Below are 143,503 nucleotides of genomic sequence, written 5' to 3'. Positions count from 1 at the left end.
TCATACCATTGATCTTAAAATAAATATGTCTTGATCCCTAAGGAAGCCAATGTCAAGGACCTTATATTAATTCAAATCAATTTTTTCCTCCCAAAATAACAATGGTGTGACATTCCCGAAGTAGAGAGTGTGTGTCCTGCTGAGTCATACTTCTAGCTGGTCACCTTGTCTCCAGCTTCTCTTTTTGTCATTTAATTACAAGCCTAGGACCTACTAAATATAGCATTTGGCTGCTTTTTCCTCCTTGGGGGCTACAGGTGATTTATGGAATGACAGTGATAGGAGCTGGCTGACTCACAGGTACCCAGCTTTCAGATTAATGCATTGGACCCTTCTCTGGGCTCCGAGCCCTGAAACTTGGTAGGATTGATTGCTTTATGTATAACTCTTATGAGTTTCAAAATAATTCTGCCTCTTAATTTCCCCTAGACTTAAAACCATGTTCTAAGGAGGCATTAAATCCCAAATTTAATTACAAATTCATGAAGGTTGCAGAGTGCTGCCCACTTGGAAAGCTAAGTAGTAGAGTCGAGTCTAAAAATAAAGCAGCCCTGCCTCCATGCCTTCGCCCCACGCGCTAACCGACCGCACTCCTGTGGAGAAGGGTAGCTCCTGGTGGAACCTGAAACACAGTGGACGGGCCTTCATTTGCTTCAAAGCCTGACACCAGGTACATGTCTCATTTCTACAAGATACTAGGAATATACAACATTAGAAAAGTATCGGTGCCCTCCATACAAATAGCAGAAAGAGCTGGGAAAGGTTACTTCTGCTGAACAGCGTAAGCCCTGTTTCATCAAGTAGCTGTGTCTGGACGGTGCTGGGGTGACGTGGGACCGGGAGGCAGCCGGACCCAGGGGGCCCGGAGCCAGGCTCACCTCACTGCAGTCCCAGCTCCCCCCCTCACCAGCTCCCCCACCCTTGAGCCTCCATGGCTCATCTGTAAAACTGGAAATAAGGATAGCTATTTTACAGGGCATTGTAATAAAGGACAAAAGTACATGGATTTGACAAGTTTTGACAATTTGTTTTTCTGCTTTTCTGCAGTAAATGGAAATTATAATCCCCAAATCATAGGCAAAGGGTTCTCCAGTGGGCTCTCACAGCACCAGTTCTTTATCTCAAGTAGATCTGAGGTCAGAGAAGAAAATGAAGTCCACTGTGCTCAGCTCAGGAGCTGCCCTGATGGACCCACTGGCTTTCATTAGCTTCAGACTGACCAACCCCCTGATCCATTCTCATGACTTTCGGGAGCAGCTGGTACTTATATGGAAATGCGCACTCCAGTGAGGGAGAGAAACAGCCCAGCTTCGCGTCTGGTACAGTGAATGGAGCACCCCTGTGGGAGTCAGCCAGACCCAGCTACAAAGTCTGACTGTCTTTGAGGCCACTTTGAGGCTGCATTCTCTAAGCTGATAAATTAAAAAAATTACTATCTTCTTTTAAAGACAGTTGCAAAGATTAAATAACATGTATGTGCCACTTCTAAAGAGAGAAGAAAAATCAACCGAGAAGACTGTGCCCAATCCAGAGAGCACACAGCTGGCATCCTGATTTAACTCTTCACGGATGAGCAATCCTTATGACTACTGTGTGATTAAATATTGTGTCTCCTGACTGGTCAAAACCTCCCCTGGCCGCCACCAACACTTAATAGAAGACAAGACGCCAAGGTTTGAAGTGATTCCAGACCTAACAACATAAAGTGTTTGCTTAGACAGTTTTAATTTTACGCTGTTCTTTTTAGCATACCAGTTCTTTTTATAAAAATTATTGCAATTAACATCACTTTTTTGATAACAGAATTTTTCAGGTCCATCAGCTCTCTACGCCTTCGATACTGAGTCTGAGGACACATGTGGCTGGTGTATATTGATAAGAAATGCTGTTGGCAGGGCTCAGGTCCCAGCTTAACACGGATGTTCAGGGGCAGCCCCTCTAACTAGCTACTTGCTATCAGAGTCCATATTTCTCATTCATTACGTAAAATCTAGTACAAGTATCTCTTGTCAGAGAAAAAGGCTTAATGACTGGAAATTTATTAGTGAACATAGACATCTTTCCCAATAAATTATCCATTAAAACAAAAAAAGTCAGAGAAAAGGGACAAAGATTTTGGCTTCTGATATCTCTGAGCCATTTTCATCCTTATTGTTCTTAGAAACAATGATAACACTTAATTATCATTTCTTGAGTGAACATCTTCTGAATATCAACTGGGCATCCAGTCACTGATGGGAGCTATGACAGATGCAAAGTGGTTTAATTCATGGATGTGTCCTTCCTTCAAAGAGCAGAGACTAAAGTTTGCATAACTGCATAATAACAGCACGAAACTGTCACTGGAGCTCCAAGAAGAGAGTGGTCACTTCTACCTCGATGATCATGAAAGATGTGTGAGACACGGCTTGAGCTTGAAAGGCTGGGAGTGTTTGGGTAGATGAACATGACTAATGCATTTTAAGAGGATGCATGGTGATAGAAAGAAAAAATAAAAGAAGAAGCCTGGTAAGGGAAAAACAAATAAATAAATGTTCCTAATGAAAAGGTATATGAGGTGTAGTAGTGGATAGCTAGATAGCAGGGTTGAAGAGGTATTTTAGAACAGTGCTGGGCTAGGCATGTAAGAATCTATTGCAAGCTTTGTCTTTAGCAGGGCTAAGATCAAAGCCACTGCCCAGAGTCTTTGCTCCATTTTACAGTCCAATATCTGGCTAGTTTGTGTTCCCAGCTGCAGCCCATTGTGTGTAGTCTGCATGGCCCTGGGCCATGCAGCTTCTTGGGTCACATGGCAGGCTAATAAGGGTCACACACAGAACAAGCAAGTGAAAAAAAGCAGGAGAGAAGCAAGAGAAACAAGAGGAGCAAGAGAGAAAGAATTCTTTGTTTGGGGATTTTAGCTAGGAGCTTATCCAATGAATCCTTCAGGATTTTGCACTATTGCAGTGGCTCTACCCTCTCTAGCCAATTATCTTTTTCCCAGATCACACTGACAGGCAAACAACTTCTCTACATCACCCCAACTTCACTGCATATGTGCCCATCTTCCCCTTTGTTGGACCCCTTTCCCCAGTGATTTGCAGGGAATGGAAGGGTGGTTCCCAGGGGGAGTGTAAAGTTGCAGCTTCCTGGTGAAGCTTCCCAGATGACCATGTTTATAATGTCTCACCTCCCCTTTGCTTTCTTCCTATTATTAATTTTAATAACTAGCTAGTTATAACTGTAACATAACTACTCAAGCAATATATGCTGAATTAAATTGAATAGATTTTAGTCGAGACAACTAATTTGTTTTAACTAAGTCTTCTGGGAACATACTACTTTATTCAGAAGTAATAAAAAATATTTTAAGTAAAATTTTTACTTAAAATATTTTTTTCTCAAACAAGTCATATTTTCTCATTAATTTTTCACTGATGTTTAAAGCCATTTTTCATTCTAGTTATTTTCAGTCATTCTTATGAAAGATGAATTACCACAGGGTTTCACCAAAATGACAAGAAATGACATCAATCAAAAACAGAAGAGAGTCATGTCCATTAAAATGATAGATATTGATTTTACAAAGGAATGTTACTTTATCCCTTAAACATGATCATTGTTATGACTGAGATGTAGGCCTTAGACCATAGGGAAAGATATTTGTCAATGAGTTTTTATAGTTATGTTTTCTTCTATGAATATCTTGGCAAAATCCTCTGGGAGCTAAATATCTCAAAGTATAGATTCTATGAGAATGACAAAGTCTCATGGTTACATACACAAAGTCTAACAAAATAATCGGAGAAAGAAAAAGGTACACTTTTCTGCCAGGACCTGCCCTCAATGACTCTGACTACTATTATGGTGGGGCAGGGGGGTCAGTCAAGTCTAGGAATGAAACTGTTGTTTCTAGATGAAGTATAAAAAATGTGTGAGACATTAGAATTCAAATTTTGAAAAGTATATCGAATATGCGTTACCTGATTATATAATGAGACGTTTTTCATTGTCTCCCTCTTTCACTCTCTCTCTCCTTTCTTTCTAACATTTGCAGAATGAGGTTTTTGTCTGTTAATACTACTGTAAAAGAATATATAGACTGAATGGCTTATAAAAAACAGAAATGTGTTTCTCGTAGTTCTGGGGGATGGGAAATCAAGATCAAGGTGCCAACAGGTTTGGTGTCAGGTGAAGACCTATTTCCTATTTCCTAGATGGCAGTCCCTTTGCTGTGTCCTCACAAGGCCAAAGGAGCAACGGAGCTTCCAGGGGTGTCACTTATCGGGGCACTAATCCCTCCCAAAGCCTCATCTTCAAATGCCATCACACTGGGGGTGAGGTTTCAACACAGGAATTTGGGGAAGACACAAACATTTGGTCTATGGTAAATGAAATGGTAAGAAAAGACCAAAATTTTACCTTTAGACGAGTCTTCATAGATTGTAAGTAATATACAGCTCTGACAGTCCAATCACGAGAGCTTAAGAAACAGCCCCTAGGAATATTCAGCGTTAATAGAGGGAAAGAAACATTGAAAATGGACCTCATTGTGCAGGTACATGAGATCTAAAAGGCTGTCCAACTCCAGCTTAAGGTGACTTCGTTTATGCGCTCACAGGAGGAATTCAAGTCTCAAACGGAAAGCATTAAGCCCAAAGGCAGGCCTAGAGTAGGTCCTCAATAATAAATGTTTGTATTCTTTCCCTTGAAAGAAAAGACCTTATAAGTAAGACATCTTTGAATGCACTCTTTCATTAGCATCCTGGATGCAGAACTTTCATTACCTTCAAAAGGAATTCTTCATGCAAAGAGTCTGTAATTAGGATACCAGGGAGAACTGAGTACCAGAAAATGACAGTGTGTCTGCCGATCGTCCCCACTGCTTCTTTTCTCTCTAGGCCTGGCTCTCAGAAGCACGGGGAACAAATTGCAGATCCAAACACCAGACCAGCCTCAAAGTTCACTCATTTTCTCTTCGAAATACTGGCTGTGCACTTTTCTCGAAAATGGAACTTCAGAACAGCACATCCACTAATTACTGCATGATTTTTGTTTCACTTGAGTATTTTCTGTTTCTCTTTCACTATTTCAGCAACTGGGTATAAGAGAGAGAGAAAATAACGTCTCGACGTGTGATTCCGTTTTCAAAACCGGGGGCAGAGTCCAGTTTCTTGATGAAAGCTTCAACCTTTTAATTCTGACAAAGTGAAGCTAAATTTATTGTGCTGGAGAATTTGAACTGGTCTGCAAGGCACACGGTCGAACAGTTCAGGCTTCCTGTAATTAACTGTCAAATACTAGGCCAGGACCGAGCCATGAACTTCAAGTGGGTCAACCTCAGAAGGGTTTAAATTCTGATGAAATTTTACAGCAAGAATGGCTTTTCATGGAAACATTCATCCCAGTCAATAGTTCACTGTATACACAACAGATGGTTGTCAAAACCTCAGCTTCAACTCCCACTAGTCCCCACTGCCCTCGCTGGTCTTCACTGATGTTGGCTAGAAGCATTCTTCGGCTGGAGCTTCTGTGCACAAAGAGAGCAGGCCTTTGAGGATGTGAAGGTGGAGGGACTCACAAAGAGCTCTCCTATCGCTGTTGTGCGTTGAGCAGCAGAGGGAAATGCCCCTGACTCCTCGCCTGACCAGCAGAATGTGCTTCTCACACACGCACAAATGAGTTGCTGAACTCGACCACAAACTACACAGCTCGCAGTGTTCACAGGCAGAGTGGGCGAGCAGAGGGACCAATTTCAGGTAGATTATTGTCATAATCTGAGCAAAACAGAAGTGCTCATCCTTTGACTCAGAAATCAAAATATTTCCATGACAACAGAAAGCTTTTTCAGCTCTACAATGACCAGGGGCAAATTCTCTGATCTCTTGGAATTTATAATCACAGAGCATAGAACAGTAGGCAGGGAACTTGTCTTCCACAAACCTGAATTTCATTGAAATTCTCCAAATTGTGCATGTATATTAGGAAAATTTCGGATTTCTTCCATGTTTCGTTTTTGCAGGCTGGTGTAAATAAAATCAGAAGTAAATATGAATTATTGGCATGAACAACAAAACTAGTTGGTGCAAAATAAATGTATTTCCCATTAAATTTTAAAAGCCTAGAAAAAAAAGTATCAGCCTCTAAAAGTCTTAGCTAAGGCACAATTTTACCCATTGGTGGCTGCCATATATGCCTCATTCCATTGGTTAATGACAAGTTTTATTACTTCATGACTGCCATCTTCTATCTGCCAGCTTTCTCCCTTACTAGAAGATTTTCAAGTCCCTTCTATAGAGTAGGAATAAAATGCAATTAAGTGTTCTGTAGTAAAACAGGGATATTGTGCCTTAGTACCACAAATTGCTTTCTTAAAGAAATTTCAAGAAACTATAGTGATGACCACAGGTCACTGAAAAATGCAAAAACTAAACAAACTGCTTGTGAAAGAGGGAGTGTGGCCCCAATGGGCAGAGACCGAAGTACATCAACCTAATGTTAAAGAAAATCTTCATTAAGACATGCACTTACTATATCTGGTATAAGTTTTGTATTTCAAAAAATTTAAAGAGGCACCAAATCCTTCCACCTTGTCTCTTAGCCTATGGCTAAACTGCAGAAGGTGCTGTTAAATTAGGATTTATCACTTCAGTACAGATTTACTGTGGCTTAAAAAAAAATTAGCAGCTTCGTTAGAGGATAATTAACAACCAATGAATTGCACATATGTAGAGTACCCAATCTGATAAATTTAGACTATGTATACACCATAAAAGTGTCATTCCCTTCAAGACAATGAACACAGTAACTCCCCAAAATATCCTCCTATCCCCTTGTGAGCCTCCCTTGGCCCCTCCTTCCATCTTCAGACAACCATTGATACCCTATCACTATAAGTTAGTCTGTATTTCTACAATTTTGTGTGGCTAAACCTTTTTATTTTGGCCTGGCTTCTTTTACTGAGCAAAATTACTTTGAGATTCATTTGTGTTTTAGCATGTATTAATAATTCACTCTTTTTTTACTTCTGAATATTCCATTCTACAAGTGTAGCACAATCGTTTTTCCATTCACTGGCTCAAGGACATCAGAGTTATTTCTAGTTTTTGGCTACTGCAAATAAAGAAGCTATGAATAATCATATACAAGTTTTTGTAGGAACATGTGCTTTCATTTATCTTGGGTAAATCCTAAGAGTAGAGTAGAATAGATGAATTAATTGTTAGGTGCATGTTTAACTTTTTAAGAAGTGGGCAGATTGTTTTACAAAGCGATTGTATTATTCTACATTCCAACTAGGAATGAAGAGAGTACCAGTTCTTCCATGTTCTTGCCAACACTTGGTATAGGCAGACTTTTTAATTTTAGCCATATATATATATATATATATATAAAGAAGGAAAGAGGGCTGTGTTCACCAGATAAAAACTGGGAGCAGACATCCCCAGTTCTTTAATAAATTAAAAATACAATAGACAAAGTATGGATATTTGACCCTCAGAAAGTAGATATGATATCTAATGATTCAATAGGAGAGGGGGTAGTGAGCCCTGAGGTCATAAGTTAGCAAACTTTAAAAATATTTTAATACAGATCCCAGTAACATGTATTTCCAAGTGGTTATAATATTTATCCCATCAAACATAACAGCATAAGTACATTAATCTAATTCCTTCCACAGATAGGTTGGAATTATGTTAGTCCCTTTAAATCTGCCCCAGTGGCATATAACCTAGGTGATGCTATGGGACTTCTGAACCTAGATCATAAAAATTGATACAGCTTTGGTCTGGTGCCATCTCCCTCCCCCCGGGTTCCTTGCACTGTAGGAATATTGCTCCATGCAGAGAAGAAGCCCAATGTATTCCATGAGGAGAAGCCGTGTGGAAAGCGGAGAGGAAAGTAGATGACATCTCTCAGACGACACGTCTGTCTGTTATCTTAGGCCTCCAATTATTTCTACAAACAAATTTGCAAATAAAATGTGTAGCTCACAATCAAAGACAAGCAGGCTAATCAGGAAACTCGATGATGTGAAAGAAAACCAGAAAGTACCGAACAAACAAGAATCCCAGATAATTAAGCACTAGCTTTATATAATTAGGCTTACTGTGTTCAAGAAAACAGAAGAGACAAGTTTAAATATTTTGGCAGAGAACCAGAACACAGCTTTTAAAAGGACAAAGCTGATTTGAAAAAGAACAACATAAAATTCTAAAACAAAAATAAATGATACTAAGAACATAATAGATGCGTGTGAAAGTGCACGTCTTAGAAATAATTAATGAAAGATACGTTAGTAAATAGGATAAACACCAGGAAAAATCCAAAATAAAGGCCAAAGGAACAAAACGTTGAGGAAAAAGAGAGAACATGAGCTTAAGAAACCAGAGCAGCACAATAAAAAGTTCTGAGGTGAATTTTATTAGAATCACAAAGAAAAAGAGAGAATTTGAAAAGGAATATTTGAAAGGCAAATGGCCAAAATTTTTCAAAAAGGTGAAAGACCACTACACAGATTCAATAAACTCAACGGATCTCAAGAATGACAACTACATATGTAAATGATTGTTATAAAATTAAAAAGGAATGAAGGAAGGAAAGAAGGAAGGAAGGAAGTTATTTACTTTTGTATTGAAAATACGAAACCTTCTCAAGTCTACTCCTAGGTAGGTATCGTAAAGAGCCCACACGTGCTGCAGGATTTATATAGAAGAGGGTTCGTAGCAATATTATTTGCAACAGCCCAAACAAGAAACAGTCCAAATGCCTGTCAGTGGTGTGGATAAATAAATGGTGACCTGTTCATCCTGTGGAATACTTCACGGTGATTAACACACTACAGCTCCATGCAACACTGTGGATTGAGCTCACAAACATGACAGTGGACGAGAGAAGCCAGCCTAACACATTTGCTTTTTGTTTCCAGTTAAATACACTTCAAAGGTAGATGAAATTTAAGTAGTGTTTAGAAATACACACCTAGGTAGTAAAAATCTGAAGAAAAAGGTGTAGAAAAAGCAAAGAAGGGATTAGCATGAAAGCCCAGATAATGGAGAACTTTGATAGAAAGGGGGGATTTGGCCAGAAAAGGGCTTGCAGGGGCTCAAGACACAGGCAGTGTTAGAGTTCCTCATCTGAACGGCGCATACATGAGTATGTGAAAGAAAATTACCCTGGGTGGAGTGAAGCAGGCAAAGAAGACTTTCCTCAAGACAACTGCAATATGGGAGAGAGACTGAGCTCAACTCCACTGAAACAAAAGGCCTTTAAACACTAGTGGGAATTCGTGGGTAAGTACAGGGGGGTTGTGTGTGGGATGGTCGGTGGGTGTGATTAGATCATCTGTGTCTGCTAATTGGCAATTATGCAAGTTAGGCTCCTCCCTTCCCACGGAGCCTGGGAGATAGGGGCCCTATCTTTCTCGATTATTACATTTCAAAGGATGGCAGCCAAGCACTTCTTGGATTGACATTCCAGGGTTGTAGGTTTTCCTGTCAAAGGAGCAGAGAAAGAATTTACAATTGCAAGTTTTTTAAGTAAATGCTCTAGAAAAGAGAAGTCAGGCGCCTATAGGCAGAAAGAAACCTGTGTAAAGAAAGTTTAGTCAAGCTGAGGGGAACGTTGAGGCCATCTTGGTCAGATATTAGCTTTACAATAATTCATGTAACTGTATATTTATGTTTTGTGTGGTTTCCTATATACATTAAAAAATCTTTTGGAACCAAGTCCATATAATATAATTTCCAATTTGTTTTAAAAGAAAGAAATATATTAATAGTTATGAAGCATAAAAATTCTGTTAAAAACAGGTACAAAATAACAGTGATCCATCATGAAGGATAGGATATTAAGTAATTTAAATTAATTTTTTTTTTGCTTATTTTTAATTTTTCTTCTTCAGTCTTGTATGGTTTAGATGATACTAAATGATAATAAAGAAAAAAATATTTACCCAAATGGAATGCACTTACCCACATTCTGTTTGTATGAAAACTACATGCTTTTTAAAAATTAACAAACAGCGTTTAAATCTAATTTTTCCCAAAGAATCTTAGGGTCTGTTTTGTTTGTCTAACAACCAAAATATGAAGAATGATGGTGAACTGTACTTACCCTTCCCCTCTCTTGATTTCCCACAGCCAGTGTGAGGATGCAGTGTGGGACTGAACAAACTCAACTGGGCCTTCCCCAAGTGTGGCCTATTGTCTGCAAATATTTTAGGTCCTGTGTGGAACAACACATTGACTTGTTGAAGGACCACCCTCTGTTTTCAAGTGGACATTTTTAGGCATGTGACTTGAAGGGCATCCTATAGGCCAAATGTCCTCCTAGGACGTTGTGTGTTTCTTCTGTGTGCTGCGTTACTTGAGTTCTTAGGAATTTGGAATACACTGAGGCTGGAGTGACTTTGTAGAAAGTACCTGAGCCAGCTCTTAGTGCCTGTGAGAAAACTCAATCTAATAATGCATGTTGAATATTTACATCTTTATAGGTTCATAATATCTTTGTTTTCCCCAGCCTTTATTATTGCTTATGTATACTTCTCCCCTCGATACTTACCAAACCCTGAGGCTACCCAATAACAGTGTAATGTTCCTCACTTAAGTCAATGAACTTTAACAGAAACCAATGCATTTTAACTGAATTTTTGTTTATCTCAAGGAGCACATTTTAATGAAATCAATACATTCTTGCTGAAAGCCACATGAATCCATTGGAAAGAATACATTGTTACCGAAACCAATATACAGTTTTATAATGTCTGTATGTTTTAGGGTAAGCATAGCCATACATTTTCGCTGTAACCAATACATTTCTGTGGGGCTGGTACTGAGAAAGCCTTATTTCATAGTGGAGTCAATTTATTCTTACAGAAACTAATCCTGTATTCCAGCAATGGCAGGCTAAATGAAGACTATGATTTATAAAATGTAAATACTTCCAGAAATGACATTTTTTAAAAAGTAGTTTTGAAAGTGTATAAAATGTTCTAATGTCTTCATTAAAGTCACAAAAGAAGCAGAGAAAAGTTTTTGAATTGATAAGTCAAGGGCCTTGTTTGTAATCTGTGTTTAGATTAAACACTCAAATATATTTATTATATTTATATCTTAGTCAATGAATTTTTGAAAATATGTGTTTCATATTTTCATTAGATGCCCACAAAATGTGGATATCCTTTGGGAAAAATCAAAGGCTAAAATGTTTAGAAATTTCCAGTCCTAACAACATTACATCTTCTCTATCTCACCTAAGAATGACAAAATTTTTATGATTCCTCCTCTGAATTCCCTCCCCAAAATATGAATATTAATAGAGTCATTGTAGTCAAAAACTAATGGAGGAACATTAAAGGAAATAAATTCAAACAGTGACTCAACCATGAAACGATCAAATAAAAATACTTTAAAAGTGTCATGCAAATTTTTATGTTCGTAATTCGCATATATGTATGTATGTTTGTATTTGTAATTATTATTGTAAAAGCCTCTTGGCCTGTATTATAGTATTTTCCACACCCAGATTGCCTACTACGCCTCACTCTTAGCCCAGGAACTGAAAATGCATCCCCTTTCATACCGCTGATACTTTACAATTCAAATGTGTTTGTATTTAGAAAGTGGCTGTTATCTGCCAAGATGTTAGGTAATTGGGAGAGTAACCTCGTTGTCTAATTCATCCAGAAGGAGAGCAAGGGCATCTCGCTTCCCCAGATATTCTCCTTTGCCGTGTTAGCCATCTCCACTGACGACACTTCCAGAAGATGAATAAAATGAAGCGGGGACTTATGCTACAGCCAATGTCATAAACCCAAAGTCAAGTGTTTCAAAAAGCAGCTTTCAGGAAAATATACATCTTAGTTAAAATTAAAATGTTATATTTCACGTTCATATAAACAATAAGAAATCAATAAGCAATTTTAAAAATTCTCAGGCTACCTAGTGGACTTCTCTAGTTAGGCAAAGTAGAAAAACACCAATGTTCTAAAGGAAGGACACTGTTCTTGTTTCAAATAACAAACAAACAAGTAAGTAAATAAATAAGAAAAATTCTACGGAGCAGATGCTAAACCAAAATATAGCCCTGGAAACATTTTCTCTCATTAAAACAGCTCTTAAATCATTCCAAGTCCTTTGGCTTCAGGGCAGCTTTGGAAACTTGTCCCCCTAGGGGTACGTCTCTGAATCTATAAAGATCTCAATTCTTAAATAGTTACTTTTACTCAGGGTTTATTTTTTTCCATAAGGCCCAACTCAGATGCGGCATTTCACCCTATAAAATTAATAGCAAACCCCTTTAATTTCCTTGTTTAAGAATTAGGATGCCAGACGCTGAAGTAGTTAGTGCATCTCAAAAAGCACACTGGCAGTGTCACATTCCCTCACTTCCCCTTTTTGGGGGCAGGGGGAGGTCAGGGGTCCACTGTAGCTTTACTATAACCAAGAAAGGAGGCAGCGAGAGGCGACCGTGGTTAGAGCAGGGGGGCTCTTTCCAGCGGGCAGCGCGCAGAGGCGGAGCCCAAGGCCCAGGACGGGGCCTTTCCTGGCTCCCTGCACTGCCGCTCAAGGAGTGAGGGGCACTGAATGCAGCAACAGGTGCCTTGGGCAGAGGAACACCCCACGGGAGACAACCCAACAATCGTGCAGGGGATGCTGAACTGAGGTGCAAATGAGTGAACCTGGAGCTTGACTTAACGCTTGAGCCCCACGCGAAGGCCCTTGCACACGGAGCCTGCCCCGTAGGCCACTCTCCAGCGCCCGTTTCGCAGTCACTGCTAATCACGGTCCATCCGCACGGCTCTTAGGCTGGGTCCGAATCTCGCCTCCTCCGCACGCTCTCCCCATAGCACGCTGCCTGTTGGTTTTTAACAACTTCTAGGCATTTACTGCTTCCTACCCTGAGCTCCCAAGGCTCTTCACACCCGTCGAGGCCCCTTTCCTTTTGCAGACCCACCCCGGAATTGGCCTCTCCTCCCCCGGCCCCACTTTGGCAAGCCATCAAACAATCTTTAAGCAGCAGCAACTTAACCAGCAGCAGGGTGGCCCGTCACACGTCCACGAATGCGGCCAAGAGAGCTACACTGATCCAGGTGACCTTAGACGGATTATTGCTCATGGAGCAGAAGGCATGGATTTCATGCTTGCACGGTTCCCCTTGTCCCCCAGGTCCCACAGAGTGATGCAGAGACAGGCCCACGGGGACACTGCACACTTAATAAATTAGTGTCACAGTTGAGGGACTCCAAATAAGGAAATCCTGATCTTACATAGGACCTGCTGGCAAGCCTGCCACTCTCTCCCTCCAAAGAGTGACGTTATCTTTACTCCCAAGAATGCCCCTAGTGACGGGAAGGAGACCTCCGGGGAGACAGAGCCCTCAGTGCCTCTGCAGGGAGTCACTGTCTCTATGTCCCCAAAGCTGTCTACTGTGCAAAATCCTTGACAAGGTGTCAACATGCTTTGCTCGGAAGGTGTGTGGAAATGCCAGATCGTGGCGATTTCTCTCCCGACGTCCCTCCCTACCCCACCTAGACCCCAGGGTTTGTCATGCCAGCACGCCTCTCGCCGGCGCCTGCAGCGCCCCGCAGGCTGTCCTGCCACGCACACCTGGCTACGGTGCACACCGGCTGGCTAACAGTTTGCACACTGACTTTTTCATGGAATTCCTTAAGCAATATTGGAAGGAAGATCTCACAGTAGTGCAGCCTGATGCCTCTTCAAGTTGTCTCAAGGTCCGCTGGGCCCTCAAAACTCCTCAGGAAGCCTTTTCCTGGCTTCGATCAGGCCCTTTCGCTCTTTCCCTCCCCCCAGTGGCTAATTCAAACCCTCAAAGCTCCTACCAGCCTTCGTAACTCCCTGCCGATGAACCTGCCTCCAACCTGAGAGCAAAGGTCTGCGCCACGGGCCCAGCCTCACTGCTCAAGGCCTCTACTTAGATAGAGGCCCAGCGTTCCAATTAAATCCCGCTCCTGTTCAAGCCTCGCCCATCAATGTGTCCTGACTATCCTGTGTATTTTATTCTTATTTCCCTGAAAGCCAAGCTTTCTAAATTTCTTTGCATCTTAAAAATAATCACATCTCCCACATTCTGTATTTATCACCCCACCCTTTGCCTTTTGTTCAGGGCTCAGCTCCGTGGCGAAGTAACTGAATCACATTACGTCTCTGCCTGCTGTGCTCACCACACCGCACCAAGGCCTCTCTCTCGAGCAGTGACAGTGGACAGCCTCTGCCCGGTCGCTCCAGCCAGAGCCACAGGGCGCCTGCTTTAATACACATACTTTCAGTGGGTCTCTCTCTTTTTTTGTAAAAGCTGTCACAGAATTGTTTATAAAGTTCTTCACAAGGTAGCAGAAGGAATATGCACCTGTTCCCAGAATGGACAGCATTTTCCTCCCGAGAAATTGTAAAAGATTCCAACTCCACCTCTATTTCCACTTATAAAGAAATAAATTGTGTGTTGTGCCACATGAAGAAGAGGCTCATTGACTCCCCCACGAAGTCACTGCAATGTTTTAAAGGTAGAAACTGAGGCACACGGCAGTGCCAAAGACTTGCCCAAAGCGGCCGCCTGGATAAATGATTAAGCACAAATTTCATCATTCTTGCAATAGATGGCCCTCCTTCCCGAAGACCAGAAAGACCATGGAATTTCACTAATTCAGACTCTCGTTGAGGAGGATTTTATAGGACTTGAAAATGTGGGTTCTAGAATGTTCCAGGGAACACATGTTTACTACTTTCAAACAAACACATAAGGTTAATGTTATTATTACAAAGTGTTGCCAAAGAGAAGAGCTGCTTGGACAGTCTCTAATGAATAGTTACAAAGACTGGTTGCAACTAAAACATCAAATGGTGGTTGTTAAAATTAAATCATTTGTTTTCAGTACATTAACTATTCCCCTGAGACCTTTCCACCCTGTTCATTTACCTAGGTAGGTACAAAGGTAAACTTCAACCAGCCACATAACTGTTACAGATTTTCAGATAGGTGGAATAAAAAAAATGAGATTTTTACAGTATATATATATATATATATATATATATATATATATATATATATATATATTTAGGACAAAAAGAAAGCACTGAATTATGTGAAAATTAACTTGAAAATGTGTGATATTTAAAAAAAAGTGTTGTCATCTACAACTCAAAATGGATATCATCGCCTCTTCTGCAAATGGTCCACATCAGACAGTCCCTTCTCCCTAAGGCATTTTATACATCTGCATTCTGGCAATTATTACAGTGTTTTGTAACCATTTATATGTCTGCATCTCCTTTATGACTTGTGATCTTCAAAGGAAAATGTTTTGTCTCACATGTCTTTGTATGAAAAGTAGTGTAATACTATTCAAACATCTTTTGAGCCAAATGGATTAAAATGTAGCTGCCTGTTCTGCAAATAGATACGGACATTTGTGTTAGAGACTAAGTGTCTGGCCCATAAAAAGCTCTCAATAAATAATCGTTGTTATCACTATTAAAATTATCATTATTGTTATCATTGATTCTCCAGTGTACTTCCCAATGTTTGGTATCTTAGGTACTCGGTAAATGGTTTACCAACAAATAACTTAGAAGCTAGTATGCACATATGATTACTTTAAATGACTGTCTTGTTTGTTGACAATGACCCTATGTTACTTATTGGTGTTCTTCCAACAACTTTTCAAGTAGGTATTGACTAAATTTCTCAGTGGCCTTCCACTTCTTTAGAGAATAAAGAATAATTATTTAGTTTTATTTATCTATCTAACTTTATTCCATTTTTTTACTATTGACATTCGTAACTCTAAAGGCAGTTTTATATTTATAAAGATGCTCTTTGGATTAAACTAACATTTTCTTGCTACTTAAGACTTTCAAGAAGAAATTAAAGCTTGGGCATTTGGAAATAAGCCTAGTTTAAAATACTGAGACCCCATGAGCAGTTTCTAAAGGCCTCAAGAAAGAACTTGAAAACATCACCTACTGTGCACAGGCTAAGATGAAAGTCCCAGTGTTTCCATCCTGTACTCTTCTGGATTATAAAACATTTAAGATGTATTGATAAAAAGCAAATGGCATGGTTGTAGATTTAGTTAACTAAGGATTTTAATAAGCCCTAAGAGTGGTGACATTGGTGTAGCTTTAGTAAAGTGACTACTGTGCTGTCCAGGCCATTAGAGCCGGCACCTTCCTCTGGTCCCTCGGGCACTTCCCACCACGCTGGGTGGCCGGTGTGGGGCTGGCCCTTGCCGTAGCTGCTGTGGGTGGTTATGTTGATAGTCTCGTGGATGAGCGTCAATAGACTCACAAACAAAATTATCAGATATTCTATATTCTGCAAAATCCCCTTTTCTAAGCACATTACAGATGCCCACTTTTGATCACGGAGTTTTCCCGTAAAATCAAACTGTGGCAAAAGACTTGGCTTACTTCAACGAAACCACCACAAACGTCAGTACCTGAAAAAAGTTTTGATACCCACAGTTGCAAAACTCACTTCTTCCCCCTCTTGCTTCTATAAAACCCACTCTTTTAAAGGGCAACTTTTAAAGGCTTCATGTCCTTCTCGCCCACAGGGCATCGTTACAGTAATGAGGGAGAGTTAGAGACCCAGAGTTAACTGACTCTACTTCACCAGGAAGGATATTCAACAATTAGGGGAGCGTGGCCATCAGAGATATTTATAAAGCATATAGCTATCACTTTGAAGATACAGGTATTTCCTTGATTTTGCAATACATAAAGGGAATAGCCTTTATCATTGGGGCTGCCCTCTGACACTCCTCACTGAAATGTAACCTATATATGACCCCCAGAAAGAAAATCTTTGCCTGTGGGAGCCACATCAGTCCTGCAAAAGGGGACCAGCCTGGGCTTGCATTCGGACGGCTGTTCATTTTCATATCGCATGACCTTAGCATTTTGTCCCTTCATCTACACCGTGGGCAGTGCTCAGAGCTTCCTAACTTCAAAGGCGTATTGAGTGAACCCTGCCAGCCTCTGAGTGCTTTAAAAATAAGGCAAAGGACTGCTATTCTCAGGGACTCACCTCACCCTACAGCTGCAGCCTTTTGTGATTTAAATCATGGGGGGAAAATGTTTGCATTGGTGGCTTCTGGTGGTGACTTTTATTCTACTCTTTTTTCGCTTGTCTTTTCTACCTTTTGCATTAAGTACTTTCGTAATAACAAACACAAAAATATTTTAAAAGTCGGCTTGAATATCGCATAGGGTCTTTCAGCATCACACACGAAATCAAAATTCTTGGGATTTTCTCCTTGCTTGTCCTCTAGTCATGAATTAACCTACATGTACTTTTACTGTCACTTCGCCCAAATCTCTACAGAGACTGGAAGAGTGGATATTGATTTACGTTCAGTGCGGCCCACTTAAAGCATCTTCCATGATCATCTAAAAGCAGTTAATTCATACCTCTCTACCTATCCACAGATAGATCATTGTTAGTAAAATACACTTGTCATTTTCCCCTGTCATTCATCTTTGAAACATTTTAACATGAAATTCTGCTTGCTGGTAAACTCTGGTGACTACAAAACTAATGGTTTTATTTTGGGAGGGGGCATGCCTTTTATAAAAAGGGCCCTGATCATCGTATTTTTTATGTGTGAGTTATTAATCTAGTCTATGTCCCATGCTGTGCAGAATATAAAAAATAGTGTGAAGTCCAAAGCTTCACCACCCCTATCACATGATGGCTGGTGACCCCCGTGGGAGCTACATTAGAACATTTTCTCTCAGCACTCCTGGAAGTGGGCCCTTCTTATATTAGAGACATAGATTAAGGTCAATGTAGCTGAACGTAATAGTTAAAAAACAACAACACAGGACCTCAGTTCTAATTTCTAAAGTTTGAGTAATTTGGGGCATCACTAAGCATCTGTTAGTCTCAGGGATAAAAGATACAGAGTTCCCAGGGGGGAAGAAATGTGTGCCGTGGACAGGAGTGAATATTTGTGCAACGTTCTCAGATTATGTGAGACTTTTTTCTAGATTTTTTTTTTAATGTGTCACACTGAGTAGTGATTTAAGAATTGTGGTTTGCATCCCCAAAACTGAGTCATTTCACAGCCAGTACATGCTTTGATTCTACCCTGGAAACTGAGCACCCCCAGCGCATACACAGGCCGTGAGCTACTCCCCTTCCTCTTGTTTGGTTCTCTGGTCTCCACCTAGCTGGTGTCCCAGGTTCAGCTCCCCCTCTCATTACTCCACCCACCCCCCTCACTGCTAAACCGCAAACTGTGCCTCCAGGCAGACTCACCAGCGGGAAGGCAATTTCCATGTGGGTGATGCTGAGGAGCGTGTTCCCCCTGATTGCAACCTGCAGAGCAGGCATCCAGGGCTGGTTCAGAAAAAGCTAGTGACAGAATATTAATGTTCAAACCCAAAGGTTGGGCCAAACTAGCAAAGAAAACAAGCTATTAAGCCGAAAGGAGAAAGCCCTGCCTACCTCCACTCGTGAGTCCCGGGCTACCTGACAGCCTCCTGCCACAGCAGCAGCCAATCCATCGCAGTTTCTAGTCTGCGGCCTCTCCTTTGTTAGCCTACTAGCCCCTGAGGGAGGGGGGATCTATCTTGTTTATCTCATACCCCTAGTGCTTAGGCCAGGGCCTGGTGTGTACACACACGCACACGAGCGCAACCCCCCCCCAAATGAGGAAATAGATAAAAAAACACATCCTAAGGAGCCTGGCTCCCCCGTAAGCCCCATTGAGTCTTAGCAGACTCATAGGATGTCTGAAGCATAGGCCCCTCGCTATTGACCATCTGCAGGCGCAGCCCCACCCAGCAGAGGAAGGACTTCCTTCTGGCCTGTGACGTAGGACGACAGAAGGTGTCTTCCGAGGCTGTTTGTTCCTTCTTTGAACTGCTTCAAGTGTCGGGAAGCTGTGTCCTTCCTGGAGCTGACCCCTCTGGCTTCCTCCCTCATTCTAGCCCTGCCCGCAGGGCTTCCAGCCAGGAGGCCTAACCTTTCAGAAGGTTGTTTGCCGCTGGTCTGAGAGCCATGTCCAGGCCCTAGTTTATTTCAGACCGAACTTGTTGCCAGCCTTACGTCTTCTCATTCACAAATCGTGGTGAGAGATTACTGGAAACCCAGTTGACATTGCTCAGTGCAGCGATATCAAAGGGACGGCTCTTTTCTTAGGACTCTGGCCCTGTTGAATCAAGAAGGGAGGAAAGAACTGTAAGTTGTTTGGTGCCAACAATGTGTCAGCCGGTTTCCACACACTTCCTACTTCACCTAATTTAACTTATCAAATCAGGATCCAAACAGTCTCATTATTCCCGCTTTTACAGACGGGCTAACAGGTATTGTGAAAGGAGCCAGTTGTCCCAGGTTCAATAATATAATCATCTGTATGTGATTTTAGATAAATTTGACTGAAAGACTGTCATAAATTAGTGCATGAATTACAAGAATAAATCCATATTGGCAGAGAAATTGACTTCCTCTAGGTGGGCACCATGGATTTTAGAATGAAAGGGATCTTGGCTCTGCTTCCTGGCTCTACCTCTTCATAGCTGAGCCTTCTAGAGCAAGTCGTGTCACTTCTCTGGGACAGAGCGTGCTAGTCTGTGAAACGATGAAGGTTGGGGTGCAGATAAGATGAGATCATGTATGTAAAGGTTGAGTAAAATGCCCAGAACATGACAGTGGTGATAATGAAGAGACTTTGAGATTCAACTTCAAAGACTCAGGATTTCAAGCTGGGAGGCACTTTAGCAATCACTTAGTCAAATCTAATATGTATATACTGACACAGCCCCTGAGGGGACATGGGTTTTATTCAAGGTCATAGAGAAAGTCCACATTGCCTGCCGGTTCCCCGGGTCTGTGCTAGTCCCTATGGTCCACAGAGTCCCCAAGCTTGGCACCTCCTCCCCCAGGGTAGGACGGAAATCAGCAGGCAGGGCAGCCCCTGGCACTCAGCATGCCCTCCAGCCTGCGGGAGGGGTGCAGGAGCGAGCACAGCCTGGTTCTCATCCATGCTCTTTTTCTAGTGTTCCCTTCATACTTAACGGCTGGAGACAGTCACAGGAAAAATAAATCGTCATTTCTGTGGGACCCATCTGCTCCCACCACTCGCCTGCAGTGAAAGACGCCTGGTCATGAATGGATCTTAACTTCTAATGAACAGTCAAATAAAACGCTGCTACCTTCAAGGCTGCCTCCTAGGGGATCAAAACCACAATGACAGGGCTCCTCCTGGGGCAACAAGCTATTGCCCCATTCTCCTAATCAGGACCACGCTCCTGATGCTGAGGCGGGAGAGAAGAGCCTGTCAAAGCCACATCCCCCGGACACGGGGCCCTCGGGCAGGCAGACATGCTGAGCATGAAGAGAGGCTTTCAAAGGCCTTCCTCACCCCCGCCTGGGGCACGGCAAACAGGCTGGGACCACCGTGTCCAGGCCTCCAGGGCTCATGCCCTAGCTGCTGGATTTCAACTTCAACTTCTTCCTGGCCCTGCTCGTTAGTTTTATTTTGTGGTTTTGTACAATTTGTAAAGTTTTTTTTCTTTTATCTTTTCCCTCTTACCTATGTGCTGCTGTGACACAGGATTGAAAGGTAGGCTCCCCCTGTCTAATTCTGACGGAGTGAAGACGGCGGAAGATTGCCAGGGAAGGGCTGGAAAGGGCTGAATCTTGTGTTTTGGTAGCTCCCGCCTTTCTTGATACTGCTGTGAAATTTACCCGCAGCAGTGGTGGGTGGGAATCACGCCCAGAGCACTCTGAACTTTCTGTGGGAAACACATGTCCCCCATTTTCCATCCATCTTCAGTGCGATGGTGGGCCTGTGACTCTGACCCTTCAGAGCAGAGCATTCACCTTCAATATTGATGAATGCCAACCTGGGCAGGTGATCCAGTCCATTGCTGCATAAGACTTTTTTTTTTTTCTGAGACTGTTGGAAAACAATTAACTCCTCGAATCTGTGGACTTCAATCTGGAAACAGATGAGCTTAGAAATGTTGGGGATCACCAGGTGAAATCAAAGAGTAGAGGCTACCCAATAGAAGGCAGAGCCCAGAAATAGAGACACCGGACTCTGATTAAATCAATTGAGAGCCTAAATTAGCAATGATTGAAGCCATAAATGTTCCTTTTTGCCAGTTTCTGCATTTTTTATTAGTGAATAAAAGAGAACCTAACTCATCAATCTCACTTGATAATCTACATTAATACAGGTTTTGGTAAAACAGGTTAAGATATGTGAATCTGCTAGCACAAAATATTGAAATAAAACCTCACGTATTCTTTCATAGCATGATATTGTGGATTTTTGTTTGTTTGTTTGTTTTTTTGGCAAGCACCAAACAAGAAGAAAGCTATTAGGGGCAAGTTATTTTAATGATTTACTCCCTGATATGTCTCAAGCAGTATAATAAATTATCATCCATTTACTACCCTGATTAATTTTTCTGAACTCCAGTTCCCACTTGTAACAATGACTTTTTTCTTTCCTAGACAATGGGCACCTTCTCTGGGTTTCTTTAAGTGCAAAGAGTCAGTCTGACTGGTGTCCCTGCAATGAGAGGAAATGAAAAGCACGTTCAGCTCTTTGGGGCCACATGCTCCTCAATTACAGCCGACATGTGTAGTTCCAGGGGCTACGGTGACTGAGGACTCACTCAGTTTCTGGCCTGGTAAGAATTTCTCCAGATGCCAGAGAAAGAAATAACCCCTCTTCCTCAATGTGATGCTGAATATTGTCACTCCACGCCAACACAGGCATGAGCCAGTGCCCAAACATTCTAGAACCAAGGTACCCTTGGCTTACTCACACAGCCGTTCTTGGAGGCATGGCCAAAGAACAGGGGTGACTGGATGACATAGAATTTGGCTGTGAGCCACGTTCTGTATCAAGAGATAACCCTTCTCTAGGAAGGTGGGGAGAAGAGGGGGTGCACCCCTGCAGGAGCACCTTTATTGGGTTCAGGAGGCCGGTTCTGGCTCCTCTCACTGAAAGCTAGAATTCTCTCGCCACAGGTGGGGTAAGCATGGGGGGAGGAAGGCTCAGAGGGGTTGGGCAGTCAAAACACCCCGCTTTCCAGTGGTCCCCAGTAGACCCCACGTCCTCATACCAGTCTGACTTATTGTTTCTCCAAGACATCAAGTTCGAGAGCCAAGGCAGGTTTCCCCGTGACAGCGGAGCAGGATCCCTTTCCTGGGGAGGTGGGCTCTCTCCTCCACTCTCCTCGGGTCCCCCAGCTTCAGCCTCTGCGCCCTGAGCTGCTCTTCACTTCGCCGCAAACAGCCCCTCCCTATTTAGAGCAGCGCCAGCAGCCGGCGTGCGCAGGAAAGGTCCCTGACGCACTTTCGCCTGTGGTGCTGTGGAAATAACACATGAGCCAGCCTCTGCGACATGTTAATAGCTGTCCCTGTGTGCCACCCTCGGAGCACTACTGACCATCCAACAGGGACTCACACTTCACGGGCCAGGCGGTCCCTCTGCACTGCCAGGGGAGGGCGTCGTCGCCACCAGTCGCTCCCATTCCGTGGGAGAAGCACTGAGGCCCAAAGGGCCAAGTGGCACGGACTTGGTCAGAAGAATGACACCTGCCTGCTCTGGAATGAGGACAGTGAGAGTCACCCCCTCCACATCCAGCCTTCTGCGCCCCAGGTGGCATGCTCCCGATGTCACGCACGTGTTAGCGGAGTTTCAGCCAGGCCTTCTCGTTCCCCGATTTGGCAGCGATGCGGGAATGTCGATCTGGAAGCCAGGTGGCAGCCAGCCATCGTGGACGTGGGGCCGTCATGGGCCACCGGTGCTCAGGAACTCCAGTGCCCTGAGAAGCGAGGGGAGACTGAAGAGAACATGCCGCGAGGCTGGGCACAGACAGGACAACTAAGGAAAGGACGTGAGAGCCCCGCGGGGACAGCTGAGAGGCCTGCCCAGCGCCCTGCCCTCCACCAGCGGCGGTAACAGGACAAGAGCAGGACGACAGGAGCCGGCCAGGGGACAGAGTCACACCCGCACGCAGCCGACCTCAGCGTGCAAGCCCCTTGTGTCCCCGGGCCTCCTGGGGCCTGTGTCGGCCCAAAGAATGGAGACCTGAGGCTTTTAAATCACATGGACACGCTGAGCCTGGAGCAGCCGCGGCCTGCGTGGCGGGGAGCGCGAGGTCGGCCGTGTTGGCGTGTTTTGCTTTTAGTTCGGGGCTTCTTGTTTGTGTCAGTGACACTGTCGATCCTGGGAAACAGAGAAGCAGAACCTGCTCCTGCAGATGGCAGGTGGGCCACCCGCTGCCAGGGGGGCTGCGGGGGTGAGGGTGAGCGGGAGGAAGGCATCACTCTTTTGGAGTAATTTCTAAAGCGTGAGCAGTTTTGGACGTCACTAAGGGTCCCTTAGTCTCAGGGATAAAAGATCCGGAGTCCCCTGAGGGGGGGAATGTGTGCGGGGACAGGAATGAGCTCTCCGATATTGGTGCAGCGTTCTCAGGTTATGGGAGGGCAGCTGGCGGGGGCGCGAGGGCCAAGGGGACAGGCTTGGCCGAGGGGGAAACAGGGACAGGGGGAAGGGCCGCGTGGCAAAAGCACCAGGGGAGACCTGCCTTTGACTCGCAGCCACAGGGGGTGACCCTGGTGTCCCCGAGGGCGGGGAGCCCGCCCAGCAATGCGGGGCCATCAGCCTGCCCGTGAACCTGGCAGGAGGCAGCGGAGCAGGGTGCAGAGCAGCCCGGCGCCTCTGGCAGCGTTTCTGAGAAGGAGGCATCGCCACAGGAAAGGGCTGCTTTGTTTTCTGGTTGCGTGCTGGCGGCTGTCTTTAAACCTCTGGTGGGTGACATCGTTTTTAGCACTGTTATGAACCTTACTGAGCACTCCCGGCCTTGGCAGGGCTTTCCTGAGACCGTGAGTCAGGCTTCTGTAAATGGACACTGCCCCCTGCAGTGCACAAACCTAAGGGGAGAGGACGTAAAAACACAATCTAGAGGCTATGTATTAAGTTCAAAAGATCTGATTTTTAGCATTTGAATGCGAATATTAAAATAGAGACAACAGCTACAGGTGAAAAAATTTTAAATACAAAACACTGAAAACTTTCCATCTACACACACACAAAAAATTGCCTAAGTAATTTTTAAAGAATTAAAATGTCATTACTTAGGACCGAATTTTCTGAGGTAGGTGGTAAGAAAAACTCCTAGTGTGGATGTTAGAATAAAGGATCCTGGTTTGCTTGGTAGTAAGATGTGTTAAAACAAGAGTTGAGTGAGTTACAACCTTCAGTAGCTAAAATTGTTTAACGTTTCATTTAACAAGATTTGGACGAAATGTTGTTACAGGACTCTTTTCTCAAAATGCCTAATTTTAGTTTTTGTGGCATAATGCTAAATACACACAAAGGATTTTTTAGCTGTTCCTAAAACCAAAGGCAAAATATACAGGCATAATTTCAATCCTGTAATCAACAAAGAACATAAGATATAAGAACCGCTCTCAAATAGGAGGGACAGTGAATTCTTTTTAAAATTGGTCTTTAGCAGGTGTAACGAAGAAAACAAATTTGACAAATTTGGAACTAATGAAGGCTTTGTAAAAATTACTATTCGCAAAGAATAAGTGAAAAGATGTTTGGGGAGAAAATAGACACAGTAAGCAATAGGTCTGAATGGCAAATGCCCTAGGCTATCATGGAAATTAGTCAGGAAACGTAATTAACTTCAAGTGACTTTTCAAAACTCTTACGGGAGATCAGGTACCCGCAGCATGGTACCCATCTTCAGAAAGAGATTTAAAAGAATGAGCTCAGAAATTACCATGGGGTAACTTTGTCATGAATTGTATTACTTATTAGTAAAATCAGAAGGTTGGAATTCAGTGCAAGACAAAAAGACCAGGGCACCAGAATCCTAATAATCATGAGCGTATATTTGTTTAAAGGGAACACCAAGTGAAACAACCTTTATTCTTTTTCCCTCAATACCACTGAAATACAGAGGGAAGAAAAACAAAATTTACATTGACTATGAATAGGTATTTTTTTATAATTTTGGAATGTGAAAAATCCAACATTCACTTGAAAAATTACTTGTAACCGACTTGTTTAGAAGTTCAGCTGCGTGAGCTGAAATCTGCCCTTGGCAAGGGAAGGCTGGTCATTATCTTCACATAAAAGAAGTCTCTAGTGAAGGGTCCCAAAAGTTACCAGGAGCCTAATTTCCATTAGTCTCTACCCTACAGTAATGATGTCAAGACCGGACATCATTTGGTTAAGTCTTGATCATGAGAGTAGTCTTAGGATTTAAACTTTCATTGCGTTGGGAATTTGTGGTTCGTATTGGTATGGGTAAAGAAAAAAAAAAAAAGAGAGTGTATCTAAAATCCCGAAGCCAGGAGAGAAAAAATAGCTGTAAGTGGGAAAAATTGGAGACGAGATTTGAGAGGAAACAAGGTCTTTAATGAAGATAAATGTGTGGATTAAAAGCCGGTAATCAGTGGAAGAAGGATATTCCCCAGCCAGTGGCTATCCTGATGAATTATTCACTAGAACCATGCCCGGGGCCTGCTGGGGGCTGTCCTCTCCTCCTGCAGTTACTGGCGAAGGCGAGGGCTGCGTCCAGACTTGACTTCATGCGCACCGGGCCCAGCCTGGAGGGGAGTCAGACTGTGGCAGCTTTGGGGGAGTTATCTGCTTCATATTGCTGCAATAGACGGTAACCTAGGTCCACATTCTTGGGCAGAAAACTAGACACAGATGACGTGGAGAGATAAAGACAGTGTTACCTTGCATAGTATTAAATCACATCCCTGTAAGATAGTTTTCAGGTTCAAGACTAATAGTAACTCTCTTCCCACCCCCGAACAATGAAAAGTAGAAAAATTTTTCTGCAAAAAACAAACAAAACAAAGTAAAATAAAAAACACCTAAACGACATATTAATGCTAATTTACCTTCTAATCTTGGACAAATCTTTTCATTTCATTGAATCTTTGTTTTCCTTTTTCAGCTGTAATATAGAGAACATTTTGTTTCTTTTGTCTTTGAAAGATCTACCTAACAAGGTGAGTGTGAAGATTAATGACATGCGCTATCACATGGTAAAATTACACACAGTGTGAGAACGGATCTGATTTTTTTTAAGAACAGTGAGTAAACAACATATGTGAAGACCTAAAGGAGACATTCATTGAAGATTTCTGGAAGGGCACACGGTCTGGTTTGGGAAAATTGAGCAGTACCATCCTGAATGCAGGGAGAGATGAGACTGGAAAGGTTCATGGAAACCAAATCCTGATGGTTTTACACAACATACAACAGAGGGTGAACTTTTTCTAGTGGGCAACAGTGGCTTTTAAGGGTTTTAAGCAGTCTGTGGGATGATCAAATCAGCATTAGTAAGGATTGAATTTAGGTTTGGATTAGGATGCTTTCTGCAGTCTGGATGAAGTGTAGTAGTAAAATGTTCTGAGGCAGGGGCCTGCAGACTTTCATTGTTCATAAAGTGTTATTGGAACAGAGACACGTTCAGCGCTACAATAGCAGAGCTAAATAGTGATGACAGAGATTGGCCCCCAAAGGCTAATATATTTACTATCTGACTCTAAAAATGTTTGCCAACCTCTGATCTAAGGAAAAAATAGTATGAATGGAGATGAGAAGGCATTGCAGAAATATCGAAGAGTTAATTAATATTGACAGTTTATGAATGATTGAATATGGAATAGAAAGAAGGACAAGTTGAAGATGTCTAATGTGGATTGAATGAATAGGTGATAGATAAATAAACTATATCTGATACCTTACCTTTATAAATGCTGAATTGCTATAAAGTTAATCATGGTCTCTGATAATCAGTTTATATTGGAATATACATGACATGCTGCAATATATCGACCCTACGAAAGCATCAATGCATATGGGCCCACACATACATGTAACAAACCACTGTTTTATTTAGAATGAAAATTGGATTGCATATTATTTTCCAGATAAAGTTGAACTTGCCCCTTCAGATCTCACGGCTGTTTGCAGCATTAGCTATGCATCCTGGGCAAACCCTTTCAAATCTCAGTTTTCTCATTTGCAAAATCATTACTTATATTCTCCCTAACATCTAAAAGTTCAGACAGTAACGATTCATTTTTATGGAGAAGCTCAACACAATTACTGATCCCCCCCCCCCCGCCTTTATTGTGTAATTGTCCTGTCAACTGACCAATGGGTATATTGGAAAGACTGAGATGGGTCAACTGAGATATAAACCTTGGGAAGCTGCTTTGATTTTTGATGTTCTAGAGACTCTTCCTTCTATAAGTTTCCTTTGTCTTGTCTTTTTCGTCTGACGTCCTGATAGGAGAAGAGAGAAAGGAAGACTCTTTGGTGGTTTGATACATCTGGTTGATTCTAAAGACAATATTAGTCATTCAGAAGAGGAGCTTGGGAGAGCAAAAGTTGCACATCCATAGTATAAGTGTTGCATTGTCTTTGACTTCAGCATTTGGGCATTTGCATTCAAAACCCAGAGCACATATATTGTGAGTCAGAATCAATTTTGCTTTAAATCAGTTGGGTAGGTCCAGAGCCAAGGCACACTGGCAGCCAAGGCACCTGTTAAGGGAGATGATAAATTGAGTCCTTAAGCCCTTGGCAGAGGAGCTGACTTGGAGATAAGAGATAAGAAAATGAGTTTGCAATGGAATCTCTAATGATTAGTTGGGATGGAAATCAGAAGGTCTTCTGCAGTCTTGATTACATTTTTTATTACCTTGGCAACTTATTTGGCACATCAGCATCTTTTGCAACTTTCCCCCTTCAGTCCCCTCAGTAGCATCTTTTGCTTGAGTGAACAGTAAATAGCAAGGAGAACCAGGGACAATTAACTATTATCGTAGCCCTATGACTAATGAAAATTTGTACATTGCACTTTGGGGAAAAATGTACTTATTAACATGCCTGCCGGGGGGAGGTGAATGTTGCCATTTTAACTTTGCTTGGGAGGAACTGAAGTAGAATTACTTACCCAAGGTTATCCAGCTCTCCATGGCAGCCAGAAGTACACGGATTTCCTCCCAGCAACGGCCGGAGCTACCTTGTGAAGAAAGTCCACGGTGCCTACAGCATCCTCTGGCCACACCCCAGACTCTAAACAAAGGATCCACCTCTGCAGAGTGAAGCTGTTTAGCTGGCTAACTAAAAATGTATGTATAAATTAATAAACCTTAATACTCCCAAAGCTTTTCACACACATTCGCACAATTATTTAATTATTCATTTTTGAGGATTTTCGAACCAAACAAAAACTTCAGGACCCCAAAAAGGAAAGTTTTGGTGGTGATGTGATGATTGGCAGGGTTGAGGTGCAGGTCTGTTCTCCATCAAATCACACTTATTTCATTATTAATTCAACCAAAATTCCTTGAGCACTTTCTGGGTAGTTCAGTGTCGCCGTAGCATAAATCCTAACAGAGTACGGTAGCATTACATGGGGGGGATACTAAGGGCTTTCTGGTTTTATCCTGTAGTTAATGGTCAGCTACTGGGACATCCTGAGCACAGGTGGGACCTGGTTAGACTTTCTGGGCTGGTTCCGGCAACGATCCAGAGGACAGAGCAGAGGAGAAGCTGGAGCATGAGTTAGGACATAGCCCTTTTCTGAGAGAGACGAGAACTTGAGCTAGATCACTGGCTGTGGGTATGGACAGATGACGACAAACTGTCAGAGTGTTCAGAGGACAAGTAGGAAGACGTGAGCGACTGGAGGTAAGAGGCAGGAGAAAAGGGAAATCTAGGGTGACTTCGTGTGTTCTGGGCGGGTGATGGGGAGTCTGGAATCACAGGGGACACATGACATGGGGACCAGGCGGGGCACAGGGATGGAAAATGCCTTTACTTTGAAATGCATTGAGTTTGAAATGCCTGCAGACAGCCTGGAAGACCGTTTCCGAGAGGCCGTTTGCCATACAGGTCTAGGCCTCAAGGCCAAGTGTGCCAACGCAGAGATTTGGGGGTCGCCTGCATGCGCCCCGGCTGCCCGCGGCCCCTCACCCATCTGGGGCTTCGTTTTGAACGAAGGCTGTAGTGGTCAGAACTGAAAAGCTGAGACAGTTATTCATTTCCCTTTAGCCTTCGTGATGAACGTGTTCTTAGGCCATGAGGAAATCTGACCAACTTAGCACGCGCTAGGAACGATCAAATACCAAGCTGTGTCTGATAAACTTTGGTGCACTTTTATAAATCCACAGCAACAGGGGGCATAACTCACCGGGGTTTCCGTCTCTTCTTTGTTCCTGGTTTCCCTGAGTATTTCTGGACATTTTCTCTCTGCCTCATGGGAGTCATTAAGATAAGTGTTTTTTGAGCTGCAAAATATTAAAGAATTAAAATGACACAATGCTGAAGATGATTAGACTTTATACATGTAAATCACTTCACAAAATGTATCCACATGACAATCAATATATATATTTTTTTACCCACCTTGTTGGACCCAAGCGCTTACATCTGCAGCACCATAAAAACTAGTACGGTGCTAATAACCAAATTACTAGTTGAAAAGATCAATTCTAAATATTCCAACTCGCTTTGCATTGATTTGGCCTTGACAACATTTTTAAGAATTTCCTTCAGGTCCTTTTATTTCTGTTCAATCCACCGAAATGACTTGGATGCAATAACCTGGGCTTTTTATTTTTAATTAGAGAAGATTTATTTGTTCAGAAATGTGTCTACCGAAATCAACTCCAAATTGATTACTATTAAGTTTTGAAAAATAATATTTAAAAAGCAAGAAATTTAGTTGAATTCTGATAGATCTATTCCAGCTTAGCCCAGAAGTATTTCTTTAAAATAAACAAGTTGTCATTTGTCTAGAATATGTGAAAAAGGAAATCATAGTTTGGTCAACAGACTAACAGTGACACCAAGTGGTATCATGTTGGAAATGTTTTTAGTCTGTTTTTTAAACATCAGAGAAATTACAACCTGGGGGAATGGTTACTGTGACCAGCGTATCTGTGAACTGGCCCTAAATGGGTGGAATTTTTTAAATTATAATTACAACCAGTGCTTCTGTAATAAAAATTTTGTCTCCAGCACAGACTCAAGAGTCCCATAAGAAATTCCATATGGACAACCACGGTAAGTACATAAGTGAACGTGAGTAATTTTGCCTATCCTTTTGGAAATAAGAGGGAGGCAGGCGTCGGGCAGCGAGGCCTCAGCATTCTGCAGAGCAGCTGCTAAGCGTGAGAGGTCCCGACGGGAGGTCCAACCCAAAAGGTCAAATCCTTCTTTGCTGCCTATTAGCTGTGTCTGATTTGCAGCCCTTTATTTAAAAGATCTCATTAGTACTTTGTTTTCCCCCATCTCTAAAGTGGGGAGACCTAAACTTTTCCAATGAGAAGCCGGTGACGGAAGTATCCGGACCACACAGTGGATCTGTGCCGCTTTCTGGTAGCTGGGCGCCTCTTGTCTTACCTTTACCTGGGGCCACCTGAGAAGTCCTCCTGGCTGCAAGGTGCTTATGATGACAAGAAACAGAGAGGAGGCACCCTGTTTGGCCGATAGACACCCGTGGGCTTGAGGACAGGAAGCGGTGTGGGATATTCATCAAAGCACCAGGTACTCTGCAACTGGAACACTGCATACAAGTGCGAGGAAATGGGAAGGGAGGAAAATAAAGATTGAGCGAGTGGGCAGACCCGAAAGGGTGCGCTGCTCGGACAGGTATGAATTATCATGAAGGCATGGGAAAGCAGAGGGCGATATGAATATACTTACTTTTTTTTTATTGAATTTATTGGGGTGACACTGGTTAATAAAATTATATAGGCTTCAGGTGTGCAATTCTATAATCCATCATCTGTGTGTGGTATACTTACTTTTTAAAAAATTAGGACCCTAAAAAAGATTAGATTCGGAGGGTGTAGATAAGTCTGCTCCAAACTAACCAGGGAAGGGTTGGTGGATGGTAGGGTTTTAAGGAATCACATGGGAGGTACCAGAAAGGTGGAAATCAGGATGCTGCCTCAGTTTCTCTTGTTGTGCCTTGGGGGGGGGCTGCTCTATCTTCTATAAATATAGAAGGAAGTGCAGAAACAGCTCTCTGTTATTGTCTGTGATGGTGAAAGTCTTAGGGCCTAGAGCAAGGGTCAGGACAGATTGAGGACAGGACACCTCAGTGACTCGGGTAGGCCTCACGCCTCTCCTCCCACACCCATCACTCAGGACTGCCCCCAGCAAGATTTGTGCTCCAGGGCGCTTCATTAAAAAATAGTTTAAAAATTGCTATAATGCGTAGGCTACATGCGGGTGCCGGGCAAGCCATACAAGCTCTCTGAGTCTTAGGCCTCACAAACGTGAGAGTGGTGTTTAGATTATTCCTAAAATCCTTCCTTATTTAAATACCAAACCTCGGTGACTTCCCAATAAACCCATCTCCACCGCTTGTCCCTCTTAGCAATAGCAATGTGTTTATCCCTTCCGCTCATCACCACTGATATTTCTCTCTGATGTCTACCTACAGCTACGGGAATCATCCTTCAGCCTCCCCTCAAGGCAGAAGTATCAGAGATCCCGGGCTTTCTAGAACAAACCTGATTTCAACCAGAAAAAAAACCACACACACAAAAACCTGGTTTCAAACCTGTTTCTCAGAAAACAGAGTTGCATTGCTCCCTCACGCATCTCAAACTCTCTTCATGCACCTTCGGAAAAGCTCTGCCCCTTTGGGTAAGTGAGGCCTCTCCCAGCCAAAGGGCTTTATGACCATTTCACCAGCTGTGCTTTTCAACAGTGGACGACCAGGTCAGCGGGACCCTTGCCCCCAAACCCAGGACTCCCGGGCCCTCCTGGGGAGGAGGCACAGAGGGTCTTGGATATAAATAAGCTGACTTCCAATCAGCAGCGGGAAGGCAACAGGAGCCACGGAGCCTCGAGGGGGTGCTTTCCTCCAAATCCTGGTCCTCTAGTTGAAGGCCAGCTCTCTTTATTGGAAGAAAGGGTATTGCCCAGAGACGTGGTTGGCACACGCAGCCTTGCCCAAGCCCCCTTCTCGGGCACAAGCAGCAGCCTGAGAGCTGTTAGCAGAGGCCTAATTCTGATGAGAAAACCTTCGGAGGCCCCGCGTGAGGGAAGGAGTGTCACTGAAGATGCTGGAAAGACAAAGAGCAATATTTCCACTGACAAAAGATGAAGATGAAACACATGTTAGAACAGAAAACATGATTCTATTTGGCGACGCTCTCCCTGGCAACCATCATCAGAGTCTTGAACCGAAATGAAAAAGGGATCGATGTAACAAGCACACTTACATTTCTAACAACGAGAGTCATCTTGAAAATAACAAAAGCTTCCAACATAATGAAAACTCGCAACGCAGAAAGCAAAGGGCATGGCCCCAAGTAGCCTCGTGCTGCACATTTGTTCGAGAAGGTCAGAGCTGGAAGCCACTTAGGGATCATGTGGACAAACCCTTTAATGTTACAAAGGAGGAGACGCTGAACCCAAAGGACTTTCAGTTACCTGCTCAAGGTCACAGAACTAGTTAGTGACTTCTGAATTGTTAGCAACCGCCTTTTCTGTGTCCATGGAGCCAATTTCTGAAGTTTTCTATCTACCTGCAAATCCACCTTTGCCCAGTTACTGAGGGCTGAAGCTCAAGGTCGCCAGATGCTGGGCTTCCTATTTGTCTGGCTGTCTTAGATCTGCTCTGTGTTGTGCTACATAGACTTGTTGGAAGACGCCTCAGTCATAGACTACAACACCCCCGCCCCAGCTGCAGATTCATCTGGCACCATATAGACAGAGACAAAGGCTGGAAATTCCACAGAAATCCTGAGCAGAAAGGATGGGGAGCTGGGGAAGACATGGTGCATCCTAGAAACTGAACCCCACAGAATTCAGTATTATAGATCAGGGGAAAGGTAGGCAACCCAAAAAGTTAAAAAAAAAGAGAATTTTTGCACTGCTTAGTATGAGGGGTCCTGAGGATCAGTCAATAGGGGAGACATTCGGACAATTCACCTTTCAGAAAACTGCCAGGGTTTTGGAGTTCTGTAGCTTATCTGCCTTTCAGATAAACCGATTACACGTTCTTAAAAAATATGTTAAAAAATGTTGTTTTTTAAAGCACGGAACCTGTAGAGCTAAACAACTTCGGATCAAAGGGAAAGAAAGAAGCAGCATGAAAAATACTCCGAGAAAGACAATCTGAGAACGGCCTTCTGCAGAACCTAATGTACCGGCATGCACGGCAGAAATCCAGATGTATTATTTATGAAATGGGATCACACAATCAAGGAGAGGAGAGCCTGCCTGGCACGAGACTGAGATAATTGGCACAAGGAAGGATCGCTCCAAGGACACACCGCACACTCTCTTCCCAGGTCCCCTGCTTTCCTAGCCACTTTCATGGCCCCTCATCCATCTCAAACAATCTTCGGGGCTCCAGGCCCGGCCATGAAGCTGTCCTCATGAGATAACATGAGAGAGCATGGTGCAGGCATCTCAATGCTAACAAGTTCAAAACAGGACCCTTGGTCCCCCTCTCACCTAAAACCTCCTACTCCTGACCCCCCTCAGCTGCCCCATCGCAGGAACACACCTTCTTCCATCCCTGCGCTCCTGCCAGCCCTTCAGTAGCGGCACTTGTCACCCCCCCCCCATTCTGTCCAACACTCGGACCTCTGAGATCCTCTTTAACAGGTGGCGCTAACCCATTCCCTTCCCTACATGTACCTCTCTACTCATCTAGTGTGAACGGCCCTCATCGCTTGTCAAGATTATTACATAATCTTCCAGCTGGGCTTCTTGTGTCTACTTTTGCCCCCTTTATTTTATTCCCCATAGAGCCGTCCAAACAATCTTTAGAAATTGCCCATTTAAGTGCAACCCTCCTCAACTTAAACCCCTTGAATCACGGGTTTACTAGAGAAGGGCCAACACTGACACTCAGCCGAGCTGACCTGGAAGAAAATTCAGACAAGAACATTAAAAATTCCAATTAATGTCCTTAGCTAATTCTAGAAGTTATTACACATGGGTACATACAACTAGACACACACACACACTGGCATGAAAAAAGGAATCATCAAAAGGAAAAAAAAAAAATTGTGAAATGTAACACATTACTGCCCCCCAAAATCAATAGGAGCACTGGGAGAAAAAGCTCAAGAAATCTCTCAGGATTGTAACATGGAAACTAGAGAAAGCAGAGAAGAGCTGAGCTGTGGGTCTAACACTCAATGCACATGCATTCTAGACGGTGAGACAGGGAGGGAAGACATCATCCAGTAAACCACACCCATTTCATCGATTCCAAACACACTATTATTTCATGCATTACTAAGGAAATGAAAGCTCTGCCCATTGAATATGATGCGATACTTTCTTTCACTTAAAATTTTATTGTATAAATATGTAGAGTTCTTTTATATATTTAGATATATATTTTAATGGACCTATTCTTGTTCATAAGTAAAATTAAATATTTGCAAAATATGCTACAAAATAACCTTAGAACATGTTCAGGGACTCTGTCATTTTCATCACGATGGGGCCTAAAACCATGGATGTTAATGTTTTTCATCCCAGTGCTGTATTTTGTGCGGCCAAGAGCTTTGCTGTGTGGGTTTCACCAAACACCACCAACAGGGGCCAACACAGCACAGCTGTCCCTGGGATTCTCTCCCGAGCTGACCCGCTGTTGGCATGTGATGGGCCACCTTTCAGCACGGCTTTCTCTGCCTGTCGTTCTGAGCTCCGGTCATTTGCAGTCACTGCTCTGCGAGAAAGCGGGAACTCGCACGCATCCCTCCAAACTTAAAGCATTTGCTTCTCTGCTATCAAATTCCACATCACTGTTTCACTCCAATCATTTCTGACATTCACAGTAATTTTTTCAATGCCAAATAATAATATAATCTTTAATAAATGACAAGGGTCCTCAACACATAACAAGTGAAAAAATTCTAGCCGTCTATGACTAAATGCAAGTATGTATGGGCAATAACAATTACCTGTCTTAATTTCAGAGATGCGGAGATGAACAAAAATGGGTCTTAGTATAAAATACAGTGTAATATTGAACTTTTTCATCTAACTTTTATGATTTATTTTTTTCTATGCTCATCTGTCCAATATTGAAAGAGACATGTTGAAGAATACATTTTATCTTCCCTATGAATCATACCCTTTTCTCTATCAAATGACAGCATTTCTCCATTTTAATTCATTTCCTTAAAGTCTATTTGTTCTGACATTATTATAGCTTGACTACCACTGTCCTTTTAAATTTGCCTGAACATCTTTGCCCATCAGTTCACGTTCCTATTTTGTGTCACTTTGAGAAATGCTAATTGAAATCCACGTTTGGCAAAATACTGTTGTTCATTTCCAACCTAAAAGATTTTGTCTTTTAACAGGAAAGTTACATTTAGTTTGATTATTAAATTTGCAATATTTGATTTTACCTTTTAGCTGACTGTAGTTCTCATAGCATCATATTACACCATGATTCATCCATTCTTTTGTTAAATTTCTTTCCACTGTTAAATGTATCGTGCATATAATGCAATGGACTTACATACATGCATATTTAAAGGTTAATAGTGAATTAAACAATTATCTAATATCCACTAGCCAGCTTAAAAAAACAGAGTATCCTGAATAAATTTAAAGCTCCCTGCTGACCTAGCCGATCACATGCTCTCCCTGCCCTGGATTTCTATTATTCTGTATTTTGCATTAATTCCTGTTTTTCCCTGTATAGCTTTACTATACATATGCATCTCTGAGCACCACAATAGTCAGTTTGCCTATTGTTTAACATGATGCAAATGCAACCGACACTCGTTATTTTTGGTCGGCATTGTGCTTTATGGTGGTAGCTATGATTAATTTATTTTGCCTGATATATGGTATTCTGCACAAATTTGTATAGCCTCCCGAAGATGCCAGTAACGTTATGTGCTATGTGAAACGTGCCGACTACGAGAATGGTGCCCCAGAGCTGAGCAAGGCAAGGACCCTGAATCCTTCCACTGCATGAGTGTAGCATGATTGATTCATTTTAATAATTCAGTGTTTTTCCTACTTTTTGACATTTTTTTCTTGCTGTGATGAACAATGTTGCTATGAGCATTATTTTTATGCCTCTTGAACATAGTTTTTTTAGGGTTTTTTAGGACTGGGATATCTGGTCACAATATGCACAGATGCTACACATTGCAAGGTCAAGTCAGATACCTTTCTAAGGGTAGAAATGAGCTACAGGAAGGCATGATTAACTGTGTTGAAATGTTTATCAACTATTTACATACATAGAACAGGGAAGGTATCATTCTTTACAGCAGTGACTGCTCAGTAGGGGAACTGTGGGGGACAAATTTTCTTTGTATACTTTTCTATAGTTTCCAAATTGCTGCCATAACACACAAAAAATTTTTAATCAGAAAAATTATGTAGGGAGGTCTGTTCTTAAGTAAGGGGGTGCTTGAGCCATGTCTGACCACCTATGATTAACTAGAGGGTCGCTGCTTCCAAGAAGTGCTCGATGTGGGTTCTTTCCCGGTTGTGTGTATGTTTCAGAAGCAAAGGGAGCGGAGAGGATTGGGCACGTTCCAGGATTGGGCTCCAAGCTCAGTCCTGAAGCTCCCTGCTGAGCCTCTGAACTCGTATCAGGTTTATGGCAAAAAGATCTGAAGGAGTGATTTTTATAAGGGACCGTGAGACGTGGGACATGCGGATATGGACTGGGGGACAGTGTCTGAGCTGTTGATGAGACACTTGTGGCTGCAGCGTTCACTCTGCAGCATTCACTCCTGGCCTTGTGTGCAGGGGGCCTGGACACTGGCTTCTCCAGGTGAGCTTGCCAGAGGTGGTGGGCACCTCAACGGTCTTTGAGACCACTGCAGGATGGCAGGGCATGCTGATGTGCCAATCCATGGCAAGTTCTTAAAGATGCCCACAAACTATGGGCACAGACTTTGAGGACAGCTGGCCGTCCTCGGACAGGTAGGCGAGGGCAGAGTGTGAGAGGGAGGAGCTCCCCGAACATTCCCGAACAAGCACGCCCTTCTCCTTCCCAAACGCCACACACCTCAAGCCTCAGTTACTCTCAGTGGCCGTGGAATATTCGGTAAAGACAGTCACAGGCGTCCTAGGTGCACACGCTTTATTTTGGTCATACAGAATGTGAACCACGGCAAGGCTGGCAGAGGGTCAAGGAGAGCCCCTAGGCAACGGCCCCCCTTATGGAGAAGAGAACCTGCCACAGAACAAGAGGCTGTTGGTCCTGTGGTGCCTGATGAAGAAAAGGAAGGGGTGGTCTGCGCAGAACCTGGGCTCCATCCTGCTGCAGCGGGAATTCCTGACCACGGCCGTGGCCGCGGCCGCCTCCGTGCCCTCCTCCGTGACCTCCACGAAGCACTTGTGCGCCACCTTGGACACGGGCACGTTCTTCTTCGTTGACATTCCGGAAAAGTCTGCCTTGGCCTCCTCAAAAGCATCGATCATTCCTAAACCTCGAAGGAAGGACTCCAACTCATAGCTCTCCTCCAGCTTCAGCCGAGGGAGGAAAACTTGAACTTTAATCTCAGTCATGTTTTCTGGGTCCGTCCAGGCTCTGAGCTTCTCGTAGGTAAGCGCTTCCTCCACCTGGAACAACGGAGAGTCAAATCCTAAAATCCAGGTGACGGCAGCCCGGTGCGATCCCTCTTTACCCCTCACCCCGTGACACGCAACAAGGCGGTGAGCTGCGGTCCAGGACAATCTACAGAGATGGTCCCTCTCGTAAACACATCAAGATTTTCCCTCAAATTCTCATCTTTTCTCTGTTTTATGGGAACAAGAGTAAAACAGCTGGAAAACACCTGAGACAAGGAGAGGGTATTTTTTTTTAAACCACCTATAACAAATTCATCTCAAATGTTTTCTAGTTTAGAAAATTCTCATGGCCACTTGATTATATTCATGCGATGCACATTACGAGAGTTGGAGAAATTGCTGACAAAAGGGAGACAGAGCAAGGCTCGGAGCTCTGATCTGTGCAAGGAGGAAATCGGGGACATCTGAACGGCAAGGGGGACGTGCTTCTGGAGAAGGGAGATCGGCGATGGGCTGTTCAAAAGGACCGATGTTCCGGGATCCTTGCTTGCCCACCGCCTGCCCCATGCTCACACCCTGTGCACTGTGTGCAGGAGTGGCTTGTACCTCCGGTGGGAGTCGATTGTTAAATCCTTGGTAACCTAAACCTAGCCAAGTGGGAGTATTTACACCATGAAATCAGCCAACATCATAAATGAGGGCTTCTTCCACCCCCAGGGAGCCAGACAACCAGCACGCTGTGGGTCCTGCACCTCCCACCTTACAAATTTGCCTTCCTCCTGAACCCCGTTCCTCTTCTCTCACGGGAAGAGGGCTCTCCCCTGTCTAAGGTGCGTTCCTCAGCTGTACTTTAGGCTCTTGCTACTCAACGTGTGGTCCATGACCAACAGCACCTGTATCACCTGGAATCTTATTAGAAATGCAAAAACCTCAGGCCCTAAAACCCCCTGAATCAAAATCTGCGTTGTAACAAGATGCCCAGGAGATTCCTATGCACACGACTGGTTGAGAGCCACTGCCCAGCTCCAACCTACCCTCTTCCAGGACCTTCATTCAGCATTACTGGGCCCCAACTAGCCCCTCTTCAGAATAAAGAATGCCCTTAAATTCTTGGAACTCTCTCTTAGCTTCATCCACATTTGCCCTTGCCCACAATTCCATTCCTAGCTATAGACTCGATTGAAACGCATACACCCCTCCACCAAAGACAAGCAACGGTGTTCATCCAGCACTCTTTGTACTAACCCCAAACGGGAAACTCCTCGAATGCTACCTGATGGATGGACTTAAAGAAAGGCGCCAAGGCTGGATCCGCAGACACTCAGACTCACTGCCGAGGGCTCACTTACCACGGAGAGATCAGTGCCATCCTCGGGCAGCAGGATGAACATGCTCAGCTCCTGCCCCTCGTAGGGCAGCTCCAGGATCTGGCTGTGCACCTCCTCCACACAGCCCATTTTAAATTTATCTTGCTTAAACATCATCTGCACTGTCTTTTTTTCCTAATGAAAACATAAAATTAAAATCAGATCACTGAAAAATGAGCACAGTTCATTAAAATTATGTCTAATTCACAGAACCCCTAGGTGCATATAAGAGAGATATTACTTCTGTGTGTTTATGCTGATAAACATATGACAAAATCCTCATTATTACATATTAGTATTGAGTACAACATGCCCATGCCCCAGCAGAACAAATGCAACCAGGCAAGAGAATGAAGGGTGGAGTGTAGACAGACAGAAAACCCTCCCATTATTTTCAGAGGAAGTTGTGTTTCTGATCTTTTGAAAAAATGCATAAGGAAGCACGCCCAGTGACCTTATAATTAAAAATTATTTTCCTAAGTTGAGAGGAGAATTCACCAATATTCAGGCCTTTGGGCTGAAGGGTCAGGTTAGGGAAGATGGACAGGCCGGAGGGAGTTAGGATTTATTTTGAAAAGTTGCTCAATTATAGAATTGGTTTTACAGCTTTGGTTTTCTTGGAGGGAGAACCTTAACAAGATGCGTAGGGCCCACCGTTCTTAAACTTGCATCAAATATATTCTAAACTTTCAAACTTTTATGCAACATGCTGTTATCAAGTTGGTGAAGGTCAAATTCCAGCTAATAGCTATTGATGCCCCCACGCCAGCCCGTCAGGCACTATCATACATGAAAGGGAGTGGAGACGAGTATTTTTAAAGTTAGGCTTATAAGTCTGGATATCTTCTGTCCAGCATGGTGGCTACAGTTAATAATACTGTACTGAATACTGAAAAGTTGCTAAGTGAGTAGATTTCAGGGGTTCTCATCACACACAAGAAGGTAACTATGTGGGGAGATATGTTAGTTAGTGTTACTGTAGTAATCATTTCTCTAAGTTTATCAAATCATCATCTTGTATACCTTGACTATATACGATTTTTATTTTATTTTATTTAAATATATCTTTATTGATTTCAGAGAGAAGAAGGGAGAGAGATAGAAGCATCAATGATAAGAGAGTCATTGATCGAGCCCGCAACCCGGGCATGTGCCCTGAGCGGGAATCAAACCCTGATCGCCTGGATCCTAGGTCGACGCTCAACCGCTGAGCCACTCCCGGCTGGGCCGATTTTTATTTTTAAAAGATGCGAAAAATAAAAAATAAATAATCAGCGTCAACACCTGTTAACACCTTCTTCCCTGTGCTCAGAACTGCAAAGCCATGGGTTCTGAGGCAATAAAAAGGCACAGCCGTCAGTGACACCAAGGAGATAGCTAAGTGACAGTGTAATACGCGCATCGTTCCAAGGCTTAGGAGAAATTTTCTTTCAATCACAATAATATGACCAGAGACAGAAGGTCAGTTGGATGGAAGAAAGGAAACTATCAATAGAAAAATATTGTTTTTCTCTTCCCTTCTCCAATAACAGATAGATGGGGGGCGTGAAATACACTCAGAAACAGATTAGCCACCGGGGGTGGGAAATAAACGGTGGAATTTTTCCCCTCACGGCCTTTCCCGGCGCGTGACCTGAAGACAGCAGCAGAGTGCCTGACACCTCCGTCCCCACCTGCTTGGCTTTGAAGGGCATCCCCCTGGTGTGCTTTGTGTCGAACTGCTCCTTCCACCTGCCTTTGAAGTAGATGGCGTTCACCAGAACCAGCCTGGTCAGTGGACCGACCGTGCCGACACCCAGGATCTCGGAAATCTTGCCTGTAAAGAAGAGAGAAGTCTGTTGCTATTTGGGGGGGGGGGAATAAACATTCTCTTACAAAAATCCCCCCAACACAGAAAGCCAGGCTGGAATCCTGTCTTTCGGCCACCTGACGAGTTGGGGCGACGATGCCTGGGGCTGGGCACCCACGCAGGGTGTAGTTTGTCCTTAAGCAACACTCCCGAAGCAGGAAGGTCAACCACCCGTTTGCCCTCAATTGACAGACGCAGAAATTCAGGTTCGGAGCATCTGCCTGACTTTTTTGCTAAGGTCACTAGGTGGCGAGACTGAGCTGAGAAAATAACCCAAGAGTCCTGATTTTAACTGGAAGCCTCTGGGCCTTGGCACCATCATCTCTCGGCTGTGCCGCTGCTGACATTTTCCACTGGGTAATTCTTTGTTGGGGGACTGTCTTGTGCACTGCAGGACGGTTACCCAGCAGCACTTCCCCCCGTGGTGACAACCCACAATGTCTCCGGCCATTGCCAAACGTCTCCTGGTGGTTGGTGCTGGTTGAAATCGTTCTACGCCAACCTTCACATCTCATCCAGGTGAGGAGAGCCTTCCAAGAATGGGAAATACAGGCCTGTCCGTGGGAGAAGGCAGGTCCCCCAAGTGGGGTCAATGAGGCAAAGGAATTAGGGGGATGCACTGAAGGGGCCCAACTTGAGCTGTCCGATGAAAGCGGGGACAAGGTGATCCCCAAGGCACCCCCAGCTGTAATATTCTGGGAAAAAACGTGGGTGGCCAGCCTGATGGAAGGAAAAGTGTGAACAGCTGTGGAGGGGACATGACAGGTGTAGGAAAGTGAGGTGTGGAGACGCTTTTGGCTTCGCAGGTGACTTAGGGCTGCTCCATCTACTGGGGAGCGAGAGACCACCACATGTGACGACAAAATCGTGAAGGGCTCTTCCCTTCCGAAGGGCATTATTTTATGGGCGTTTAGTATAACTGTGACCGCTGCTGCTGCCTGACACACACGGGGGTGCCATAAAGGTTGAACGGTGGAATGATGAGGGCTGGCGGGCTCGTGGAGAAACGAGCGGTTGAGCTCCCCACGTGTGGAAGTGTCTAAGTCACATTAGCTGTGCAGAGTGCTTGCAAGCCTGTCCTTCCCCGCACTCTCGGCGGAACTGGCGGAACTGTCTCTGCAGAGAGGGAACAGGGTCTGGGCAGGGGATGCTCCAGGCTTCACACCGGCTGCGGCTCCCGGATCTGGAGCAAACTGAGAAAAGGCCACGCTCCAAGAGCAAACGCCACAGCCTCCTGGCAAAGCAGAGGGCCAAGGGCGGAACCGGAGCTGGTCCCATTACAACGAGATACCGTCAAAACGGCCTCCCTCAGCTGCCACCCAAATCGGATGTCACTCTGCCCTCAGCGCAGGGCCAGGGCCCTCCCAGACAGGAGATAAACAGGGCCTCCAAGAGGATGTGGTTTTCCAGGGTTTTCCGATGGAGTCCAGAGGGGAAGGTGTCTGAGATCCTTACACCGGGTGTAAGTATTTCTTCTAAATCACCACTCTGGGATCTGATAAGCCCAATAAAAATCACAGAACGGCGTGGATGGCCTGAAATTGCAGCAGACGCGCACACACACACACAGGCCACAGGTGACAGGGTCCCAGGGGCAACACCGTGGAGGTCACACCCCAGGCCATCTTGCCTCCCTTTCCTTCGCGACTCCCAAGCCTACCGAAATGAAACCTCTCACCTTCAGTCTTTTTAGTCACCCAGTCGTTGATGTGTTTCCTGCATTCCTCGGTGTCCTTGGCAAAGGACAGCTCCTCCAGCTCCGCCTGGTAGAACTTCTGGCAGGACTCCTTAAAGGCCTGCGAGCAAGATTCCAAACAAGATACGGAGTCAGGCCCCACACAGCACAGCTTCCCACGGGGGGAACACATCTGGTTTTTCTGAATATGTTTCTACCCTAACAGCTTGCACGGGCCCTCCTGCCCTTTAAGACTCATTCATGCAATTCACAAAAACGCACAGCCCGCCCCCTCTGAGCCTGGCCCTGTGCTGGGTGCTGGACCCCAGGGTGGAGACATGACATGAGACTGGAGGTGGCTCCCAGTCTGTGAGAGAGATGACGTACATACAGATAATTACAAGATGCTTTGAGAACATACAGGGTGGCAGACACGCACCAAAGAGCCCACGGTGAATGCCCATCCAACACTTAAACTGCACGTTGACTTTCTGTTTGGTTTTCCGTGTCCCTCCCCCCACTAAGCATCCTAATTTTCTTTTACTCATGTTTGCATCACCAGCCCCAGCCCGTGTCTGCAACATTACTGTGGAATGACTGGGAGGCTCCATGGGAGAACTGGATTATCAAGAAATCTCACAGGGCCTCCAGGATTGGAATGTGACCAGCCCAGATGGGTATGTGTGTGTGGGGGGGGTGTGGGTGTGTGTGTGAGGGATTAGGGGGAAAAACAGGGACAGGGGATGAGCCTTGATACGTAAGGGGGGATCACATCAGGAAGGGCCTGTTCCCAGTACCTTAAACCCAAAGATAACTCACCTCACAGAAACTTGGTTTCAGATACAATGTGCCTGGCCACTGGTGCCTATCCTCCGCCCATCTCCTGTTCTCAAATAGTTTAGCTTCTACAGAAGAAAGAAGACGTAGAGAGAAGAGCCGAGCAACCGAGAAAGGTGGCAGGTAGCTAGCTCCGTGTCCCCAATATTCCCCAATTACAATATTCAAAATGAACATCGACTAACCAGGAGATTCCTGGAATCACTCACGCTTATCCTAGAAGACCTAGCCAGCTGAAAGATCCAGAATCATCTCCAATGATTTTTTTTTTTTTTAATACCCAGTGCAGGCGACCTCCACGGGGTAGAGCCCACCAGCAGGCAGGGCAGGATGCATTCAGGTCTCCTGGGAATGGCCAGCCAGTAAGACAGCCAGGCTCACCCTGACCATTTCATTCACATCGAGACAGCATCCCTCTGGACATTACGTAGCGTCATTTTTTGGACCTCGCCTACTGAATCGTGTGACAGGCTTTCTTTCACTGGCCTAGGGAACTCTGGGGTTATATCCTGCAATCAATAGGAACTACTCAAGCCCAGGGGGGAAGCAGGTCTGGGTGCCCGAGGATGGACATATTGAGATTAATATTCAGGTGAAATATACCAGAAATAATAAAAAAAGAACGTAATTCAGAAACCATCATACAATTTAAAATTATAATGACAGGCATAATTCTAAGCAAAATTTTAAGGCAATAGAGTTATACTTGATCTCTGTTCCTCTGTAATTTCTTTTATTTCCAATTTATTTTTAATCAGTATGTGAGTACTACTGCCCTGGCTGGTATGGCTCGGTTGGTTGGGGTGTCATCCCGTGCACCGAAAGGTCACGGGTTCGATTCCAGATCAGGGCACATACCCACGTTGCGGGTTATGGCTCATGCAGGAGGCAGCCAACCAATGTTTCATTCTCACATTGATGTTTCTCTCTCTCTCCCTCTCCTTTCCCCTCTCTCTAAAATCAATAAAAGCTTGTCCTCCAGTGAGGATTAAAAACTAATAATAAATAAGTAAATAAAATGTGTGAGTACTACTTACCGGAAGGAAATCACACGTCTTTTCCCCAAACAGTCGGTTGGCAGTTCTGAGCAAGTACTGAGTGTCGGATCTGTTGACATCCGAGAGAAGTGCCTGGAAACCTTGGTGGACATCGCCACCTTTGTCCAGACAAAGGGCCTGGTAAGAGAAAACACAGACTTTTAACACTGCCATTCTGCTCCTCCAAACAAATCTCCACACTGAAAATCACAGCAGGTCCTGTCTCGGAAGGAGTCTGCTTTCACCAACCAACACAGGGTTTCCCAACCTGGGGACAACTGACACTTTGGGTCAGTTACTCTGTACATTGCTGGGTATGTTGCAGCAGCATTTCTGGCCTCCAGCCACTAGATGTCAGCAGCACCTCTCAGTTATAACAACCAAAACTGCTTGCCATTGCCAAATGCCCCCAGGCAGGCAAAACCCCCTGGGTATAAACCACTGCTCTCCCAGATGCACCCAGGCCAGGAAGGCAGGATGTGAAAACTCAGGAGGGAGATAGAACACAACAAATAAATAGCTGGAATGGATCTAACTTGACGGAAAACTTCAAGAATGAGAAGAAATAAACATGAAAATGTCTCATCAGCAATTTTACAGTTCTCCAGCCCAGACTGTGATTTAAATGTCAGAGTAAGAATTCAGGTTGTTCCCGTGTCACCCAACAACCCGAGTCCAAAACCTCAGTCCTCCTAGGAGCTGGAAGAAACAACCATGGAGATTCAACTGTAGACATTGGATGCACTACCCTGACATGAGTGACAGAGTGACGGGCATGTGCAATTTTCTGGATTGCTATCACAAGACGGTCAAAGAAACTAAGACACAAAGAGGTTAAGGACTCCTTCCCTAAGGTACCATCCACTACTTCATGGGTAGCTGACGTCACACATAGCCCACGTCAGATCAGTCAGATCAGACATTGCGAGTTACTCCGGAAGACAGAAGTCCACATCTGTGTGTGTACTTCATCCACTTATACACAATCATATGCTAGAAATAAACTTGTTGGACAAAAAGTTCATTTACATAGCTACATTTCAATTTGAAATATGTTAGCAAAAGTAAAAATATAACAAAGCTTAAATCCTTTGCCTTTGTGTGGGACAAAATGATAATTTACCTTACTCCTCAAAGATACAATTTTGCTATAATATATTGATGCTTTTATCCACAGAAAATAAGGTAATGACTTGATTTCTTCCATAAACACTAAGAAGAGATTCCCTGTTTTATACAGTTTACCTGTTTTACCTACACCTGTGCTTTCTCCATCAGCACAGTGTCCCACCTCCTGCCTACCAGCCACACTGTCCTTCATGAGCTGGGGTAGATAGGAAAGGACAAGCTCTGTGGAAGCAGAGAAAGAAGCATGCCATTGATCTTCCCTTGTGACAGGCACACCTACCTGCGACATCTGGGCTGCAGTGTCTCCTTTGGCCCCCATGAAGACCATGGCCAGGGCAGAGGAGATGCTCAGGGGAGAGAAGAACACATTCCGTGAGTTGTCCTTTTCACCCAACATTTTTAGTAAGTTGATGGCAAAAGTGCCATTTGCTTCTCCGAGATCATCCATCAGGGAAGGTCTGAATCAAAAACACAACACAGAAGCATATCAGCCAAACCCTCTGACACTGACTGGGTGTGGTCAGCAGAACTACACCCCAAAGATATCCATGTCAAATTCCCCAACCTGTTACTACATTATCTTATGTGGCATTAGGGACCTTGCTGATGTGACTGAATTAGGGATCATGAGATGGGGAGAGTCTACTGGGTGATCCAGGTGGGCTCAATGTAATCACAAGGTCCTTATTAGATGAAGACAGGAGGGTCAAAGTCAGAGAAAAAGATGTGATGATGGATGCAAAGGTCAGAATGATGCAGGGCCATGAACCAAGGAATGCAAGCAGCCTCTGGGGGCTGCAAAAGGCAAGGAAACTGATTCTGTCCTAGATCCTCCAGGAAAAAAAAAAAGTAACTCTGAGGACCTATTTTGGACTTCTGAACTCCAGAACTGTCAGATAATAAATTTTTATTGTTTTCAGGCGCCATATTTGTCATAAGGCATTGCAGTATCAATAGATAACAAACACAATGGTTTATTCACAAAGTAAATCAGAGCTTTACTCTGATTCACAGAGCACAGAGCTTTACTCTGATTCACAAAGTAAATTCACAGAGCTCATGATTGGTCCCACCCTTAGCAACGGGACCTCTGCAGAGGCTCAGACACTCTCCCAGACCTGCTGACTCCCAATCTCATTTGTACATTGAAGCTGTGAGAGGACTGGAACTTTAAACAAAATGGGCCTTGCCCAGTGAATCTAAAAAGGAATTAATTCTAATATAAAACAAAATAACAGCTTTGGGCACTGGTGCCACAATTCAACTATGTCATAAAAACACGACAATGTGGAAAAGATCTGATTTCCAGCCAATAAAATGAATTGGCATTGAACTAGTGTTCTCTTTACAGGTAGACAAGGTCCTCAGGTCTTATAGTAAGAGTGGTCCAGTCGGCCACAAAAGCAAGCCTTCAGTTACCAACCCTGTGGCATCTTCTTCTTCCTGCCAACTCCCTGCTCCCTCCCCCTCCCCATATACACATCCCAAGGTGAATTTGTTCAAAGAGCACTTATGTAGACCTTTCCTCATATGGGTCTGCAGAAGGAGATGAACAATAAATGGCATCACTCCTGACGGGACGCTCCCTCCCTAGGGGACACACACAGACATAAATGTGTGGTTTGAAGTCAGCCATGGGCTCTGCAACAGGAGGATTTGCAAAGAGCTGAGGAAGACCACAGAACAGCAGAATGACTTCCTTTTAAAAGCCCCTGTGGCAAAGGTGAGCAGTGAGGTGGCTCTGCAAGGTTGGGGAGAAGTTTCTGTAAGGCGGTGAACGAGAGAGGTGAATTTTAAGGCTGTGGCTGTGGGATTGGCAGGTGCAAGGAATGTAGCAGGGGCCGTGCTTGTGTGTGGCCAGGGAGCAGGTCTGTGTGGAGTCCCCTGAGAGACAGGGCGTGGTGAGACAGGATGGGCCCCTTATGCCAGGTTCAGAAATCTGAACTTGAGCTATGGGCTGCAAAGCCATGCACGGTTTTTAAACAAATGTTTTACAGGAAATACATTGGAGATTTAGAGAAATACTGTGGCTCACCAAATAGCGTGGGAAAAGGCTAGGGACCAGCTGGTCCACCACTGCCCTAGATTAGTGACAGCTGAACACAGAGGAAGCTTGCCCACGAGAGTGGGCGATGGAACTGCCAGCTGGGGGACTGATCACACCGGGGCAGGGAGCAGCAGGAGTCAAGGATTACATTAGCTTCTTAAAAGACAACAGACCCCAAATGGAGTCACTTATGGGGAACCCCACATCACCAAACCAAAACTTGACTTCATTACAGCTTCAGCTCTCCCAGAAATGGGATGTGAAAGTCAATCAGGGGTCCCCTGATCAGCAGGAGTGAGGTCATCTGCCTGACAGATGCCTGCCGTCCCTAAAGGAAAGCAACTTTGCAATAACAGCCGCCTTCTTGCGGACTCTAAGTTCCTTGTCTTCTGCCCTTGTGCCTCTAAGTCTCATTTTGCTCAGCTGCTTGGAGCTCCTTTCCATCTGCTGGACTGGAGGCTGCCGGATTCAAAGTGACTTTCTGCTGAGGCAGACTCTTAAAGTTTGTGAGATGCCTCAGCTCGTCTTCTGATAGCCTGCCAGCCAATCATGCCCAGGAGGGGCCCCAACCACGGGAGGTTCATCTGAGGAGCCAGCCCGGAATGGAGAAGGTGTGCATTCCAGGCGAGGCTGTGGGACACGCCACACCAAGGGAGTGGGGCAGTGGGGACAATGACAGCCAGGACGTTTGCGAAAGTCAGCTGGTTGCTTAAGATGAGCAGGGGTCCTAGAGGGAGAGCTTGGGAGCCAGGGGCATCCCCGATTCCAGGGGAGTCTAGGCAAATGGGGTGGCATTACTCAGAAGGTTCGGTGGATGCAGGAGACCAGAAAGACACCTAGTTCTGGAGAAGGTCCAGCATTTGCAGGTAGTAAGGAAGGCCCGCCGCCACCCAGCACTCAGGGGTGTCCTGGCAGGGCTGGGAGGGCGAGTGGGGGCCTGGGAGGCTGGAGGAGGGGGCAGTGAACTGGGGCCTGAAGCCGCCTCCACCAGGAGGGCAGCTGGGCCGGAGCCCAGGGCTGGGCGTCTGGGAGTGAGGGCTCGGTCCCCTAAGCACTGTGGCTCCTGTGGAGGAGACAGGCGAGCACCCACCTTTTCTAGCTGAGGGCAGGCAGCCGACGAAGGGGCGCAGATGGGAGCGAGGATAGCAGGGCAGAGAGTGGGAGAAAAAGAGCAAAGGGGAGCAGGGAAGGGAGGGCGGGACGGGGGAGGGAGGGAGGGGGGGAGGGAGGCAGGGGAGAGCGGAGGAGAGACGCACAAACAAGCTGGACCGCAGAGGGACGGGCATCTGCGCGGAGGACGGGCATCCGCGCGGAGGTGGCACCGCCCCGCGCCCGGGGCCCGCCCCAGGCTGCGCGTGATTCCAGGCGGGGCGGCGACGGCCGCGCGCTCCTCCCACTCGCCTCCCGGCTTTCCGTCCCCCGCCGGGTCCCGGGCCTCTTCTCCCCGCCGGCCAACGGCCACGCGGCGGCGTCCCCGGGCCGCGGCGACCCTCCCGCTAAGCGCCCCCCTCCGACCCCGGGCGGGCGGCCGCGCTCCTGCGCTCGGGCCCCGCGCCCCCGGCCCCGGCGGGCCCGCCGCTGGCGCCCCCGGGCGCCCCCGGCCCAGCGCCCCCGGCCCCGGCACCGCCCCCTAGGCCTCCCCCGGCGCCGGCCGGCGGCCTTCCTCTCTCCCGGGCGCCTTCCCGAGCCCCCGGGAGCTGCAGGCCGGAGGGGCCCGTGGGAACCTGAGGTCCCGAGCGCCTCCCGCGCGCGCACCTGGGAGGTTCCTGCTGCTCCAGCTGCTGCTCCAGCTCCCGCGCCTGCAGCTGCTCCAGCTCCTGCCGCCGCGGCTACTAGTCCAGCTCCGGGGGTGCTTCCCGCCCCCTGGGATTGCGGGCGAGGCTTCCGGCCGCCGGGTGACTCACCGCCGCGCGCTGGGCGCGCCCGGGCCTCCCGCTGAGCGACGCCCGCCCCGCACGGCGCCCGCAGCGCAGCCCGGAGGAGCCAGCGCGCGGGCCGCGGGAGGCGGGCACCGGGCCCTCGCCCGGCGGGCACCGGCTGCTTCCCCGGCCTAGCCCGCGCCCAGCGCGTGCGTGCAGGAGCGGTCTGCAAACTGGGGCTTGGCTTTGCAAATTAACCAAAAGCCAAACCGGGGGCTAAACGTGGTGGCGAAGGCCTTTTGTTTGCAAACTGTTTGCGCGGGGCACCCATCGGAACAATTGTTGAGCGAGCATCCCTGTGCCTGTGTGAACTGATGGGTGCTAATATGTTAACTACTAATAAAGGGCCAACGCTCTAAAACACAGAAGCTACAACTGGAAAGAATAAGAAAGATCTTTATTAGAAATGTATACACTTTTGTGCTCACAAAAATTATTTTAAAATTTAAGGAGCCCAGTGTATTTGAATGTGTGTTTGTTTTCATCTTAGTTTAAGGCTTTGAAATAGAGTGAATTTGAAAACCTGGTTTTAAGTTCAGTTTATATTTCTAAACTTGCAGCATCCATCGATGGCTCTCAGGAGGAAGGGCTCCTCGGGAAATGGTTGATTTCAATGGAATAAAGGTATCTTTGGTTGTACTTACTAAACCTCGACACTTGATTTTTTCAATCCATACACTAATTATGCAAAGATTTCCAGTTGAAATCTCACTAGGAAAAAAAACATGCTCTTGAAAATCAGTTCTTTCTGCACGCCAGTTTTTTATTTTAACAGTGTGAAGCCCACCAAATGTTTTCTGTTTGGAAGATTTTTATGAAGCTTTGAAATTATATTTCCAAGTTTAAGTGCAAATATATTGAGAGTTTCAATATCTCTTTTAGTAATAAAGTCACCTAATGATGGAAAAATTCACAAATAGACGTTCTCAAAATGATCACTCTATACTCTTTCAAAAAAAATAGTTGATTTCTCATTCACAGGTATAATGCACCTTTACCTACAGGCAACCTAACTGTGGAGGGATGGCTGACACCGGAATGTGCCCTCTGCCAGTGGCAAAGAAGTTTGCTGGAGGTCAAAACTGGTTCACAGAAGCTCTCTGCTGTTGCAGGAGGTGGTGGGCAAGCTGGACCTGCGCTATGGAAGCAAAATGCCAGGTACAAAATCCCCACAAGGGATTTCTTTCTTTGCTACTAAACATGAGATGTTAGGGACAGAGGCAAATATTTCGTAAAGATATGATAAAATGTCATGTATGTGACAATTTTCCATCTTTGGAGCTAAGACATAGAATCATTTGTTTATCCTATAATACTGAAAAAAGATTTGATACAGAGAACACATTTCCTTATATTAATTTATACACTGTTCAGGTCTTATATTAATTTATACACTGTCCCCTCTTCCATTTATTAAATGTATATCAAAAAAGCAACCTAGAGCGGTACAATCAATCTCTAAAATTAGAATAACAGCTGGTGAGACTACCAATAAGCAGTTTCTAGGGAGCCAAAGCAGCCCCGCCGAGGCTCTCCTGTTGCTTCTTCTACCCTGAGACCTCCCTTTGTTTCACTGTCCCCAGCTTTAATTAACGTGCCCTCGAAATCACCTGGATTCTTGTTGTGAAATCTGTCCTGCACAAAGGAGCCCACACACTACAGGCCTGTCCTGCTCCAGGCGTGGTCCCTTTCCGGTGACACTGTCATCAAACATGACCATGGTACAGCTGTTAAAACTAGGAAGCCAACATCACTGCATTGCTGTTAAGTGAATTCCACATTTCAGTTGGCTTTCGCTAGTTTTTTCCACTCATGTCAACATTGTATTTTTTAAAATAGATAACATAAGAGGGAGTTTTAATTTTCCAGTGGTAATTTATGAACTATCAGAATTATATTTCTGAAAAAATTCTTGTTTATCAATATATCCCCTTTATAAAGATTTTTCTTCACTAAATGATGCCTGTGAAGTATAAGTGATAATACAGTGACCAGACAGCTCAAGAATGATAAGGCGTTTGCGTGAATAACATAGCATTTCTGAAATATACATAAAAAGTCACAGTAAGACAAAATGTTTAGTGGTAGAAATAAAATTTGCCAAGCCTTCCAGCCATAAAGATAGGACGGTATCACTAAAATGCATTATTTCAAGGTTTATTTGCTAATATTCAAATGTGAAAAACACTCGGACTGCAAACTAGTTTTTATCATCATTGTTTTTCCATCTTATGATGGATTTTTCACATCGTAAGATGGTCTTGTTTGCTGAGGGAGAAGCAGGTTTAGGGGGAGCAGAATCTCCCGTAAAAGAGAATGGTATTGGTTTTGTTGTGTTTGATGAAGAAGAGGAATGGGTGGTCTGCATTGAATTCAATGGTCGGGAGTCTAGTTCGAAAGCCCACCTCACTCCCTGTCCCAGCTGCGGCCTCTGTACCTTGTTCGTTTATTTCCACGAAAGACTTGTGGAAAACATTGGACAGAAACAGGTTTCTCCCTGCCGACATCCCTGAGAAGTCGGCCTTGCCCTGGCTAAAGGCGTCGCTCATCCCCATGCCGCTCAGGGCTGACTTGAGGTCGTAGGACTCTTCCAGCTTGAACTTGGGGAGGTGCAGCTTCACTTCGTACATCTCCATCATGTCTGCGCTGGTCCACTCGCTCAGCGTCTCGTAGGTGGCGGCCTTTTCCAGCTGCAGGTGGGAACCGAGAGACAGAGAGACGGAGAGACAGGGAGACAGAGAGACAGTCAGCACTTCCAAAGGGGAGTGGAAGCAGTGGGTGAGTGAGCTCTCCATATAATTCTGCAGATGAATCAGGAGGACTCCCCTGACCCAGGGTAACAAAACACACACATTTGGAAATTCCCTGTGTCCCGACATCCTTCACAGGGCTGACCTACAGAATCTTTGTTCTGCAGATTGATAGTTCTCCGGATATCAGAGAATTCGATCTTGATTCATAATGAAAGCACTTCTATGATGATACGCCAAATATCAACTGTCCACGCAAACACATCAACACAGATATGACTTAACATGTCGTCTACACAAAAGCATATACTATAGGACAAGTTGTATGTCAGGGTACAAAAACCAATAATTATTATTAACATGAGAGATAGTTCTTTGGACACAAAATCTGAGATAAAATAAGATGTCCATAATCACAGTAATGTGAATTTAGTAACCATAAACAATGGAACAAAGAAAGAACAGAAAGGAAAGGAAAATCTCCAAATCTTAAGAGTAATGACTTAAAAAATTCATTGGGGGTGACACTGGTTAATAAACTTACATACGTTTCAGGTGTTCAGTTCTATAACACATCATTTGTATGCTGTATTGGGTGTTCGCCACCCCAAGTCAAGTCTCCTTCCATCACCATTTATCCCTGAGTAATCACTTTCTTTATAGTGTTTTTGAGAGTGTTTTTTCTCCTCTTTATATTTAAAAATTTTAAATAATAAATATATATGTATGTATATATACACATATACATATGTGTATGTGAAGAAGAAAAACAGTGTTTGAGTTTTTGAAGCATGTGCTTTTGCCACTTTGAGCGTTTTCTAGCCCCGAGTTTTGCTGTCAGTGACATACTTGTAAATGATATGCATTAAATGTGACAATATCTTCAGCTCAGGAACCTGCACTCTTAGGAAGAAGGAATTATCTCGTAAGAGTGTGACTTGGTTTTATTTTTACCATCCTCTCCAGTTTCACAAATTTTATGATATAATTGGAAATCTTTTCTACACACTAGTAGGACCATGGAAACTTCTAAATATAAGAAGCCTAGCATTCAGGAAAAATTAGGCACCATGCAAAGAAAGACAGGCCTCCTGTTACAGAGAACCCAGTGTCCAATGTAGACATGCAAACAGCTCAGGAACATCATCCGGCCAGAGTTGTGTCAGGCTTAAGCGAAATGTGGCTGATAAACAACTTAAATAATACTTGAAGATAGTACTTATATAGACTGTTCCTCCTAAAGACTGTTGACTTGATAAAAATGTTTTTTAAAATTTTGGAAGTAAGTTTGATGTTTTAAAATGTATATCTAGGGCTACATTAATGGACGTGATTAAAAAACCAATCTCCCATTAGGTAGGTCCTATCGGAGGGAGAAGAAAGACCTAGGCCCACTGAACAGTCGTCATGATCAATCCACAAGCTTTGTGGCCGTATCTGTCGTTCCCGTGGCTGTTTGGGTGGCTACCCCAGGCTCCAGGTGTCTACGCATTGCTTCTGCTTCCTAAGGAATAGGAATGGCATCCTTACAGAGACTTGTGAAGCTGAAAGGACACCTGAGGGTGAGGTACCTGGGCTCACGGTAGGTGGGTGGCCTTCCTCTAGAGGAATTAGAAAACAAGGCGGCCGGGTTACACGGGTAAACACCTGGGCCCCCCCATACGATACGGATGATGCCTCACCTGATCCAGCCCCCCAGCGTCTTCCGGCAGCAGCACAAACAGGCTGAGGGCGCGGCTCTCGTAGTAGAGCTGAAGGCCAATGGCTTCTGGCTTTTCTATGTGAAAAACGGGCAGCTTTTTCTTCATCGACATCATTTGCACCGGTTTGCTTGTGGTCTACAGGAAATAAGTAGCCAAGTCACTGAGGAGGTGGTCCGCCAAACCCTTCATTCTTTGCCACCGGTGGTCCCCTTATGGGCCAAGTTGGTGATCGATCCCCTGCTAAAAGCTGGGAATTAAATAGAATAACTACCCTACCTTCTCCAGCTTAGCTGTGGCAAGGACTGAGTGACAAAATACATGAATAATATTTTGAGAAAAAAAACAATGAAAAGGGAATTTCAAGGAGGGATAAAACTGGGAACATTCAGTTCAGCCGTTCGTGCCCTAGTAAGAGCCATACTTTATAAGAACATATATTTAAAGAGGGGTGAATTTAAAATAGAATCCCCTTTACAATGCCACGTGAAAATCCATACTGATTATCGAAAGGCTCCTACCTTGCTGATTCGGAAAGGCTTTTCTGTGGTGTCTTGGACTAAGAATTGCTGCTCCCAGGTTCCTTTAAAGTAAAGGGCATTCACCAGGACCATTCTGGTTGCAGAATCTATAGCATCATCAGGTAGGAGGTCCGGGATTTTTCCTACAAGAACAAAAGGACAGGTTTCAAATTGTACAGTTATATCTCGATGACATGCCACACTTACAAAAGTGATGATTATGAAATGCTATTAAATGATAGAGCCACCAGTAATCCAGCCCAGGAAGTCAGCATTGATAGAATCCTATGAACAGATCTTACTCAAATTTTATCAGTTGTTCCAATAACTTCTTTTTCTGGATCAGAAGTCAATTCAAGACCTCAAGTTGCATTTAGTTGTCATTTCTTCTTAGTCATTTTATTATTTTAGTTTCTTTTATTGTATCGTATTTTTATTTTATTTTATTTTATTTTAATTTTCATCACCATTTATCCCCCCCGTGCCCTCTTCCATGTCCACCGGCCCCCCTCCCTCTTAGTCTTCTTTAATCTGGGATGGTTCCTCAGTGAATTTTTGCCTTCCTTGACCTTGACACTTTTGAAAAAGTTTTGTAAGAATTCCTATCAGTTCTCAGTTCAGATTAGCCGGACGTTTCCTCCAGGTAATATTTAGGTTATGCATTTTTGCAAGAATATTACTGTTGTGGGTTGAATTGTGCCCTCCGAAAAAAGATATGTCAAGCCCTAACCACTGATGATTTGTGAGCCAGCCCTGGGGAGCCTTTGCTGTGGGCTCCAGGACACCCCTCAACTGCTACGGTCTCCCACAGGCGTCCCCCACATGCTGTGCAGCTTTATTTAAAAGCTCTAAGGGCAGCTCGTCTAAAGTGTCCAGTAGGTCTGCGGTGTGGCTTGAACATGTCTACTCAAAACACAACAAACAAAACAAACACCCCTCCCCCCATGAAACAGACTCCTTGGTTTTAGAAATTAAGTTTAAATTTGGTTTTCAGTGCCCATGTGAAAACTCCCTGACACATTTTCGTGTTTGTTTTTCTACCTGATTAAGAACAGTATATTGAACTTAATTTGAAATTTCTTTGATGATTTAACATGGAGAGTCCCTCTATGTCATTTTTAAAATATTTTTTTGCACAGAGGAGTTATTTTTTAAAGCTCTGTGTCATTCTAAATGAATTATTCTATCACCTGATAGAGCTGCAGATGCAAGTAGAGAACATATAGAGGATTGAGATTTACATGGGTGTTGATCTCAAGCTGGTTGAGAGCCAGCTGATTTAAGTGTTATCGCTTTGTTCTAGGGATTCATAGGTTTTCAAGGAGCCTAGCCTCTAAATCCACAGCCCTGTTGTTAATTTATTTGACAAAGGAAGTACAAACTGTACTTACAGACAACTTCAAAGTAACGCAAAGCAAAATGACTCAGAATTCTGATTGTTTTACACCCTCTTGAGAGCTTAAGTGCCACCTATTGGCTCACTCATTGCTCAAGTCCTGGGTAGCTTTGGGCAATGGGAAGGGCATTGTCTTTGCAGATATTCAGGTCAAGTCCTGCAGAGCACATACTGATGTGACACTAGAGCATCCAAAGTGCCAAGCACGTGATCGATTTTGAGATTACAAATATGTACACAATAACCTTCTCCAAACCCTCACTTTTTAGGGCCTTGTAGACTATAACGAAAACCAGAAAAAAATCGTAGCAACATATGACTGGCCCTATCTCTGAGAATTTGACTCGGAATGCCCGGGGTGTCTCACTAGTCATATGGCTGTTTGGAAAATGGCCTGTTTGAAGGGCTAAGGGGAGAAGCTTCTTTCAAGTGGTTCAGATAGAGCTGAGTCGTGCCAAAGAGTTTCTATCAACTTTTCCATAAAGACGACACAAAGAAAAGTTCCTGAAAAGCTGATCAATCAAGTCTTTACTTACACTGATGTTGAATAGTTCCCCAAAAGCAGATATTTGCGTCCAATATGTAAAAGAACCTACAGAAAGATTTCAGCTTTCCTCCCTCGTTGGAAGGTTCCACTTCTGAGAAATGGAGCCCACAGCTGGAGGGCCAGCTGGAGGACTGCAGTCAGCGGGTGAGGGAAGCAGGGGCTTAATCACATATTCTGGCCATGCCCAGGGTGAGCATAGTTGGGGGCCCTCTCATTTGATAACTGCTATGACAACAGGAAAGGGTGCCCATCCTGTATTTGGACCATCTAGTGACCATAACCTGAAGTTTAATCTTTCCTCCATGATTTAAAGTATTTGTTCGGTTCTTCTAAAACAGATTTTCCTTGTTGTCGAACCTGATAGCCACCAGACAAGCACAGCAACTTAATTAAAATGAACTGAAGTTAAAAATTCAGTTCCTCCGTCGAGTTAGCCACATTTTAGATGATCTCTAGTCACATGTGGATAGAGCATGTGACTGTATCAAATTGGGCAGGGCAGGTGTGTGGCACCTCTGTCATCACAGGGAGGTTTCCCGGGCAGCTCCGTCATCTAGACAGTTGTCATGCTCCCTGAGTGTGTGGGTCCACACTGGGGAAGCCTGACCAGGAGGGCCAAGCTATGCAGTATCCGACGGCGGCCACTCCTCGGCTCTGAAAGTCTTCACTGGGTGTAAAGAGAGCAGATCAGCTGCTTGCTCCCAGCCTTCCTATCTGTAGGGCCCCCGTCTGTCTCCCAGACAACATACTGGTCGCCAGGCTAAAAATTTGAGACTAGAGATCTAGGTCAACCCCTTACTACTCTTACTCCCACCTCTACAATCTTGAGTTGTGTGTCACCATGTGCTTTTCCTTCTACCATCCCATTTGGTCCTCAGGCAAACTAGGACAGTGCAAGTACCCAGTAAATGCCAGCTAGTTCTAATTCTAAAAAGCTGACTTACTTTTGGATGACTCCAACTCGGGAATAAATTAAATATAATGGTCACTCTTGCCTTGCCATGTCTTTTGAGTCACTAGTTCGATAAAAAAGGAACAGGGGATTTAGGGCTGCCAGCTTCCTCTGTTCACATCAATGAACATAGTATTCCAAACAACTACTGTGAGTGAGCCTGTTAATGTGTTAGTGATTCAAAGCTCAAACTCGAAAATGGCAGAGCCATTGTTCTTGGGGTCCTTCAGGGGAGGCAGATGAAATGAAGCATCAGAATTAATTTCAATAAAACTGTGGACAGTGTACCAGTATGATGCTTGGAGAAAGCGTGCAGCCCGGCACCTCGGTGGCAGCTTACCCTCAGTCTGGCTTTCAACCCAGCAGTTGATCTCCTTTCTGATTTGGTCAGAAGCTTCCAAAAAGTTCACAGACTGTGGCTCTGCACCAAAGTATGTTTTCATGTCTTCTAAATATTTCTGAAAGATACAGTAAAATCCCCTTTTATAGAGTTTTTCCAAAACTGTGAGAAATCAAGTCTATTTAGATTATCAAAAAGTTAGGTAGAGGAACAATTGCCCACAGACACACACACACACACACACACACACACACACATACACACACACACATACACACTCAGAGCTCCCTTCTCTCTTCCCCACTCAAGTTTTGGTCAAAGATTACCCCCACCCACCCCTTTAAGCTTTGCTGGGCGCTGACTAGCCATGCAGAACCCTAGGTATGGAAGGGAGGCCCGCCACCCACAGCTGTGACATCACAGCTTGAAATCTAGAGGTAGTCTGATTGTGTCTGTTGCTATGTCCACCTATCCAATGTCCTTGCTTTTTGCCCACTGGACACCTGTGTTTTCCTGCTCCTTTCTGAGATGTGCCACAGGAGGTGATGGCCAAGTATGAGAGAAGTAAATGCTTGTCCCAGCTCTCGATGGACCCTTCTAAGGAGCCCTTGAGCCTGAACTGGGGATGAAGTCATGGTCTGCACTGTGGGGTTCCGACCACCTGAGAAGGTGCGAAGTTGATATTATTCCATGTTAAGAGTCTGTTCAAAGTCCTTAAAGTTATGGCAGGAAATGACTCATCTGATTCCAACGTCAGCTTTGCTCTCGAGTACAGTCTCCAGGCGCACTCCTATGGCCGACACCACCCTCTGCTCCTTCGGATTTACCCTGTGTCTATACTCTACATATTTTGTTCCATTTCCCATTAAACAAATGTTGGCACAGGGATTATATAAACCACATTCATATATTATTACTTTGGATAAAGTTCTGATCACTAGACCTGGTTTGAGACCTATTGTCGGTTTTCTTTACAACTAGACACATATGGGTTGGTTTAAATGACTGTTTACCAGAAATGCTTGTCCAATTAAGGTCGTCCCTGGGACCCCTAGAGAAGTGTACAGAGACTTAGTTGATTGTCTCACATGGCTCTCTCTTGCCCATCAGCTTTAAATAACATGTTCGAACTTACACTGAGAAATGGGTAAGTTTTCTCCGCGTATATCCCGTTGGCTGTTTTAAGTACATAGGCGTTACTGGGATTGTTGATTTTGGAGATGAGTGTCTGGAAATCTGAGTGTATTTCTTCAACCTTCCCCAAGTTGAAGTCCTTTAAAAGAAAAGGGACTGGTCAGTGAACAAGAGCTGAATATATAGGAACAACCTAGAGCTAAATGAAATGATTTGGTGCATCGTGAACAAAAGCTGAAATTAATTCTAAAGCAGATAAAATGTTTTCTCTAATGCATCAGTGCAAAAAACATCGAGATAATTGAAGGCATCATTTTCTTCACATTTAGTTTGCAAAAGCAGGAACAATTTTGAAAGTAGGGCAGTTTTAAAAGGGAAGTAAAGGAGGAGAAGAGAGAATGTTAAAAATATGACCCTTCCAAAAAGTATAAACATTTTGTATTATGAAAAAATTTCTATAATTTTAATACACGCTTCTAAGACTACCCAGAAAGGTTGCTTAAATTAGCCACCAACACGCAGGTGCTAAAAGTGGTTTCTCCTTAATCAGCAAATGGATATTAAAATAGAAAATATACCGTTTTCCTTTTCTTTTCACTTTCAGGATAAGACTTGATGTCCTGAGCTCTGTTAAACTGAAGCACCTGTAATTTCAATAAAAAGACAATAGGTGAGCTCACTTTGCAGAGAAATTATTATATGAGACACGCCTCGATAAAAACAAGTCCTTCCTGTAGCTACAGAATATAGAATGAATGAACCAAGGGGGTTCTGATTTGATTTAACAGCGTGTTAGCTGAACTAGTACAGTAAGTCAAGAGTTGCTTTTAAATAAATTTTTTAAAAGTCTAATTTAAATTGATCTTTAATACTTTTTATAGGACGATGGTGTTGGCAATGCCTTTAGAGGTAAAATTCTCTTGTGCTCCAAGCTTCATTTTTATCTATGGTGGCTTTGAAAAGAAGGCTATGTGCTCAACTGAGACCATCATTTAGCAATTTAAGCAAAAGCCACCAGGGCCCCAATTATCTGGAAAATGCAGGGGTTTTCATTGTTTTTTTTCCTAGGTTAGTGCTTCCCTTCCCATTGTCTATCACCATTTGACACAGGGGTGCATTCTTTATTTTCACCCCAGAGTTTTATTTGCAGATTAGTAGGAAGGATGTGGGCATCCTTGCTTCCCCTGAATTGTACAACAGTAAAAAACGAGGTGATAATCTCATCTCCCACATCCTGGACCCAGCTCACAATGAGGAACCAAGTCTGTTTGACCCAAGACTGTGCTGGCAAATGGTGACAGCACAGGAACCATCTGCCGTACGGAAAAGTGAAGCTGTTAATGTTTAAATAATTACTAAATAAAACAAGGGCAAGCAACTCCCAGCAATGTATTTATATGAAATAGACCAAACTGAACTCACCCAAGATTAAGTCTGTCGCATGAATGGCTAAGATTTGATAATAATTATTAACCAGGGTGTGTTGTTGCTGTTTTAAACCATATAGCGTCTTGTGAACTGTAAGAATAGGGGTGATAGCCTCAGTCTAAACTCGCAGAATAGATATTCCGCCTGCCTCACTCAGAATTACTGGCTGTACCCACGTCCATCCTTGGCACAGAAGACACCTCCCTGGGTGGAAATTCTGTCATTCGGTCTCTCCATTGTTGTATGATTTAGGGCTGGGTTTACTCTTTTTTGTGTTTATTTTTATTTAAAACACACACACGTATATGTCTAAGTTTACACATACATTCCCACAGATACATACGTGGCTATTTTATTATGTACTTTATCTGTGGTCATACATATACACACACACACACTACATTTTGAGGATGCTTGCAACAAATCAGTAATTGCTTAAACAATAATATTGTTTTTCATTTTCATGCTATTAATGGGCTTTTTAGGTTCACCTAGACAAATAGGGGCTGAAAAAAGAAACAACCAAAGAACAAGAAACAGAATTCACTTCATTTTCCTATTTGTGTTTTCAAAAAAATCCTTCTGAAATTCAAACCATACTAATTCTACAATTTAATGGTTGAGCCATTATTTCTTGAAATGTCTTCAAAATCCAAATAAAATTACTTTTGGTGCTGAACCAAACTTGATAACCTCACCATCTCTCTCTCTATGATTTTGCTAGAGAACACAGGTTCTTAAATGGTTTTCCAAGCAAGTCAGTTTCCTTTCCCAGACTCCTTTTTATGGTCTAGAAAACTTTTTTAAGTGCATCTTTCATTTCATCAGAATTTTGAAGGATATAGTTCTAGAATGTGAGATATTTGGAATTTGGGAGAAAAATGAAGGTAAAAGGTAAAGAAAGCATTTTGTTTTAAGGCAACAGAGGGTGACTGAGCTTTGCCACTCACCTGGGCTATTTGGGATGCAGTGGCACCTCTGGTGCCCAAATACAGCATGGCCAAGGACACTGAGATGCCCCATGGAGAAAAGAAAATATTTTCACCCTCAGCAGATTCAGCTATCTTTCTGCTAAATTCCAGAGCAAATTGGTTGATTGATTTTGTTAGAGAATCCATTGGGAAAATCTAAGAAAAATAAAAAAGAGAGAGAGAGAAACATGTTAATAATCCTTTCCATTCATTTTACTTTTATAAACCATTTGTTAATTTATATATTATCTTTTTAATTATCCTTCTGTGAAATGACAAAAATATATATTATTGAATTTATATTCCTAAGACCTGAGTGGGCTTATAGGCTTTAAAAACATTTGAGTCCAACATTATTATTTTACAGATTGGGAAACTGAAGTCCAGAGAGTTGAAGAGAGTTGCCTCAAATTATAGTGCTGATGACATCAGAGAACAGCTGGGTTTGGGTCTGTCAGCGGCTCTGGGATGAGACTCATGATAAAAGTGGTGGTGGAACCAGGGTCCCTCAGTCCCTCAGCCAGTGCATCTTTTCAGTACACCCATGACTGCTCACTTCACACAGAAAATGAGAAATAAGGGTGCATCTCAGCAACTTTGTAGTTTTTCTCACTTTTCATCCATATTTTTATTTTTTTAAATGCTTTTATTGGTTTTTAGGGAGAGAAGAAGAGAGAAAGAGAGAAACATCCATGTGAGAGCTGAACATCAGTCGGCTGCCTCCCATGCGCCCCCTACTGGGGATCGAGCCCGCAGCCCGGCATGTGCCCTGACCAGGAATTGAACCGGCGACCTTTAGGTGCGACGCCCAACCAACTGAGCCACACGGGCCAGGGCCATATTTTTATTTCTAAGCCTTATTTATTGCTTTACACCTTTATATACAATAATCCTGGTTTCTGGAATGGCTTTATTCTTCTTAGTTCTACTGAAACCCTACTCTATCCAAGTTTCTCTTCTTTCCTGAAAGCTTCTCCTGACCTTTTGGGTGCACCGGAGCATGCCTGCCACCAAGGTCCCATAACATAGCTTTGGCCACCTACTTAGCATTTGCCACACTGCTAGTTCTGTTTCCCTGTGTTTCTGTCTCTCCAACGCCAGGGTAAGGCCCTCCAGAGGGAAATTTTCTTATGCTACTTGTAACATCCCAGAGCACCTAGCTCAGCACTTTGCACAAAATGGATGCATATAAATACTTGTTTATTGCGTTCATTGTCTGGGCTCTAGCCACCATTTTTTTTATCCACTTAAATTAAAAATCATGCACAATTTAGTGAGAAATGTTTGTAGAGAAATAGAGAAGCCAAGACTTTGCCTTCATTCTCACATACCTGAGACCCTCTGAAACTGGGCTTCTTGAACAAAAGGAGTCAGTTTCTCTCTCTCTCTTTTGACATTATATTTAACTTCTAAATGCCACATTTAGTTACCCTAACATTTTAATTTAAGCCTTTTCAGACAGTGTTTTTATTTTTTTTTAAATAGTTCAACTTGTTGCCATTTTATAGCCAAATAATTACTCAACCTGGTTAGACAACTCAAAATAAATCAAATTCCTGGGCCTAGAACCTCCTTTTAGTGCTAATGTTGACTAGAACTGAGTCTTCCACAGACACCACCTGACCCCCTGAGAAAATTAGAGTGAGAACTTGAGAAAAGCCAGTTATCTCTGGTCCAACAGTTGAATCGAGGGAGAGGCGTGTGTAGACAAAGTCTTGGCTTCATCATGACTGGGATTAAGTGATACTATTGAAATCCCTCCTAGCTACAGCCTTACACTTAACAAACAGCTTCCCAGCCTCTAAATCATGCCCTGGTTGTAGCTCCCGCCTGTTCTAGAAGCTGATGCTAATCCTAGGCTGACATTGTTGATTAAAGAAAAAAACAAAAAAAAACAAGTCTAGTTTTGTAGTAGTGCTACACCCTCATAAAATATTACCAACTTACCTGTGAGTATTTTTTGCTTATCAGATTCAGTGCCAACTTGGAAATAACCTCCCTTTTTCCCTTAGGGCGACATTCATTCAAATAGCGCCTTGCTTGCGGCCTATCCTTTAAACTTTTTCTTTTCAGAACTCATGAATTACATTCATACGGAAAATGTTTGGCTAGTTAGCCAAGCCGTACTCACCATGAAGGGAAGAGAGGAGAAAGTACTGTCTTAGGGTCTGGGATTTTTATCTTTCTACCTGTGGTTACTCTAGAATTTAGTTACTTACAACAAATTCCTGAAAACAATAATTCTCTTTAATGAAACAGCTAATTTCTTGTGCAAAGTTAATACCCAGCTATCTTCCACTTCATGAATTCTTTCATTAAGATCATTATCAATGTATCAGATGTAGCCCAGATATATTAGCCCGGATACAAAGCAAAAATTCCTTTATTTTTTTGAAAGAAATTGACAGAATTGCTAAGCCAGCCATTAGTAAAATTTAATCCAACAGTGAAAAGTGTTGTCTGAAGGATGCAAAATTTTAGGATGCAATTTTATAGGAAATAATTTGTCCATATAAAGGTTGAACAATGGTTTTGTTCAAAGAAGACTATTAATCTCTAAATCGGAAGCCAGCTGTGCCATTTGTAGAATAAAATGCTCTTTTGCTTCATCTGCAAAGGGCCTTAGGGGAGAAGCTAGGAAACTAGGAAAATAAGAAAGCGGTTGTGCCTTTCGTCAGAGTGTTTCGTTGTAGAGACACATGCTCCTGCACATCAGAACTGAAAAGAACCTCAGGGTCCCCCGAACCCAATTGCCTCATTTTACCAGCTAGGAAACTAAGACGCAGAGAGGTTAAATGTGCCAACCAGCAGCACAGCTACCTGGCAGCAGAGTTATCTCTGCAAACCTGTTCTCTGGATTCTCAATACAATTGCTTTTCTCATTGTATCTCATTGTCGCTGAGATTTTAATGGCAAAAGGGAGGAATTGGGCTATAAAAGAGGGTGGACAGGAGGGCGAAATGAGGGGTGATGAAGAGGAGGGCCTGGGACGGAGTCCCCTGCCCTTTCCGTAAGAGGATGTCCAAAGTCCCTTGACCTGATGATCTGCTGATGTTTCCATCTATATCCTGAGTCGTGCATATCAGAAGATGGCCACCCCCCGCCCCAGCACGTCTCTACACCGTTTTCCAAGGGAAGCAATAGCTTGGGGTGCTTTCTGATGAGCACCTTGTGTAAGGTTGGGGGTGGCTGGGTAGGGGCTTAGATTATTCCATGAAAGAGAAGAGTGTTATTGGCTCCTGAAATGGTGGCTAGGGCAGGATGTTGGGTGGGGACCATGGGTAGTCAAGCCATTGGACCCACACATTAATGACTAGGGTCAAATTCATGTTGCCAAGCGAAGGGTAAGGGTTTGGGCTCAATTATTTGGAGAACATTCTATTCCTCTTTGCCTATGTTGACAGATACAGAGGTAGCAAATCCAGAAATACGACTGAAAAATGCTCCATTCATAGTTTCGCAGTCCTGGTAAACTATTTCTCTCACTTCTTTGGAAATGAATACTCTTCTCGCCCCCCCTCCCCCCACCCCCAGCCCTCTTTCCAGTAGAAACTTTGAACCAGCTCAAGGTTAAATCTCTCTGACTTGCACAGAATTCTTGGGAATAGAGCTTTATATACTATTTCTGTTTCAGGAGCTCTCGATCACTTGTTATTTAGCTAGGCACCTCAACAAAGAACGAAAGCATAAATAAACATTTTTAAACAAAGAAGCATTTACAATACCTTATCTTCTTCCCCTAGAGCAGGATTGGAAACTCGTTCCTAAAATAAGAAATTGTGGCTGAGTTAAGTAACTTTTAACTGTAGAAACGTTAAAAAAAAAAAAAAAGGCGGCCCCTCCCTCTCCCAGGCCCCACCCCTTTGACTCACTTCCACAGGCCCACGCTCGCTCCCATTCGGGTCCACCTTGGCCGGGAGCTCCAGCCGAAGGACAAAGGGAAAGCTGAGCAAGGTTCTGCCTGAATTCTTTACTTACCCACCTTTTCCATGTCTGTCCACATGTGGAGGCCTGAATTCCCACAAAGTGTAACTCACAGTTTCCTTGCTTAATCTCGCCTCTAGTCTGCCAACTAGAAGCAGTGAGTATTTTTTCAAGAAAGAAAGCAAAAGAAAGAAAGAAAGGAAGCTAACTTCAAATCTGTGGGCAACAATGGGCGAGGAAATGGGACAATTACCAGTGACATGTTTGCTGTGAAAGCCCCTCCTCGAGTTCCTGCTGGTGCCCAAGCCCTAGAGTAACTACCATGAGTGGGGCGTCCATGCCCTGCCCCGGGGACAGGGTGGTCTGGATCAAGGTTTCGGACACAGTTCCTGAGTCCGACGTTGCTTCATCATTTTCTGGTTGTCTTTTGTTTCTCCCTGTAAATGTTCCCCTCGCTCCCCCGTATTTATTAGAGAGGAAGATAGTAGGTCATAGTTGCTTTTCCTGTCACAGCCGCATTGCACAGAGGACCGGAGGAGGGAGTTAGGAGAGGGCTGGGGACGGGGGGGACAATCCCGAAGGGGTGAGGGGAGAGGAGGGGCCTCTCTGTGTGCAGTGCCCCGGGTGCGTTCTCCTGCAGGCGGTTTTTAGTGCTCTCTGCCTCGGGGCGCACATACTCCATCCCCTCTGGCAAACTGGCTCAGAGCTGAAGAGTTGAATGTCCGTGTGGGACCTGGAGCAGAAGGCTCCTCCGGGGTTCACCAGGGACTGTGACCTGTGCTAGGAAGCTCTGAGATGCCCGCCTGACGCGTGCTGAGCAGATGTATTTTCCATGGATGCCTCCAGGCTATTCTTAGCTGCAGGCGTCATCTGGAGGCTTCAGAGAGAGGGACTGTCGTGACAGGCAGCAGTCCACCAGAGAGGGACTTGGGCTGCCTCTCTGCACAGTAGGAAGACACTCTAGAAATCCTGCATTAAATGCATCAATGTAGATGCTACTCAAGCAGCCAAAAACTTAGTCTGTCTTATTCCCCCCCCCAAAACCTTCCCCAGATTCTTTTCTTACTTCCCTCTTGATAAGGTAAGGGGGGGCATGCTAACAAGGGCATAGCTGCACAGCCCCAACTGGATGGGGAAAGTCTCCGTCCTGTTGGCTGACACAGGACGCCGGGAACGCCTTTATGAGGGTGTCCCAATAGCAGGCACACCGGGCAGGCAGGCAGTTCAGTGCAGGCTTCTCCCTGGAGCCTGCTTTGCATGCGAGGCCCCTGTGTAGAAATGGCTGCTAGGCTCTGTTTTTAAATTCGAGCCCAGCTGGCCTCCAGGAGCCCTTCTTTGTAGGGCACCTTCTCTCTCAGGGTCGTCACCTGTGATAAATCTGCAAGGCGTTACTGCTACTTGTTCACTATACAGCATGGCTAGAGATGGCAGTGGGGACTTGGCAGTCACAGGCCAGATAAAGGTTGAAGACCTTTGTTCGTCAATTCTCTTCTGGGTGGCATTTTCCTCTAAGGCATTGATTTCTCCTTCAAGAGATGACAATATGACAACTTCTTTCTGGCCCATCTGCAGCTCCCTTACCCACCCAGGAAGTCACCCCTCTCCCGCGGCAGCTGGTGTCACAGCCTCCGGAAGCAGCTTGTCAGGAGGCAGGGCTGGCTGTGCCTGAAGCTCCTCGGCTTCGAGAGTCTTAATAGAAACGCCTTTCACAGACATGTCTGTACACTGATGAGCCGTGAGCTGGCTCTAGAAGGAAAGTCCTGCTCCTGTGAACTGCACCTGGAGATGCCTTGAGCTGGGGCGGGGAGTTTAGCTTGTGTAGGCAGGAGGGGAATGAAATGTGAGAAGGAGTGGAGGTGGAAACCATCCATCCATCCACCCACCCATGTACCCATGCATTTAGGCATTAATCAATCAATTTCTTTTTTTCTTCAACAAGTAACTAGACTCTGGGTCTGGCTCTAGAATTAGAAAGACAAGGTGTGTCCTGCCTTCAAGTTGCTCAGTCCTGTGGCCAAAACAGACATGCAAACAGAAATTCATTATACACTGTGAAAAGCACCATAATAGAGTGCATTCGCGTGGAGAGGCGAGCATAGCTTTTGGAGAGGGAAGAGTGGCCAGAGAACTTTTTACAGAGGTTACACTCATGCTATGTCTTAGGCCAAGGGACCTAGAGGAGGGCTGAGTTGTGACCCTTCTTGAGAGTGTCATAGATGAATGTGTGGCATGTGCGAGGATGCCCTCCATGTGAACAAGAGTGGTGGGGAGGTGGAAAAGTTGTGCAAGGTGCTTGATTGTAAGGAACCTCACAAGTGTGGCTACAGGATTTGTGCTTTTTTCTACAGGAGATGGGGAGCATTATGAAGGGGTGCGATAACAATCAGAACTGCACTTTGAAAAACCATTCCCCATGCTCTTCTGTGAATGTGGAAAAGAGTCCAGATGGCAACCTACTGTCCAGGCAGGAGGCGCTGATAGCCTGAACCCAGGCGGGCAGGGTGGAGGTGGCAGGCGATGCTTTCTGGAAAGTGGCTCTGGCACAGGTGAAGGAGAGACATGGAGGGATGTAAGACAAGGCTCATAAGTCTAATGCTGGGGCACCTGGAGACCTGGAAAGCGGGCTGCAGGCATGATGGTGTGGGTGTGGCATGTAACCTATTGTTTGAGAGCTCCCAGGACGCCAGGTGAAGAGTTGGCTCGTGACTTTCAAACAGCTGGATTTCTGTCCAGAAATGGTAATGAGGGGGGTGTCATCTGTGGGCGTCCACGTTTCACTCCATATGGGCTAAAACAAAGGGTGAGTGATACTGAAGTGTCCTGATCCCTGTTTCTAAATTGAAAACTGACCATCTCTGGACAGGGACGGCCTCTTGCTTCTAGTTACACAGGACTCCCTGAGAGAATAAATAAGACCTGCCTCGTGGTGGGAGCTGGGGAGGTTGCAGCTCTTTATCAGCCCTTCAGCTAATGCAGCCCCTTAGCGAGAGCTGTTCTTAGCAGACTTTCATCTGTCAGGAATACTTTGTTTACCCAACCAAAGAGAGAAAAATATCTTTCACAAATGTGCTGGGATCCCATTCAGGACACAAAGACATCAGGTGGTTTGGAAGAATGCTAACTGTTCCCCATCTTGTTCCATCTGCAGATCTTGATTGGTTTAATAAAATAGTTTGAATCCAAATTAGGCTTCTCTGGTGTGGACAGCAACAGACCCAAATGGCTGTTTGTTTTTCAGCTGAGCTATGAGTTGGGCTCGGGTGACAGGAGGTGCCATCACCAAAGGCTGGAGAGAACGGAGCTGCGGGAGTTACGGAGCCGTGATTTTGTGCGTGCTCGGCTCCTCCTCTCTCTTTTCTTCCTTCCCTCCCTTCCGCCATTCCTTCCATCTATCAACTTTAATCTCCCGCTTAGCCCAGGAGGACCTAGTTTAGTGAAAATCCAGGCATAGTCCCCTAGAGGTGACAGGGACGCGGTGAGCACACCCCCTGGCACTTGCCTGGCCCCTCGCAGAGCGCCTTGTTTTCAGTCCCTCCCTGCCGGTCAGCAGGCTGCATGGCCAGGTGCTGAACTCAGATTCATGAACCGGTCTCCCTGGCCTGGGAAGCGCAGCCCGGAGCTCACCGAGGGCTGGAGGAGAGGGCTTCGGGGTGACAGGAGACGGACAGCACTGCTCCACGAAATAGACAGTCACCTCACTGCCTGGAGCCCAGATGCATCATAACAGCAGAGGAGGCATGGCCCAAAGTCCAGAGCAACTGCAACACCGAACTCCATGGAGGCCGAAAGCCTGAGACATGTCAGACCCTGGCCACTCCTCTCACCATTGTCTGGGTTTGAAAAGCCCAGGCTACCCCCACCCCTGGGAATGACTCCACCCCAGTGCTTCTCCAGGGAGGTACCCACATTCCACCCCGTACCCCAATCATCCTGCCATGCTCTCTTTTCTACCTGGTGGATATGGACAAGCCTTTAGAGCCCCCAATAATCTTCCCCTGACCTGTGGCTCACTCAAGACACATTCTCTAACAAAGACCCACAGCGACTTTCACTCCTGAGGTCACCCCGCCCTCCTGTGGGCAGCTGTGCTGGCTCTTACCATGATCTTATCAATATCCTTCCTGCCAGGCAGGACAGCCACTGGCCTACAGAGCCCTGCTGTACCTTAAACGGCCGACAGCTACTACTCTCTCCCTCCTCACCCATGTGGAGCCCTGACCCCCTCCTGTGGGGCTCAGTGAGATGACAAATCCACTGCTCGATTTACATGCTTGTTTGGCACGGGGCCAGTGGCCTGCTGGCCTCGGGCATCTGTGGGTCTAGTGTCCACCATTACTTTGTTAAGATGAGCAGTCTTCACATGAGATCCCCAGGAAGTGAGGTTCCCCCCACCCCAGGGGGCAGCTCAGTTCATCCTAAAGACTAGGGAGGGGCTTCAAAAGGTCCCGGGGTGGAGACATCATGGCAACAGGTTCGCACACAACCCCTGGCTCCCTCCGATGCTGAAACGTCATCAAGAGCAGAGCACAGACGCAAAGGTGGCCTCTCAGTAGGAGGTGGGCCAGCTGCATTCTTAGAGAGGTCAGCCTCCGCTCAGGGTCTGAATTTACGCTCAATGGTTTATTGGTAAATTGTGTCAGCAGATGTCAACACCTGGCAACAAATGCAGGTGTCTTTGAGGGAGAAAATGAAACACAAAATTGTCTGCATAAGGGCTGGGACTGAAGCCAGTGCACAAGAGGCCTCTCACAGGCCCTATAAACCTCAGGGGTGAGGCCCAGAAACCCAGGGCAGGGTCTCTGAAAAGGCAGCTTTGGCCCTGGCTGTAGCTGCGGTGCCCATTCGACACTAGGATATCCTGGAGCAGCAGGGAAGGCTGCTCCATTGATGCCTTTTAAACACAGAGGCTGCTTCAAATGAGGGAGGCCTCTGGCATCTTAAAAAGTGCCAGGAGACCGACGGGGCGTAGGAATGCCCTGGCCACCTTTTGAAGGGGCTGGTCCTATTATCTGTCCCCCTCGGTGTCCTGTTAGGGACCGCTGGGCAGCACAACAGTCCTCAAGTGCGTCAGGGCCACCATGTCCTTCTAGATTCACATCATCTTAGTTGTCATTGTGGCCACCGTGGATGAGGCAGCACCCTACGCAGGCCCTGCACTAGGCACCGGGCCACACGATCTCGTGTGGTCCCAAGGACCCCAGCAGGTAGGTGACGTGACTCTCATCTTAGGAGACCTTACTACTGTCCTAGCAACTGAGTCCTGGGTGGCTCTGCAGTCATTTAAAAAAGTAAAAACTATAAGTGAAATCTAAGAAACAGTATTAATCAGAAAGAAAAGTCATAAACAAAACAGCTAAAAAGTAATTTTTGTTAAATAATGAACACTCGGGAAACAGCAGCGAAACGGTTTAAAAATGTCTGATTATTTCTCAGCATTCATCTGATAATGTAAGCAGCATGAAGCAATTGTTGCACTTTTAAAAAATGACAAGAAAATAGCTATTCATTTAGTCAATGGAGAATGTTCATCTCCTGCTAAGATCACTAGTGCCACTGGGTGTCACCAAGGTGAGTGCCAACGCTTGTCCTTTCGCTGAGATGGTGTCCACAGCTCCTTCACCTTGAATTCCAGGAGTAAACCTTGGTGTCCTTCTGGGAGGAGTCTTGGGACAGACTGTGGCCTGCTCCCCTCTCCCCCCAGACCAATGAGGCCCAAGATTGCAGATTGCTGTGTGGTGACTGCAAAGTTTGGGCATGTTCCAAGGGAGGTTGGATGACCCTAGGCCGGGGAGTGGAGGGAATGAAAGACTGAGCCTGGGGACAGGTTCCACACTATTCTGACTGCACTCAGGGCTGGACCCACCGAAGACCAGTGACAATGGGGTTCCTGCCAGAAGTTCTGTCTGTCTTTCTGCTCAGCCCTGTTTTCTTTCCATAGGGAAGGTACACGGACAGGGAGAATGACAGAGGAGTCAAGCAGGGCAACAGACGGAAGAGTGACACGTCCCCACCTTCCGTCTATTGCACCATAGTCCATAAAAAATAAACACATTTTTACTGTTTGTGTATTGCTAATGCTATGGCTTTCCAGGCACTGGCAGGCGGCAGAGAGAGCTGCACTGCCACTAATCCAGCAGAATCCATCCAGAGACAGCCTCAAGGGTAAGGATCTTTGGAGCTTCCAGTTGGAAGGGTTAGCAGTGCCCATCTGTCTTGTGTTTTACAGTGTTGTGAAAATAAAATTAAAGGGTAAAATGAAAGAAATCTCCACGGGCAGAAAGTGTCAAGGTGTTATCGAGTCGTTTGGCAATAAATTATACTCTACAGCATCACACAGGTGTTCCTCCCTCGCTCGCCCTGCGTGCTCTGCGTCTGCACGAAGCTGGCCCAGGTTGTTCCCCTTGTGCCAGAGGAGCTCACAGGTGACTGTTCTTGGAGAGGTAGGCAATGAGGGCCACGGCCACGCCCACGTAGATGCCAGTCCCGATCGTGATGGAGAGCACAGCCAGGAACAGGGCCCGCCGGGAGCTGGTGCTGGCCTGGTGGAAGTCCCCCTTGGCCACGGCTTTATTGGTCTGCGGAGTTGAAAAGAACGGAGGGAGAAGCAAAAGGAGGTCAAGGCGAGGCGGTCAGAACAAAGGAAGAGAGGGCATGGCTCTCCTGGCTCCCTCCAGCCTTGGAGCTAACTGACCCAGGGAGAGGGGACTCGCCAGGGGGAGCCGAGCCTGCTCCCCTGATGACAGCCATTCCCTCTGGCTGGCAAGGAAGGGATGGGGACTGCTGGTCATTACTGCTTGCGTCTCCACGGCAAGGCACTCAAAGTGTGGGAGAAAAAAAGAGCCTCACGCCAACACCCCCGGTCAGCAGTAGCCCACCTGAGCACCACCGATGTGGGGCCCGGGGTCTCGGGCACCAGCATGCCAGGGGTGGAATAGACACCACACCCCCAGTGCCCCGCTTTCTACCCGATGATGCCATTTCCTTTTATTTGAATAACACTAAGTTTTCTAAAGTATGTTCCCACTTACCTTATGCAATCTTTGCAGCATGGTAGGAGTGCGGGAAAGGATATTATGGTTCTCATTTCCCAGAGAAGGCACTGCGGTGTGATACTGTTAAAATGACCGCAGGATACTTGAGACTCTACTCTTCAGCTGGTGGCCCTGGGGTCATGCTTTCCTCATCGTCTCCCTCCCTCTCACAGCTAGAGTTGGTACAATTCACCCTTCAATACAGTGGTTTGGCGTAAGATCAATATCTAGATATGTGGTTGCCCAGTTACATAACACGGTGATGGTTTAAGAAGATTCATGTTTCTTATGGCCACGAGGTGGCAGGAACATGGAGGTTTTGGATGTTGCTTCTGATCTGGTATTTTTCGGTAGATGCATGCATCCACTCCTTCCTGCCTGAAGGACGGTTTCTGGCCTGATCTCGTTTCCACATGTCACCAGTGGTATTTCTGCAGTGTGTAGGCAGGTATAGGAGTCAGTGTATTTTTCACTCAAACTAAAAATACCAAGGCCTTTGCAATGGACCACAAAGGGTGAAATCCGAGAGGACTCAGAAAACGAAGTTCTGCTGTCTTGTGGTCCTGACACGATCTGATGAGGTCTGGAGCCCTGTGTCAGGTTGAGAAGGGATTTGAGTCTGCTTCATGGCCACCCCCCTCTTTTCCCTAATTTTTGGATCTTGAAGGCCAGTTTTTATGTCTTCCTCCCTTTATTTTTTGGCTTGGAAGTGAGCTTGGGATCTAACTACCAACTATTTCTAATGAAGCAGGGCCAAGGAAATGCACAATGGGAAGCCTCCTAGGACAGTAGTAATTAAGTCTTAATTAGCTGAGTTTCATTTTCTAGCAGCACTCCTGCGCTCCAAGGTCCTGGAACATAATTCACTGTAACTGCCCATCTTCAGCCAAGCAGCCATCCTCCATGAGAACATCATTTGCTGCTATCTCTCTCATTAGCACCGTCCTTATCACCACCCAACCGAGGCTCTGCTGCAGGAGCAATACATACAGAGAGGAAGGCAAGGTGGACACTCTGCATTCCTTACCCCCGGACGCAGGCCCCTGCAGGGAATTTCTGTCTCAGAAGACTACCCCATCAGAGTTCATGCATTTAGTAGTGTCCCCTCAGCCTTTTTCTGTTCCACTGATCTACATGCCTGTTCTTATGCCAGTCCCAGGCTGTTTTGATTACAATGGCCTTGTAGGATAGTTTGATATCAGGTAGTGTAATACCTCCAACTTTGTTCTTCTTTCTCAAGTTTGCTGCGGCTATTCAGGATCTTTTTTTGTTCCATATACATTTTTTGGAATATTTGTTCTAGATCTGTGAAATATGCCATTGGTATTTTTATAGGAATTGTGTTGAATCTATAGATTGCTTTGTTTGTGTAGTGTGGACATTTTAATGATGTTAATTCTTCCAAACCATGAACATGGTATATGCTTCCACTTACTTGTATCTTCCTCAATTTCTTCATTCAACGTCCATCCTATAATTTTCCGAGTACAGGTCTTTTACCTCCTTGGTTATATTTATTCCTAGGCACGTTATATTTTTTGCTGCAATAGTAAATGGTATTGTTCTCTTAGATTCTCTTTCTAAGCTAAGTGCTGTATCTCCTTCAGTAGCTCGCATTCCAAAGGCAGGTAGCCTACAGAGACCTTTCTCTCAGCACTGCTGCTGTCACTGTGAAGGCAGAACCACAGGGCCAGCGCAGTGACTGGAGGGTGGCACCATCCAGCCTCCAACCCAGTCTGCAACCCCGTTCATGCCTTGAATGTGGCAGGCGAATGCTTGTTCCCTCTTTGGGAGGGGACCTCCCTTGTGGCCGGATACTCCTCTACCCCACATTTTGCCCACAGGTCACCAGTGAATTGTGTTACTTTCTTTTGGGGGCCTTTTGCTCAGAAAACTTAAAAAAAGAGGAAGATGGCTGGCTAAGTCCTGAGCAGCACCCAGCTACAACTTCTGTGTGCCAGCGGGGGCTCGGTGGGACTCAGAGAGCAGTGACTTCCACTCTCATGAAGTCTTCTTTGAGTAAGAGTCAAAGGGGAAGGAGAGAGCCTTAGCACAGAGCTTAAGATGAGAACACAGGAAGCAGGAGTCAGAACCCAAGAAACACTTGGGCTCCAGGAGGCTCACTGGGGGCAGGGCTCAGACCCAGCCCAGACAGAAGAAATCTTTTAAACTCACACCCAGCAGGTGCTGAGCTCATGCACAGCCCACTGGAACGTTTCACGTCAAAACACTGAATGTGCACTCTGGTTCTTTAGTTATATAACTACCTTCACTTACCTGGTTGTAAAGATACACAGAAACCCTGACTTTTAAATTGAAGAGAGAAAGTAAAACATTAGTGCTAAAGCTCATGAAAACAACTGACTTCCTCTCCCTGAGAAATATGAACTGAGGAAATGAAAATCATATAAACAGAGCATACAACAAGGACAAACATTCTTCGTCTAATATTTCTACCACCAGAACTGTGATGCACTGGATAAAATAGTGAAGTCAGTCACCATGTACACCTCTGGTCATGCCTCCCGAGGCTGGGACAGCCACCAGAACAAACCACCGTGCCAGAGGAGCGTGCTATCAGGAGGCAGAATGCTCCTTATATGTGTTTAAAGCTCATTTTGCTCAGGTTTTCATAATGAGAAATTACCAGTGTGTAGCGTAATGAAGTCAAATTTGCATTCCTCGGACAGGACTTTTTAGTTCTTATACTGTATTTACCCACAGGTACATCTGGTGGTTACAGAACCTATGATTGGTAACATTTAGGGGGTGGTTTCATTGCAAAATTGGCACCTTCTTGTGGTCTGTGACCCGATTCCAGGCCCTGCTTTCTTCTGATGCTTCCGGCATGTCCAGGTCTTGCCTACAGGGATTCGCCAGGCTGTCTTCACCCACTTCCCATTCTATCTCCCTTCTCCTGCCCACCTGAGGTCCCAGGCTTACCTAAAAGACTTATCTTGGTGTTTATTGGCATGCCAAAGCCCCTGCATAGAGGCCAGATACCAGTTCATGCCTGGAGAACCTAAGAGGCAGAGGTGGGCAGACCAGCAATGTCAGGGTCCAAACCAAGAGGAGTGGGGACAGGACAGGCGCTCCCCACGGGTCAGGGAAAGGAGGCTGGATGTTTTCCAGGGTTCAGGTGTGGGCTGCCATGAAGACTGCTCTGTGGGGACAGGACAGGCGCTCCCCATGGGTCAGGGAAAGGAGGCTGGATGTTTTCCAGGGTTCAGGTGTGGGCTGCCATGAAGACTGCTCTGTGGGGACAGGACAGGCGCTCCCCATGGGTCAGGGAAAGGAGGCTGGATGTTTTCCAGGGTTCAGATGTGGGCTGCCATGAAGAATGTCTTAGATCCTGTTCCACGAAGCCCCACTGAGGGACAAGCGGACCTCTTCAGAAAATGCTGATGGAAAATGCACGGCCTCGTATCAAGCAAACTGAAGTTGATGATGCAGAATGTGTGTGGGGGTGTCTGCAAAGCACCCACCAAAATGTCCAGATGAGAAATCAAGTTGTGCACGCTTTGGAGGCCCAGAGGGCGTGAGACCTCATATGACAATCCAAGTTAGGTGAGGCCTCTATCTCCTATCTGTCGCTGCTCACCATGCCTCCCTCCAAGATGGCAGACACCATGGACGGCAAGCTGGGAGGAGGGGAGGGGGAGAGACCATGCCCCTCCTTCCCAGTGTGCAGGCATGCCACTGCCAGCTTCATTTTCAAAGAACGATGCTCTATCCAACCCCCGGAGTGACTCAAATGGAAAAGAGAACCAGTACAAAATGTTGGCAACAACGCGGAAAAACTAAAATGGTCATACCCTCCCGGTGAGAGTGTAAATATTTTTATGGACCACCCCCACCTTCTCCTTTTTAGCAACTCTTCTAATTCAAGCCAGTAAAAATCAAATCTGTTGTTAGTTATGTCTGAACAGCAGAAAGGATATCGTTCATGAAACAAATGCACCAACTGTGTCTGAGTAACTAACTCAGCTGTGTTTGTGTAGGGACAGAGCCACCCCACCTGTCCCTGGTTTGGATCCCTGCACTTGGGGGGAGGGGACTTCCTACAGAGATGTCTTCAGGTTCCTTTCATCGAGGTTCCCCATTCTGTGGATCTTATTTTACAGGGACCACAATCTCAACAACGTAAACATAAGTGGAACAACAGCTGCTGTGCCAGGCCCATGCTGGACGCCTGAGCTACTATTATCTCTCCATTCTCCACGTGAGATCAGAGAAACCTCAAAGCCTTGGAGCCGCTCAGCTTGTGAGTGGCCTTCCCAATGGCCTTTCTCCCTGCAGCCGGGCCCTAAGCAGTGTCATGCTCTTGCACTCTCTCACATGCTAACCTCTGGCCCCATCCAGAGAGAAGCCTGCCTTGGTTTCCCCACACACTCAGGTTTTCTTTGCTGTGAGAGGAGGGCTGGGAGGCTGGGACTCCTCTAGTGAGGGCACAGGAAACTTAGGGGTAATCTAAGCAAAAGGGAACCCCTGCAGGAGAGTGGAGGGGTGCCTTCCACTCAGCCCTGCCTCCTGGTGCCCTCTCACTGCCACCTCCCCCTATTCAGGCTGGTGGTTAAGACTCAGGCCTGCCATCCACATTCTCAAAGCACTCTCTCTCTACTCTCCTACCCAGTGCTGTCTCATCATGCTCCTGTTCTCTTCTGGGAGTTACTGGTGCTCAGAATGCAGGTTATTAGGGAGTCATACAATATATAAGAGGGTGGTCGGCAGACATTATCTCCCAAAACAGTGCTATTACTTCCAGAATTAAATAATTCCAAAACAATTCATTTTTCATCTCCATTACAACTCAAAAAGATTAAAATAACTAAAAGAATTTAAGTGATTAAGAAGGAATAAAAATCCACAGTGAAAGAAGAAGAAATTATATTTTGTAAATAAATGCAAACTTGGAAAATACAAAGCTAGAATTTTTAGAATTGAAAAGTATACAGTACTGGATATAAAAATAAAAATAAACAATTTATGAGTCAAATAGCAGACTGACTAGATGCAACCAAAGAGAGAATCTATATGCTAGAAGATATATAGAAGGGAATCAGCTAGGTAAGCAAAGAAAGACACAGAGATGAAAAATTGGAGATTCAGCGCATAGAAAAAGTCCGACATGCAACCAATAGGAATTGCAGAGGAGAGAATGTGGAACTAATGAGGCCATAGCAATATTAAAAGGTGAGAATTGTCCAAATTTATGGCAGATATGCCTCATCGGATTGAAGGTGTTCCCTGAATCCTGAGCAGAACAAATAAAACTGAATGCACATAAAGACACACTGTGATGGAACAGAAGAGAATGGATTGAAAGAATCAACAAAAGGCTTATTCTAAATGGTTCACATTTCCATGTTACAGTTTTACCCTGAGGCATATCATTGATACCCATAGCTTTGATTACCATCTCTATAGTGAACTTTTATAACTCCAGCCTGGATGCATATATACAACTTGGCATCTTTACTTGGATATCTCAAAAATAAACTCAAATGTAGTGCTCAAGACCAACCTTGTCATCCTTCTTGCTGGCCACTGCCCCCCTCACTCACCACCATCATCATTGCCATCACCAGCCTTCCTCATTACCTGCCCTTCCAGTCTTCTCTGGGCACACTGGGCTGTGCCTACGAGCCCCGAATCTACAATGCCTTCGGTTCACTGCTATAACTTTGGCTATGCCAGCCTTCCATTCCTCATCCTTCACTTGGGCTAATTTGAAAGAGGAATGGAGCACATTTCTAAAATACACACCACATGCTCTTCCATCCACACTCCCTTCTCTCTTCTTAAAACAGCCCCTCAGTAGCTTCCCATCCTTAAAGGGCTCCCCAAGACCTGCACGGTCTGGTCCTGTCTGCCTCTCTGTCTTGTTCCCTTCTGTCCATCCCCACTGGTCACTTCTCCCTGTGCTCTACCAGTAGCCTTCTTGGTCCCTACCTGCCTTCACAAAGGATATCTCCTGATGGAACACAGGCCCTCAGTCCCCAGGGAAATTTTGCCTGACTCCCAATTTGATCACGCTGTGACCTTTCATTCATGCCATTTATGACACTGAGGTTCAGCTCCCTCTAGGCTATAAGCTCCAAAGGAGCAGAGGCCACCTTCCTGTTAAGCTGCTTATCTTCAACATTTAACAGGGCACCTTGCACATTAAGGGCATTAAAAAATATTCCTTTAGTGAAGGATTTTCACAGTTCCATATTTTATAATTATACAAAACATCAGTGATCAGTACCTTTTCCATCATGAACTCAAACACCATGCTGACTTGTGAGTACAGCAATGATGGATCTTGCGGACACAGGCCTCCACCAGCTGTTAGCATCACAATGTTTGCTGTTGAAAGTGAGTCTGGCTCAAGTGGCGTGGCCTCTGTGTGGCTGCGCTCAGCTTGCACACTCATTTATAACACTTATCTCCCTCCCTCCCATGACAGCTTGCTTAGCAGGGAGCTGGATATGTACTTCCTAAAATCATTTTGCATCTGCTGCCAGCAAGCAGCCCATGCCGGTCTTCATTTCGGGCTCACTCCTGACCATCTGGCCTTTTCCCGAGGAACCTCACTGCCTTCTGGTTGGCTGCAGAGTCTGCCAGCTGGGGGTGTGCACCTCCCAATTCTACTCCCTCGGGATTCAGTAATTTGTTTTTATTTTCCTGCTGCAAGAATTCCTGACCTGAAGCAACCCCAAGTGTGTGAGGGAGACATAGTGGGAAAGAGAAAGTTGGGCCTCAGAACTTATTTTTGAGTGAAGTGAAATGAAGGTGAGGTCATCATGGTAGGAGGCATCACTAAGAAGGTGACACCGGGCTGCACCCTAAGGGACAAAAGCTGCAATCACCCATGAAAATCCACAAATCTCCTCTATCGAAAATACAAGTGTCCACCTGACGACAGAGGCCTCAGCGTAGCTGATGTTGCTTCTTTCTCTCCCAGAGGCATGTCTGTGATCCAAACAACAGACTGACTGGGTTCTCCCCAATTTCTATGTAGAGGCTCAAACCCTCAAAGGGAATGTCTTTGGAGGTGGGGCCTTAGGGATGTGATCAGGTGTGGACAAGCCCATAAAGGTGGGGCCCCTATGATGGAGTTGCTCAGCATCACACAACTACTCTGGACACCACACCTTCTGAGGCTCTGCCCACAAAGCTGCGAACGGTGCCTTATTGTTGGAAATTAGGGTATCTGTGAAACTACTCTGTAGGACACTGTCCTGGTGAGTACCTGGCATTATCCATTTGTCAGACCCATCAAATGCCACAGCACCAAGGATGAACCTTAATGTACACTACTAAAGAAATTGATTAGAAAGCCTGGGGTTACCAGGATGGAATGCAACTTGTGACAAAAGAATCTGTTACAAATGTATGAAACAACCTCCCTGAAGGAAATGGGGCAGGGGGAACATGTCCACCGAAGTAACGTCAGGGATGAATGAAGACTATAATGCTAACGGCAAAAGGGCTGTACATAAGCTACTGAATTCTAGTTGGTAGAGTTGCTTCCCACGCAGAGACAGGGAAATAACTCTGAAACTACTATAAACTCATAGCAGACTTAAACATATAAGTAAATGAATAATAGATAGCTAGAGCCAGGTTTTTCACTGCTGGAGTGGGAGGTCACAGAGAAGCAGGGGAAGGGGGCTAAAAGGACCTGTGTGATGATGGATTATAGTCGAAGACTAATCGGTATGGACTAATATTTAGCTTAAAATAGATATAGATACATACATATAAAATAATTACACATATATAAATATTTCTATATATAAATATGCAGAAATGTATTACTTTCTACATATAGAATTAATGACATGCATCCACACATACATATATTTCCCACTTCCTAGCTCTGCTATTTTAAAAACCAGAATCAGTGACACCCAGTAGCAACCAGCACACCCAGTGCCCAGATCTTGGATTCTAATACCATTTCCCAATAAAAGGAACCAGGAATCCGTGGAGAAGTGGCTGATACTAGGGCCTGGGCACGAAATATACAAGATGAACCTTTAGCAGCATCTTATAGTGCAAAGAAGGAATGTCCTCCAAACAAAAGGACAGGGACATGTCAAGGGACACAGCAGCAGCCTAAAAGAGCTCCCAATGCCCATTAGACCTTGAACCAATTATAATTTTTTATGTGCAGCTGGTCTTTATTGTCCCCCTAAAACAGCATTATAATACCTGGATGGCTGTTGTGACAAGTATTAGCAACAATAGCACAGTAATCTACTACTTTATGTCAAACACCATGCCAAGGCTTTACCTGCTGTGTCTCTTTTCCTCCTTTGCACAAAATCATGGAGTATATACCATTATTTAATACTGCTTTCCCCAATAATGTATTATGAAAAAATTTTAAAATACAGAAAAGTTAAAAGAACCTATAGCGAACACCCGCATATCCACCACCTCAGTTTAGCATCAGCATTTTGCCATGTTTATGTGATTGGTTATCTGTTCATCTAGCCATTAATCCATCTTTTAAAAAATGCAATTTACAATAGCCAAGATCGGGAAGTAACCCAAGTGCCCATCAGTAGATGAGTGGATAAAAAAGCTGTGGGACATTTACACCATGGAATACTACGCAGCTGTAAAGAAGAAGGATCGCGTGCCCTTTGGGACAGCATGGAGGGACCTGGAGAGTATTATGCTGAGTGAAATAAGCCAGGCAGAGAAAGACAAGCATCACATGATCTCACTCATATGTGGAATCTAATGAACAAAAAAACCCGATGAACAAAATAGATCCAGAGAAACAGAAGCATGGAACAGACGGACGAATCTCAGAGGGAAGGCGGGGGTGGCGGAGTGGGTGGGGAGAGATTAACTAAAGAACTTATGTGCATCTATGCATGACCCACGGACACAGAGAACGGTATGGGGAGGACCTGGGGGTGGGGCAGATGAGGGGTGGAGGGGATCAATGGGGGGGAAAAGGGGGACACCTATAATGCTTTCAACAATAAAGGTAAATTTAAAAAAATAAAGCATCTTCAAGAACATGAAAAAATGAATGAAATGAATGAATGAATGAATGAATGAATGAATGAATGAATGAATAAAGCATTGCAGTGTAAATTACAGACCTCCCTGTTAAATATGTCTGCATGTGACTCCATTCACATGGTTTAGGGAAAGAAAAACAAGGAATTAAGATCCAGCGAGGCGAACTTATCCACGGTTACGCAGCAGTGGGCGCAGAGATTCAGGCTCCTGGGCTGTAACACATACTCCTGACTGGAAACTTCCGCCGTCACCCTCACCCTCTCGGCAGAAGTGCCACCTCCTCTCTGGAAACAAATGGGGAGGAGCTTAAAAGAACCAGGAGAGAAAATCAGGCCCTGTTCTTTAAAAAACACTTTGGGGAAAATGAAAACTCCTAGGAAGAGAAATGGGTGCTTGGGCACCTGGGACCATCCGCCATAGTGGGTGCAGGCCCGCTGGTGTCCACCCACAGCGTGGGCACTCCACTGTGTGCGAGGACATCCCCAATGTGGCAGCTGTTTTGTGCCACTGCAGATCTATCAGGGCGCTGGTTTGAGGCCTCTACAGAATTTGGGGTCCACCCCATGTATCTGCAGAAGAGACCCCTAGAACTTGAATTTTTTGTGCACAATAAACTTTCTCAAGTTTGTTATATTATGGATGTCGTGTCAGTTCCTTCGTTCTCCTTCCAATCCATTTTACAGAAAACCAATCACATAATAAACACAGCACCCTTGTTTCAAAGTCTTTCCACAAGAAGGCTGCTAGATAACCAGGAATTATAGTGTCTTAATGACCTGGAGAAAGCTTATTTCTTAAGAAAAGTAAAGACTATCAAAGATTTAAGTAAAAGATAAAAAATAAGTGCAGTGTTATTTATTAGACTGGGACGATAGGGGGGAATCTAAATGCTTTAAAGTGTGAATAAATAAATAAATAATCAAGTTATATCCATATGTTGAGATATTAGGTAGCCACAGACAATAATGCTTAGGAGGCATTGCTAATTATATGAAAAATGCTCAAGATCTGTTACGAAAAGGCAGATTTTAAAACTTGATCTTACTTATATATATAGAATAATATACCAAAACACTGGAAGGAACAGGCTAAACTCTTAAACATAGTTGCTTCTGAATGTTCCCCATCTTTTCAGTTTAATGTACTGTCCAAAATTTCAATGGCAATAAATAAAATTACTTATTGATACTGCAGGTGTCATTTTTTCCTAGACAGCATCCAGCTAATGACTCAAAATATCTCTCAGTGTGCAGCCTGGGAGGTGCTCGTGTCCCGTCATCGGCATGAGGAGCCTCGAGTGCAGGGACATCAAATCACTCCTTCAGCACTGCAGAAGCTGGGACACTTCCTGGAGCCCAGCTGTCAGATGCTTGTGTGGACATAGGCTCTGACCCACAGCCACAGGGACCGGCCATAGCCTTCTGCAGGCTAAGGACCTGTCACAGTCATGTAGTGAGCCTGGAGCTCCAGGCCACACCAGCCTGGTCTCCTGTCTACCTGTATTTGGGGTGAGTCCCTCATGGGCCACCTGACAACGCTCTCCTGAACCTGGTCACACTCTCCCTGGCCAGCACTCCCCTCCAGGGCACGCATTCTGCGCTGCGCTGTGCGATTCTCTCCTGTTTCCACACTTCCAATGGCAGCACGTGGCGCTGTTACAATTATTTGTGCGGTGGCCTCTGTCAGCTCTGCAGAGAGGATCGCGCCTCCTTCACCTCGATTTCCTGGGCACCCCGTTCATCACCTGCACCGGTGGCCCCTGGAGAGACGAGGTGCCCGAGGAGAGCGGGTCCGTTTTCCAAGCCAAGCTGGTGGGCTGCTTAGAGCAAAGTGTGAGAGCCTGGCCTTCAACATTGTGGGACTGCCCCCGAGGCTAGTTCAGAAATTACACAGCGTGTCCACTCTGTGGACTTGGAGAAGGAAGGGGTCATAGCCGAGCTGAGAGTCACGGGGCGCCTTTCACAGCAGAGCCCCGAGCTCTGGCCTCCCATTCAGTCCCCATTTATCCTGACAACTACCCTTCCTTTCTCCTGCTGGCTGGTTGGCTGGTTTTCAGTGGCAATTGCAGCCACACATTTTTATCCAGCGGCACATTTAAAGACCATCCCAATTCTATTTTCATCTTCCACCATATTATTTCTAATATATTTGAACGTTTGTCAGTTATTGTCCTTTCTTTTAAAAATCCAGCTTCAGCCCAGCTGGTATGGCTCAGTGGTTGAGCATCAACCCATGAACGGGGAGGTCACAGTTCAATTCCTGGTCAGGGCACCGGCCCAGGTGGTGGGTTTGATCCCCAGGGGAGGCAGCCGGTTGATGATTCTGGCTCATCATTGATGTTTCTATCTCTCCCTCTCCCTTCCTCTCTCTGAAATCAATAAAAATATATTTTTTAAAATCCAGTTTTACACCAGCAGCTGAAAGAAAGGGGTGACGGCCTCGCCTGGGAGGCGGGAAGCTGATCTGCAGCCTCTCGAACCTCACTCACCTCCTTGGGCATCTATCTGTTCCCTTTTGGACCTCACCTTCCCAAGGAGGGTAAGAAGGGGCACGTCTCTCAAATATGTTGTTAATGGTAATGCAAGGATTTCGAGAAACCCTCGGCACTTCACTCCCATTTCTGTGTCACGTGAGGTGACGTGAGGCCAGGTTTTGCCTCTCAAGGCTGAGAAAGTCACCTCCCCTGGAAGCCCTGCTCCTCCTGGTGAGCAGCGGTGAGCTGAGAGCCAGTTTGGGCTGCCAGCTCCTTGGGAAGAGGCCAGCTCTCTGGCTGAGCCTTTCGCTGGGTGAATTGTGACCCGTCTGTCTGCTAAGTCTGCCAGCCTTCCCCATCTGCCCGGCAGCGGGGCCGAGTGCCAGATCATCCCTCTTCCACGCGAGCTGGCTTGCTTGTCCCGGCTGCGTCTGGGTTCTATGTCACTGACCCTCTCAGCCAGCACTGACCCCGAGGGGGTCGGCTTCGGTACAAGTTGGCAGAGCTGGGTTGTGCGGGTAGCTTTCTTCTGTGAGTGAGGGGTGAGCAGTACTTGTTTGCTCAAGGGACCCTGTCACGTTCACCTTCTGTGATCCCTGTGAAGTTCGGCATGTGACACCTAGAGGGAGCACTGTCTCCAACACTCTGGACAGCCGGGTGTCAGTCCCAGCGTGGCCATCAACCAGCTGTGGCTGTGGCCAAGACATGAAACCCTCAGGGTCTCAGCAGTTTCTACCTATTTCCATAAGGGTCCTGAACTGTATCCAGGGAGTACTGACTACAGAGAGTCTATGGGGGGTTGAGAGGTTTCCCGGGGCACGGGGGAGCCTCAAAGGGGCTAGAAGTGAAGAGCCTCTCTGGCTGGGAATCAGTAACAACAGCACGCTCCCAGCTGTGCCCTTCCCTCTGCCCACCCCTCTGGACCATTACATTTGTTGAGTTCCACCTTCGGGTCAGGTATAAACAGCCTGGCCTCTGTCCTGTTTCTCTCACCCCCTCCTAAGCGCTGAGGGACAAAGGAGACATGATTGATGTTTCACAAGTGACTTGCTGCCTCCAGTCCCCTGATAACAGTGACATTTAAAGATCAGACTTAACCGTGACAAGGGACAGCTGAGCCTGGGATGGCCTGGGTGTGCCTGCTTCCTGGGGGAGGCACAGTACCGTCTGCTGCCCTGCAGGGAGCTTGCAGGGACACACTGCTGCAGCCAGTCCAGGCCTTTCTTACCCACCTGGCTAAGGGTCCTTAGGACCCAACAAAGGTCCAGTGTGGCTGAGGTTTCCAATAAGCCACACTTCTAGGCAAACATGTTGTATACTTTCAATATAAACGATTTTATCGATCAGTTATACCTCAATAAGGCTGGGGGGGAAATGATAAACCCAAGAACACGGCCTTCCTCTAGACCCTCCTAGTGGTTCTAAATTACAGAGAGCTTCAAATAAAAGCCCCCCACCTGGGGTGTGAACGGGACCTCCCAGCTACTCCGCGAGCTCTGAATCTTCTCATATGAGAGTCTGAGATTTGCAGAGGCCCAAACTGGAGAAAATGGGTGCACCTCTTTCCCTCCATATCATTTCATGACTTTCTGCGTTGCTGTTGTTGCTTCAGTTGAGGAAATGCTAACTCTGGAAGATTCCCTGGTCGCTTGGCTATAGAGGATTGACCTCGGCAATACAAAGAAACAAAACAGAAAAGGCAAAGGTGGAGGGGAAGGAGCGAGGGGGGGGGAGAATAGAGACTCTTCTAGAAAGAAGAAAAGGTCACTACGGCTATTCAATGTACGAAACGGCCCGTCGGCTCTATCATGCAGAGGGCGCTCGCACTATGCACCGTGGGAAGGAGCATTTTAATACAGAGCGTCTCTTTTCCAGCTTCAAAAGACAAGGCTGAAATACAAAGCCAGTGAAATGGCTGTTGGGATGATGTCTTTTCTCCTTGAGGGCTCTGCAGGTTGGCAGAGTAACAGGAACATCATTTGCCAGGTCAGAAGTGACCCTGGCAAGAGAGGAAGAGACAGCGGAGCCCTCAGTGCCAGCAAGGCCAGGTGCTCTGCCTGGGGAGATGCTGCAGGCCCACCTCCCGCTGCCCCCCCAGGCCCCCCTCACTCAGCCAGCGGAGGGGTGAGGGAGCCCTGGCTTAGCCCGCCTGCTAAGAGGGCAGAACCAACTGAAGGGCTTTTCGGAAAGGCCGCGTGCTGGCTGCCTCTGCCCGATGGAAGGAAAGGATTCTTTGGAGCTCCAGGAGGAGGAGCACATGAGAGTCCCACCTTCGCCCGACTGACTGAGCTGAGTAGGAAAGAAAGACAATGGAAGCAGTGCTGGCAGGAGCCAGGGGGCAAAGGGAGTGAGTAACTGGATGCCACAGAGGTTCTGTCCAGCGAGTGAGGCTGGCAGATGAGATGGGGGGGCATGCACACAGGTCTCGCGGAGCAGGGCTCCCTTTGAGGGCTGATTATTTAAATTCTCACAAGTGCGGGGCTTATTTCCTGTTCTCTTCTGTGTCCCCAGCACCTGGCATCAGGCTCAGCACCTGGCATCAGGCTCAGCACCTTGCAGGGGCCCAGTTAGGAGTTCTGAAGTGCACAATGACAGAGAAAGCAGATTGCACTTCAGGATGGGAGCCCGATTCAGGGAGGACAGCAGGGGCCGCAGAGAGGAACCTTGAGAAGGCAGATCCTAGAGTCAGAAGACCTAGCGGAACCGCCAACTAGGAATTTCAGGAGGGTGTGTGTTGCACCTTGGGCTCTCAGAGTTCCCCCTTTTGACACACATTGGGCAGTGCACACACGCTCCTCACCCTGGCTCATTTCAGACGGGTGTTAGGGTGCCAGGAACTTGGAAGGAACATCACATGGGAGGAGCAGGCTACCTATTAGGATGAACAAAAAGCTGTGCGGGCCCATTTACATGCAGTTAAAATAATAGCGAGGAAGCTGTCTTACCTACATAAGTTACCAATGTCTTCAGAATTTGGCCAACACGTACAAATCATTGGTTAATTTCAGCTATTAGCTTCCACTTATTAAAGCGGGCCATTGAAAAAACTCTATTGAAATATGAACTAGTTATCTGTTAGGTAATAGAAGTCCTAAAAAGCAATAATGCTGCCTTAAAAATATTAGACCATTCACATTTTTTAGGCCATTTCCCCACACGTGGCTCACACTCTAAGGTATCATTGGATTCTGTTTATTTCTTTCCCCAACATGCCCATGTTTAAAGACAGGACTTACACCTTTGGGTTACATTAACTTATGCATAATAAATATTCTAAATATATTCTGAGCCTTTAACTAGGCAAATCAGGACCTCTGATTGACAACAACCTGTCAATTAGTACTTTAATCATATTTATGTCTTATTTATACCCTGACAACCTCCAAGAAGGATCCGAGTGGAGGGTTAGCTCGTTTCCCACATGTGAGCGGCCCTTTCTCACTGCACTTTCCTAGTCCCACTTCTTAAGGTCTAATGAAATGCATGCGCTGATCATGATCACTGCAAAGTCTTAAATGAGGACTTGCCGTTTTTCAACCAATGGGAGCGGAAGGTTTTGGAGAAAGAGCTGTTGCATGCCAGGCCCGTTTCATCTTGGATGACACCTTCCTGTTTTAGTCTTTACACCACCGATCAGCAAACACACAAAAATGTATTTATTATAATCCTTTACTAGACCACAGATCACACAAGTACTAAACACCCTAATAATGCACATTAAGATTGTAAACTGATGCACAGCCCCCTTGCCCACCGGTGTGTTCTCCTTAATAAAGTTCAAGCAGCACTGTGAGCGGCCCTCACCCATGTGGGGGGCAGCACACTCTGTCCATCCAAGCCACCCCAAAGCCTTGAAGCCCATCCTCTCCTGTCTTCAATGCTCAGCATGCAGACTCAAATCAGATGCATTCCCAGCAGTTAACATAAACACAGATGGCCCTGGAAGGAAGATTTGTCACTTACAAGATTCGTTTTGGTTTTCAAACTCTGCATGTCATTTCCAAAGGAAAGCAAGGCACTTTATACACCTATAAGGACCAGGCAAAATCATGTGAAATAATCTCAGGAAAGCACAGAATGATTTTAAGATTGAGCTCTAGGAGAAAGGGTCTCTCCACCTACTTAGCACATCTCCACTCCATATAGAAGGATTTCTGGGAAGACCACAAAGCACAGCCCATCTGTCCTTGTGCTTTCTATGTCTGGAAACCATTCTGGGACAACCCAGAAGCTCCTGTGGCTTCCTTGGTGACTAAGAAAACCACCAGAGACCACATCAGCCTGGGATGGGGGCCAGTGGCGTTGGAAGGTAGCAACATAGCAGGATGCTGGAGGCAATGGCAGAATTGGGGGAGCTGTTCTGGGATGGGGGATGAGAAAGCTCCAGGGCATGGTCAGAAGAGGTGACAGGCCCCAGGAACAGCTGACTTCCACTCACAAATTCACTTGCATTCTACTATGGCCCAGTGCAGGGCCAGCCAGTTGTAAAATAAACCTCTCTGTGGGTCTTGTTGTTTCCAAGTCCCCTAAGCAACCTGCAGGCATGTCATTCAAGAACTCATTGCTTTATTTTTGAATTCTTTTTTGAGGCAACCAGCCTCATAGCTCTCACCTATGAGCTTACAAGCTGAGTACACGGGGCTCACCATGCTTTCTGGTTTTGTGTGAGCCTGAACATCGCTGCAAAGCAAAGCTCAGGTGGATTAAGTTACACACCAACGAAAACATGTTCTGCGGTTGTATTTCAAAGTGTCCTTACTATTTTATACATAATCTGGACAAGTTAAAAAATTGTGCCCTGTCTAAAAGGAGATAAAAAAATAGAATTGAGGAATATAACATACATTCTCTGCAGGTGATAGCACATGCTGTGCTCAAGGTCACGGTTTCAGCAACCCACTCATTGGTGGAGCATCATGGAGGAGTGAGGTCCACACTGCCTCTTAGAGGTCCCTGTGGAGTTAGTGCTAGCTGTCCACAGCCCTGCAGAGGGCACAAGCCCAGAGTATTTGGTGACTTGATTAGATCTCATGCATGGCCAACTCCTCCCAACTCTGCCTGGACACATTTAGATGATAGTACATTTATGAGCCACATGCTTCGTCTTTACGAAATGACGAAGCAGAACATTGGTGTGCAGATCTCTGCATCCATCACACAAAGCCAACCAGACTTAGAGAGTTGCTACGAAGCACCAGACCCTGTGCTTTGTATGATCTACAGAGGATGCCACTTTCTCGGAGTTTGATCAGCCGTGTCCCATTTCCTCACATAGTCTGTCAGCCTAAGAACTGTAGTTGTTGTGATCGCGCAAAGAGTCAGTTTGAATCTCTGTTAGCACCAGAAAGGGTGGGAATTCAAGCAAAGATAATCCAAGTTCCTCAACCAAGCCTTCACTTTTCCAACTTAAAAATATTCCCTGTACAAACAAGTAAGGAAAGAGAGAAAGGCAGGTTTCTGCTCCCAGTAATATTGCTAGAAACCCTCCTGCAGCAGACAACTAAAAACCCTTGGGGAAATATGAGAGAATTCTAAAGCACCGAGAGATGAGGAAACGGGGAACTATTAGGGCCCAGACCAAGGGAGAGCAGGGGCCTGGGGGTGAGCCAGGCGCAGGGAGACACTTCTGCCCTGGTCATGTTTGCTGAGCATAAGCGAGGCCTGAGAGGGGTTTTGGTTACTTGGGGGGTTCCAGGCCAATCAAAGAGGGAGATCCTGGCAAACCAGCCCCTGCCATAGAATGGAGCCCCAAAAAGCGAAAGCATAAGATAAAAAGTGAAGCAAAAGTACACCCCTCTCGTGCATTACAGACTGGCTTCGCATCAACTCAAAACCTGAGCTTAGACGGAGGTGACTGAATTGTTTGTGCCCTGTGTCCTGACAAAAGCAAAGAAATAGCCTATCTCAAGGAAGGTGGCATCAATCCTCAAAATACTCCGGTGAATACTTTAAAAAAATAATCATCAGCATACAATAAAAATAAAAAAAATAATAAATAAAAAAACCCTAAGAAAATATACCACGAGTGAGATCAAGGAGAAAAACAAAAACAAAACCACCCCGGCTCACAGGGGCCCAGATGCTGTAATCAGCAGGCACAGCCCACCGAACAACTCTGTTTACTACATTTAAGAAAACACACCAAAAAGTCTGAAAATCTTGGCAGGCAATTGGACACTATAAAAAAATGTTACAGCCGATCAGAAAAAGGAGAAACCGAGAAATTCTAGAACTGATCCATTATAAAAAATTTTAAAAAAGATATTATAACTCAGTGAACAGGTTTATCAGAAGGTTCAGTACAACTGAAGAGGAAACTGTCCATCAGAGCGCTAGGCCTCGTGAAAACACCTGCAAGGGTGAGTGTAATGAAAGTGACACAAAGCAGAGAAAATGTGCCACCAGCTGGTCCACACTAAAGGAAATGCTAAAGGACATTCTCTGGAAGAAAGGGACATTAGGCCAGCTAGAAGGTCAGAGGGTTAGGAAGGAAAAGGGAACAAAGAGAGTGGAATGTGTGGACACATACAAATAAATACTGACAACATAAAACAACGACAGCATTGTGGTTTTGGAGGTAGGTGTATCTATCCATCTATCTACCTAGCTGTCTGTCTGCCTACCCATGCATCCTTCTATTTATATCCAAAAAGAAAGAAGGAAGGCCCAAGTTCATACTTTGAAAAGATAGATAAAATTGATAATTTAGATGAAACTGACAAAATTATAGAAAAATACAACTTGCTCCCTTGGCACCCACAACCCTCAGTCTTTTATTTCTCTTGCCTCACTTCCTACGTCCACACCCAAAGGGCACCTGCTTCAGCCATGAGGTCCCCTACGTCACTCTCAAACACACCAGGCGCCTTCCTACCTCAGGGCCTTTGCACTGGCTGTCCGTCCGCCCAAAAAGCTCCTCCTCAAGAGATCCTCTGGGCTCAGCCTATAGTTTTACTATGAAATGCTATCCTCAAAGAATGCCATTCCATGACCACCCTTTTTAAAAATGTGTACCCCACATCCGTAGAGTGCCTAATCGTGATGAGTCCATCACTCTGTAATTTACTTCTGTTGGTTTCCTGCCTCTTGGCACTAGGATGTCAGCTCAGTGACGACGGGGTTATGTTTCACTCAGTGCTGCACCCCTGCACTCAGAACAAGGTCTGATGAATGGCAAGTGCTACGTAAATGTCAGATGAATGGATTTCAAGGACATAGTTCCTGGCCAGGTTGGATGTTGGTTCTCCTAAGTTTCGGTGCCATGGCAGATCCCTTCTCCCCTAATTTGTTCAATTCCCTTTGTTGATGCTGTTCATAAAATTCATAATCTGATTCTTAATGCCCTTTTCTCATTTAATTATTGTCATAATGCTGCAGTTAGCAAAGGAAAGAAATATTTTATGAAATAAAATGCTCAAATGCAGGAGATATCTGCAGCAGAGGCAGGGTGTGTAACCCTCAGGCCTGCCCCGGGCCCAGTTCCAGACCCACAGCCTCACTGGGGGTGGGTCTCCCCCTTCTGTCTCAAGCTGGCAGCTGCCACGTGGGAGAAAGGCGCTGAGGGCCAGTATCACAGGCCTGTCTGTCTAGAAGGGGCTTCTCTTCCTCACTGCACACCCTCCACGCAGAGAGGGGGACTGGATTTCGAAGCCAGAACTGTGCTTCTAATTTTGTTTTCAAACAGATAAAAAGGGCAAAGTTTTACTGCAGAAAATTTAATTTTCAGGAGTAGAAATACTTATATTTGCATCACGCACCCATACTCACTACCTCTCTGATTTCTGTAAGTTATCTAATCCCTCAAAAGCAGTTGTTTTCATGCATAAAATGGGGAGAAGCATTTCCCACCTTTCAGACTCATTGCAAAGATTAAATAAGTGTGCATGTTAATTGACTCACAGAAGTTGCTCGGCAAATGGCGGGTTCATGTCTATTCTCCGCATCGCTCAGAGCATCCGCTCCCGGCCATACCTGCCAAGGCCGCACGCGGTCCCCCCTTCGGAGAGCGGCCTATGAGGCCCGCGTGCGCCGAGCCGGATCCACGGTCAGCACTGTCGGAGGAGAGGGTGTCTCGGACCAACGCGACACGCGGCCTCCTCCCCGGCCTCCACGCTCATCCCAGCCAGCTGCCTTTCCCAGAGGTGGCTCGAGCCAGCTGCGGCCTGAGGCCACCATCCAACCTCACCGAGCCTCGGGTACGAGGCCACACAGTGATGTCACGGCAGTGCCCCATCACAGGCTCGCAGTGAGACCATTGTGGGCGACAGCACTGCTTGAACTGAGGCAGCATCGGGACCGGCTTATTCAGATGCCGGTTACTCCCCGACCCCCCTCCCAGAGGCTCTGACTGAGCAGAGCTGTGGTGGGGACCAGACAATGCACATGTCAACCTGTGCTGGGGACGCTGATGCCGCTGGTCAGGACCACACCCTGAGAAGCAGGTGGGACCGGCACTTAGTGGATCAACATAGGTCACCTACTTTACAAGCACTTTTATTACTACTGTTACTACTACTACACTTTTTTCAAATGATAAAATCTGTTGTAGTCAAGATTCTGTCTTTTTCTAGGCATCTCTTCATCTAGGGCCCCGCCTGTGTGCCAACGATTGGGGTTCCCAGGAGAGCGTGTTGGGCACCTGCTGCTCTTCCAGGTACCACATGGGCACCTCTTCTCTAACCTCACTTCCCTAACACCTGGCTAGCTCCATGCCGTCGGTTATTTTAGCATCATTTTGTGGATCAAGAAACTGAGGCATGAAGCAATTGCCTACTGACCTGGGCCCAGCTGGACTAGGACAGGACAAAAAATATCCTGGGTTTTGTAAGTCTGTGCCACTGGCAGAGCCCAAGTGCCTGCTTGAAAGCCAAGCTCCCCAACATATCTGTGTTTCCCCAGTGGACACCTGTTCCCGTCTTCAGCCCTTTCCCTGAAGACTGCCCACCTTACCTCGGGGAGGCCATGGGGGCAGTCCCAGGATGACACTGAGGTGAGGTGGCCCTGGCCTCCCTGTGGCACCCCTACTTACCCAAGCATGCTCTCCAACCATAGAGTAAAGACGCCTCTGGTGGCAGGAGTTGACTGTCTTCTCTGGCTCTCCTCCTTACTGGCTTGTGTGCTATGTGTGGCCTTACCTCGTGGGACAGGTAGAAGGCTGCAATACCCAGAGGCCAGAAGCAGCAGAGCATGGAGAAGACGCTGAGGCCCAGGTGGTCCCGTGGGGGCATCATGAGGAAGTTGTCCTCGCTCTCTGTGTCACTGGAGTAGTTGCTCTGCAGGAGAGGAGGGTGGGGCGACACAGGAGAGAATTAATAGAGGAACCACTCTGGGGCGCCCTCTGTGCGTGGAGGTGGAACAGGGCACAGGGAGATGCCTCTGGGAAAGTCGCCGATGTCATTCCGGCAAGTCCTGTCCTCAAAAGGAAGCTCCCAGATGAGGGAGGAACCCTTACTGGGGGAACAGGAAGAGGCAAATCCCAGGGACAGGGCTTTGGGTCATTCCACAGAAGAAAAAATCCTACGGGAGTCAATCACTTCCCAGGTTTTGGGATGGAGGGATGGACAGTGGGTGTAGAGGTCTGCTCTGCAGAAGCTACAACTGTGTACTCTCAGGAGGTACACACTCTTGCGGATTCCATGCTTTATTCGGGGACAGAGGGATTTCTATTTATTCATTTTGTTTTACTCATTTTTTAGAAGGAACAGTTTATTGACTTTTAGAGAGAGAGGAAGGGAGACAGAGAGACAGAGAAACATCGATGTGAGAGAGCAACAAGGATTGGCTGCCTCCTGCACGCCCCCCACCGGGGATCAAGCCCCCAACCTGAGCATGGGCCCTTGACCTGGAATCAAGCCTGCAACCTCCTGGTGCGGGGACTACGCCCAGCTTATTGAGCCACACCAGCCAGGCCAGAGACAGAGGGATTCTTAAAAAGCAGCTCAGACTATTCCAGCACTCAGCAAACCTCCCTGCAGAGGGCACACCAGAGCCCTAGGGGACTAAAGGGCTGTCATTGCTGTGGCAGGGTAGGAAGAAGCTAGGAAAATCCCTGGGCAAGTGGAAGGGGGAAACTGAGACAAGAAAATGAAACGAGGCCACACAGTCTGGGCAGCTTGCTTCTAGCTTGTGAACTGCAAGACCTTATCTTACCCAAACAAGGACACTGGAGAGCAAATGGCTTATACTCTCCTCCCTAACCGGAGAATACATAGCTTAAATCACCCTGGCCTGGGAAAACAGAGAACAGAGACCCAATTAATGCCACTTGTGTAAGCTAAACCCAACGACAGATGAAGCTGGGGAACAAATAACAAAACCCCATTAAAGCCAGAAAGACCCAAGATAAAAAATAAAACAGTAAAACAGACCAAAAAATAATCCCAAACTCCCCTATACACTCATTTTGATGCATCAGCGTATTTAAAAAGCACCTGGAAAGCTGATGAATATTCTGCTGAAGCCCTCCCCTAAGATTCTTGCCTGTGGCAAAAAAGCGGGGGGGGGGGGGGGGGGGGGGGGAGGGAGGGAGATAAAAAGCCCCCAGGACAAAGATTCAGTGTGGGCACTCATGCCCCTTCTCAGGCATGAACATTCTGTTTCTTCCTAAACTCTAGGGGTCCCCACAAGACTTGCAACCAGGGGAGCAGTGAGCAGCTGCAGCCCGACCCGGGCTCACCCCCTGATCCTCTCTCCAAGGCCCCCTTCTTCTCTGACTTCCCAGTGAGCTAAAGCAATTGGGACACTGTGACCTTCACTTCCCGGTGAGCTAACAGCAGCTCCACCTTGGCTCACTTATGTCCTATAACATTTCTAGGGAGTCAAAGCAGCCCTGCCTAGGCTCTCTCCTACCTTAATTCCTTTGTTTCACTGTCCCCAGCTTTAATAAACATACTCTCGAACCCATCTGGACTCACTTTGTGAGATCTTTTCTACATGAAGTCAAGAACCACACATGACAGGCTGGCCTGAGGCAGACCCGCTCTGGACGGGTCCCTGTCCGGTGACAATGTCAATGTGCTTCCACCCCGACCTGCCCAGGCAGGGGATGCTTTTGTTCTAATTAGTCATCCCACTTGCCGGGCCCCCACTACAGATTTCCTCTCCTCATCAGCACACGGCACACTCATACGGACTCATCCCAGGCTGGGGCCACTCTAGTGATTGTTTTCTACAGAGATGGCGTCACACTTTACTCCAGCTCCTGTCAGCTGCAGGAGGTGGTTAAACAGGTGCCCTCCTGTTGCAGCCTGGAGACATTCAGGACCACACCTCAGTGCACGCTGGCCACTTCCCCAGGTGGCTTCAGAGGCAGGCGGTCACCTGAGGTACCAGACAAACACTCAGGTGGGCACACAATGACCCTAACACCTGTGCAGATGCCATGGCCACCAGCCCCGCCCCAGCAGTGCCCCCTCATGCGTCCCCTGTCATTCCTATGCAGACAGACACAGATGAAGACCACGGGTGATGACAAGGTCCTTTCCTATTTGGTTAATTAACATGCATGCGAGATGCCAGCAGAGCCTCTAATCAGTGTGCAGACGGCAGTGATGCTTCAGCGAAATGACAGAGGCTTCCTGTTAGGACTTCCTTTGTCTAGTTGACTTGAGGAAAACAGGCAAGTTCTGATGGGCTCACTCGCATCACAAACAAGGACCTTCTCTGGAGGGCCCGTGATGAGAGTGGGTGACACACTGTCTACACAGCATCTGTCCACCCCAGACCTGCAGGTCGGGGGCTCCGAGTCAGCCCTTCCCAGAGAGGCCAGCTCCTTCCTGTCTGGTGGGCACTGTACCCTCTCAGGTGAGTCACAAGCACTGGTGAGTTCGGGGTCACACAGCATACCCTCCAAAGAGCTGTGTCTGTGAAATTCAGACTCTTTTTACTCTGCAGCATCACCTCCCATATGGTCTCCCCAACAATAGAGGGAAATGAAAATGACTGTCTTTATGTCTGCCAGAGAAGGGAGCTAAACAGCCTTTGGGGATGCATAATTCATGGGCGAGATTCACGGGGGGACTGAGGGCTGCCTGGGTGCAGGTGCGCGGGTGCCAGCCCCTGGGACGTGGAAAACTTTCATTTGAATGAAGGCTGCGCAGTGCTGCCAGGCAGAGCCCGGGTAGTGTCATGGCTGTTCCTCTCCACAGGCAAACGGCCATGTCAGCTTCATGGCCCCCGGGACCTCGCTCTGGAAGAGGTCACCTGGAGGCTCAGAGCTGCAAGGGAAAGGCTGAGCTGCACTTTGCGGGCCCTCGGAAGGAGGCTCTAGGGAGGTCTGGGGAGGCAGGATCCTCCAGGGACAGTCCCAGCTGGAGCCGTATCCAAAGGGCCCTGGGAGAGAGGAGGAAGGCCAGGGCCGAAAGGACAGCCGCTTCTAACTCTCGTGTCAGTCCCCGAGTTAATGACCTTCATGCTGACGGATCAAGATGCTGCCGGGGGCGTCCTCACACAGGCAACAACCACTCTGTATGGGTTTCTGTTTAGTTCTTTTGATTGTTAGTTTTCTGTGGGGGATTTTTGTTGGTTTTGGTTTTAGTTCACAAAGAGTTTTATATGCCTTTGTTGGCTGTGTTCTAACAGGCCTCTGGAAACAGGTGTCTTTCCTATTTTATTGTTATTTCTATTTTACAAAGGACAAAGCTAGACTCCGAGAGACTGAAATCTTGCCAGAACCAGCCAGTCAGTGGCTGCTCAACCCAGAGCTCTGTACTCCAGGCATCAGAAACGTGGCTCTGGATACACCCCATTTTACCTCCAGGGCTTCTCGTCCAAAGATAAGGTGTCTCCCCTGCCCCAAGGATTCTGATGACTTTACTTGTTGACTGGTCCGTCTCATGGCGTGGACATGGAGGCCGGTGGTGAGAGTGTTCAGTTGAGAGTTTTCTCAATCGAACAGCCCGGGCTGTGGGCACCGCTGGCATGCTGGCAGCACAGGCTCCCATCTGTGGAAACCGCTATACCCACGAAGCTAAGAGTCAGATTTCAGGGCACTCCCCCAAAATCTGCGCCGATTTTTATTCAGGAGCATAAGGGAAGCACACTACAAATTACAAAGTTGTGGCTACACAGCACCAGAACAATTAGTCAATCTGGATTCAAATCGATTTTAAAATAGATTGAGACAAATTATAGGGTAGACGAAAAAGCCCAGCTCTTTTCATGGTCTTTCTTCCATTAGTAGGTTATAAGTGGCCTTGGGCATCACGCCACCAAACAGCGAGGAGAGGAAATGAGGCCGCGTGCTTGAGGCTACGTACGAACCAACAGACCAAGGAGAGAAAATAGACACAACTCGCAGCACCACTGAATTCAGCCTCTGCTGCGGCTGTTTCTAAAATTCCTCCCCATGGGTCGTGGGACTGCAAGACCTGCCCGCAGGTTGAAGGCATTCTCATGGGGTTGGGGCCACATGGAGGCCTCCCCTCTGAGCTAACCCTTTAGGGGAGGCAAATGCTACAAAAGGTAGCGAAAGGCAGGCGCTGCTCATCTGGCCTCTCCCCCCACAACCTGCCTGTTCTCTGTCCCGTTTTTATTGCCTCCACCAGTGGGATGGCCTTCAGTCACCTTGGGGTTTTCTTCCTTGGGATCTTTTAATGGAATAATTATAATGCTGGACACAGTGCCGTGTCTCACGGGTCAGTGTTTCACAATCTCTCAGCTCCGTGAGCAAGGGCTGCGAGGGTGCCATTTAGAGGTAGGAAGCTGTGCTCAGCTGCGTCACTTAGTCTCACGCAGGCCTCGCTCATCCCCATATTGCCTCCCTCTGGGCCCCATGCTGCTCTCCTAATTCCCCCGGCCCCCCCGCCTGCTAATTCTGGAGACATCTGCTGCTCGGCGTGAGAGCGAGCAGAGGGCCAGAGAGCAGGATGGTGCGGGCCTGGGCCTCGAGTAGCCCCGAATGCAGAACTTCCTCTGGAGGCTTAGTTTGCAGGAGCACAGTCTAAGAAACACAAACACAAGCATGCAGGGGTGTTTGTTCTAGAGTGTTCCTGACGGATGTTTAAAATAGTAAAATGATAAAAGAATTCTACATGGAATTCTATACAGCCTTGAAAAATGATGGCATGGCTGTTTATGGACTGCCCAGGAAAGACGTTTATAATCAAGGTTTTACTCTATAGTATAGACATAACTTTGGATGCACTGGGAAAATTCTACATGAGTCACTGTACTGTGATATATGCTTGACGGCACTGGTCTAGCTGAACCTGCAATAACTCGGAGGTGTGCCTGCGTTTAGAATGCCCTCGATAGTGGTAAATACATATTTTGGGTTTTTATGTTTTGTTTTGTTTTGTTTTGTATTAAATCCTTACTCAAGGATATTTTTTCCATTGATTTTCAGAGAGACTGAAAGGGAGGGAGGAGGGAGAAGAGAGAGAGAAACATCAACGTGAGAGACACATCGATTGGTTGCCTTCCACACATGCCCCGAATGGGGCCTAGGATTGTACCACAAGCGAAGTACATGCTTTTGACCGGGAATCGAACTCACGACCTTCTGCTCTGCCGAGCAACGCTCTAATCACTTAACCAAACCAGCCAGGGTGAAAATACATATTTTGTAAAAGTAAATTTAATTTCCAGATAAGCCGAAGTAATTTCTACCATGCTTCTTTATAGAATAAGGTGGTTGCTGCAGTCTGGGGCTGCAAAATGAGATGAGACTGTAAGAAGATAAAATAGATTCCCTTGTGTGAGTGATCCACACACAAATACAAAGAAACTGGAATATCTAAAAATATATCTATATTTACAGACTGCCCCAAGGTAGGAAAATGAATAATTTCACTTTCTAATGCTATAAGCAAATATATGTAATGTTATTTAATGATAATTAATTTAGTCTAAATTCTTAACCTAGCCATAAGCCATCAGTGGGAATTTAAACATAATCTCTGTCTGTATCTAGTGCACTCTGGAAAATGCATGTCTAGTACTTCAGATAATATCCTGGCAGCACTTCTTGAATGGGGGGTCAGTAGGTAGGCAGATTCTGTCCCCAAGAAACAACCATGTGAGACTATCAAAACAGCCTTCTAGGGGCTCATGACATTGCCCAAAGGCCAACAATACACCGAGAGGTGCTACTTACCAACCATTGCTGAATTCTGATAAGAACAGTGAAAGTCTCTGGTGTCCTTGCCCTGGGATATTTCACGCCCACTGCGAGTTTGACCCATGAAGCATTTTTACCAGGGTGGGACTAGCCGTGGAAACCAGTTTATTGCCAAAGGGGCTGAACTGATTGAGAATGGTGGGTGGAAAATCTGGTCCAAGATATGAATGGGAAAAGCTTGTGCTCTTCCAACCTAAGAATATACTCCTGGTCGGGTCAAGTGCTGGACTGGAAGATACCCCAGCAATCAAATAAGGAGCTCCTGGGCATGGGAGCACCACACAGGAGCTGGGGACATTTTCTTCATATCCCTGGCTGACACGGTGGCTGCGCAAATGTGTACTTAACACCAAAAAAAGGCAGTAGGAAGAAAAAGAGAAACAACAACAACAAAACCCAGAAACATGTAGAAAACAAAAATCAAAAGGGCAGATGGAAACCCAATCATATAAAAATTACATTTAATGCAAATGGACTAAACACTCCAATCAAAAGGCAAGAGATTGTAAGACAATTAAAGAAACAAGACCCAACTATGTGTTTTCTGCAAGAGACACACTTTAAATTCTGAGATAAAAATAAATTCCAATCAGAAAGATGGAAAAAGATATATCACAAAAACACTAATAATAAAGTTTGCGATAATCCTTCCCTTCCCTTTAGGCTATCAATTCTGCTACTTCTTCCAGCAGGTTTTAGCTGTACCAATGATCCCTTCGCAGAAACATTAGGACACCAAATTAAGGAAGACACACATGTGTAGCAGCAAAATTACTTCCCAAATGGTCACCACACATGCATTTCTAGCCTTTTGATGCCCTAGGACCACACGCCCCTCTCTTACCTTGCTCACTTTTGCCAATGACCCCTTTTTCCTGTGGGGTGTTAGCGGGAGTCCCCATGTGACCTGCTAGTGCTGGCAACCTTTAAATCCACCTGTAGCCCCATCCCCACAGCTATTACCTAGGTCATTTCTCATCAGAATCCCTGCGGAAGCCCTCACTGGATCTTGGTCACTTAGTCTCTCTCCACTCCTCCCATCTTCCACAAATACTGAAGAGTTAAAGGGCACCCAAAATGCTTCTGTTTCTCTGCATTTTCCCACGCTAGTTTCATTCCCTAATTTTTGCCAGGCACGTGTGGGTTCCCACCGGGTCACCACATCCCATTCCCATAGGCCTATGAGAAGCACATCCTGACCTCCAGCTCCTGAAACTCCTCTTCCTCCTCTACATCGTAGGAGAGGGTGTGGATTTTGATGTCATCAGCTGAGAGGTCAATGAACTTCCCATCGGGGTACTCCAGGCTCTCTTTGGTGGGCGAGCGGTCCTCAATGAAGGTGGTCTCGCAGCAGTCAGCAGCCACGCCATCCCCCCAGGAGCGCAGCATGCCCTCCGAGTAGAGGATGATGTTAGGATGGTAGTGGGACTCCACTGACTGCTGAAGGGTGTTGGGGTCCAGCAGCTGCTGGACTGGCTCATTCCTGCTGCCGTCCAGGGCGGCTGGTGCTGCACTGCCTGCCAGCCGGCAGTTCTGGTACTGGGGGGCTGGGTAGACAGACACCAGGCCATCTCTGCTCTCGGCCATGAAGTTTCTGGTGTTAATTAGGCCATTCCTCTTGCCAGCATCGTTGATTTTACTGTGCATCAGCATGCTCCTCTGTTCAATTATGCCGTCCATGCTGCTCACCCTGCCCAGCTGGCTGTCAGGCCGTGGCTGCAAGGCTGGACTTCAGGGTCACACTTGTCTCAGGGAACCCATGTCTCCTGGAGGGGGGGAAACAGATGAGACAAGAAAATCACACCCAGAAAAAGCTAATCCCTAGGCCCTTGTTCTTTCTGGTGTATGAGTCAGCCAACACACACAGTGGCTAGGAGAGCGAGATGATATTCCAGCCCCACCTCATCTGCCAGTTTTAGTTTTTATTTTCTAAAGAATTTTTAATTGTTTGTTTTTTGGGTTTTTTTTGGGTTTTTTTAGAGAGAAAGAAAGGGAGAGATAGAAACATCAATAATGAGAGAGAATCATCGATGAACTGCCTCCTGCACATCCCCTACCTGGGATCGAGCCTGCAACTGGGGCATGTGCCCTGACTGAGAATTTAACTGGAAACTTTTCAGTGCCCTGGACAAGGCCCAACCAACTGGGCCACATAGGCCAGGGCATCTAATCCACCAATTTTCCAAAGGCTCTATCAGAGCAGCCGGCCAGTGTATAGCAGAAACTGATTGTTTGCATCTCTAGAAAGTCTCTGTTTCCAAAGAAGACTCTGCAGACATTGGAACCACTGCAGCTCTAGAGCGATCTATGATGGCATCACTCATCCTGAATCGCACAGGTAAACCCAGTCCCCGGGAAAATGAGCTGTACATCCTAACAGAGCTGGACCCTGCCAGGGCCATGGCTAAGCATTTAAGCAAAAAACACACACCCAAAGAGGAAAGGGTTTAGAATAATGTCCCACAGAGATTTAGAAAATAAATGCCAAGAAGACCCCCTAACCATTAGTACTGCATATGGACAAAAGTCTCCAACTGAGGAAATACATGTACGTTCTAGTACATTCTGATGTAGGTATTAGAATTAGCTCAACACACATGCCTACTGGCCTCCCAGCAAAGTCCCAGTAATCAGACTAGAAATTTATTTGCCTTAATGATGCTTGACTTAGAGAAGCATCTACATATTAGGGAAACAATTAAGAAGGCCTCCAATTGTTTCTCCCTAGATTGTGTTTCTTTCTAGGGGTCCAAATACCTTTTACCAAAAGAAAAAGACACACAAGCTGAAGATTTTTGGAGATAAAGAGTGAACTTCCTCAGACTTTTCATCTTTGCAAGTTAACTACATTTAGGAAAATATTCTGTCTTGGGGGCTTAGGGGACTCTGGCTTTCTATGAGATTTAAGCATTTTCTTATATAACTGTTTTATTTAGTGGTAGTTATAAGAATCTGCAACTTCAGAATGACTAAAGGAGGAGAGTTAGAGAGGACACCTTGATGACTAACTGGAAAATAATATTTTAATAGCTGACAAATGACTAGTCTAACTCCAGTATATGCACTGAGAGAGTGGTCACTTTTATTAATGTTGCACTGTGTCACGTTTAAGAGAGGTCAAAAACATACTCCCACGTCTGCTTACGTAGCACAAAGAAATATTTGGCTCCGGAGGCGCATTCACAGACTGAGCACTTAAAACCATTGATTTAAATATTTGAACAAGATTTGATGAGCACCGGCACACAGGGCACATGTGTTTGAGCATCATTTCGGTGCTTGTCATCTTCCAAGATAGCACAATATGCTCACTGAGGTGTTTCAGGTCCAAACACTACACTTCTTTAGTCTCCCTCCTTCCACAGAGAAGCCACTGGGTTGGTCTCAATATCAGGCCCCTCATCCGGTTTGCGATCTGTTGGATGTACTATCAACACTAGAATAATTTTCCTGAAGCCCAGTTCCTTCTCAGACTTGGCTCCTTCCACCCAGATCCACTGTAAGTATCTTCCAAAAGATACTTGGTCCGCATTTCAGCTCCTTGCCCAGCCAGGGTAGCCGCTTCCTTTTCTGGCCTGTTCCTGCTGGTGCAGAGGGATGAGCTTGGAGCCGGGCTTCAGACAAAGGAGGAAGCTAAGAGCTGAGCCCCAAGCAACAGCTTCCAGAAAGCCTATACTATTATATGCCGCTTCTCCAGGAACCACATATGTGGAAATAAAGGCGAATGAGAAATTGTTTTGGCATCTGGTGTTGCAGATGTTGATGGTCCCTGTCTGTATGCCCTTGGCACTCATCACTGCAGCATTCACCAATGGCATCCAACCATAATCTATCAAAGATGCTATCGTGGTCCACGTGTTTGATGGGCTGGGGAAGAAGCAGCCTCGGCCACCATACGCAAAAGGATAAAGCCACCAGCCCCTGGCCTGCAGGTGCTGTAACTCTGAAAAGGTCCTGCTTTGTCTCCCCAGCAGAACTGACCCTAGTCACCCTTGGTGGTGACTCTTGATAATGAGCCATTTATTGGCTTCCCTCCTTTCTGTGCTTAATTCCCCACCATTTCCCCTGAATCTCTTCCCAAGGAAGTCACATGTACCCAAGTCCTTGGCTTCAGCTCCAGTTTCTCCTTTATTCTAATAACCCCTCCCGACTGAATGAGAAAATGGGCTGCAGGCTGCCTCACCCATTGCCTAACTTCTCTCCTCGTATGGCTGACTCAAACCTGCCCCTCACATGGGACCTGGGGTCCACAGGCACAATTCTCTGTCAATTCTGGGCATCGGTGTGGTCTGTGGTGGACCACGCTGACCTGGCTTGGCAGACTGAGGAAGAGCCACCTCACAGAGGGCTTTAAACAAGATGAGGACAATCCCTGGACTGTGCCAACAGGAAGCATAGGTCCTTTTCAGCAACGAGGACAGGCTGAAGCATCCAGATAAGGAACTTTCCTGGTGGGAGTTAATGTTATATGACTTCGAGAGACTTGGATTTTGGAAAGTGTAGTTTGAGATCTTTTCTATCCAGCTTACAAGGTGAAAAAAAACAGGGACAATATGTCAGAACACTGGCCACCCTTAACTCCAGTAGCACCAAGGAGGACTGTTATGTTCTCAATCTCCTCAGGGGGAATTTCTTTCTTCAAAGCCGGGCTTCGTTTCCTGGGAACTTGGATGTGTTTATCTTAATTGTATTTTCCTTTCTGGGTATGTTCGGTGTGCTGCCAGTTAGATACATGTTTTAGATAAAGGTTTAACTTACCTAATTTCATGTGCCTTTGCTCTTAAAACACTAAAGATAGGTGTGCCTGGGTGGACACACCATGGCTGGGGCAATGGGTATGTTCTCAGCCACAACTAAATTAACCAAAATAGAAAATTCTTCCATTAAATTATTTATAAATAGAACCTGGTGGTGACAAATTGAAACACTTGGGATAAACTGGGGCTGGGACTCGATGGTGTGGGGAGCTAAATCCTAATCCAAGCCCCAAGTTCAGCAATGAGAGTATATCACAGACTCACTTTTATTTCTGCTATCCTGAGGCATCTATCTATTCTGAACCCCTTCAAAGAAAACATTTTCCTTTACACATGCTGTTCTGTAGTGGCAGAATAGGGAGATTGAGAAAACTGAAGCTTTCAATGACATGTCTTCATAGACTTTTCAAAACTTGCTTCGAGTGCACCAGGGTGAGCCTCTTTCCTTCTGTATTTGGATTTCTGGTCTCCTGAATAAGCCGTAGCCTCACTATGCTCTTATGTCTAAGACCTGGCCTTCGAAGGAAAAACACTGAGGTCTGCCAGTCAGCCTACACACCCTGAGCTGGTCAGTAAAGGAAACTGTTACATGCCCTTCAGTAGCCTCGGACTCCGGAGACGCTATGAATGAATGACATCCACCACAGCCCAGCTCAGCTGCTATAGACTCCAGCCTATCGCTTCTTTTACAGGGTCAATCCATTGCATATTTGGTCTTCCTCTTTTCTTTCTGCCTTCTATTTTTTTCCAGCATCACTGTTTTTTCCAAAGGAGCAAACTATGAAAACAACAAATATAGGTGGATGTCACCTGGGATCCTATTAAATTCAAGTTTTATTATAAATGTTGCAGTGCCGCTAAAAAACAAACCCCAAAAACATAAGAAATCAATGTGGATGCCTGAAATCTACCCAAAATCAGCTGTGATGTTGGGAGAGAAGGGCAGATTTGGGGCATGGATATGCAGGAACCAATCTGGTCCCCTCCCCCGATTCCACTGGAAGAACCTGTGGCCTAAACATCAATGAGCCAAGAAGATACTTTCCACGCTTCACCTCACTTTTCATGCCAATTCTCAGAAACATGCGCCCACTTCTCTCTGAGATCATTTTCCCCATGGCTTCCCCAACTCCCTCCCGAGACAGCGCCCCCTACTCTGCCAGGCCACTCTCTTCTATCCAGCCGGCAAGTGTTGGGTTTGAGTCCTTTCCTCACTCATGCTGTCACTGTAGCCCATGGTGCCAACTATCACCCACATGCCAGTGACCCCTAAATCCACGAGAAGCTCCACCAGGAGACTGCTCAAGTTCAAAAGTACCAAGTTCAATATGCATCAAACCCTCTGCTGGTTTATAACCCCACCCAATGTCCATGAACAATCCCACCACCTGTCCACCTGTCCAAGTTTCATACCAGGGAGTCTGTTTTGCCATTACCTTCTCCTCACCATCAAAACTTAGTCTTTGACAAGTCCTGCCAATTCCTCCACCCATCTCCCCCCATCACCCTAGTCAAAGCTGCCATCATCTCTCACCCATACCACTTCTACATATCTTTTATCTCTTCCCACACATGCTTTCTTGGTCAGTGCAATGACCATAGGGGTCTCTTAGGAATACAATTGATCTTGTAACACTCTTGTCTAATTAGTTTGCTGACACTGCCCCTGGGTAGACAAAAGGTCTTGGTGTAGCTCATGAGACCCAGCATAAGCCAACTCCTCAACTCTTGCTCCCCACCCCCAACTTTCTTTGCTCCAGGGCCACTGGCCTTCTTTCACTTCTTTGAAGTAAAAGCTGGTCTTTATGAACTACAGAGTTCAAGTTGAGATGTTGATCCACTCTGAAGAAAGCTGAAAACTAATAACCTGCATGCTTCACAGCAAGAAAGATAAAACCTGATCACTCAATCCCTCAAATAGCCTTATAGCTATAGACAGAGATCTAGAGCCAAAGTTAGGACTTGTTAGCCCACAGGTGACCTGAGAGTGATCAAGTCTAGCTTGCATAGGTTTCTTCACTTTGTCTCAATCCTCACCTCTCCCTATTTTCTTTTGATGTGCTTCTTTAAATAGCTTTGTTATTTATGTGGTCCCTTTATGCATCTTTACTTGGAGTAGATATATCAAGATCAACATTGCACTAAAACAAGCAGTGACCCACGCACCAAAAATGTCTGCACTTGCCGGATCCCACATATCTTCTTTCTAAGAAACAGACTCAGTCAAATAAAATTTATCCAACCCAATCATTTAACAAATAGGCACTGAGCACCTGCCCTGTAGCAGGCATCATTCTCATTGCTGGGGGTACTTAGGGGAACCAGTCAAAAGAAGCCTCTGCTCTTGTGATGCTGGTGCTCTACCTAAAGGTGAAAGGTAGACGGTAGATTTAATAAGTGAGTTATGCTGATGAGAGGAATGGACAAGCTAGAGCAGGGTAAGAGAGATTGGAGAGCTGAGCTGGGGCAATGAAGCATTCCCAGTGGAGTGCTTTTAGGGGATGCTGCTCATGGCAGTGCAGTATTCTTTCAAAGAGAACCTTGCAGCACATCTCAGGGACAGAAATAGATGAGCTTCTCATGAGTCCCTGGACTATTTTTATCACTTGGACACTGTGAGTCATGTTGCTGATTGTATCTCCCTCTTTTCATGGCTGCTGATGAGCTTACAACCAGTTCTGGACATCAACATAGATATTTGGGGTACTGACTTCTCTCCTGGTTTTATCTCAATTTTTTTCCTAATTTTTTTCCCTTCACCTTGTTATCATCACCTAAGAATTAAGTTAGTTGATAAACCAATCCTGTTATATTGCCGTGTGTCTTTGTCATGCTCTGGGTGATAAATACCATGTGTAAGCAACCCATTTTCCAGGTAGATTTCCATTCATGAGCAGCTCTTCTTCCAGCAAGAAAATCTAGTCTTGTTCCACATCACCAGGAAGAGGTGGCTGAGAGGAAAGGAAGGGGGCCTTGATTGCTCACCAGCATCACTTGAAGATCACAGAGTTTCTGAGGCCCTGACCATGAATCTGGGGCAAAGGACCATTCACACATCTGGGATAAAGGACCCTTGAGACTTGGAAAGGAAATGTGATATGCTTAATGCTATGGCTTCTGAATAAGCATTGAACATAATTTTGTGGAAGTAAATGTCCACTGAAGACCGTAACTAGTCATAATTTATAGTAAAATAAATATAAATGCAGGTAAAACTCTATGGAAGGTGCTTTCCATATAAATCAGAAGCATGCATCTGATGGTAATCATTAGAAAGCTGCCAGCACTCATCTTACTTCAATGGCCTTTGATTTTATTACCTTTAATGGCAAAGGACAGCCCCACAGGCCTTCACGCCTTCCTGACAGGAAGCCAAATGGCAACACACTGCACTGCGGAGAATCTACATTTGATGTGAAAAAGTAGATGAGCTCGTTCGTAAGAGATTTGAGGTGAGACATCCATGGATTAACACTCTTGCTGCTGGGGTCCAAGTAATGATTGTTTCACAGTCGTATTCTTTCCCATCAGGCTCCAAAGGAGAAGACTCATTTGCGAGGATCCTGATATTATCTTCCTAAAATTTACTCCTGTCTGTGCTGGGATGTGATTCATCTTGAAAGGGTTTTGTCACTCTGTGAATTAGGGCAGTAACATCAATGCACAAGCAAAGCCACTTTGCAAGTGACAATGCCTCTCAATGTGACTCATCAATCCCTAGCTCACCTCCTGTCCTAGGAAGAGCCCACTTAGAAAGTAGGAGAGAAGCACCTAATGCAGACAATTCTACCATTTCAATTAGGCTATGACTCCTATGTCCATGGGGATGCCTAAGACTTCCCACTGGGAGGCCCTCAGACGAGGATTGAAGTGTAAATAGTTCATTAGAGAGGTGGTTGCAGAAAGCACTGGGCAGGTAGTGGTAAGGCAGAGGCCAAAGAGAAGCCAAGAGAGTATGTGCAATTAACCCAGTATATGCTGCAGGCAGCTGGGGCTTAATCTTGCCCAGACGTCGGGGAGGCCATGTAAAATACACACTCTGAGTTCTCTTCCCGAGGGTGAGGGAAGCAGGGCATGTGTACACAAACTCCCTCCCCATCATTGGTCAGCGGCTGCCCCAGGAGCATTCACTCTCTGGCCCTGGCAACTTGCCCTGGTGTGGGCTGAGTGGTCTTCCACTGTTGGAAAAGAGCCCCCAGGTAGAAAATCTCAGATGTTAGGTGGAAGAAGCTTTGGACGTGCAGAGGTGAGTCCACAGAAGATACCCTGGACATAAAACTCTTGGATGAGACACCACAAGTGGGATTCTTTTTTTAACTCCGTAAGTTACAGCCTACAGTGTGATGGATGGATAGTATCAGAGGAAAGATGGGCCAAGTGCCTCACAATTCAGTACGTCACAACCATCCTGTGAAGAAGACACTGTTATTACCACCAGCATATGCAGTAGAAGGAACTGAGATACAGAGAGGTAAAGTCAGCTGCTAATGGTCAGAGAGCTACTAAGAGGCAGTCCGGCCTCAGAGCTCCTGGCTCCAACTCTTCGGAGCTTCCTATAGCTTCCCATCAGAAATGTAGCTGGCCATGCAAATAGACCCAGCCAAAAATAAGGCCTGAAATAAACTTGAAGGCTCACTAATGGGATCCAGCAAGTGGGTGGGGAAAATCTTCATTAGCTGCTGTTGCTCAGCAGGGTCGCATATACCCAGGGCTGGAGTGCTGTGAGTGAGCCAAGTCAGCTCCAGCTGCCATCAAAATGCCACGGCTTAAACAACATTCATTCATTTCCTCACAGTTCTGGAAGCCAGGAAGGCTAAAGTCAAGGTGCCTCTGACTGATTTGGTTTCTGGGGAGGGCCCTCTCCCTACTTTGCAGATGACCTCCTCTGTGTCCTCACATGGCCTTTTCTGGGAAAGAGATTCCTCTTTTTACAAGGCCACTAATCTCATCATGAGAGCCCCATCCTCATGACCTCATCTAACCCCAATTCCCTCCTAAAGGCTCCACTTCTAAATACCATCACAATGGAGGTTGGGGCTTTGACATGGATTGTGGGCGGAGGGACACATTCAGCCCCTAGCACAATAAAATAATAATTCTCAAGAGCTTTTCTTATTATATATAGAAATACAGTATTCAAAGCAAAGCACATATATACTACTATATAAAGTACAAAATAAAATGCATGATACACTTTATATAAAATATGCCAATATGCTGTCTTTGTAGATAGATAGGTAGATGTATTTCTTTTTCTAAAGGCTTCAAAAGATTTCAGATGCCTACTGGCTTGAGAAATCTCATTTTTACATGTAAAAAATTTGTTTATAATGTAGAGTTGGTAAGCTACCTGCTTCTACTTAAAACTTGTCTCCCTCAGGACCCCCTGGGGTCCCTGCTCTGTCAGCTTGAGCCTATGATCACCATCTATTTTATTTATGGGGAAAGGATCTCCTGTAGCACAGCCTTCCAAGGAGAAATCACGCACCCATGTCTTGTGCTCTTCCCGGGGCAGTGCTGATGTTCTAACAGACCGGCTGAGATGAGCAGCATTTTAAAAGCTGTGTCTCAACTAAGGGCATTGTGGAGCCAGGCATGGGAGTCCTGCCTAAAGCGCAATGCCGTGAGCACCTCAATCAGCGCCCTGAATTTCATGTTCCCAATGCTGGGGATGGTGCCCAGCATCTGAATTAAGGCAGAGGCAAAAGGAAGAAAAGTATCTACTTCTGTCTACCAACTAGAAACACTGGACTCTCTAAGTTGATACGAAAATGCTCAGGTAGTTTAATATTCTATAGAAACTCATGGAAAAGAGATTAAAAACAGAACTGGATAGAAAGGAAGGCAATACTTTCTCTTATAATATAAAAGGCGTTTCTATTTTCTTCTGTCATTTTCTTCCAATTGTATTTACTGCAACTGTATTAACATCTTCCAATTATATTTATTCATTTCTTAAAGAAGCACTGCAGTCGCCATTTGGGTCATTAGTAGGATACAGATCAGTGAACAAGAACATTCCTAAGAGGACCAGGGTTGCTTCTGTCTGCACAGAGGCCCACACGCTCCCCTTCCAATGAGTGGATGACTTTCTGGCCTTTTTTGTTTCACCCATACCTGCACCTTCTGTCCATCTGACTTCCCAGCTAACCTCAGGAAAGGCGTGAGAATGAGGTGAGAATGACTATGACACTTCTAAAGGCAGCTATTTGCATCAGAAACGTGCTTTGCTCAGAATCATTCAAATTAATGGCACAATTTACAAGGCATCTATCATCTCCACCCCCTTCGCTGATAATCAGGAGCCAGCTTTACATTTATTTATTTCAACCATGCATAAAGATTTTCATCTTGTTCTACAGAGCGAGTTTTTAAGTGACGGGAGAGTGGCCACTCCTTGCTTTATCGAGAATGCTTCCTTTAGCCCGGCTAGCATGGCTCAGGGGTTGAGTGTCAACCCATGAACCAGGAGGTCACGGTTTGATTCCCGGATTCGAACTCGATCCCCAGCAGGGGGCGTGCAGGAAGCAGCCGATCAATGACTCTCTCTCATCATTGATGTTTCTCTCTCTCCCTCTCCTTTCCTTTCTGTGAAATCAATGAAAAATTTTTTTTTTAAAGTCTCACTGACATGTCTGGGGGTTCCTGGTAGCTGTTAGTGGAAACACATAATAGCCAGGGCTCTTTCACAGGTTGGTGGACAAGATCCAAAAGAGCAAGTTCACGTGCACAAGGCTCCTTCATGAAGCCTGGGTTCAGGTCGGGCACATTTCCAGTCCCACTTTGCTGTGCTGGTCAGCGTCAGTCATGCGGCCAGTCCAAGCCCAAGGGGGCTGAAACGAACCCCTCCTCTTAATGGGACATGTGGGAATGTCCCAGTGCAAAGGTGGGTGTGTGGAAATGAGGAACTGCTGAGGCCCACACTTACAAACAAGCTACCACACTTCACATGGGGCGAAATGGTGAGGAGGAAGCCAAGGCAGGGGGTTACCACGCAGGTGCACACATATACATGTATACACACGCCCACTGTGCGTGTGTGTGTATTTATGCGTGTGTGGTATGTATTAGTGTATTTATTTGGCCACGCTGCATGCCAGGAAGTAAACAGAGCACAGAGGCGAAGCTCAGTCAGGATGCCCATGGCCTGCTGCCTTCTGAGCCTAGGCTCTAGCCCCGCGTCCTTGCAACTCTCACCTCAATGAACCCACAGGCACGGCTGTTGCCAAATCTAGCATTTGTTTTTTACCTCTAAGTGTTTAAATACAAGGGACACTAAGATCGTGTTCTTTTTATATATATATCATAAGACAAACCTTAAGTATATTATATTTTTTGACCCCCAAATTCAGGTTATGTAAGTTTACATAAGGTGAATAAAATCACATATAAGAGTCGTCAGCCACCGGGCGGGTGTGGCTCGGTGCTTGAACGTCAACCTATGAACCAAGAGACCGCGGTTCGACTCCCAGTCAGGGTACATCCCCCAGTTGCAGGCACGACCCCCAGGAGGGGGGGTGTCAGAGGCAGCCAATGGATGTTTCCCTGTCACCATCGATGTTTCTATCTCTCTCTTCCTTCCTCTCTCTCAAATCAATTTTTTTTTTAAAGTTGTCAGCAAGCTTGCCCTGTTGGCATCTCCAGCGAAAACAGCTTTTACCCTTCCTTGCCGGAGACCAGGGACAGTGGATGCAGCCCTCTTCTTCCATGCCTCCAAATGCCTCAAATGCCTCCCCCTACCCTCTCCCAGCACCCTAGCCCTTTACTACCTGGCTGCCCAAAGTGTGGCCTGGCAGGGACTAGCAGCATTGTCATCACCTGGCACCTGTCAGAAACTCAGGATCTGGGGCCCCCACCCATTCCGGCTGAGCTAGACTCTGCACGTCTGCAGACCCCGGGTGCGTTGTGTGGGCATTGGTTTGATGAGTGCAGCTTTAAAAGATGTTCCAGGAAGCACAACTGGTTCAGCTGCTTCTTTAATATTATTGACCCAAGTCAATTTATATTCTTTACATGATCGGTGTGTAAACCAACGTTTCAATATCTCCAGATTAATCTATTCTGCAACCAAGTCTGAGAACCACCTGAACCCGGGCTACTCAAAGTGAGGCAAGAGCATCAGCTGGGTGCTTGGTGGAAATTCAGGATCTCCCTCCCTGGGCCACTACATCAGAACCTGCGTCTTACCAGCTCCCGGGAGATGGTGTGCTCACTCAAGCTGGACACCTCTGCTCAGCCTCAGTCCAAGTCCTCTGCCTGGCTGCCCTGGCCCAAGCCCACGCCCAAGCCCTGCCCCCTCTCTTGTACCCACATATTTGCCATCCCTCCTACACACACCACACACAACTTCAGAGTTACCAGCAAACCAGTCTTGTGTTCACAAATGCACATAGTGCGGTCTTCCCATCCCACGTCTATCTCATATGCGCCTTGGTGTCATATGTGACAATTACCGGCCGACTGGAGATCCCACCACAGGACATTACTTTTGCCCACTGTCTCCTCCTCATCTGAGGCTTTCTTATAACCAAGAGTGTCTACAGACGCAGCTCTGGCAAGAGAGTGCAGCAGGCAAATGGCTCTGTCCATCTCTCCCACTCTCTGCCTTGACCTCCCATGTGCTGTCTGAGGCCGTAGCAGCCACCCAGGAACCAGAAGGATGCTCGAGATGCAGCCCCGAGGCCACTGAGCCTCTGAGTCAGCACCTCCCAGCTCACGGCTTGTATCACCGTGGAAGAATAAACTCCATAGCTCAGCTCCTGTATCCCTGGTTTTCCTTCATTTGTTGCTGTTTCATGTCTAACCTATGTACTCACACAGTTGCTTAAACCAGTCTGTTTTGCACATGAAGAAGAAGAGAGGGGAAAAAGCAAAAAACCTAGATCCAAATCAGCTTTTCTGCTGTTTCTGTATAAATCTGGAGAAGTTATTAGACAGGCAGGGACATAAAACTTCCATTTTTTCTCACCTTTCCCTTCTACTTCTCCAGTGAAAACTCTGGGGAAAGGGAGGAATTGAACGCAATTCCTAAGACCTAAAATTCACGTACATAGCAACTAAGGCACCCACAGAATGTGCAAAACTGGGGCTACTAATCTATGTCCGGGTTTCTGACTATGGACCTAACAGAGATAGTATCACACTCTACAATGCACTTTTGAGAAACAATAGGACACACTAAGAATTTATATTGACATTAGAAAATAAGAAAGTGGGAGACTCCATATACCGGAAATATGGATCTCGATCATTTTCTGGTGAGAAAAGATTTCAAGTTTCATATATTCATTGCCTATAAAGCATGTAACTTGAGTATTTTAATTTTAGTATTTGTGTCATACATTTTCCAAAGGTGGACACGATGTTTCCCATCCCACAACTATGCCACAATGTGGCCTTGGCAGTGCTCTGAGAGGCGTGGACTCTGCCCCCTCTCATGCACCTACGTGGGCTTGTGACTCCCATGTAATTGATGGCATGTGGCAGCAGTGTTGTTGTGTGACTCTTGAGGCTACGTCAGGAAAGTCCATGCAACTTGCTAGGAGACTAGCACTGAAGGCTTGAGCAGCCACTGAGGGAATCCAGTACCTGGAGGCCACCTTGCTGTCCTCCTACATGAAGTCCAATGTAGTTCAGGTGGCCAGACTACATGGACAGTTCCTAGGGTTTCAAAGAACTGCCAAGCTGGCCCCCGGCTACCCACGTTCCCTGCTCTTCCAGCTCTGGCTACCCTCTTACTGTACCCTAACGATAAACTGGAGCTGGAAGCACCCAACTGGCCCCTCTCAAACTCCCAACCCTCCAAAACTGCGAGCCTTCCATGCTGGTAAGTTCTGGGATGTGTCAGAAGCAACAGAGAACCACAGCTGTCTATGAAATGATCAGACTCTGTCTACAGTTTCTCTTCTGGGTCCCAGATCTGAGTAAACACCATGGGAGCAGATCAGATTGCGAGGCCGCACCAAAATGCATCCTAGTACCCGACCGTTACGGCTTCTTTCATCCTGCACCCTCTGTCTGGAAGACCTCAGTGTATTTTATTTCTTCAGCTAGATAGATGCTGGATCTTATGGCAGTCCTATTTTTGATTTTTGAGGAAACTCCATAATGTTTTCCATAATGGCTGTGCCAGTTTACATTCCCACCAACAGTCCACTTCCTCGCCAACACTTGCTATTTCTTGTCTTTTTGAGAATAGCCATTCTAACAGGTGTGAGGTGATGTCTCATTGTGGTTCTGACTTGCATTTCCCTGATGATTAGGGATGCTGAGCACCTGATGGCCACCTGTATAAAAATTTGATTCATATCATCTAGAGTAATATTAACTGAACTCCTAGATAAATTCTTTTTATGACAGTAAATATGTAAAATTGTCCCCTGGGTTGATCTGAAGTCTGCTTTTGGTTGCAGCTTTTATTTTTATTATTTTCCACATGTGCAAGTTCTTTCTTGGTTGTGTCATGCTTAGTTTTAACAGTCACCCTGGGTCACAGTGCTCATCTGTTGTTTTTTTAGCTCTTTTACTTTATGTAATTGAACAGGTTACCACAAAATGGTGTAAGATTGACTAGGACTTTTGGTCTAAACAAAGTTTGTAACTGAATCATCAGATATTATAAATAATGGTTCTTTGTAGTTCATTGGTTATCTGCTTTATAATATTGTATCCTAGAGAATATGCATCATATAATTTTTATAATGTGATGTGCATCTGTTTAGCTGTGTTACATTTTCTTGTGTTAAAGCTATTGCCCATAGCCTTTCCTACACATTCCCTTTAAACCCCAGCAGACATGACCGTCTACACCGCTCAGGCACGTCCCTACGTGGTAATGCATGCCTACATGGACCTACACACACTGTCCTCACTCTGACTCCGGCCAACAATGAGTTGTAGGACACAGGCACAATGAAGGCCTGAGCTCATTTTCTCTTCTCGGAGAACCACGGGGGTACAAAGGAAACATTCTATTGAGACACACAAAAGTGTTCTCAATCCATTCTTCCCCATATAAAAAACTGTGACAACCTTGCATAATTTCGCTTTCAAAATCCTGGGAAGAACATGGATGAAAAGAAACAATCTCAGAAAAGTTAAGTGGTCTGAGATCACTCAGCAAGCAAGCAGCAGAGCCGGGAGTTTGAAACCTAGTCCTCTCACAGGCACAGTGAGAAAATAGCGTGGGGAGGAGGGGCAGTCGTGGACATGAGAAAATCACCAGTGTCTCCCCCACGCCTCCCTCCCCACCCCCAGCTGAAAGTCAGGGTGCGGCCTGAACGGTAGCCTGGTGCCTGAGAGTGACTGCAGCCCCTCTTTGAAACGCTTGTTTATGAACTCTCTGGAATAACCTGAAATGTCTACGCGCCTGGCACAGAGAATGCTGAACAGTTTGTTAAAACCACCTACCACTCCGTTCCAATTCCAGCCACACGGGCAGAAACTTGGTCAGCCTATCTTTAATGTTTTGAATATTTAATGTTTGACTATCTTGACTGTTTTGCTTTTCTGACATATCGACCCAGTGTCTGCAGTATACTGAATGCTGGGTCAAGAGCTATGCTCCAATGTCGCCTCACATCACCGTGTTTCCACAAAACAGCCGTGTGACTTTCCACAGAAACAACAACAGACTGTTTGGCTACTCGGTCCCACCGCTTGGCTGCTGCTGACAAATGAACACCCCGTCCGTCCACATTTGCCACCTTCGCCCACTCATGCACAGAATTTTGCTGGCAGATTGAAGTCTGTACACATTACAGGTCACAATCAGTCCGTGGTGAACATGAGAGTCTCCAGTGTGCACGGGGATCCTGCAGAGGAAAAAGTGAGGGGCTCGGGGTCATGCTGGTGTCATGGAAAGATAAGGTTTTATTTAGGGGGAGAAAGACATAAAACTGCTCACTTACAGGATGGTTGTTCATATTCCAGAAGAGAAGCTAAGGATGCCTTTAAATAGTCACCGTCTAAAGGTACTCTGCAGTCAGTCTGGCTGAGTCCTCCTACAATGTCACTGACAATTTTTAGAAACAGCTTTGATATAAACGAAGGTGCAGAGGTGTGCAGGGTGTAGGGGGACCATGTAGGCGTGAGTGTAGGGGTCGCCCTCCCACTGTCTCTGGAGGCCTTCCCCATGCCATTTTCCAGCCAACAGAAACCACATTGAAAATCAAATTCGAGCAAGGAGCACGCCTCTCCAGAGGGTGCTGTGACCAGCGTGATGACCAAATGTTTTCTAATTGAGAGATGGAATATTTAGTACTCTTCAGAAACCTCAGAATAGCAATGACAAGTGTCTTCGATAGAAAACTTACCTAAGAAAATATATTTTTACTCTCTTATAATAGCAATAACTCCAAAGGAAAAAAATCAGTTAGATTCAATGAGAAAAATGGGTCGAGTCCAGTGTAGAGCCACTATTACGTCAGGCTAAATGTGGAGGAAATTGTTTATTGTCTACGAAATAATTTTTAAAGCTTCTACCAAAAGAAAGTTATTTTGCCTATCACGGTTCAACTAGCTTCTTGTGTATCTACTGCCCATCAAATGGTTTAAGTCAAAACCATGTTGTTTCAAAGGTCTCTTTTCCCCAGGATCTATATTTCCCCTTCTTTCAGTGCTCCCCTCCTCGGTCATGCCGCCTTCATTTTTATTTTAACATCCTCTATGCTCTAATGGAATAATTTAACGCAGTCCTGCAGTCATTTCCAGTAGATGAAAATGAAACGTCATCAGCTGGGAATACATAATACTTGGAATATTTGGAGGTGAAATAAGCTTGCCATGGGTTTTTAAATCCATCAGACATGGCCTCCAGAACTCTGCGGAGGGGCAGAAAATAGGGGTGAAGGGCAAAAGGCTGAGTTTGGTGGTGCGATCAGGGGTACGCGGAGGGGGGGGTGTTCTGTATACTATTATTCCCTCTACCTTGGCGTGCCATTGAAATTTTCCATAATAAAAAGCTTGAAACATAGATTTCCCAGTGTTGTCCTTTATTTAACGAGGCCCCGTTGATCACGACTATGTCATTTTCATGCAGTAGGTGGGAGAGGGCACCAGACTGGCTACAAATCAACATTTGCTCCCCGCAAAGGCGCCAGGGAGCGTTCCAGAGAGGGAGGGGAGAAGGGAGCTTTCTCACGCATCCCACAGGCCCCGCACCTGTGGTCTCATCTCCAGAAAGTCCTTCCACACCGCTGCAAGGCGCACGGCATGCAGGCATCCACTCGGAAATTCGGCCCCAGCTACCTCCCGCGCTGGCCCTGCCTCCCTGGCGCGCCTGTCCCCTGGCTGCCCTGAGAATTTCGGGAGGCAGACCCCTCTTGGCAGACCGCATGCCTGCACCCAGAGACTCTGCCCGGGCCGTGGCACCTCGGCAAGGAAAAGTTGGCTCGTCTCCCCCCGGTTTGTAACCAGGCTGCTGAAGCCTACAGGCTGCAGGTCTGTGCAGCAAGCCTCTCCCTTTGGGCTCTGACCAAACGCGCCGGCGAGCGGGAGGGGGGCGGACAGATACACAAACACGGGGGCAGGTCCCTCTGCCCGAGCCCTGAGTCTGATCACAAAACGTAGTCACGCACTCCCTGGCCCCCAAATTGGCCAGACGTCGGCCAGTGTCTGCTGCAAAAAAAAAACCAAAAAAAACACACACAAAAAACAACAACAACAAACCGCGGACCTGGCCAGGAAGGCGCAGGCTGGGGGTGCGCGCCCGCGGCCAGGCGGCGCCAGCGCATCTGACGTCGCAGGCGGGCTCCGCGCACCTGAAATCTGGGTGCCAGGAGTCGCAGCCCGTGCGTGCGAGCGGACCCCTCGAAGGAGCTAAAATGCAACCGGAGGACCCCTTTCTCTGTCTTCCAGAAAAGCCGTCGCCCACTCTGCTGGGATCTTGGAGAAACACAGAGATCACAAAGTCCCTTCCCCAAAGAAAGTGCCCCACTCGGCTGGGAGCCCATCCCTCCCTCTGCTGCTTGGAGAGCGCACGCGAAGAGGCAAAAAAAATACGCAGAGAAATCGAGACTGGAACTTGAACACCCCCCCCCCCCCCAAAAAAAAAAAAGACACACAGAAAACGCATCCACTCGCTTTCCTTTCCGCTCCCGGGCTGGTGGTGAGCAGGGAGCGGGCAGCTCACGGGCGCCCGTCCTGCGCTTCCCGGCGGCGGCGAGGGGCTCCGGGAGCCCGCGCCCGGGTCGCCCGCCGGGAGTCCCCGACCTCCGCGCGCGCGGGCCCTCGCCTCGCTCCCCCCTCCGCTCCGCGAACGGAAGCCCGCTTTCCGCCCCGGGCGGACCTCGGTCCCCGGCTCCGCGGCTCCCCACTCCCCAGCCCCAGCCAGTCATCTCCAGGGGGTCGCCCGCACCCGCAGAGCGCAAGCCCGCCGCGCGCCTTCTCCGCCGGGGCGGCCCCGCTCCGCCGCGCTCCCGGGTCGCCCGCTCTCTGGCCGCCACCGACGTTGCACAGCAGCCCCTCCACGCGCGGGGCGCCCGGGGGGCGAGGCGCCCGCTGCAGCCCGAGCGGACGGCTCCGGCCGCTTCCTCCGCATCCGGCCAGCCGGCTCCGCTCGCTCCTCCCGTCTGGCGACCCCGCGCCGCACGGGTCCCGCCACCGCGACCACCCCGACTCACCGCGGGCGCCGCGCCGCCGGGTCTGCGCGCTCCCAGGCGGAGCCAGGACGCCCGCCCTCGCGGGGCCTGCCTCCGGGGCCCGCCACCCGCCCGCGCACGGTCCCCGCCCCGCTCCCGCCGGCCCCTCCGCCGCCTGCGCAGCCGGGGCTGGGGGACTTACCTCCGGGGCAAGGTGACCCGCCTCCGGCGCCCAGGCGGCCGCCCGCGCGCCTCCCGAAGGAGCCAGGGCGCGGGAGCAGCGCGGCGCGGCGCCCGCCTTTGATCCTCGGCTCCCCGGCTCGCCCCTCCTCCCCCCACTCCGCTTCCCTCCGCGCCTCCCCCCCGCACCCCCCCGCACCCCCCGCAGCTCCAGCCCCGCGCTCGCCGCCCGCGCCCCCAGCTGCCCCGCGAGTCCGAGCGCTGGACGAGGGGCAGCTGCGGCCGCCGGGGAGGCGGGGAGCTCCCGAGGGGCGCGACGGGGCGGAGCCGGCCCTCTGGACCCCGCGAAAGGAAGGGGTGCGGGGACACTCCCGCGGCGCGCGCCCGGCGGACCGGCCGGACCAGGGGCGCCCCGGGGCGTGCCGCTGGATCTGCCGAGCCTGGCCACGCGCGAGCGGGAGACACCAGCCACGGGCTCCAGGGCAGGATGGCAGCGAGGAGGCGGCGGGAACTTCCCCGCGTGAAGGTGGCCGCCAACTTTGCCCAGGCCCGTGGCTGGTGTCTGGGAATGTGAGGGCGACGGAGGCTGGGGGAGGGGAGCGCCGCTGGGGACTCCAAGGACCGCGATTTGCCGCCCCGCTCGGAGAAGAGATGGCTCCCCTGGGTCCTAAAGGCCTGCCCAGGCTCGGGTTAGGTTTTGAGGTCCTCCAAAGCCCACTTTTATAGGTCTGGTACCTGCTTACGTCCTAACCAGTCAACCATCCAGGGGAAACCAGGCGCGGGGCCCAGGCGCCGAGACCCCCGGCCAACCACAAGCAGGTCTGTTGTCCTGGAGTTGCTGGCCCTCCACAACTGGAATTGAAAGGAAACTAGGGTGGCTGCTGGAGAGGAAAAGGGGGCAGGCATGGCCATGGCCAGGGAAGTGGGTAGAGGGGGTCCAGAGCGCAGGGAAGGCAAACTACCAAGAGTCTGCATTCCCAACTTTGGGGAGATGTGTCTTCAGTTTGGAGTTCATGAACTATGAAGGGAAGATACACCATAAAGGGGATCCAGAGCGATTTAGGAAAACCTCTGTGAGCCCATTTTTACCCCAGGCTCAGAGGCCTGCCACTCTAGCCCCAGCCAACTGAGATTTCCTTAGGCATCCAATATTCAGGAGCCTGATCCGGGTGATCAAGGCTGGCTAGGTGCCATTAAACTCTCCTCCGGACCCAGCCCTCCCTCCTGCCTGGTAACCCACCACTGGCCTCAGAAGGGCCTGCTTCCTCTGCCAGGCCTCCCCTGGCAGAGTTTCCACAGGGTAGGAGTTGAAGATGGTGCCTGAACAGCAGGTCCCACCCTGTCGTTCCTTCATGGGAGGACTTGGCTTCCCGAGGAACCTCAGCAGCCCAGAGAGAATGCTAACCTCAGAGCGACCACAGGATGCACCTGGGTGCAGGAGAGGGTTAGGGGAACCAGTACCTCCTGTGGTTTGTCCGTAGGGACTTGCATCACACCCCCTCTCCGTCTCTGTACATGTGGGGTTGCCTAAGCACAATGAGGGCGCTTCCTCTAGATCCCCGAGCTACAGGCTGGGTGTAGAATGCTCAGAGAAGGGCATTGTCCATTGCTCCACCTAAGAACTCAAATGGGAGGAAAATGCCACCTTACCTTAGTGAAGTTGCTTACTGTTCCTGGATCCTTCCCTGAACAGAACATCCTCTCATCCGCTGGGCTGAGCAGGTCGATGTTAGACTCATGTGAGGAAGAGAATCCTTATTCCTATTTCTCAGATGAAGAAGCTGAGGTTTTTTAAAAAGGTTAACTGAGATTTCCTTAGGCATCCAATATTCAGGAGCCTGACCCGGGTCCCCTGCCTCTCTGTTGGTGTATGTTTTGCTGCTTAGGCCTTGGGTAGACTTCGGAGGCCAGTTCGTTTTGCCAAGAGAGCACCAGCCCAGGTTGCAGCTGTGACCAGCCTTTTCCTCTGGGGTACCATTTGAGTTTTAAATTGGACTTTTCCTAATCTGGCAGGTAGGAACCTTCCTGGGGTCAGCCTAAGATGTGATCTCTGGTCACCTCTGGTTGCCTGTGGAGTGCTCCCTCCAAAAGTGAGGGGTGGCCCCACTGGTGGGGCTCCGTGGTTAAGCGTGGACCCATGCACCAAGAGGTCATGGGTTCAGTTCCCAGTCAGGGCTCAAGCCCAAGTTGCAGGCTCGACCCCCAGTAGGGGGCATGCAGGAGGCAGCCGATTGGTAAGAGCTTGAAAACATGGGCTGCCTGCTCCACCCGGCCCCAGGCTTTTAAAACCAGAGCCTAGAGAGACACCTGAGCGTGTCTAGGAGCATGGGACACTTCGTGGTGTAGCGGGAGGGGCAGTCAGGGTCCGGTAGACGAGGCTACATCCAGCTTACTGTTTTTACCTAGTTGACAGTCAGCCAGCTCCTCAGCCTCTTGAAATATCTACAAAATGGGCATAAAGGCATTTGCCACGGATGCTAGTCGGGGTGCCTATGTGTGTGAGCGCACCAAAGAGGAGCTGTGGTTACCGTGGGCATGGGCGTGCTCAGACGTGCTGGCAAAGAACGCTTCGAGTTTCCCCTCCCTTGGGACCCAGCCGAAGCTGAAACGGCAGCGTCTTCTCTTGATGTCTGTGTACCCGTCCTCTGCTGGCACAGTTTTTCTCAGTGGAGCTCACAACTTCACACACCTGAGTCAAACACGCTCCATCTGCCTCAGTAAAACACAGGTGCCGCGATACCCAGAGAGCGGGTGTCTTGGCCTGAGCTTCATTTCCCAAAATCAGAGCCTGGAAGTGCAGTCAGGCCATTTGGGAAATAATCCCCGGGACAGGAGTGAAGGGTCACCAGGATGGTCAACCGGAAGAATCTCTGCGGTGATCACCGCCGTGGGTGACAACCAGTTCTTGATACCCTGGGACAGTCTGATGAATGAAGAGAGTGCTTCTCAGAATCACGGGGGCAGGAGATGAAATGGAAGTGCATCGCAGAGCCTCCATCCTCTGTGGGCCCAGGAGGTGTCAGCACCCGCGTTTCTGGGCGGTGCCTGAGCATGGTCACCCACGGTCTCCCTCTGGCACGAGAGAGGCCTCTAAGCAAGATCCTGAGACATTTTGCTGTGTGATTTACTGGGTGAAATTCCTGTGTCACTCGAGTCTACACTCAAGACCTGCATTTCACTTCAAGAGGTTAGCTGTGAAATTGCTTGCTCTTTGAACGTGACTCTGTTTTGAAACTGGGCCACAAGGCCGCTCATCATTGTGGATTATATCAGATACGCACAAAGGTAGTTTTGATTAAACTGCCCAGTTGGGCTAGATCCTATGCCTTTCCCAGCAAGCAGCCCATACATACATGCAGCCAGAGATCAGTCAGGAAAGAGAGGTCAAGTTCAACTGCCCCCGCTGTGCTCCATGCAAATATTGTGGATGATTTTTTCTTTTATTTTTAAAGCATATTTTTATTGATTTCAGAGAGAGGAAGGGAGAGGGAGAGAGAGAAAGAAACATCAATGATGAGAAAGTCACTGATCGGCTGCCTCCTGCATTCCCCCTACTGGGGATGGAGCCTGAAACCCGGGCATGTGCTCTCCCTAGGAATTGAACCGGGATCTCCGAGATCATAGATTGATGCTCAGCTGCTGAACCACACCAGCTGGGCTAGATTATTTTCTTTCTTCTGCGTCCTGCTTGTCTCCCACCCTGCATCCACTCCCTCTCCTGACTTTGATGATTTATTTATTCTTCTTAGACTGTCACCAGACCTACACACAGATTTGCTTCCACATTCTCTTGGCATTTCCAGCAATGCCAGGTAGCATCCCAGCCTGTGAACACCAGAGCCTCCAGCACCAGCTCCCTGTGTCACCAATGTGGCTGCTCCTCCATGCCCACCGACCCCTGTCTTACCCCTGTCTTACCCCTGCCCCAGCGGACAGCTTCCAATTGACTTTCATCTCTTTACTAACTCCTGTGCTTCAGCCAATGATTCATAACATAGATCTGTTATGACAGAGTGCAGCATCCGAATAATCAGTATGTTTCAGAAAACGTATTTGCCGAAAGTTGGAAAATAGGATTGTTTCCAGAACTGTTGGAGAGAGAACAAATGAGAGAAAGTTTAGCTTTATTAAACCTTGCATCAGGATGCACAGTGAGGCCAGAATTTGCAGCATGTGCTCAAAAATACAAACCTCAGAATCTGGATTCAGGTGTCCTCTTGGATCCATGCAGACAAAGTGACTTAGAATGAAAGGAGACTGTTGTTTTCCTTGATGTACAAAAGAACTAAATGTACTAGTGCCGCTCAAACATGAAAAACTAAGAGTTTGGGATCATTGGAAACATTGCTGGTGCAGAACTAAGCGTTTAAACATGTCATTAATCATTAGCATGATTCCTGGCATTTTTCTAAAAGGTATAAGAACTCATTTTTGGCTCGAGATGGTGTATATATATGCTGCGTGTGCTTTTTAACCTGCCAAAAATAAAGAGTTCTATTGCACAATTAACCACTTCTGTAATTTTGCAGGATATGGAACTGGAGGGGAAAAAATAAAGGTAAGTAATTTCATTTTGGGGATTCTTGGGTAGGAGTCCCGGGGAGCTGAGCAGGAGTGAGGTCCACAGAGGCTGGGAGTAACCAGGACAGCTGAGCCCCGCGTGCCCAGCAGGAATTACAGGCCTATGGGTGGGCGCTTGTGCACACTGAGGGTTGGGGAAGTAGTTCTCCTGGGATTCGGGGGCTCTTCCAGGTGTTTAGGTCAGAAGAAGCAGAAAGCCCCAAAGTGTGAGGCCAGGAGGTCAGGCCGGGGAGGTAGGCAGTTACCAGATCACTCAAAACCTCAGACCAGGGTTAAGGAGGCTGGGCCTCATCCTTGGACCACAAGTAACCTTTGACTAGAGGAATGGCAGAATAAGTTTATATATGAAGCCGCGAGTAAATCTCCCGCAGACAGCAAAGAAAGATTCACAGATTCTTCACACAGCTTTGAAATCATCACATCTCATTAGCCACACTGATTTTCTCATGCTTTTTGCCATGTGTTTCTCCCACAAAACATCTGGAGGCAAGTGCCATGACTCCCTTGGTCAGGGCAGGACCTGTAATTTCCATCGTTCTTGGCCAGGGCAGCCTCTCCGCTTGCCCCCTTGCCTGCCTCACCACTGGCCGCACAGTGGCCATCCGACCCGCCGGCAGGCTTCTCTGCAACGTCCCCGCCTCCAGAACACTACACTGGGAGCTTGTCCTTCTAAGAAGGTGATCACCCTTCTTCCGTCTCCCACAGCCAGACCACTTCCCGCCTCATGCACTGTTCATTCATTTTACTCATTACACTCACTGAGCTGGAAGCTCTTTGCTGAGACTGCATGTGTGTGCACGTGTGTACAGGTATGCATGTGTGTGTGTGTATGTGTGCACAAAGGAAGGTGTGTGCCAGGGGTGTCCATTCCTGCAGCAGTTGCCCCAAATGCTGTTCACATGATCAGAGCTAGAAAGCATTTGAGAATGGAGTGCCTGTCATTAGAGTACTGTGGGCCATTCTTGCTGCAAACAAACTACTCATTTTCTAGGATTTATATATATTATGTGGCTTGTTTCCTTCCTATACAAATATATTTGCTAATTAAAAATTTAGAGTAACTGTAATTGTTACACACACACATATATACACACATTTACCTTTGTCAAGGTTTTCATTCCCGTGGGCTTCCGGCAGTGGGAGCAGGGTTTCCCACGAACCGGGTACCAAACCGTTCACGCCTGGAGACGCAGCGCTGGAGTCTGAGGCCGCCACCCTCCACCCATGCGCTGACTAGCTGCACCCACAGTGGTGTATTTTGCCCTGTGAAGAAGCTGTTTAGGCACAAAAATAGTCAACAATAGAAAAATACATTTGGTGGCTTCACCGTGTGACCTGCACTTGTATTTTAATTTCTCACTTGAACTGGAGTCTCTGCCAGTTATAACTCCATGGGACTCTCCACCTTAGATCTGTAAAAGGAGGCAGCTTTCAGGAGGCATCCGAGCATCCCGTGTAGGAGGGAGATCTCTGGGTCCATGGGCTGCTCTGCACTTAGTAACCCTGTGTGCAAATGAGCGCGAGCAAGATCAACCCTGGGGAAGCTCCTTAATCTCGCTGGGCCTCAGGTCTAAATTGTGAATTGGGGGCAATGATAGCACCGCTTCCTCATGTTGAGCCGGTTCAGTGGCATCGCCATGCAATGTGCTTGACCTAGGGCCTCTTGCTAGCGTTCAGTGTGCATTCAGCACTAGTCCTTTATACTTCTCCCTTGAGGCCACTGTCCTGAGGGCACCTCGGCTGTTGCTAGAATTCTCTTTTAGATCACTTGTCTAAGAGGCTGTCTCCTATTGCCTGGGGCTGGGAGCAGGTGAACAGACACACATCAAGAAGACACTGTCCTTGACACCTGCAAAGGGACACCAGGAGCTGGGAGATGCAAGGCCTGTCCCCAAGGTGAAGGAGGCAGACAGCCCAACTCCTGGGCTGCGGGGTGAGCAGGAGCATCCAGCACCCGTCTTTGCAGGGGGTCAGGGGCGGCTTCAGCTCCAGGGGGGGTAAGAAGACATTCATCTCCAAAATCAACGTTAAAAGCAAAAGTGAACTAATTTACTCTTCCCCTTGGCTTGCAAGCAAGCCGTACTTTATAATTAAAGTATTTTGCCAAGAAGGGAATGTCAGAAATTTATGGCACCAGTGCCTGCTCATTGGGCTCTCACATATAAAAGGAACAAAGCACTTAGGGAAATTAGAAGCCATTTAGAAAATAAATCCCCAGGGAATCTGTTGAATTTCAATCAGCCGAGGACAACTGTTATTTCTCTCTATTTTCCTGCCTTTTCTCTTTGCTCCCCATCGGGCCACTCTTCTGTGGGGATGGCTGAGTCATTACCAGGGGCTCTCGAGCAGTCATGAGTCCTAGAGAAGGTAGATTCTGAGTCCACAGAGAGCGTTCTGCCCGCAGATCAGTAGGCAGTAAGGGACTCATTCTAGCCCTGGCCGGTGTGGCTCCGCTGGCTGAGCATTTTCTCGTCGCTGAAAGGATGCCAGTTTGACTCCCAGCCCAGGTTGCGGTTTCAATCCCTGGTCCTGTGTGTGGGAGGCAACCTATCAATGTTTCTCTCTCTCTTCCTCCTTCTCCCTAAAATCAATAAAAACATATTCTTCAAAAAAGAGAGAGAGAGAGTCAGTTTATTTAAGCACCTAAGGAGCACAAGATATCTTCTTAGATGCTACAGAGAATATAAAGATGATTATAACACAGCCTTTCCCTGGCAAGGCTTATAATCTAGGAGTAAGGAACAGACAAAACTAAGAACATCCAAAACAGAGAGAGAATACAGTGACGGAATTGCAAAGCAAGAGCACAGGTGGTCAAAGAAAGGGAAATTACATCTGAAGCTACGGGTTGGGGGTATAATGCATGGCCCCTACCCCATGACGGACAGCCTCTCACATAGCCAGCCGAGTGTCAAGGCACCTGGCAGGAGCCCAGGGACCATACTGCTTGCCTCACCACAAGAACTTTTCAATTAAACATTTGCTCTAAAATACTTCAAAACCATGCACACAGGCAGCTATTGTGTTTAATTTGATTTTCATTTAGCTTTGTGATCAATTTAAATATTTTTATGATATAAACACCCTTCCCAGAAAGATGCTATTTTAATACATTATGAATATAAAAAGTAAGGATCTGAATCAAGACCACTTGATTTGGTGTCCAGACTCAGAGAGGTAGCTAATTAGCTGTTGTTGCAGGAGGATTTGAAGAAAGTATATACCAAAATTTTCCCAGTCAGCCTTCAAGCCCTGACGTCACATGCTGATCTTTCCGGACAACGCCTACTTCTTTCAGCTTGCCCCTTCCCATATTCTCCCTTGGCAAAGACTGAACAAGTTACTGTGTAGTCTCCTAGCCCCGCCACCTTTGACATATTTAACAAAATCAGTACGCTTTATTATCGTCTCTAATCAGATTCCTGATTTTAATTACTAATTGGATGTAGCATCACTGTGTTGCATTATTTAGAACAAATCATTTGATACAGTAATTCACTCATAGTCATAATATATCTCACTTCATTGAAAAAATATTAGATTGATTCATTAATCTGTGCTTAATAGATTGAGTTATATTACTAATCATGCAATGGTTTAATATTAAAAGAAAAGTTAACAGCTAAGTCAGACGGGCAAGAAAGCTTTCCGCCTCGGCTCCCAGGGCGACCACAGAGGCTGCCGCACTTGCTTTCTTCAGGCTTTTCCTTTCCTCAAGAACGTGTGGATTTTCATTTGCCTTTTCTGAGTAGACTTCTTTTTGCATGGAAATAAAATATAAACAAAACTGTCTTATTTGTACACTCAAGAGACTTCTATTCCATTGGGAGACAAAATAAAGTGATCCCTTGATTAAGGTAAGTGCTTATGAAGACCGTAAAGACAGGGAAGTGTGCAAGGAGGCGCTGGGGAGAGTGTGTGACTCCACAGTGCACGGTCAGAGGAGACCTCTGTTTGGAGGTGGCCTGCAAGGGGCCCTCTCGGAGGGAGCACCCATGTGAGTCTCTGGGGGAAGACATGCAGGTAGAAGGAAGGGCATGTGTGCAGACCCTAACCAGGTGTGAGCTTGGGTTTTTGAGGAGAAAGCAGGTCAGTGCAGCTGGGGTGCATTGAGCTGGAAGGAGGTGGCCCAGGATGTGGCTGGCAGGCGAGCGGGCTGGCCCTCGGGGTAAGGGGCTTGCATGACACTCTAAGTGCAGCGGAGGCTTTGGCAGAGGTGCAGGCTCAGGGAGGGACCTCAACAGGGCAGCCTCCTGATATGACTTCTCTAAGAAGGACACATGGGCTGCTGCTCAGAAAACAGCCTGGAAGGAGTAGGAGAGGAAGCTGGTAAAACGGTCAGGAGGCTCCTGCTGAGTCAGAGAGTGGGCGATGCCAACACTGACCAAGACGGGGCAGGGAGGTGGTGGGACGGACTGGACATGCCCGACTCTATGGGCAGAGCCAAGACGACCGCTAAGGAGTGAAAGAAGGGTCTGGGGAAAGAGGTCAGCCAGGACTGATGTCACCATGAGGAGGAGCAGAGAGAAGTGTGAGCACAAACCCAAGTTGAGTTCCACATGCTTGTTGCACACCTGGGGGGGATGTCAGGGAAGCAGGTACACACAGGAGAATTCAGGCAGAGTTCAGAGCCAGGAATTGGGATTTGGCACATATACGAGTCACCACGGGCATTTAGATGCATTGAAAGCTATGTTGACGATGACATCACCTTGGTTAAAAATGAAGACAGAGCACAGGAGAGGTCCTGGGGCCAGTGCTAGAACATATGGTTATGTCCCCAATGGACAGCGAAGGAGAGGGACACAAAGGAGGTGGAAAGCGAGTGGCCATGGAGGAGGTACGGGGGGGTGCCATCCTCACAACCAAGAGGACAGAGGGCTTCCACATACAGGTTGTGTCACACAGCCTGAGGCAAAAAAGACACCCCTGGACTAAGCAGAATGCAGCTGGTCCCTGAGCCTTGCCCAACATCTTGGGGCACCATTATACCCACGGTCACACTCCAGAGTGTAATGCCCTTGATGCTCCCTGGACATGAGAGGCCAGAGGGCCTCCCAGAGAGTGGGTTCAGGGCAGAGGTGGGCGGGGGAACCATTGAGGTGGGGTGAGCGGGAAATGGCCTCTGCCTGAAACGAGGGCAGCTCCTGACCGCAGCCAGAGCCGTGCCCTATATAATAGGAACTGTCCCACCTAGATCTGCCTTTGGAAATTGGGTTATGCGTTGGACTTTTTTCAAGATAAATCTAGAGTGAGGCTGACGGAGGATCTGGAGCAGCAGACAGAGCAGAGGTGGCAGGGAATTAAGGAGGGAGCACATTAGCCAGGGGTAAAAAAGAGGAGACAGTACTGAGGGTGAGACACCTGGAGGAAGGGAGGGATGTGAGTGAATTAGTGTGTGAGTGTGAGTATGTGTGAGTGCATGTTAGTATGTGTGTATGTGTGCATGTGTGTCTGAGTGCATGTGAGTATGCGTGTATGTGTGTATGTGTGAGTATATATACGAGTGAGTGTGTTCATGTGTGTCAGTGGCAGTGGGTATTGGCCGAGGTGACAGGAAGAAGGTCTTTGGCGTCTAAGCATCAGTCCTCTACAGATGGAGGCCACTGAGCTGTATCCAATCCTCACCCTTCACAAAAACCTGGTGCGAGACAAATAATCTGTTGTGTTTATACACAAACAGATTCCGGGCGCAGAGGGGCAGGAACGCACTGCTGGTTTTCTATACAAACTTGCAGGACTCAGAATAGCCTGGAAAATCCCAGAAGTTGGCCCCAAATGAAGAAGAACAAATTTAACAGGATCATCTGGGCCACCCCATTTTGAAAGGGACAGTGATAAATTAGACCGTGCAACAGAGGGTAGTCACGGATCAGAAGGATACCTGAATGTGCATTACTGGAAAGAGGAACATGCCCCCGAGGGTGTTTAACACAAAAAGGGGAGGTGACAAGGAGAGCCGAACTGCTGTTTCCATGTGTCCTTGGCTCAGAAACTAGACCCATTCTGCCTTCGGCTGGATTAGAAGATCTAAGGACTGTAGGGAAGGACTCCAAAACCACAGGGTCAGCTGCTCCTGAGAGGAAGGGCTGGTCCCGCCCATCTGGTTCTGAAAGTGCCAGGCCCAGCTTGAGAGGGGGTCCTATGGTGAGCGGGTGCCTGAGCCTACTTAGGCCCTTTCAACTCAGAGATCTGTTGCCCAGACACAGGGGAAATGCTGGAATTCTGTAAACAGACCCTGTGAAAATACCCTTGTACTGGAGGCCACAGGTGACTCTGGACAAGTCACTTAATCTCTCTGTGCCTCCATTTGCTCATCTGTAGAGTGTGGCCAGTGATTCCCAACACCTGGGACAGTGACTGCAGGGGACAGCTGATAGGTAAGGGGACACTTGCTGAAGGAGAGAGGGAAACTTTGGTAAATGTCAGGCACCCTTAGCTTGTCAAAAGCAGAGATGGGGGTCTCAGTTCCATCGCAAGCACAGTAGTGAACAAATGCAAGAAGGTGGACAGAGCCTGAGCCGAGTTTCTTCTTGGGAAGTTCAAGCTTCCTTGATGGACTTCCAGGCTGTCCCATACCCTGTTTCATACTGTTGGTTGAAAGACCAATGTTGGTGAGAAAGGCCCAGCCTTCTGGCTCCTGGACGTTTGGCAAATACCCAAAAGGGGTCAGGTGGATAACAGCACTTCAGTTTTCTGTTGGTAAAAGCTGACTCAGAGAACATGGCTTGGAGCTGAGGCCAAAACAGGGCTTCCTAGATCTTGCCCACTGAAGGGAAATTTTCTGACCAATCAGAGAAAACCAGATGGAGCTCTGGTCCTCAGCCTATTTCTATAAGAAATAGCTGACACCCATCTGCTCTTCTGAAATAAATAATATTACTTACATGCATATGTAATATCAAGTACTTTCAAATTTCATGTCTAAAATTTTATATTTTTTGTCCTTAGTCCCTTAAAATCAACCAGGCTCAATCTATTACCAGTGTTCAACCCTGAGTCTGAATTCACGAAGGAGTTGAGGCAGTCAGATATTAATTCCATTCACTTTCAAACCCTGTACTTAAAATCTTATCCACAGCTCACCAGTCCTTGCCTTCTTTCTTCTGGTTTTGAAGGTTAGAAGAGTCCCTCCTCCAGTTATTGGCCAATACCCCCCACACACACACTGTCCTTGGTGTCACTGGTCCACAGTAAACTTGCTCTGACATAGTAAATGTTAAAGGCCACCTAAAAGGTTCAAACATTGATTGATCAGCCACCTGGCAGATGAGTCCTAAATGACTCCAAGAACTCAGGACTTCAACTTCAAGGTGTCATGACACTGTGATCTAGCTCTGCAGACCAGAGTTACCCAATCACCTCATCCCTGGGCAAGGCAGGTGTCAACGACCTCATGCCAAATGAGGAGCTCGCCACCAAATTTCCCGTCCACCAGAAGATCGTTTCCATTCCTACCCTTCTGCTCTCATCTTCTTCCCACCTCACTTTTGGAAAACACTGCTTGCTGCCCTTGCCCCAGCTTTCCTATGGAACGAATTCAGTGTTGATCGATGCTGCAGTGTAACCACCCTCAGCTCTTCACCAGGCTGCTCCGTGAAAGGTTTAATCACCACCTGTCATGTGCCTGTCAGTCAAAGAAAAATTGATATATACCTCAGTAGGAAATGAGGACCCCCAAGAAAAAGAAACACAAATAACAAGCACATCACTAGACAAATAATATAATTAGGGATTTATTTTTAAAAGACTCCTTCATTTTGGAAGACTAGTTAATGGAATCTGAGGCCTGACTTGAATGCTTAGAGGGTAAATTTATTTAAATAAAAGTATTCTCAGAGATGTATTAAATTGTTTTTTTTCAAAAGTGAGGTTTCTTAAAATCTGAATCCAAGCCTTTACCCCTGCAAAGAAAAATAATTCTGAAAACTGGACAGATGCCAGGAGGTTGCATTTTAAATAACAGACTAACTTATTTTGAAATAAAAAGGATAGCCCCCAAAGGGCAGAAAATGTGGAAGGTGGATAGAGATTGGAAAAAACACCCTGAAAATGTATTTGAATAGAGCCGAGAGCTGGATAATTGAGCAAAGCTTGGTAAAGAACAGGCCCTTTCAGATTAATTGGGGGAGGAAGGCGAGTGAATGTGGGTGTGACTCTAATAATAAGATAATGAAGCCCTTCAGATAAAATTGCTGAGACACAAAATCCTGCTTAGCAGCTGCAAATGAACACTGAACGGGGGAGCCGGGCTGGAACATATTTTTTCTCTTGTGATCAATAAAATATATTAAACTTTTATTTATATTGATGGTGATAATGCTGCCTTATGCTTCTATAGTTGACTGTAGTTTAAGGCCACACAGATAAGAATGCAGGCGGCGGTTAAGTGTGGCGGAAGGACGTCTAGATGGGGAGGGGGGCAACTTCCTCACGATCCCGGACTAACCGAGCAGTGTGCACAGGTGTCCTCTCCAATCCGGCCTCAGTTTACTCACCTGTGAAATGAGAAGCTGGAATTTAGGGGAGCTGAACAAAGGTACATCTGTGGATTGGATCTGGGTTTTCTGAGAACACTCTGAAATCGGAGACCTATGAACTAGGAGATCACGGTTCGACTCCCGATCAGGGCACATGCCGGGTTTCGGGCTCCATCCCCAGGGGGCGTGCAGGAGGCAGCTGATCAATGACTCATGATTGATGTTTCTCTCTCTCTCCCTCTCCCTTCCTATCTCTGAGATCAATAAAAAAATACTTTTAAAAAAAATCAGCCTGTGTCTTTTTTTTTCTTCTTCACAAATAAGGTAGCTAGGGGAAATAGGCAAGTGAAGCAGGGAAAGGGACTGACCGGTGGGCATCTAAGGAAAAAATTTAATTAGCCCAAAATACTCAAGTTTAAAAGGAATACATTTTCTCCAGGCCTTTTCTATTTGTCATCTAAGGACATAAATTATAGCCTTATTTTAAATGTTTCTCTAATTTATGAAATGTTTGCCTGGCCCAAGATCCCCCTCTCCACCTCTGCCTTGGGCATGAGGCAGACAGCTGTGGCTGGGAAGTACCCAGCGCTGTGTTTGGAGGCTGAGTGTGCAGGGGGAAAGGTGGGCACTAGGTAATCACATATTTAATGAAAGGCTTCTAGAGACAGGATCCCAGCTTTCATGCCATTATGCCATTAGTGACTTTAATCATTTCGATTTTAGCCCAAACTGTAAAGCTCTGGGTCACTCATGGAGAAAGCACTTGGGGACAGAAAAAGCATCTTTGGAACAGATTATCCTCCCCGGTTGGGCTACCTGTGTGGAGTTGCTTCTCAGATGTGCCCGAGTGCTGCCTGCCACCAGTGGGGGCAAAGAGGCTCAGGCAGCCCATGGGCATCCATGTACCCCATGGGCATTGATACATCTCAGAGGAGACCAAGTGTGGAAATCTAGAGCATCAAGCGTCCATCACATGGGGCAACTCTAGGAGGCAGGGGCCGAGCATCCTGCCCTGGCTCACCTGCTCCCAGTTCACCTGGGCCTGTCTGCACTCACTTCCTTCACATTGTTTCTGGGGGTGGGGAACTCGGAGTTGGATCTTTGCCACACTGTTAAGCTCCAATCTGCTTAATTCCCTCTCTGAGTGTTGCTGGGCCGGCCTCGCCTTTGCCACTTGGTTCATCTTCCCCCACATGGGAATTAGCCTGCCCTGGACACCTTGTCCGAGCCTGCTGGGCCAATTTGCTGGTGATTACGTCTGCTACCTAATCCACTGACCACATGGCCCCGAGCCCTGTTAGCCTGATTAAGAAGCAGAGACAGCCACAGACCCAAACCTTCTGAAAGAGACCGGAGGCACGCACAGAACACCCACGAGACCATGACCCAGGCCCAGGAAAGGGGCAATTAACTACTTAGACACCAGGCGGTAGAGGAAATAGGTTCTGCTCACGCCCCTGAAAGAGCAAACGGGCAGGAAAGCTGCAGTGCTCGCTGGGGAGAGCCGCACACAGGCATTATCACCAATTAGTTCACCTGTTTTTACTTACTTAGACATGTTTGTGTATTAAAATTAAGTGTGTATGAAAAGTTAATTTCACAGAAAAGTTTTCTATATGTATGACAGTAATTTTAAATTTATATTGACTAGGTCTAGTAAATGCGTGCATTCCCCAGGCACCGTGACTCAGCAAATGTGCACGGCTGGGCGGGGCCTAGCGCCCGAGGAACATCTGTTCAAACAGCTGCAGCAGGTCCGCCAGGTGACAATGGAACCCATTACTGCGGGAGGCGTTGTGATCTTGTGCTAATCATTTGCCGAACATTGTTTAGGAGCCGTGACTCCCGGATTTAAATATGTAGACTATAGTTGTAGGCATGTAAAGTTTATTCATGTCGGCAAAATTACTGGTGTTTTTTTTCCAACATATGGCCTGTTTCCTAAAATTTGTTAAACATAACAGTAAATAAATAACAAAAAAAAACCCTGTTAATTTAATTATAAGCAAATCTTGGTTTAAAATGTTTTAAAATTAACACAGTGTTGCCCTGCCGGGCGTGGCTCAGCAGTTGAGCGTCGACCTAGGATCCAGGCGATTGGGGTTCGATTCCCGGTCAGGGCACATGCCCAGATTGTGGGCTCGATCAATGACTCTCTCATCATTGATGTTTCTATCTCTCCCTCTCCCTCTCCTTTCCTCAATCTGAAATCAATAAAGGTATATTTAAGAAAAATAATAAAATAAAATTAACACAGTGTTAATTCTCATATATGAGATACAGACCGGAAATTTTGTCGATTAAATCCAAAGTCCGTTAAATCGAGGTCTGCAAAGTCAAGGGTTTACTGTATTTCATTAATTGCTACTCTTATCCTTGTGACTCCTCACTTTTCTAGGCTTACTCTGTGGTTCCTTTTCTAGCATCTTAAGTTCTATGGTTAGCTTTTAAATTTCCAGTGTTCCTTCTTTTCTGACATAGACATATAAAATACACATCACCCTTCAGATTCTTCATGGGCTACATTCCCTGTGGTTTTACAATCAGAATTTTATTTTACTTTTATTTATCATTCAGTTATAGCTGTTTTTGAGTTTCCATTTTCATTTATTCTTTGCCTCATGAGTTACTAATACTTTAAGTATTATCTCTAGTAGTGTTGGAGGGCTGCTTGCCATAGTGGTGTCATTGATTTATAGCCAAGTCCCACTGTGGCCAGAGACTGGAGTGTGAAGACCACAGAAGCATCAGGTGAGCTCAAGGTGATGAGTGTTCGAAGGATTCACGGGAAACTAGGCTGTCTTGGCAGTCCGGGGAAGCCTTCAGTCCTCAATTCCCACATCACAGGGTGGGCTCCAGCCCCACAGCCCTCCAAGGCCTCCCCATCACCCCCTTTTGCTTTCCACTCTTCCTCCACCCCCACCTCAACTTCCCTCCCATCCGCCCTGCACCGCACCCCCTGCAAGCAGGGCTGGTTGGCACCATCCCACCCAGGGACTGGACAGAGCCTTTGGAAGACGCCTTCTCATTAGCTGCTGGCCTCGCTTTACCTGCACCCAGCTAGAGTCTGATCCCACCTGGGTCCCTGAGATGGCAGCAGGATCCCGGGTCAAACAGCATGAATCCTGCTCCCAGTCCCTTAGCCTTAGACTTCCAGGGGCCCTGGCCATGACAACGGTGAGTCGCGGGGCACTGGGCCAGCTGGGCTCCGGTTGGGGTCTGTCCTTGTGCAGAGCTCTGTGATGACTGAGCACAGACCCCTGTCCTCAGCTCCCTGGCTTGTACTTCAGAAGCTCAATCCACAGGTGATGGGGAGTTCTCAGTACACAGAGGGGGCCCCATCTCTGCCTGCCAGAAGCACCTTTCCCCTTGGGAGAGAGGTGTCACTATGACTCAAGTCGTTAGACTTACATCACAGGAGGAAGTGGCTGAGGCACTTCAAATTCGTAGAATGAAAACCTGGGGCGTTGTGGTTCTTCTTTGGACCACGCCAGTGTTGCAGTGAGGGAGGGAAGAGGGCCAGTTGGGATCTTGGGTTCTGTTTAATGGAGAATGGGGGCTCTCTCCCCCCCTTTTCTTTTCATGATGCTTCCCTGAAAGAGGCCCAGGTGCTTGGTGGACTCAAGGCTGCAGTGCTCGCCTTCCAGACAGCAGGGGCTTACTTGCAGTTCTGTTGATTGGAGCTTTGACAAGTAGTAGCTTTCGGGATAACCCAATTTCTGCCCCCAGAAATTGACACCACAGTGCCACTGACCATCATCTTTAAATGTGGACCATCTTTCAAGAAGCTGTGTTAGAGGGAGAGGCTACATCTTATCTTCATTCCAGGGACTTGGCTTTCCCTACTGTGTTCAGTTCAGGATGTCAACTTTAGACAAGATGTAATAAGATGCCATTTCTGCTCTGGGATGACATCATCACAGGAGGCACACTGGCCTCTGGCTGTGGCAAAATTTCCCCTGAAAGGTTATTTTTCTTCTCTAGGGAGCCTATGTTTCGTGATATCATTTTATCATGGTCCAAAGAGTGTCCATTTCGGCTCCCAAAAGTCTCCTTTCTACACTTCGTCAGAAGAAACATTAAAGAAGAGATGGACTGGTGCCTTGTGTTGAGCTAATAGATTTAGGGCTGTGTCTTATAATCATTTAATGGATATTTTCTGAAATCGTAGCCTGCTGTGTAGGCAGAGAGGCAAATACCACATTCTGTCACATTCGAGTTCTTTTTGCCATTTGGTAAAATATGTCAACACAGAATAACTGTATCTGTGGCTGATCTCTAAAACATACAGTCCGACTGACATCATTTCTATCAACTTTAAGAAAAACTGTCCCTGTCTTTGGGTTGAAAAGGGGAAAAAAAATGCTAGTAGCCTTTTCTTGTCAGGAGCAGGATCTTGTAGGGACTGAGGAGAAATAAACTTGGCAATAATCAATATTTCAACTCAGAAGGAGACTGGGTTTGATTTAATCTCTAGGGAATATTTAATCATTGTTGGCATCTGACTAAGAAGACCTAATCCCATTAGCAAAGTGCTTTCTGCCCAGAGAGGAACAAGAGGCAGATATGAAGTGCAAACAGGGAATGTCTGCCTGATGAAGCCAAAGTGGAGCCGGAACAGCTCCCCACTCTCACTGGTTGATCAGAGCCAGGTAATACAAGGCACCGAAAATAATTATCAAGCACATTTTAAAGAGCCTCTAAAAAATAAACTTTCTTGAGGCCAAAGGCACACACAATAAAGTGCATCTGTTTTAAGCACAGTGTTTGATAGGTTTGACAAGTCATTCTCATAGTCAAAGTATCCAACATTTTTATCACCACTCCCCCCGCTCAGGTTCCCTCAGGGTCCCACGCTCCTTTGCGATCACCACCCCACCATGCCCAGCCCCAGGCAACTGCTGATCTTCTGTCTGTCGGGACAGTTTAGATTTGCTTTGCTTAGAATTTCATACAAATGGAATCATGCAGTGTGTACACTTTTTTGTCCGGCTTATTTTGCTCAACATAATGTTTTTGAGATCCATCTATTTTGTTCCTTACATCAATAGTTAGTCATTTTTATTTACAAGTAGATACTTAGAATTTTGGGCTGGTGCAATACTAAATCAATATCAGAGTCATGTGTATTGATCCAGCCTGTGCCAGATTGTCTGGTTCAGGCCCTAGTGAGTCCTACCTCCCTTCACATTGCGAAGCTGCCTTACCTATTGAGCCTCCTTTCTGCTAAACCTGGGCACTCTCTGTGCTTTGTCTGACTGATATCATGCAGGGGAACTAACACTGTGTGGGGCCCTGAGACTTAGAATAGGCTATAGCTCTTCCCTTTACCCGCCCGCAACCCTGGACCCACTGTGTTGTGAAGAGACCTGGGCCAGCCTCCTGGAGTATAAGACGCCACTTAGAGGACACTGAGGTGCCCAAGCCAACAGCCCACACCACCTGCCAGCCTGGACCCCTGACCCCAGGGCAGCCATCAGTGACTGCAGCACATAGGTGAACCCAGGGGGACCAAAAGAAGGAATTACCTGGTCGCTAGCCCGCAAATTATGAGAAGTAAATAGCTGTGAATTACAGCCACTAAATAATTGAGGGGTCATCATCTTTTCAGACAAAAAGCATTTTCAAGCTGTCTGCTCGCCTTCATGACTCTGAATGTTTGATCCACTCCAAAAGGTTCTAGGATGGGAGTCAAGTCACACTCTCTAGAGTCACTGCCATAGAGCATGGGGGATGTTTCATGTCATCAATCAAGGAAAGAGAGACTCAGGCTCAAGTAGTGCTACCACCTCATCTATGACAAAATAAATCAAAGCTCTCATTTTCTGCATATGCTGAGAAGCAGATGTGGGGACCAAAAATAAAATTTCCTCCTACATTTTAGAAAGCTCTTCTGACTAGACTAATAATCAAGTTAACATGATACAGATTAACAGGAGGAAGTAAACAAATTTATTATGTATTACATATGGCGGTTCCATAAGAATAGGAGAACTAGGGCGGATCAGGCAATGAAGGCGCACATGCCACCTAGAGATAAGGAGAAGGGGTGGCGGTGTGGGACTTAGCAGGCCAGGAAGGTCATCTGCGTGCAAGTGGAAAAGCAAATGATTGGTAGACAAATGATTGCTGGGCCACTTAACATGGGACACGGAGAGGACTTTGATGAAATGGGCTTTTCCGTCAGTCTGCTTGCGAAAACAGACCATTAAAACAGCCTCAGAACTGTTTAAATAAAGGATAGTTATGTGATAAAAGGTACAAGGGGAAGCGTGCAGCCTTTAGGGTCAGGGAAACTTTTCCCGAAGAACTCATGAATTCAATACAGGAAGTCATGTGTGGGACTAAAGTCTTTCCTGGTGAAAAGATTATGACAAGAAAGAACAAAGAAGAGGCTACAGAGGAAAGGAGGGAGATTAGGTGATTGATAGATGATGATAGATAGATAGATAGATAGATAGATAGATAGATAGATAGATAGATAGATGATAGATTGATAGATGATAGATAGATAGATGATAGATAGATGATAGATGATAGATAGATAGATAGATAGATAGATAGATAGATAGATAGATAGATAGATAGATAGATAGATAGATATAGATGATAGATGATGGATAGATAGATAGATAGATAGATAGATAGATAGATAGATAGATAGATAGATGATAGATGATAGATAGATAGATGATAGATAGATAGATAGATAGATAGATAGATAGATAGATAGATAGATAGATAGATGATAGATAGATAGATAGATAGATAGATGATAGATGATAGATGATAGATAGATAGATAGATAGATAGATAGATAGATAGATAGATAGATAGATAGATAGATGATAGATGATAGATGATAGATGATAGATAGATGATAGATAGATAGATAGATAGATAGATAGATAGATAGATAGATAGATAGATAGATAGATAGATGATAGATAGATAGAGATGATAGATAGATATAGAGTTGACTGAGCTTTCAGTTAAGACTCTAGGCGTTTAGGGTACTAGTGGGATCCAGCGGAGCCTTGGGGTTGGAGAAGTGTCAGAAACATACTTGTTTTGCTCTGATAAGTTTAAAACATATTCTAGAGAGAGTTTAGGCTGCTGAAGGACTAATCTTCCCGGTGGCCTAGTCCAAAGCGCATGTTAGGAAGGCCCTGCTGGATGCAGTCTGTGTGGCAGTGCAGGAGATGGGCTGGTGAGGAGGGTCCTGAGGAAGGTCAGGTGAGAACTGACTGACAAAGGTCTGAACTAGTGTGTGGTCGTGAGATGGACAAAAGGGAGTGTCCTTGAGATGGGTTCTGTAGCCGGACCGCTGGGGACTTTGGCAAATGGAAGGAGCCGGGCATTCCCCCTCCCTGACCTGGCTTGGCTGTAGTGAGAACCGCCCTCAGTCTGAGATGTCTGCCCCAGCTGAGACCAAGGACAGCTGGGCACAACCGACGTGTTCCCCTTGTGATGGTGACGTCTTACTATCGATCGCTTTGCCTTCCTCTATTGGTGTCTTAGGGTTTCTGCACACACAGGGCCCTCAGCACAGAGGGAGGCGCCCACGCAGGAAGGTCCCACAAACACGAGCCGCACGGCACTAGGGCTGATGGTGGCTTGAGAGCGTCAGAGATAGTTTTCCTGTATTGTTAATTCAGACATTTTCTAGCGCATGAACAGTCACAACAAGAACTGTATTTAATGAGATTCATGAATTAGATAGCAGGATTGGCTCTAATTTGATTAGGACCTGGAGCTAGAGCTAAATGAGTAGGAAAAGGAGCTTCCTGTTCTTTTCTTTGCTCTTGATATTTCACTGTTGTTCTTTAACTTTCCAGTGTTACCCGAGTCACATCTCATAGTTGCCAAGATCACAGAAAAATGGTCAAATAAAGCTACAAACAAATTGTTCTTTAGTTGTAACAGATTTTGCAGTAAAATATCAGGGAACCTGACACCCGCCGAATGTGGCAGGACTCTGCTCGGTCGCACACCTGAGACCACCAATTATGCACAACCAAACCAGCAGAACATTCAGTGGACTAAGTGACACTTGAGTATTGAAGTACAAAAAGCTCCTTTTTAGAAAATGAAATTCTCCATAATTTTGGATTTTTGACACCCCAAAATCAGGACAGGTGCTAAGGCTATAATGATAAAGAAGGTAGGAAAGGCCCTTTATAATAAAAAATGTAATATGAGATAATGCCAAGTATTACCAAAGGTTTAGAGGTTGTTAGGACAGCGATGGGGTAAATTCCTACTTTAGATTGAACTGTTCACTGAAGGGAATTTTACTGGAGACCTGACAAAAGAGAAGACCTCATTATGTGGGACACCTGCAGAAAAAGTGTTTCAGACACAGGCGGCAAATGAGCACAGTGCCAGCAGCATCAGTGAGCCTGGCGTGGAGAGGAATAAAGGGGGTGGGGGTGGCCGAGAGCAGGCCCGTGGGGTGAAGGATACGGGTGAGAGTGGGAGGGAAGCCGCCGGGGCCTCGGGAGCCAGAGGGAGGGCTTGGCCTCGCCTCCAAGCCCGGTGGAAAGCCTTTGGAGGCTGTTAAACAGAAAAACATTTTTGCTCACGTTTTGAACAGAGCATTCCAGCTGCTGGGTGAAGAATGGATATGGAGGGGGCATGCTCTTCTCCACCGTCTTTGGATTTTAGCATCTATATTTTGAACAAATTAAAGAGGAATAGCTTCCAGGTCACAGAAGGAGAGCTCCCTAAGGTTCTTAAAAAATTTAAAGCTGCTTTGTTAAGACAAAGCTGGGAGACATATGGCAGGTGTCACCTAGGGTATAAGAATACAGCAGAGTCATGGTGCTCTTACCTTTCTTCCCAAATACTTCCTCCCCGGGGACAGCAGGCCCCTCCCTGGGGGTTTGTCCCCGGTGAAAGTGTAAGCTATGTGCCACGATCCCTTTTATAAAGGTGAAGAGGCATCAGGCAGGAGTCATTTCCCTAACTACTTTTTTTTAAATGTTTTTTTCAATTGATTTCAGAGAGAGAAAGGGAGAGGGAGAGCGAGAGAACCATCAGAGATGACAGGCATTGATTGGCTGCCTCCCGCACGCCCCCTACTGGGGATCGAGCCCACAACCTGAGCCTGTGCCCTGGCCTGGAATCCAACTGTGACCTCCTGGTTCATGGGTTGATGCCCAACCACTGAGCCAAGCTGGTGGGGCCATTTCCCTAGCTCTTGAAAGGGATATATATTTTTTAATTTTATTTTTGTTTAAAATATTACAGATGTCCCTTTTTCTCCCCAGTGACCCGTTTCACCCCGTCCCTTCCCCCTCCCCAGTTCCTCTCCCCACCACTGTCCATGTCTTTGGGTTGTGCATATATGCATAGAAATTCTTTGGTTACTCTCTCTTGAAAGGGATATTTCTTTGCCTGAAAGGCTGTAGGAAAGCTTTCCCTCCACGGGTCCAAGTTCAAGCCATGAGGCTGCGTGCTGAAGAGCATTCATCAGCCAAGAAGGCTCAGTGCTTTATCTCCTTTACACCTGAAGAAAGGCCCTGCTGATGTTGTTTTTGTTTTACGTGACTTGTTAATCAAGTTTTCCTCCATGTTTGCAGGCATTTCATAACTAATGATAATTCTCCAGAGCAAGGAATCATAGTGAGGAGCCATCACTATATCAGCAGGCCTTCCTTCTCACCGTGGGGCTAAGTCATCTGCCCCTGCAGGTACATCAGTGCACATCCCTACCTGCCGTTCAATCAGTCATAATGACACAACTTCAGGATGGTACCTGGAACTTCACCCAACCCTGGGGGTGAGGCGGGGAGCGCAGGTGGTTACAAAGAAATACATCTGTGGATGAGCGTGTTCACTGAGTAGGCGCTGCACTGGATGGATAGAATGCACCATGCACAGACATGACCTGGTGCTACAAGGAGTGTATGGCCCAATGATAGAGAAACAGATAAATCACAATTCAGATCCCCCAAGCTAACTGAAGAAACCGAGGGAAACAGACACAACTCACAGTCACAAAAAAATTGGAGAAAAACATTAGGTCTATAAATGCTGAGTCACTCTGTTGTTCACCTGGAACTAATATAATATCAGATGTCAACTATGCTATAATAAAAAGAAAATTTAAAAAACCAGTGTGCTGCTGCAGATGTAAGTAGTCTTTGAAGTTAACAGAGATGATATGAGTTAAAAAACAATAAATAACCCATAGGAAATATATGAGCCATTTCATGAAACTACATTCTGAGATCTCATATTAATCACATATCAGACATATCAGGAATCCTAAATTTGCCCTCCAAATCTCTTTTTTTTTTTTTAATATATCTTTATTGATTTCAGAGAGAGGAAAGGAGAGGGAGAGAGAGAGACAGAAACATCAATGATGAGAGAGTCACTGATCGAGCCCGCAACCCGGGCATGTGCCCTGACTGGGAATCAAACCTCGATCGCCTGGATCCTAGGTCAACGCTCAACTGCTGAGCCGCACCTGGCCAGGCATGCCCTCCAAATCTCTTATCTTTTGCCTCATGACTCCCATATCTGTGTGTGTTTGTGTGTGTGTGTGTGTGTGTGTGTGGTGTTCACTGTGTTTTAGACAATCTCCTCCGCTTGGTCTCTATCACCTCTAACTCAAAAACGTGCAGGATACAAACTGGCAGATCATCACCCCCTATGTTGGGGCTTGAAAAAGAAGCTTCCCAGCTCCCAAGTTCAAACCACAGCTTTTATCCAGCCAGGAGGACTGCACACAATGCAGCTCAATGTTAAGTCCCCTCTTCTTCCATGGTTATCAAGATAAGAAGGGCTCCCAAAGGCATACCTGTATTTCATTTCCGGGGAGATTCACAGACTTCTACTGACCAAGCCACGTTGCAGAATGTGCAGCCTTCACAGTCCCCAGAATGGCAGTGGCTGTCAGTTACACAGGTGTCTCCCAAAGAACCATGCTCTGAGGATTCACACCCTCATTTGGTTCTCTCTGCTTGAATCTGGGAGGACCTCATAAAAGCTTTAACCAATTAAATTGGAGGAAGTGACGTTGCACCAGTTCTGGGCTTAACTTCAAGAAGACCTGGCAGCTTCTGCTTCTGTGCTTTGGAGAGCTCTGAACTGCAACAGAGGATGCTTGAGTATGTAAGCGAAGAGGCCACATGGAGAGAGGAAGGTCTTAGAACTGGTGGAGAAAGATAGAGGTCATCCCAGCCTCCCAGCTGAGCCTAGCCCCCAGCAAATCTGTTAACCAGTGGTAAGATCAAGAGAACTGTCCAGCTGGCCCAGCCCAGATTGCAGAATCATAAGCAAATGAAATGACCACTGTTTTAAGTAACAAAGTTAGGGAGTGCTTTGTTACACAGCAGTAGAAAAGCCTTGATTGCCATCACAGCCCCTGATGCTGTCAAGATGAACACCCACATGTATACTCTCTCCAAGAAATCTCAGAAAAGATGGAACTGGAGATGCAGGAAGTCAAGGATGTGTTTCAAATTACCATCTTCCCAGAACTGTCCTTTTTTAGTCAGCCTGGGAAACTGATATTTTCCCAGAAAAAAATTTCACTTAATATTTTATTCATTAGAAAACAGGCTGTGATTGGTAACCTCTCAATATTCTGTCTTTTTTTTTTTTTTTTTAATATCTCTATTGATTTCAGAGAGAGGAAGAGAGAGGGGAGAGGGAGGCAGAACCATCAGTGATGAGTCATTGATCCGCTGCCTCCTGCATGCCCCCTACTGGGGATCGAGCCCGAAATCCCGGCATGTGCCCTGACCGGGAATCGAACCGGCAATCTCCTGGATCATAGGTTGATGCTCAACCGCTGAGCCATGCCGGCCAGGCTCAATATTCTCTCTTAGTGTCACTCTGGCTTTGTTTTTCTGTACATATTTTCTTTTTCCTTGATGAGGTTTGCCAATAATTTGATTGAAGAACCAGTGTGTGTGAACCGTATGCATTCTATTATCATTTATTTCATCACCCTTATTATTTCCTTTCTCCTGCTTTCCCTAAAATTATTTATCTTTATAATTTCTAACTTTTTGTTAGCTACACACTTTGCTCACTATTTATTTTATCTATAAATTTCTGCTCAATTCATGCTCAAGTTGATGTCAAGATATGTCCTTTCCAGAAGCTAGAAGGCTGATCATCAGGGGTGAATGCTCCCTCTGGTGGTCATTGCGGTCCAGTGGCGAATGCAGACCTAAGCCTAACGG

General features: G+C 46.3%; 3 protein-coding genes and 1 long non-coding RNA gene across 8 annotated transcripts; 1 reads left to right on the top strand and 3 right to left on the bottom strand.

The window, feature by feature from the left end:
- Nucleotides 1–36,808: 36,808 nt before the first annotated feature.
- SERPINB8 (serpin family B member 8) lies at nt 36,809–48,673 on the bottom strand. Its single transcript, XM_087818597.1, has 7 exons — nt 48,580–48,673; nt 45,723–45,900; nt 44,315–44,452; nt 42,444–42,561; nt 40,590–40,732; nt 38,899–39,051; nt 36,809–37,600 (listed from the first exon to the last, which is right to left on the bottom strand). The coding sequence occupies exons 2-7, from the start codon at nt 45,888–45,890 to the stop codon at nt 37,196–37,198; spliced, it is 1,125 nt and encodes a 374-aa protein (XP_087674723.1). The 5' UTR covers nt 45,891–45,900; nt 48,580–48,673; the 3' UTR covers nt 36,809–37,195.
- An 868-nt stretch (nt 48,674–49,541) lies between these two features.
- LOC107536322 (uncharacterized) lies at nt 49,542–61,800 on the top strand. Of its 4 annotated transcripts, none has more exons than XR_015714816.1 (6): nt 49,542–50,032; nt 50,413–50,566; nt 53,519–53,720; nt 58,154–58,283; nt 59,353–59,418; nt 61,515–61,800. It is a non-coding gene; the product is annotated as an uncharacterized LOC107536322 (long non-coding RNA). The 4 variants fall into 4 exon arrangements; XR_015714815.1 differs by having other exon boundaries at nt 60,662–61,800; XR_015714813.1 differs by having other exon boundaries at nt 59,353–61,800.
- Nucleotides 50,979–65,746, bottom strand: SERPINB10 (serpin family B member 10). 2 transcript variants are annotated; one of them, XM_087818898.1, is made up of 9 exons: nt 65,695–65,746; nt 64,873–64,913; nt 61,127–61,303; nt 59,327–59,392; nt 58,750–58,887; nt 57,615–57,732; nt 54,380–54,522; nt 53,841–53,996; nt 50,979–52,098 (listed from the first exon to the last, which is right to left on the bottom strand). In XM_087818898.1, the coding sequence occupies exons 1-9, from the start codon at nt 65,744–65,746 to the stop codon at nt 51,694–51,696; spliced, it is 1,296 nt and encodes a 431-aa protein (XP_087675024.1). In that variant the 3' UTR covers nt 50,979–51,693. The 2 variants fall into 2 exon arrangements, with proteins under 2 accessions (XP_087675024.1, XP_016067452.2); XM_016211966.2 differs by lacking the exon at nt 65,695–65,746 and adding an exon at nt 65,130–65,488 and having other exon boundaries at nt 51,085–52,098; nt 64,873–64,911.
- A 4,727-nt stretch (nt 65,747–70,473) lies between these two features.
- Nucleotides 70,474–102,237, bottom strand: SYNDIG1 (synapse differentiation inducing 1). Its single transcript, XM_016211967.2, has 3 exons — nt 99,924–102,237; nt 92,740–92,877; nt 70,474–71,646 (listed from the first exon to the last, which is right to left on the bottom strand). The coding sequence occupies exons 1-3, from the start codon at nt 100,401–100,403 to the stop codon at nt 71,488–71,490; spliced, it is 777 nt and encodes a 258-aa protein (XP_016067453.2). The 5' UTR covers nt 100,404–102,237; the 3' UTR covers nt 70,474–71,487.
- Between the last annotated feature and the right edge of the window lie 41,266 nt (nt 102,238–143,503).

The sequence above is a fragment of the Miniopterus natalensis genome, chromosome 7 (assembly GCF_054644295.1).
Source record: "Miniopterus natalensis isolate mMinNat1 chromosome 7, mMinNat1.hap1, whole genome shotgun sequence".
NCBI lineage: Eukaryota > Metazoa > Chordata > Mammalia > Chiroptera > Miniopteridae > Miniopterus > Miniopterus natalensis.
This window is presented reverse-complemented; position numbering and strand designations above follow the sequence as displayed.

Excerpts from the sequence above, each read along its gene's own strand:
- SERPINB8 (XM_087818597.1), bottom strand. The coding sequence starts at position 45,890 with ATGGATGATCTCGGAGAAGCAAATGGCACTTTTGCCATCAACTTACTA. Across the intron at positions 40,733-42,443 it reads GGTGACTAAAAAGACTGAAG|GCAAGATTTCCGAGATCCTG; the intron begins GTGAGAGGTTTC and ends TCTTCTTTACAG. Across the intron at positions 39,052-40,589 it reads TGCCCTTCAAAGCCAAGCAG|GAAAAAAAGACAGTGCAGAT; the intron begins GTGGGGACGGAG and ends TGTTTTCATTAG.
- SERPINB10 (XM_087818898.1), bottom strand. The coding sequence starts at position 65,746 with ATGTGCGCCCCGAGGCAGAGAGCACTAAAAACCGCCTGCAGGAGAACG. Across the intron at positions 64,914-65,694 it reads CGCCTGCAGGAGAACGCACC|AGGAACGAGTTTCCAATCCT; the intron begins CGGGGCACTGCA and ends ATTTCTTATTTT. Across the intron at positions 53,997-54,379 it reads AGCCTTTCCGAATCAGCAAG|ACCACAAGCAAACCGGTGCA; the intron begins GTAGGAGCCTTT and ends TATTTCCTGTAG.
- SYNDIG1 (XM_016211967.2), bottom strand. The coding sequence starts at position 100,403 with ATGGACGGCATAATTGAACAGAGGAGCATGCTGATGCACAGTAAAATC. Across the intron at positions 92,878-99,923 it reads AGGAGTTTCAGGAGCTGGAG|AGCAACTACTCCAGTGACAC; the intron begins GTCAGGATGTGC and ends CCTCTCCTGCAG. Across the intron at positions 71,647-92,739 it reads CCTTCTACCTGTCCCACGAG|ACCAATAAAGCCGTGGCCAA; the intron begins GTAAGGCCACAC and ends TCAACTCCGCAG.